This window comes from Aythya marila (assembly GCF_965140915.1).
Source record: "Aythya marila genome assembly, chromosome: 4".
Classification (NCBI taxonomy): domain Eukaryota; kingdom Metazoa; phylum Chordata; class Aves; order Anseriformes; family Anatidae; genus Aythya; species Aythya marila.
In genome coordinates this window covers 31,798,977-31,913,944 of record NC_139045.1, presented here as the reverse complement: position 1 = coordinate 31,913,944, position 114,968 = coordinate 31,798,977, and the positions used below count along the sequence as shown (strand labels likewise).

At 42.6% G+C, this 114,968-nt stretch overlaps 3 protein-coding genes across 13 annotated transcripts in view; all 3 read left to right on the top strand.

Moving 5' to 3' along the window:
* Positions 1-12,486: 12,486 nt before the first annotated feature.
* On the top strand, positions 12,487-90,063 carry TMEM131L (transmembrane 131 like). 5 transcript variants are annotated; one of them, XM_082759142.1, is made up of 35 exons: positions 12,487-12,647; positions 12,860-12,930; positions 19,809-19,852; positions 45,272-45,343; positions 46,348-46,471; positions 47,534-47,650; positions 49,798-49,908; positions 55,911-55,988; positions 57,912-58,065; positions 60,308-60,366; positions 60,731-60,839; positions 61,786-61,891; positions 62,514-62,667; positions 63,326-63,496; positions 63,785-63,854; positions 65,591-65,708; positions 66,449-66,584; positions 67,555-67,664; positions 69,307-69,379; positions 71,408-71,550; positions 72,178-72,320; positions 72,646-72,832; positions 73,234-73,419; positions 74,973-75,122; positions 75,710-76,326; positions 77,761-77,915; positions 79,209-79,333; positions 80,921-81,078; positions 81,843-82,028; positions 83,106-83,184; positions 84,241-84,326; positions 85,658-85,778; positions 87,148-87,236; positions 88,071-88,213; positions 89,694-90,063. In XM_082759142.1, the coding sequence occupies exons 1-35, from the start codon at positions 12,524-12,526 to the stop codon at positions 89,970-89,972; spliced, it is 4,848 nt and encodes a 1,615-aa protein (XP_082615268.1). In that variant the 5' UTR covers positions 12,487-12,523; the 3' UTR covers positions 89,973-90,063. The 5 variants fall into 5 exon arrangements, 4 of the variants coding, with proteins under 4 accessions (XP_082615268.1, XP_082615269.1, XP_082615267.1 ...); XM_082759143.1 differs by having other exon boundaries at positions 66,446-66,584; positions 84,244-84,326; XM_082759141.1 differs by having other exon boundaries at positions 66,446-66,584.
* Positions 90,064-106,204: 16,141 nt separating this feature from the next.
* LOC309877785 (toll-like receptor 2 type-1) lies at positions 106,205-111,023 on the top strand. Of its 5 annotated transcripts, none has more exons than XM_082759535.1 (5): positions 106,205-106,291; positions 106,944-107,059; positions 107,323-107,392; positions 107,987-108,061; positions 108,314-111,023. In XM_082759535.1, the coding sequence occupies exon 5, from the start codon at positions 108,318-108,320 to the stop codon at positions 110,697-110,699; it is 2,382 nt and encodes a 793-aa protein (XP_082615661.1). In that variant the 5' UTR covers positions 106,205-106,291; positions 106,944-107,059; positions 107,323-107,392; positions 107,987-108,061; positions 108,314-108,317; the 3' UTR covers positions 110,700-111,023. The 5 variants fall into 5 exon arrangements, with proteins under 5 accessions (XP_082615661.1, XP_082615659.1, XP_082615660.1 ...); XM_082759533.1 differs by having other exon boundaries at positions 106,944-107,099; XM_082759534.1 differs by having other exon boundaries at positions 106,944-107,190.
* A 1,182-nt stretch (positions 111,024-112,205) lies between these two features.
* LOC309877584 (toll-like receptor 2 type-2) overlaps positions 112,206-114,968 on the top strand; it is a 7,934-nt gene continuing 5,171 nt past the window's right edge. The window contains exons 1-4 of one of the 3 annotated variants that reach the window (XM_082759056.1): positions 112,206-112,319; positions 112,542-112,724; positions 113,228-113,321; positions 114,411-114,478. The gene's annotated coding sequence lies outside the window, so the exon portion shown is untranslated. Of the gene's footprint in view, positions 112,320-112,541; positions 112,725-113,227; positions 113,336-114,410; positions 114,479-114,968 lie in introns of all 3 variants that reach the window. The other 2 variants (XM_082759058.1, XM_082759057.1) reach the window with 2 other exon arrangements.

Below are 114,968 nucleotides of genomic sequence, written 5' to 3'. Positions count from 1 at the left end.
TCAGAAGGCAGGTATGCCTGCTGCAAGGGAGATGCATGTATCACTAGAAAGGGTCTGCCTTTTTTGTAACCACTGATGAGAGCATTGCTGGAAAGGTGACATGTAGCGAGAGAGATGCTCAGAAGCTTGTCTCTTGTGATTTTTCCAGTTAAAGAGCTTCCGTTTCAGTGTATGTTTAGATCCAAGGATTTCAGGTGTGCCCCTGGCTATTGTCATCTTACTTCTATGAAGTTATTGGGAAGATACCAAGTGGAAAATTTTTCTCATATAGAGGTAGCATGGTAAGGTATCTGTTGCCTAAGGAAAATGTGTGTGATGCCTGGCACGTAGTAAAATGTCAGTGTGCTTACAACACTGTTGCAATGGAGACATTTCGGTCTCTGCATGTGGAAGGATTTTATTACTAATGTATCAGTGTGTGCACACCTGCCTTTGAGAGCATGGATCTGCCACACACAAGGTGGTGATGACCCAAAAAGCTTACTTGTGTTAAGGAATGCAGAGCACATGAACTCTTTGATGGTGCTTACCTTATAGAATCGCTCTGACATGGATGAGCTTCTGTTCACCAAGGAGTCTCAAGTAACTTATGGTCTGGAGCTGTTGGTGCACGAAGACTTCCTATGGTACCTGGAACAGCTGGCTTACATTGCAGGAAAAAGGGTTTCTTAAGGAGTTCTACTGTTTTGGCTGCTTTCCAAATTCAAGAAGGAAATGAAGATGACCAGCTATGTAAGTTTAGCTGCAATATTGTGGCTTCCTGTCTGTAGGGTGAAAGCGCTGTGAACTGCAATAAAGAATATAATAACAAATATAATGGATAAATAAATGTGATTGGCTGCAGCATCTCTAAGCAAGTCTACCTCAGCCAGCATGAACAATACTTCTAAAACATCAAATGCAGCTCTAATGCTTTGGATGCAAAACTTTAGTAGAAGCACAAAGAATTTTTAGAAATATATTTTTGTAGAGTTTTTGTTTCGTTTTGCAGGTACAGAACAGAACACAGAAGTGCAGTCATTCTCCTGTCTTCTACTTCTGATGCTGGTTAGTAAGCATGTAGGTGAGAATGTATCTCGTCCTGTAAGAATACCATTTTGGAACAACCAAGGCAGAAATTTCTCAGCTAAAAAGAGGCAGTGAAGAAGAGTTACGTTATCAGAAACTGATGCTTTTTCCTGTAGTGGAAATGACTTACTTTATGTTACCTTTCTCATGATTCTACGTTTTTCATGCAGGTGACTTTCAGTGGGAAAAGCAAATGAAGTTCCCTTCTGAGACAAATTGATAATTTTTATGATTTGAATATTCCAAGACACATTGCTGCATCACGTTTAGAAGCTTTTCTTCGTCAAATGATAAGGCTTCTAAACCCCATAGTATGGAACCATGTGTGATTACATTATGTGGAGATATATTTGTTCACTTGGAGTTTTTAGAGAAGCAGAGAATTGTTTTCTGATGAGTTAAAAGTTACCAACAGTTAAAATGATAATCCTTCTGAGATGTTTTTTGCTATTAGCCTGTTATAAAAAATGTAAACAATCAATCTAATCTTGTGCCCTGGTTTGTTTCTTCGGAGTTTTCCTTGCATAGAATCTGGGATATTTCTAAAGAGTCTAACATGAAAGTGGTGGTTTTAAAATGCTCAATTCTGCTGTCACTCTTGTGGTTATGTCACTGCTATATTATGTATATGTCTTCCTCTTTTTTTTTTTCCTGCCTTGTAGGTTTTTTGCCCATGTAAGGTAGATATTTTCAACTGTTACAGCTAAGTCAGGAGGTCAGGCCCTTACTAAAATTCAGGCTTATAACTGAAACAGCTACTAATGCAAAGTGTGCAGATCAAAGGCAGCTGTTTCTATCAGTCCCCAGCTCTTACAGGAGGACTATCAGGTTCAGCTTTTTCAAAGTATTATCATGATAAGTTTATTGATACAGTAATAGGCTGAAGTGATGGGTAAACCTACTGTTTGGGACTGGTGTTGATTAGTCACAGTGAGGCAAACCTAGACCTGGGATAAAATATTTGTTTGCATCCACTCTACCTGCAAATCTCATCTGTATAAAGAAAGCTTGCTGATTTATACCTGCCCTGATAAAAACCTGTTCTTCTTCAGCTTTCTTTCACCTAGCCACGTGCATGCTCTGTACACCACCACGCATGAACCCTAGAGCTTCTCTTGTGGTGCTCGCTTCTACAGCGTGAAAATGTCAGCAGTCAAAAGGGTCTGTCCTCTGACGTAATTCAGCTGCTAAATCTTTCATTAATGCGCCCTCTGAAATGTCATTACTTTCGCTTTCTTAAGCTTGGAGTGCAGTAAGCTATGTGTTTTAGATGGGAAAATCCAGGCTGTGAGGCAAATGGCATGGTGATGCTGTGACTAAGCAGCAAAGCTGGAAGTGAAACTTTCCCAAAGAGCAATGGGAAAAGAAACCCGACCTGTCATGGTGGCTGAGGTGCTGGATGCAAGAGCTCCTTCAAGCAGAGCCCTTCTGTCACCCGAAATGTTCCCAGCAGCTGGATGATCTGGCTGGTACTTGTCTTTACCTTGTTTCTTGCAGAGCTGAGGTCTGTATGATTACATCTGTCATTTCTCTTTCTTTTCCCTACAGCGTTCTTAAACTTTGCACTGGATTTCAGCCAAATACAGCTGGAGGGGCTGCAGTGCGAGCTCGCAGTTTAACTGTTCTGCTTGGCCGGCCGCCTGATAAATAGAGGCTTTCCTTTTCCCACCCGCTAGTTCAGGGACTTGTGAAGGGACAGAGCATGCCAGAGGTGGGAGGAAGAAGGGAAAATGTTGGTGATAGCTGTGTAAGACCTAGAAGCTTTTGGTGCCAGGTGGTGACTGAGTTCATGGTGAGGGTCTGGCAGTGCTGCCAGGGATGAGGTTGGACATGGTACGTGCATCATTTTGGGGGAAGGAACGGGGATCTAGGAAACCGGTCTCTTGGCAGACAGACTTTGTTACTTCTGCTGCTCATGGAGCTGTGGTTACTGGGCTGGGCTTCTGTGGCACTGTAAGTTTGCAGGAGGTTTTACTGAGATAGTGATGGGATGTCTTGCCTGCTCTAGAAAATTGGTGTGCCCCAGAAGTGTGCATGTCCGGTGGCCTGAAGAGCCGGGTCCTAGGCTAGCGCTCAGTGTCATGCAGGTGCTAATAAGATACAACATTTGTGTAAGCACTCATCTGCTCCAGGGATGTACCTTTGCAGCAGCAGCAGCCTTACTCTTCAGTGTCCTTTTTCCATGTTCCTTTTGCTTTTACTCTTCCATTCCTCCACTGTCATTTCCCTTTCAAATGTGCTCACAGAAACGACGTAGGCTGGACGAGCAAGGTGCTGCAGTCTGCACATACAGATGGCTCTCTTACTCCTCTCGCTAACATGCACGTCAGCACACACACCTTCCCCTACACAGCCACACAGGAAAGCAGGCACCTGCAAGTTAGACTTGCCTCTTCAAGCTGTATTTGCAGAAAGCTGTGTCTCAAGAAGAGTAGAGGGCAGAAACATCTGTGAACACCACCACAAGAACTTCTGAACCTTTCAGGGTCACTTCAGAAGCATTACAGTGCCTCAGAAATACCAAAACAGTCTTCACCCTGTGGATAGTTCAGCTATCAGTTGTTACTTCTTCACCCTACCTAGTCAATAACATTTTCCTTTTGGAAAAAAAAAAAATCATTCCCAGTCAAATGTTTACAACCAACAGCTTTCAACCAAAACCTGCTGGGCAATTTCCTGTCTCATTTTTTTTTTCTTCTGAAAACCGAAGTAATTCTGAGAAAAGAAGAACCTTTCCACATGAGAGACTTCATTTAAAGAAAAATCCAGCCTTCAGTTTCTAAAAATCTTACTGGTATATTAGCAACCAGCTCTAAAGCAAGTCCTCCAGTCTGAGGGGCACCTTTGTCAGGTCAGGCGGTGAAAGTGGACTGTGCTGGTGAGGAAGTGCAAAAGGGATGCTGTTAAAAACGGAGGCCCCTACAGAAAGCCAGCAGAGGAAGGAGGTGTGTTAGAAGTGAGAATGGGCTGAGCTACCACCTGCATGTCGAGTCAGGGTCCTGCAGGGATTCACCTGCAACTGGGCTGCCTTGGCCCTCACAACTGTCTTCAGGCCGAATGTCTGTGGGGCTCTGAAGACAAGATTTTTATGCTGAGGTGTAGAAAGTCTTATTTCTTTTCTAAAGCCTACAGTGGAGAAAAAATGTTTTTTTCTTCTTCTGTCCATTTAAGAAGAAAAATGGGGGGGGAGGCAGGAAAGAAGGCAATTGCATCGTTTTCTCAAATTACCACTACTAGCCATGCAAAATAATGCCTCTGCCTGATTCTAGCAATCTGGAGGATTTTTGAAGGAAGCTAAAAGTCAGATTTCCATATCTTGTTCTCCATTTCATAGAAAATTTAATTGGCTATTGAGTCAGATTTTTTTTTTTTGCCTGCTGTACTCGATAAAAACATAATCCCAGTGGCAAAAATGCTTTTGATTATTTTTTTTTTTTGCATGGACATCAATTAATCATCATAATAAACTGTATTCCTCTGTAGGCTTTTTTTCCTCCTAAAATATGTTCTAGGGAATATACTTTTCAATGTTTTTAAAAAGCCAGTCAGTTCCTGAGATCAGTAAATAAAACAACAAAAGTCAAGGCTCTGTAGCAGACCTGTTTGTTATTCCATGGCCATTAATATTGTATCTGTGTGAGACGGATATATAAGAAACAATACAGAAAAAAGTGTTACCAAGAACTACAAATCAAAGATTTAATCTGGTGAAAGGCAAGTCCCTACAATTAAAGGTGTTATAGCAATACTGGTTTACTGTTCTGTCCTTGGGTTGGAAGAGGTAAAAATGAAAAGAGTTAAGCAATTCAAAATCAAAGTTTCAAATCAAAATGTTCTATTAAAATTTGGTTATTACAGCTTTGTGGCTGTCTATTTTTATTTATTTTTAAGAGAAAAGAGCCCTTTCCTTATTATTGAATCCCTAAATGATAAGAAGATTGTCTAAACTTAGGACAAAACATGCATAGGCCATACGTCCTCATTCTGAGAAAACATGATATAAAATTGAGTCTGAAATACAGATTCACATACAGGTCTAAAATATGGACCACCCTCTCATCCCACAGCTTCCAAAGCTCTAGGAGAAGCAATAAAAATAGAAAGCAAATACAAAACAGAGCTGAAGACTAAAATGAGGGGGCGAAAAAAGCCCTGCTGACATCTACCCAAAGTCAGCATTTTAATGTTGTGTGTAGGAGAGAGACCCTAGAAATGCCTTTTCTTATCTCGAACTGGTGCTCGAATCCCAGATCAGTGTAAAGCAGGCTTTCTACTCTCAGAGGATATGAGTGTTATCACTTGCAGCCTCACATGGCTACTCCCAGGACAGGAAACCTGGGGACGATGTATATAAGTTACTTTTATTTGCTCACATTTCCGTGTAACAGGAGTGTAAACTTTAGGTGCTGGTGGCTTCACGCTTGCGATGACCATGGCTGTGGGCCTGCATGCAGCGGGCCTCACGGTCATCCTTGGGGCGGCCAGCACCTCTCAGCCTCCCTCGTCCCTGTGGCAGAGAGAGGAAGTGAAACAGGAAAATATGACCATAACAGTATATTCTTAGCTAGCTTCAGCCTGCCAAGCGTGCCCTTTTGTTCAGCCATACTGAATTTTCAGTCAGTAAAAGTGAATGAAATGAGAGAAATTGGCAGGCTAATCGAGCTGGGGCAGAGCATTGCTCAACTTGCTCACAGGCGTGGTGTGCAGCCAGGCTGCCAGGCAGCTGCTGTGGCCTGGGAGAAACCTCCTTTCGAGTTGTCCACCTGTAGTTTCAGAGGGCATGCAGGCAGTGACAGGGTTCTGCTGCGGGTCTATATAGCGTTGCTGCTCCACAGCACTTTGAAATGGATTATTGTAGTTCTGTGGGCCCTCTGACCAAGTCATCAGTCTGGTTAGGGAATGAGATGCTACGGGTTTGCTCTTCTTTACAATAAGGTTTCTATGATAAATGCCTTCTTGTTATTCTTAAAATCAGTTTCCATGGTAATGCTGTTACTGGAAAAATCTTTTTTGTCGATGAAAAGGATGAAAATAATTTCCTTTAGCAATCCTATGCTTAGCCAAGTAAAACTCCCTTTTCATTTGAAACTTATCTATGTCTGGAGGACCCGGACTTTTCCCTCCACTCCCTTTTACCGTCTGTGTCCTGGGGTTCACCACCATTCCCGTGATGTCCCTCTTCCACTCCATTCCCACGCAGGTACTGAATGACTCCTTGACGTGTCTCCACTCTCCTCCATCTGACCTCTTGGCTAACGCTGCTATGCTTGAGTCTCATTTTGATCTCAAAAACACAATTTTGCAGAAGGTCTGGGATGTTCCAACACATTCCCTCCTGGCCCCTCGGAAGGCTGCTGGGTGTGCTCAGCATTCGCACTGGGGTCATGCTCGGGCTGTGCACCTTGCTGGTGGACCTGCCTGTCTTCAGGTCGGCTGAGATCTCTGGCAGCATAGAAACCTTTCTGAATTAGTCTTGGGCCACTACCCCAGACTGCTAGATGAATTTAAATCAATGAGAGCGATTTTGTGAATCTTTCATTCACCTCAGCTTCCCGTTGTCAATGGCTGCAGGACAGTGAATCACCCTTTTACTGCAGGAGCAACTGAGCCCAGTTATGGGTACAGGAGGATTACGCAGTCTAGAAGAAAGCCATTTTGCCTACTACTTGCTTGCAGAGCCCAAATACCTTTGATAGGATGAAGAATCTTAACAAAGATGGGCAGGAAAGTAGATTTCTGAATAAGTATTCTTGGAATTGACAGAAATCTCATCCCTCTACAGTTTGAGAATCATCTTCAGCTCTCAGTGCTTTTTAAGGACAGATGTATTACCTTAGACTACTTAAAATAGATACTGAAACAAACCAAGTTTCAAGTTTAGTTCATTTTTCTTTGTTTGCTTTGGGATGGTAACATTTACCATTAGGTTTAGATGTTCTCCTTTTCCCTGAGCAAGTCACATCAAGCAACCTCTGTTTTCTTTGCATGTGTTGGTCATGCTAAATAAAGTCTCTTCTGATTTTTTTTTTTTCCAAACAGATATCCCTTATGTGTTTATATCTGTATGAAGCAAGATAACCTAGCTCTTCTGCTGAGGATGCACAAGACAGCATAAAACCTAGATGTAACCTCAGATTAAAAGTTAGGGTATGTGCATGCCAACTTTCTACCTCTGGCTTCTGGGACTATGGATCGTGGAATACGTGGTTCCCTTATTTCCACTGCTGGTTACTTTTACACACACAAACACACAAAAAAGACGTTAGAAATATCATCTTCTCCCCTTGCTATTATACATCGTATTAGAATATAAATGCATAAATAATTTTAGAACATGTTCTCCTCTGACTCTTTTAACTTTTTAGCATCATATATTTTGTGTCGGTGAGATCATTACTTAAAGGCATGTAATTGTTTTTGATCGTGCACAATTACATGGCCATAGATAAATCCACATAATGAGGTGCCGATTCACAATCGCACTGAGCAGTGATCTACTTCTTTATATGCTCAGTTAAGAGAAAATAAAATATTGTGCCATCAGAAAATATAATTCCTTTAAAGAGTGCTTCTAGCTTGAGTGGTAACATGCTTTTACATCCATATGATTTACTGGCCTTTTCTGTCTAGTCCTCTAGTTCATGCTCTTCATGCACGGCAATTACCAAGTCACAAATATATTTTCCAGCTGAGACTTTCATCATTTTCTCCCGGAAAAAGAGCAGTTACAGCCCCCCTCTTTGTATTTCAGGGAATTACAATAGTGATAAATCGCTGCTCAAGTGTTCTGTACTAGCAGTGTCTAGCACATCTGTAAGAGAATGTTATTAGCATCAACTCCACTTAATGATTCAATGTATTTAACCTGATTGAAGACAAATGAAAAAAAGAAAAGGTCAATAATATTTTTCTTGTTAATAATGATGAGTGCACACTTGTGCAGGACAGTAAGCCAAGCAAACCTGCTAACCTGCTCCTGGAGCGTTTGGAGACTGAGAACAGGACGATCAGTGGCTCCCACGTGTGCACTCTTTCTCCTGGGCAGAATTTGTTCAAAATCAGCAGGCAGCTTCTGTGAGAGGAGCTTGCGGGGGCAGTTCAGATTGGGAAATCAAGGCGGGCGTGAGGTGTGTTGGCCTGAGGGCAGGGGCTGGGGGAACCAGCCCCCTGCTCCATGGGGGCAGGAAGGGGAGATGCTGGCTTGGCCTTCTCCTCTGGTGAAATGAAGAGCCTTGAGGCATTCAGGGAGTAGCACAGGAGGATGCTCGAGGGGAGCCAAGCTTACCCCGCTGGATGTCATGCTGATTTTTATTTCTTCCAGGATGTAGATGAAACTGCTGAACTGAGCCACTGCAGTGGCAGCCAAGGAACAGGCAGATGGAAGCTCACCACCCTGCAGAACTCGGCAGCTTTAAGCGAGCCTGCACCATATTTCTGGTGGGTTTTTCTTTTTCCCTCAAGCTTGCTGCCTGACTGTAACAACGCATCTCAGATCTGGAACAAACCCAAGCGAGGGGGTCCCCGATGCCCCCCAGAGCTGGTCTTCGGCTGACCTCCTGCAAAACAAACTTGCTGAAAAAATGCTTTAGCCTCAGGGATATGCTGTAAATTTCCTTCGTTAAAAATGAGCTGGCGCTTCGGTGACTTGCAGGGACTGTATCCCTAGCTGGGGTGAAACAGGGTTTGCGTTGTTGCCTGTGCTTTTATAGCTGGGAGTAAGCTTGTGGCTTGTAAACAGTACCTAGCAAGTGGGAGAAGAAAAGTGGCATTAAACCCAGCTCTGGTAAGGAGAAAATCGAATGGAAAAATATGCATTTTTAATATGCCACTGGGTAAGTGTATAAGAGCAGAACAACATTCGCTGTAACCTGATATCCCTCAGGAATGAGGGAAAAGCTGACTGCTTGCTCCAGTGAGCCAAAAAATAAGAAAACATGTAAGTGCAAGTGTGCATATGGAATAATGCTTCTGAAAGCCACATGCAAAGCTGAATGTTAAAAAGCGAACAGTTTTGCACTGAAATTCGACCTATTATTATTTGTATGATGGGCTTCAGTATCCTAAAGAAAGCCCCAGTCCTTCTGCATTTGCACAATTGACAGATGGCTGTTTTGGCAGGTTCTAAAGGAAATTTTATACGTTAGAGACCTTCTAATTTCTTGTTGGAACCTAAACAGATTTTGGATATAAACACATAATGTATTAGAGCAACCACCACGTATTTCCTAGGCTGGATGCATTGTTTTCAGAGGTTTTCTTGTTTGGAAAAGCAGCCCCGCACGGCCATCGGGCATGCTGCAGAGCACATTTCCAGCACAGTGTGTGGAGAAGGAGGCAGGAGGCCGCTGCAGCCGATAGGAGCTGGGCTGTGTGCTGGCCTGCAGCACCTCCTGCCCAGCTGCTGCTGCTGGACAATTCCTGTAGGGAACTGCAAGTACACACAATCATTTGGAAGGATGCTGTGTAAGTGACAGTGGCATTTTCAGAAGAAAATGACAGCACTTAAGGCTGCAGGGAATTGCAGATGTTCTTTGAGAAACCACCACCAAGTCTAAAATTGCTCTCTGGGAAGTAAGATCTTCAACGTGTCCAAGTTGTCTGATTTTTCTAGAGCGCTTCTCTATGTAACATCTGAAAGGTGATTAAGATGTCTTAATTACCTAGGCTGCTGTAGGAATAAGACAAAAAAGCTGCTCTTTTGGTGTTCCTTTGGGTGGCTAGGACCTCCCTGCAGCCCCACCATGCTGCAAGAGTTCTGGCGAAGACTCCTGAGGAAAGAAAATGACATCAAACCAGCGGGGCTGGCTGCAGGTGCTCTGCCTGGTGCGTGCGAATAGAGCCGGTCTCGAGCCTGTGGCATGAAAAACCCCTGGTACTTCACAAACCTGGCTCCTTACGGTGTTTTTCGAAGATTCCTAAATTCCCCCCTCAGTTTCAAGTGGAAGTGAAACCCAGCCTGCTGCCTAAGCTGGGGGGTTGCAGCTTTGCACAGCGGCACCTTTTCATCGCAGCAGTTGCTCAGTCACGTAACTGCAGGTTGCAGCTTTGCAGTTTCTCCTCTGTTACCCCATGAAGAAATGAACACGTTTGGCTCCTTAACAGAAGCACGTCTGGGACCCATCCTGGCTTGCGGGGCCAGCTTGGGCAAATCCTTCGCACACTTACATGGAAGCCTGGCAGTGCTGTTCTGCAGTGTCATGTCTGGGATAGCAGCAGCACCTCAGGATTTCAAACAAGTGCTTCAGAATAGTTTTTCTATATCAAAGTAGTCTTTTTAACAGTAGTCTTTCCAATTTGAATGCATTTTGAAATTATTCTTAGTTTTGTGCTGTGTATTTCCATGTGACCAGCGTATCTTCCTCCCTCAAATGCACCTACATGGCACTGCTGGCACCCTGGACAGCCAAGCTTTTCCCTGACATCCTGCAGCATTGACTGCTTCCAGTTGCTTTATGCCTCTATCAGGGTATAACACTTTGAGCTAACGCTTCCCATGCCCCTTGTTTTTCCCCAGCTGGTTTGTTTTATTAATTTTTGGTTGCAGTGAAAAATAGTCCAGCTGGGCTGACATTAAGTAGAAATGCATTTCGCCCATATTAAAACCATCTGAAGCTGAAAATTAAACCACATGGCAACTCCGCTGTGGTTCGCGCTGGCTCCTTTTCTGCTCCATCGAGCGTTTCGCCTGCAGCTGAGCCCCGAGGAAGGACAGTGATCCTGGGGAAGCGAAGGCAGCCTGCTGGCGGCGATGGTCCTCCTTGTGAGGGCACGCTGCTTTCAGTGGCAGGACTCGGTGTGTAGCAGAGAGGCACTTACTTATTTCCAAACCCACGTGCATGGACTTGGTGCCACCGCAGGTTGAGGACTGGCTACTGTTTGTTTTTGGAGGAATGTTTTCCTCTCGGCTCAAGCTATGGTCAGCATGGTTAGACCGAGGGCAAGCCCTCTTCGCGAGGGGTGTGCATGGCACCCACACAAACCCAGTGTCACGGGGCTGAGGAGGATTCAAAGTCGGACAAATCCTCAGGTTTCAGCAGCTCCCGGGCACGGCTGCTGCATCTCGGGCAGTTTCTATCATGCAAGCTCCAGGGGTTGTCGTCTGTTATCCTTTACAACATAGAAATGTACATAGCAATGGCTTGGAAATTGTTACAGACCCAGAGAATAAATATGTATGTCTGCTGATCTTGAGGGCAGGAACAGTTCAGGATTAAAGACACTTTGCACAGACCCGTAGCTGCATAAACGCAGCGTGCAGTCCACATTTTCTGTTCGCTGCTCTCTCCTTCCTCGGTACCGCAGGGCTCCGAGCCCCGCGTGCAATGCTTGCTACATGATGCCATCTCTTCAAAACGTGTCCCGAGCTCGTGGGCTTCGGCAGCCCAGCGTCATTGTCTCTGAAGCTTTCAAAGCTTCGCTTTAGTTTTAAATGCCTCTTTAAGCACAGACAATGCTCTGACAGGCTTTCTGAAACTAAATGAAGCTTATAAAGCTTTGAACGCTATTGTAACGCGGCGGGTCCCGCAGGAGGCTGCAAATCCTGCTGTGTGCAAGGATCCACCACGCTTTCAAGTGGATGCAGTGTATGTGCTAAAAAATGTAGGCAGAGCAGGGCAAGGAGAGGACAGAGTGTGTCAGCATATTTTTTGAATTACCTAGCATGTGGTGGATACTGCAACAGTAACATTGCCTTTTAAAATAAATAAATAGAAAGTTAGCTGTCCTTGCTGCCTTTTTTTTTTTTTTTTTTTTTTTGGGTACTCAGGGAAGTTTGGGAGTTGCTTACTTGAGATGTTGGAGGAAGTGCCTCTTTTTGAATGGTTTGCCTAGCCATAAAAATTAAAGGTTTTTGTTTGTTTGTTTTTTTCTCAATCACTGATGGGCTCTACTATGGGAATAACTCAGTGTTGTCCTGTACTGATCGAGTCCTTTGTGCGATTGTACAGGTGTGTTTTGCTGGGCAGCCTCCCATGAAAAATGCACAAGGGGGGGAAATGGCAAAGTAGGGCAGGTGAGTATGTGGGTCCCCTAGCTGTATTTAATGAGGCTGGGGAGGCAGGGGGAGCCGGTGGTGACTCTGTTCAGAAACAGGAGCGCGATGTTGGTCAACTGTGGCACGAAGTGGGCTGCCAGGAGCCGCAAGCTGACGATGGCCGTGCTGCCAGCCCAGCCAGCACCCAGGGGCGTGCGCGGCGCCTCGCCAACAAGCCCCAGCAGTGGCTGCGGGTCATTGTCTGTGAGGCTGGGACTGGGACAGAGCCTGCTGGTGCCCTTGGGGCCGTGATGGAGCCTGCTGGCTGCCCCAAACGGCGGGGGACCAAGATGGCGGCGGCGCCTCTCGCCATGCTGGGGAGGGGGCGCGGCCTCTGCGGCGCTGGGCGAGCCCTGCCCGGCGCGGCACCGCCCCCCGCCCCCCGCCCCCGCCCAGCCGCAGCACGGCGCGGCGCGGCTCGGCATGGCGGGGCTGCGCTACCCGCAGCACGGCGGGCACTGCCGCGCGGCCGCGGCCATGAACCTCCTGCTGGGCGTCTTCCACGTCCTGCTGCCCTGCTTCCGACCCGGCGAGGCGCAGGGGCAAGGTGAGCGCCGGGGGGGCGCCCCCGCTGCTGCTGCTGCTGCAGCTGCTGCTGGTGTTATTGCTGCTGCTGCTGCAGGGGGGAGAGCGGGGCCGCCGCCCCCGTCCCCGGGGCGCTGCCGCGGTGGCAGCCCGGGGACACAAAGGCGGGCGGCGGCGGCTGGCCCCGTGCCCCCCGGCGGTGGGTACATGTGCGGTTTCTCTCTCTGCCCGCAGCCATCGAGCCCATCCCCGGCGTGGTGGAGCTGTGGCAGGCCGAGGAGGGCGAGCTCCTGCTGCCCGCGCAGGTGAGGAGGGTCGGGGGGCGCTTATGGGGTCGGGAGGGCGCTTATAGGGCCGGGGGGGGGGGGGGGGGGTATGGGGTCGGGGTGTGGGCTGGGGGACTGGCCGGGGCTGTGCTGTCAGGCGGCGCCCATGTTCCCGGGGGCTGCTTCCCCTGCACGCCTTCCGCCCCTGCCCCCGGGGGGGGGGGGGGGCAGCTTCATAAGCTTCATTTTCTCCACTTTCCCTTTTTTTTGTGTTGTTCTTTTTCCCTTTATTTTTTAAAGGCCGAGCGTGCCTGCCTGCCTGCGCCTTTGCGTGGCAAGCGCCAGATGCGCACGCAGTAACCCTGCATATATTTATATTTCGCAGCAGCGCTCAGGTGAAGCCATTTTTATTCCTTTTTTTCCCCCCCCCCTCCAATGACACCTCATTTAGGATGTCACTCCCCCCGTCGTGGCACATTTTGTTTTTTTTTTTTTTGCTCAGCTCCTTTTGTGGAGCGGTGGCGAAAGCTGCAGCGATCTGCATGGGGCGAGGAGCTGGAAGGGTGCAAATGCGCGGCGCAGCCTGTGCGGGAGGAGCAGAGCTGGCAGCGGTGGCCTGGAGTTTATGGCATTTCAGGCAGGCATTTAACTCGCGGTGACGGACTCAGCCATATGTCGAGCCGTGCCTTCCTAGACTGCGAGGCACCAGGCGTATAACTGGGGAGAATCAGGCCCTTAGGGACGCCGTCTTGTGCGAGAGCACTTCCTTTCTCCCGAGCCATTACACCCTTCTGCATTTGGTGCCCGACTGCCGATACCCACCAACGGGGGGGAAAAACAGCACAAGTGTTATTTCTCACCGCAGCTAGCTTCCTGGGGCCCAGCTTCCTCCATTCCAGCATTATGGAAGCATTTTCTCTTGTATGTTTCATATTCCCACTCCTCCCCCCCCCTTTTTTTTATTTTATCTCTTACGCTGTTCTGAATTTGCCTGCTGCTATTTGGAAGTGTAGATGCGGTAACAGCTGGGGGAAGGTGCAGAGTCTCCGTGGCCAGAGGTGCTCAGGGAAGTCTGCCTCCTGCTTGTTCGCCTTTACCTTGAAGACGTTAAGATGCGTTAGATGTAGGACCACGTAATGCAGTTGTTTATAGTTGCTCCTCATAGCAGAGAGGTGATTACGTAATGTTTACTTCCCGAGGAGATTGGGTCCTCTTGGAAAACACTTTGTTCTCGAGCATCCTCAAAAAACGAGCTCCGGCGTGGCTGCAGCTAAAACCAGTCGTGAATGGCCCTGGAACTTGTCGCCTTTAGTGCATGGGCTTGCTGAACCCTTGCAGCAGTAAAAAGGATGAGGCTGTTCTTTCATTTCTGTAGATGCAGCATTGGGCATGCAGGAAAGCAAACAGACCTAATTCCAGTTGCAACAGAGTGAGAAGAAATCACCTATAGGCTCGCTGAAATAAGACAATGTTAAGAGACAGATGAACCAGTGTCTGTGAGCACTGGTGGTGCAAAGACTGCTTTACGTAGCTTTCTCTTTGGAGCGTGGAGGTGCAAGCAGCATCTGCCTAGTAGGACACTGCTCAAGCAGAAACAGGAGGTTCCGCAGTCAGGTTTTAAAACCAAAGCGTGGTTCCAGGCCCAGCCCTGGTGCTCAAATTTCTATTCCCCTGTGGGCTTTGGCTTTACTTAGCTCTTTTCAGGCTTGTGGCTGGATGACCCATTTGAAGCTGCCTTTCCCAGTCAGCAGGAAGAGGAAAGGAGACCTCTCTGTGTGCCTGTGGATGTGTTGATGGGCCATCTCCTTAGTGATGGACTCCTCTAGTGAGGAGCAATGCCACTGGCCTGCTATTGCTGTTTGTAGCTTTTCTCTGAGCTCCTGAGGGACCAAGCGTTGCCCTGTTTCGATCACCTTTGGTACGTACTTATTTCACTATGTCTGAGCTAGTGAAAACAATTCAGTGTTGTTGCCCTTCTGGGTCAGCGAGGAGCTTGGCAGGGGTGTTAGCATTAGCTCTCGAGATTCAGAAAACCTCTTCACCTGTTAATGTTTGATTTCCCTTCCTTTGTTGGAGGGATGGTTAAACTCACAAGAGATTTACTGCTTGTTGGTGGCCACGCTCCACAAAAAGAAGAGGATCTGACTTGCTGCTGCAAGGAGGTTGCCCATGTTCTCTTCCTTGCGAGAGCAGCCATTGCCATGTGGACACCCAGGCAGTTACTGCCAGTGTCACTGGACCAGAGCAGTGGTGATGTGATGGTAAGGATCCAGTAGGATGAATAACTTCCTGGCTCTTGAGTGGGTGAGAAGTGTTTTTTGATGGTGAATACTCAGGAGTAGCCTCATCCATGTATTGAAAGATGGGTGCAGGGGAAGGCGTTGGGCATGGGAAGCATCCTGGTTCCTCGATCGGCTTCTTTCTCTTCTCTTGAGGAGAGAGGGAAGGAAGGACAGACGGACAGGAAGGCGTGCAGCACAAGAGCAAGGACTTCCCATGCAGAAAGGAAGAATCCCAGGAAGGAGCCATGCGTGCCACTCTCCCAGTGTGCCTCCACCCTGCCTGCATGTCGCGAGCTCTGGACAGGGTAGAGATGAGCTTGTCCTGTCTGTCCAGTCCTTTTGCCTGGCTTTGGCAGGCTACCAGCACTGTCTGAACGATGCTTTTCCCTTTCTGTAGTGGCTTTGCACTATTATCTTATTTTCCATGCATCATCAACTGTCTGTGACATAGCAGTTTTGAGCATTTCTTGCTGCATGCAGCATTTGAGAATGGGAATGAGATCGGCCAGTCGCCCAGTCAGCTGCCAAGTTGCCTATGCCTGCTTTTGTTTTCAAGATCACAAGCGGAATAAAGAAATCATGTTACAAGGAAGGGGGAGGTGTTTCCATCTTTGTAGTCGTTCCACAGGCCTCTCGTAGCATCACTCCGTCTGCGTGCGCTCTGCGAATGCGCCCGCTGGAGCGGAGCCGCCGGCGGCCTACACGCCTCCACCCTCGTCACTCTACCTTCTGTTTCCTCTTGCTTCCCTCTCATTGTTTGCAGGCCCCCTCCCAACTTCCCTCCTGTGTGTCGCTTCACGCCTTTTTTTTTTTTTTTTTTCCTTCCCCTCTCCTTGGGAGCGTTTCTCCTGCTTTTGGCTCCCTCTGAAAACGCCCTGACTGCAGGGGGTGGTGGCTCACCTGCAGCTGCTGGCCCATGGCCGAGCCTGAAGGGTGGCTGGGCATGCGTCGGCCCCTGAACTCAGGGAGGATAGTGTGCTTCCATATGTCTTCCCCCAATGTTAGTATTTCTTCCTGGGTCCCCTTTTTGCTTGGAAATGGGCTCAGTTTTCCAGCCTGAAGTAGTGTCGGTATTCCCTTTGGGCTGAGTTCCTCTTTCTTTGCAAAGGTAGTGTGGCCAAAGGGGCTCCTGTGTTCTCCTCTTCCTCCTTTTCCTCGACCTCCTTTTTATAGCATCATGACACAAAACGTCTCCAGGGTGACTGGATTTTTGTTTTGCTTCCTGGGACTTGTCACAGATGCTGAAGAATATGAAGTCTTGCCTGCCTTGATGGTTGGGAGATGAATGGAAAGCCAGTGGGTTTTTGACATGGAAGATATCAATTGGGAGAGCCTTGATTAAAGCAGTTGTGTTTTTTATTCAAACTCGTTGCTATTTTATGGGCTTGGTTGTATGTAACTTGTTAATACTTCTGTAACTAAAATGCTCAGAAGAGATCTTTGGGTAGGACTTGACACTCAAGCCCTTCACCATTAAAGGCTGAAAGAGCTCCAAATATGAAGTCAAACAGTGCAAAACTGCAGTGTAGTTAGTCACATGTGGTTTTTGCTTTTTGTTTTCCTCTAAAGAGGAGAGAGAAGAACTCCAGGAGAAGCATGGTAAGGGGATCTGGTCTTCTGTATCCACAGCCACAAAAAAATGAAAGGAGAGACACAAATGCCATCTGCTATTTACGATGGACACCACTTAAAAGAGGTTCTGGGGAGCTGATGTAGTGTGATTATCTCCATCAGAGGCTGCTGTGGTAATTATCCTGAGAATCTGAGGGCAGGGCCAAGCCAATTAGGTATATATGGAGGAGGACATTCAGTGCTTTCCTTTTAGCCCCTTCAATTTAAAGTGAAATAATGAAGGCTAAATTTGAGGTCTTATGATTGAAAATGACAGCAAGGCATCAAAGGTAATACATAGCAGCCTTTTTTTTCCTGGTGTCTGTGTCTATCTGATGTAATGGGTGTTCTCCCATCCATGCATGTGGTGTGTAGGACATGAGCAAGATGTTTCATTAGAGGAACGCCTTGAGTACATTTGAATTTCTTTGCAGGCATGTAGGAAGTTAGAGTGACTGCTGATTTTAAGATTATCATGATAATGTTTCAGGTACTGAATTTTGGAGAGAAAGGAAGATGCCACTATTTGCTGTATTATAGTCAGTGATAGGCACGGGGCAGATACCGAGCTGTGTGGGCTTTCACCATAAAGATTCTGCCTAGGTCTGAAGGATACATACTTTTTTCTTTTCCTTTTGGCCCATGTAGTAGAGCCTTGTCTTCAGTTCCTGTTCTTCAGTGCTGCTCAGGGGCTAATCAGGTTAATTAGTCTGCCAGTTGCGAAAGCTGATGACGACCTTGATCTTGCATATGTATCTGAGATATGTGGCACTGCAGTGTGTCATTAAGAGAGGCATATCCTATCAGCCATGCACAAATTGAATATACAGAGTCACCTACTTCAAAGCAGGGCTTGTCTGAAGGCACACAAATTGTGTGAAAGCCTGAGACAGACTTAGGGTGGGATTATGTTCTTCTTTGGGCTGTTAAAAGGCTCTTCCAGCCTCCCAGTTGAGCTTCTGGATGGTGCTGATATGACTTGAGACTGGCTGGCCATGCAGATTATGCAGAAACTGTCAGACCAGGCTCTCATGCCTTGTGTGACATGAGGGAGGCTCTTTTGGGGCACAAGATAAGCACCTGCCTGTATTCAGGATGAGGTTTGGTGAAAGGGGATTTTTTTTTTTTTTCTTTCCTGTCATGGATAGGCTGCTGTGGCCTGCGTTTTGGCCTCAGGAGCTGTTTCCTTCAGCCCCTTGTACTCGTATGGGAAAATTGTAGCTGGATAAAGCTTCCTGGCTTTGCTTTCTTTTTGTTTTTTAAATCCTCAGTCTGTGTGTAGCATAACATATATGTGACATATACAGAGAGGGAAGAAGGTAGGAGAAGGCTGGAAATGGAGCTCTGCATGCATGCTCCCAAGTCAAGCGTGGTTTTATTTATATATATATTTTTTTTTGCACAGTTGAGTTTTCATGCTGTGGCTGTGCCGTAGATTGGGAACGTTTTTCTTCGTCGTTGCTTAACAAAACGTGAAGAAGAGAAGTAGTCAATACTAAGATAATGAGTGTTGAGAGTGAGCACTGTGTAATGACAGTCCCAGGTTTCTAATGCCTGGCAGATGTTAAACCATTTAAAGGAAGAGTTAAGCCATTTAAAATGAGGATAGGTTGCCAGCCTGTGTGGCAGAAGAGCTGTTCTTGGGAGAGGTGGATGAGGTGTTATGGTACCAAGGTCCTGGAAATGTGACAAAATGTTGGAGAAACTGGAAAATGGGTGATGCTTTTGTGTTGTGCTTTTCAGGTAGGGTCTAGCAAACCTTTGCCTGCTTGGGCTTTGCAGGAGGTTGCCAGGCCTCCTTGAACGCTGGCCGCAGGACCTCCAGGTGTGTCTGTGCTGCAGAACCATGCAATGGACCTGGACAACAAAGTGATTTATTTTTTCTCTCCCCATTGTGTAATGAAAACAGAAGCTGGTGAAAGCTAGTGTCTTGTGGCCTGTGAGTGATGCACTTCAATGGAAAGTGTGTGGGAGGAGTGGTGGAAGGTGCTCTCTTAATTTTAAAGTTGTTTTTTCATGTTTTTTTCCTACCTTTTCATTGCTACAGTCTTTATCTGGTGTCTTGTGGAACTGTCACCTGCTTCTGCAGCGGCTGGGGAAGCTTACCAGCTGTGCTTGGCAGGAGAGCCCTGACCTCGTCTCGAAAATGTTAATCTCCCTGAAGTTGTGCCTCATTTCATCAGAGCAGATTGGGCTGTTGTAACACGCTCCGCTTTGAATTATACCTACAGCTCTCCTGGAAATTTCAGCCAGTCCAGAACACAGCTACCTGCTTGTTTTAAATGGATTTCCTGCAGGGAGCTCATTGAACCAACGCTTGAGTTCATTTCTGTAGGCAGTTCAAAGTGTTTAGTGGTCAGCTGCAAGCTGCCATGGTTTGTTTCCTGCACGTCTTGAAAATTACCTTTGTCCAGCAGTTGAGCTGAGCTGCTGTGCTTACAGCACAGCTTAAGCTCTGCATGGTTTTTGGACGTTTTGCTGATGGTTGTTAAGATCTGGGCTTGGGATCTTGCTGCCTTAGTTGGAACTTGCTGCCTTGCCTTCGCTTTCGGCGTTACTGTGTGACCTGAATTTCAAGGTTTTACACATCATCCTTGCTTGGATACTGGTGAATGACATTTACTTACACAGGGCACGTAATTTGAAGGTGGAAATAATCAGCCTTCCTGTAGCTTGAGGGCAATTGATGTTTTCAGATTGAAATTGTATGTATGAACAGAATCCTAGATGCCTTTGTATAAATGGAAAATAAGTCTGTTAAACCAACATTTGAAAAAATAATGGAATAGCCACGATAAAACACCATTTATGTGGCAAAATGAGCTGTAACCGCAATTGGGGTGGCCAACATCCACCTTACTGGGACCATGAAGGAATCATTGGAGGAATTTTAGATTTTTGATTTTTTTTTTCCAGACAAGTTATAATGGAGTCCAGCTTCAGAGGGGTTAGAAATGGTGCGTATGTCCGGTGCATGCTGTTGCAATTCTGAGATGCTTACGTGGTATTTTCTGTCTTTGTTAGGCTGATTCTGAGGAGGATGTGGAAGAACATCCACAAGAGCAAAGGTAAGCAGAACTTAAATGGAAACAAGTGTTGAAGATTTTTTTCTTTTTTTTACTTTAGGAAATACTGAAGTGTAATTAGGCGGATTACTAAAAATTATGTTTTTCTGCTGTGTATTAAATACATTTTCAGTACATGTGACTTACTAGTTTCTCAACAAATGTTAATATTAATTTGTTAGCAGAGCCAGAAAACAGCGTACAACGTATGCAAGACCTAAATGCCCTCTTGCATCTGTTTCTCTTTATTCCGTCTCTAAGCTGCGTTTACTTTTCATTGCTCTTACGCAGAAAAAATACTGTGTTCACCAGTTCTGCTTTATAGTATATTTTGTAAGTCATTTCTTTAAACAAGAGGATGATTTTCAGTTCCAAAACTTGCAAACGTAAGTAGTCTTGGAGTGTTAATGTGTACTGTGGGGATAAGGAAGATTTAAAGCCAAAGACCTATTAATGTGTTGCTGTGGAACAATAAATAGCCTGCTTTATTTCTTATTTTTTTTTAAATCAGATAAGTAATAAAGCTGTTAAACGTAGCGTTCAACTCTGCTCTTTCCTTTAATACCAGGCCTCCTCTGTTTTGGAGGGTTGGGTAAATAGTGTCGCAGATTTTATATTTTGAACACACATTTTGTTTCCTCTAAGTGTCCAGATTAAAATGCTTGGACATCTACCAGTGAAACACTTCCTTCCTTTGGTATGTGTTAATGTGGGTACAGCTTTCCATGCCATGCCAGTCACAAAGATCACAAGACTTAAAATAAACACGTGTAACACCACCGTGTTCTGACGGCTGTAGTTAGCCTGAAATGCTTTTCTCATTTATCTCCTGTCTTTGCCCTTAGCTAGGGTTTGAGAGTGAGTAGATCTGATAAAAACGCAAGCAGTGCTGGGAATTGGCAGCAGGGCTAAGCATGGGAGTAAAAAGAGGATGGTTTTCATCTGCTGGTCCTGCGCTGCAGTACTTCTTCACAGAGCTTTTTTTCTCCCTCTCACTGCCCCATCAGGAACACCATCTCCTGGACCCAGCATCAGCTTAGGGCTCTCTCTACATGAAAATGAGAAAGGTGGTATAGAAGTAGGATGGCAGCGTTATTGCTGCCTCTAACAGGTGTCACTGACAGTTTGTGCTTACCTACATCCTCTGATTCATATCTGCACAGAGAACAAAAATAACAAATCTTTTTTTTTTTTTTTTTTTTTTTTTCTTTGGGGAAAGGATTGGGAGGGGGTAAACTGTTGAAAGCTGGCATTTTACCTGCACAAATACAGAACCTTCTGTCTTTCAGCTGGGGATTACTACGGTTTTGGTGCAAAATTTTCACTGCATGCCTAAGCATGCTCTCTTTCTTGAGACATAGTCAGAAGACAACAGCCTCAAATGCTGTGCTTAATGTGGTTACTGAGACTTTTGTTAGTAGCAAGAGATGCGTTTTAGGGGAAAGTAACCCCTACACCTGCCTCTCTCAGGAGGTGGATGGAGTGATTGGCTAATACGGCAATAATAAAAACACAGTTGAGAGATAAATAGTTCTTGATCCTCAGATAGGAAAAAGTGGTTTGTTTTTTTTTGTCATTCAGGTGCTTAAAGATTTTCTAGTAATTACTCATTTCCATTAGTGACCTTGTTTTCTGAAAGTAAGGCTTCCAAGGCTCACTGTTACATGGATGGAAACATCCTTCTATTGTCATACACTCAGATGCTTCAGGAAACTCGCCTAAACACATGCTGATTTCTGTATGTCTTTTAAATGGCTGGAGTATGTAAACACTGATCTATGTGTATCAAAGGAATGTTAGAGTGTAGCCCGTATGTAGCAAAGATCTGTTAGAAGGGTAAGAGCTTCTTTCCAGATGAGTTTTCAGTCCCTTGTTTTATGTTACTTTGTGCTGAAATGATGGGCATTTCCTTTTCCTAAAGCAGCAGAACCTGAGAGGTTGCATTATCTCCATCTCCTTGTCTGCCAGCATGCTCTAGGGAAATCAGCCGAAGATACTGAGGCTTGATGTGGAGCCCCTGGAGCACCAGAAGCAAAGCACCTTAGAGCAGTGGTGTGAACAAACGTTAATGGAGACAGAGAAATCAAAATTTTCCCCAGAGCCTAAGAAAGCAGAGAGAGTTCAGCATCTTGGGGCATAAAGGAGAAAGTCTCTTCCCAAAACATTGTTTTATTCAATTTTTAATTCTAAGTTAATGGGCTCTCTTGGGAGCTTGTTAACCTACTTTAAAAAAAATAGTAAAGCTTTAACAGCCTGTTAACTGGCTTCCTGAGTATTGCACGTGCATCACAGGATCTTCCGTGTGGCGTGGTGGTCTTCTGCTGTTGTTTCTGTGATGAGTGCTCTGGAGGGATGGTTGTTGTCTCATCATTTCTGTCTTAGTTGAACTTGATTAAATAGAGAAGTTTGTGTGGAAGTGATGAGCCATTTGCCAAAACACCATTTTTTTGTAAAGAGCTGGTTCAGAGGTGAATGGGAAGTGGTTGATACAGAGATCCATAGGTTTCCTGGTGCCTTGAGTGAAAAAGGGTAATTGGCAACTCCTTAATTTCCTGTCTGCAATTCCTGCCTTTCTGATTGCTTGTCTGCTGCCACAGGTTGCTTTCTGTCTCTCTGGATCAGACTCTAAAATAAGAAATGATGGATAGTAGATAGATGCTGGATGTACTGCTTCAGGCCACAGTCTTTAATATTCACTTGCTGCAGCTGGAAGTTAACAAATTTTGAAGATTTAAGTGCTTACTACTTCATTATGCTTTTGCTAAAGCAGCAGAGTAAGTCAAAAGGCACAGTTAAAGGTACAATGCTATTCAGTGATACATACAATGTTTTTGAATTGTCTAACTTTCTGCATCCAAGAAATACATTGGACTGTCAAAAGCAAAGAGGAAATATGTTTTAATACATCTGACATTCTTAATCTGTGGTTTTGAGGACTTCAAGGGTGGGGGGATGGCTTTGAGAATCCAGTTTCCAAGCTGACGTGTTAAATAACAGTTGTACCGGGTTTCACTCAGTAAAACACATGGAGCAAATGCTGTTGTGTACTCCGATTGTGGCATGTGAAGAAAGAGAAAGCAGAGAGAGACAGTAAGAGTATGGTGCGTAATTAGTAAGAGGACATTCTGCAGCCTTTACCTGAAGCATGTTTTGCTTTCAGTAGATAGGTATCAACTAATAGGAGAATTACAAGTGTGATCCAGTAAGTTAAGTCATGCATTGCTGCTTGACTTAGATTTCCAAGAATCTGACCAGGGGACTGCAGCTGCTCACTGGCGATACTGGGCTCAGGTGGGTCCCTGCTGCTGGGATGCTCCAGCCACTGGAGTCACAGCTGGTGCCCAGCACTCTCACCTTTCCTGATTGTGCAGTGGCATTGCTCCTCAACCCACATTTCTTGCTGTCTGTGGAACCAGTGCCTCAGACATGGAGGAAAAATGGGAAGGTAAAGATAGGACCCACTGCCTTTTCCTGGTGTCGATCAGTGAAACGTTTAACATTGCTGAGGAGGAATAAAGTTGGTGATCTGGACAGGTTTGAACTAACATTTGGGAAGTCCAGGGTTTACCATGAGACAGAAATGCAGACGTGGTGAACAAACTGCAAAATTACTCAGGTGGTCAACACTCCTGCAGATACCTAAGAGATGTAGTGATAATTTTTTTCTGCAGCAATTAGCCAAGCTTTACCCTACAAGCTTGTATGTGGCAATTTCTCACTGGCCACAACTTCATCCCTTCTGCAGTCGAGAGGCACAGATGAGTCTGGCACTGACGGCTGTCTGTTAAGTCACTTTGGAGAGCCAAAAACTTGTGTGTGACTCATCCTTCAAAAAAGCCTGTGATCTTAGTGCCATAATATGACAGTCCGGTTCTTGGAAAGTAATGGCATGGGGCTGGTATTAAGTTTGTGAGCCAGATAACTAGCTTTGGTGGTGGCTAACTCGGGAAAACAAAGTTTGAAAAATAGCTTAGGATCAACCCTATTTTTCTGTTCTACTTCTTACTGAAAAGGGGAAAAAAAAAAAAAGCTTTTGAATCAAAACAAATGTCGAGATGTAAACAAAACATTATTTTGTGTGGCACTTGCTTTTTAAACATTTTTTTATTAAAATTAGTATCCATTCAGAAATTGTTTCAGAAGGAAAAACTGAAAAGTCATTTGGGAATGTCATTGTATGATCCTAAACTGTTCAAAAGGCACCATCCTAAAGCAGTGTTTTCAACCTAAGCTTGTACCAAGTACCACTAATCATTTAGATTGCCATTAAATTTACCCCTTCAACTAATTTTTCAAATACTTTGTGTAGGGGAAGACTTCCTGGCATACATGCTTGGTCCTAACTCGTAATACTGAGCATTGCTTTTATTACATTTTAAATTATTTTGAACTTTTTAGAAAGAATCAGGCATCTGTGCATGTGTATATACATACATATCCGTGTCTATTCATGTACATGTCTGTATATATTTATATGTATAAAGATAAGTCTTCTTGGGAAAAGGCTTTTTAGTTGCCATCGCGTAAAATAACACACTTGTACAGTATGCATAGCATGGGTGTTCTCACTGAATTGCACCAAAAATACTTTTGGTATTTGCTAACTTTTGTGTTTAATTGATATGTCACTACTGTTGTATCTTACAACTTCACCAAATCACCAAGAGACCATCATCTTTTAAGTTTTATTGGATAAAACTTAAAACTTATTCTTTTATAAAGAAATGAACGTGGAAGTCAGGGAGTGGAAATGAGATGCATGCACCTACCTCTGAAGTTTGGGTTCCCTGTAGGGACTGAGGAGGATCACTTGAAGCTGGAATAAAAAAGGCTTGTTGGGGAAACTTGTTGGAAGGTTGACAAAGTTAAGGGATCTCTTGTAGATGAAGAAACAAAGGGTTTTGGAAGGAGCTATCAGCATATTCCTACTCTGTTAGACTTCTACCAGGCATGGCCAGGGTGGCATACTGAACTCTTGTTTCTTTAATCTTTTTATCTCTGATTTATGTGTTGTAATTCATTCACTGATGAACTTTGCCTTGATGAACTTTGCATTATGTGCTGTTAGGGACAGCTGCATTCCTTATGTGCATTGCTTCTTCCAAAATGTCTCTCCTTTTGCAATTGTGTTGCTTGTCTGCTGACACAGGGAGTAAAAGACCTGCTTTTTTTCCCCCACTTCATTGCATGCCAGTGCTGTGTGCTAGCAAATGAGTCAGCTACCCATTTATTTATTTACTTCAGAGTCACTTTCAACCATTTCTGAAATGAGAGCAGCAACCGGGCAGCTGCGCTGTTTCAGACCAGGCTGAAGAGCTGATGCCACGGCTGCTTTGGAGCTGGAGCTAGAGGCAGATGAGGCACTCCTGCTGCATCTTGCAAAGATCTGTCAAACTCCTGTCTGCGGCACGGCTCCTATTTGACCCTCACTGGAGTATTTTAAAGGTGATGCATCACCAGGTTCAATTTGTCTTTGACACACTGCGGCAGTACACTGCCATACATCTCAAACGTGCATTGTCTCTTTGAACTTAAACCAAAAACAACTGGTGGGGTATGAATTTGAGCCCACTGTTGTGAGCCCTCGTGGCCCGAAAGATGCCCGTCATCAGGACAGTGAGAGCTTGACCTATACATTAGGTTGTACACTGACCTAGAGGGGACTTCCCTATCTACGGGTGGCAATTTGACTTTGAGAAATGAAGGCAGTCTTGGTTTAGCAATTGAGAATTAACACTTGTGCTTTCATATGGTTTATGCTGCTTTGAGAAGCCATGCAGGCTGTCTCTCTCCCCGTTTCTGCTCTGGCAGTGATGGTCTCCTCCCAGCTGGGGCTGTGAGGTTATTGTTTGCACAGAGATCAGTATTTCTGAAGAAGCTGTATTTGTGCTGCTGGAGGAAACTTTCTCGCCTGTAATGACCCATTTGAAACGGAGAAATGAACCGGGTTTCACATTGTGGTGACCCATCTCTTTCTTTCTTTCTTTCTCTCGTTCTCTTAATTTCTTCCTCATTTTCTCTTCCCACTTTCTGGCTTTTTGTCTCTTCCACAGATCTTTTGCGTATCTTACTATGACAGCGTTTCTTGCTTCTCTTAGTTCCTGTCCAGCCCATGCCTGAAATGGTTGCAGTCTCAAGCCTGCACAGCAAGAGAAAGAGGCTGTCTTGCCCTCTCTGTTTTCCCTGTACTGTCCCCTACCTTGTGCAGCTCTACATGTCGGATCACAAGACACCTCTGGATTCAAAGCAGTTCTTTGCTTTAGCTTTTGCAAGGTTAACATCAGCCTGGGATTGTTCTCTGCTTTCCTTTGCAGCCGTGGCAGAAGGGTGTGTATGGTGTGGGGGCTGCTGGGGGCTGTTCTTCCTGCAGCAGTGTCAGCTGCAAACACGCACAACGCTCCTTGCTTGGGCTCTTCCTCTGGCTGTGCTGGACCTCTGAACCAGAGCTGTGTGTGGAGGCTGTGCTCCCCCAGGGGACAGCATCACCACTGCGCTCCTCCCAAGGAGAGCGGGTTTTTTGGCAAGCCCATTCCTCATCCAGGCTCTGGACCTGACCTCTTGGCTTGCTTCTGCGGTCTCCTCTGTCCTGTCTTCCTCTTTCTTCCTGCTGCCTGGACGGGTGGTTTTAATTTTATTTTATTTTTTATTTTTTTTGCTAAGCTATGCATAGCCTGTATGTTGGGACAAGAGTCTGCCCCCAAATGTGCGATCTTTGTGAGCACTCCATAAGTCAGCCTGGTACCCAGATGTCCTTCTTGTCCAGCTTAACCTGCCTGCTTTTGGAGAAAGGGACGTAAGGGCACCGTGTGTTTAGAGGGGGGGGGGGGAAAATAGCAAAAGCAAACAGCTGCTGTGGCACGTTTGTCATTGTCTCAATCGTAATCTCGGTGTCACCTTCGCCCAAGCATGCTACTTCTGTAATACACCTACTTCAGGGTAGGAACTCTCTTCTTATCCTTTTGCTTTTACATTTTAATACACTAATAATGAACTTCACATGAGTGTTAATCTCAAGATAATCCTTGTGATTTGTGGGCAGTGGGCCACAAAAGATTTAGCTTTATATCTATACATTTATTATTACTAAATAAGGTTTGCTTCCCTAATAGCTGCTGTTCAGTTCTCCTTAAGAGGGCTTAATTCTGAGTAATTTTAATCTTAGCATTATGCAGTTAAAAGATGGACATCTGGAATAATAGCCCATTGTCAGCAATCTGAAAATTGACACCCTATAAGCATGTGGAGTCTTATTTTTCCTGCTGTTACAGATTTGGCAAATCATTCCAGAGTAGAAAAAATAAAGCAGCTTGTTGGCTTTTGGGAGTTTGCAAACAATCTACTCGTGAATCATCAGCGCCAGCACGTGGGCTTGATTTCAGTAAGTTGAATATGGGGTTACCTGGAGTGTCTCCGAAGCAGTGTGGTGAAGTGTTAACGGGCAGTGCTGTTACCTTCCTCCCATCTTCCTAGAGAGTCAGAGGTGATACAGCCCAGCTTGTAACACTGACGTATTTCAATTTGAATAGGAAATGTGCCCTGGGAAAGCGGAGTTCCCACCCTGGCTCTGGGTCCAGGTGGTGACTTGGAAGCAATCGGGTGAAGGAGCCTTTCCGGTCATTGCGGTGTTTGCCACGCTAATGTAGGTAGAAACATGGACAGGAAATCAAAACAAATGTCATCACTACTGCTTTTGGTTCAGTCTTGGTTATAAATTCAGGCCTGAGTTCTGAACTGTTTCGGTTGTGTTGTCTTCATGTTAGTTTTGATCCACTTTCTTTGGCAGCTGTTTAGGGCAGAGACTTCTTCTGTTGTGGTGGCTGTTGAGGGATGGCCAGCTCCCCTTTCCTGATGGGACAAAGCAGTCCTCTCCGTGTCAGGGGCAGGACAAGTCTATCAGATACAGTATTTGCATGTGGCGGTGATATGTGTTGGTGCTTTTGCAGGACTCTGAGTACTCACTGCAAATACTTGCTTTGTGTGCAAGAGCGTGCTTTCATCAGGTAAGCCAAGGAGAAGTGTGGGGGCAGCGTGATTAATTTAGCTGCCTGTCTTGTCCCCTGAGGGGCTCACAATTTAGATATGTCCAGCCTGCTGCCTGAGGTGTGGAAGCTGGAGAGGAAAACCACGCTGTGTCAATGGTCACCACTTCTCTCTCTCTCCTCCAAAGCGATGTATAAATAATGCTGCATTTTTTTCGTCCTGATAAGTTGTAGAAGGTACAATGGAAATGCAATTAGACAAGGCCAACCATTTTTTTGTACACTCTGCAGAGCTTGTTTTCTGTGGAACAAATGGGCTTTATATAAGCTTTAAACACAATAATTTCTCAGTGAGAACCTATTGCCTTGAAGTTTTGTGCTGAGAATTCAAAATAGAGCAGTGCTCTCCAAGAGGATAGCGAGAGCCCTCGTTTTTTTTTTGTTGTTGTTGTTGTTTGCAAACCTCTTGACTTCTGACAGCTCCCTGTCTAGTACAAGGCATCTTCTGCAGTACCCTGTGAACCAGTAGTCAGCAGTTTCCTATCTAACCCGCCCGTATACCTGAAATCCACAGACATCAAAATTAAGAAATTTGAAGTGCAAAATAATGGGTTTTGTTACTGCCTGTAAAAGCTGACTTTTACAGTAAAAAAAAAAAAAAAAAAAAAAAAAAAAAAAAAAACAACCCTGTGAAGACACATGAAGAAGCTGTAAGGGCTTGGACATAGAAAGGAGAAAGTGAAAATAATGCAAACCATTCAGTGCAGTTGAAAGCTCAGGGTGTCTTTCCCCTGGTTCTTGATTTTCTTGTGTTTGGGTTAGAGGTCAAACTTTGCGAGTAAGAAAAAGTTATGTTAAATACTTGTTCACAACAGCATTGCTGCTTCAGGAAACATGAGAAATAAAGAAAACAGCTCTAGTTTGTAAGCCTAGCTTATTTAGAAACTGTTCCTTCAGATGATGGGATGGTGGCTGATGATGACACTTGCAATCATGTAGCTGAGCCTTCTTTGTGCATGATGTCAGTTCATTTGCATTCCTAAAATTTGAAGCTGATCTGGACTTTGGAGAGGCTTGTACGTCGATGGAATGGTAATTTCACCAACTTCACTCTACTTGGGAAGACTTTCAGAAACCAAGTGGTATATGTAAAGAAGGAAAATTGACCTTAAGTTAAAACTGATCTGACATGCATTCTTGGTATTTCTTCTGTGTATGTAAAGCATTATTTATTTCATATATTGCTGTCCATTGGTTTAGTATTTCTCTCTGGCACCTAGTTATTTTCTTTGAGAGACTGAAGGGTAATCCCTTTGTCAGGTATCTCAGCAATGATGAAAGTAAGTTACCTTTAAATTAGAATGGATAGGCAGCCTCAGCTTCACAAAGTGGATAAAACAAAGTAAAAAGTGAGCAGTTTCTATTCTGCTTATCTGAGTCTCTGCTACTATCTGTCTTGTTGGTAGCACATGTATATTTATCTTCTGAGTGGGACTTTCCCAGCTTTTTTTAAGTCATGCGTGAATGCTGATATGTAATCTAGTGGAAAGTTAAGTCTTATTTTACTGCTCTTTATTCCTCTCTGTGTACTCTGAATGCTGTCATGTTTTTACACTGCAGTTTTCCCCCCTCCCCCCCCCCCCCCTCCCCCACCGATTTACTGAGGGTCTTCTCCCTCTTGCAAGACAAGAGGGTTTGAAGTGGAGTTGTTTTTAATAAAGAGCCTTAGATTTCTAGTAGCTTTCGGGACCAGGTTTGAGCCACTTGGAACATCTGCTGTCAACTCCTGCAGGATTTGTTCAGAGCTGACAGTGTTTGGCAAGCAGAGGATCCAAATGTTAGTGCCTGATGTCTTTAAAGTTTGTTGGTGCGTTGAGGTCTCGACCTTCCTTGTGAAGCTGCTTCAATTGTTTCTGCAACTTCTGCTTCTCAGAATTAAGCCATAAATTTGCCACCTGGCATATTACTTCCGCCGGTGCCTCCTGCCCTGGTGAGCACTTCTGAAGAGCTCCTCCACAGGCAATACATGGGTTTGGTGGGGTCGGGCAACTCCTTGCAGTCCTAGAGCTGTAGGTGTTTGCTTCGTACTAGCGAGAATGAAAACAGGTTTGGCAGTCACGTATCAAAGCAAACTTTAGGCCATATGCACACAAGTGTATGGGCTTGAACACCGTCCCTAGGCATTTGGGACGTGGGTCCACGTTTGCCTGAGCAGCGTGGTGCTTTGCCGTGGGGAATACCCCTGGAACAATGAGCAGCTGTGGAGACTTCCTTGACTCCGAGCCAGTGGTCTCAGTGCGATGTGTTTAGCACTGCAGAGAGAGAAAAAACAGATGTGCTCTTGTTTTTGTACTATATGTGAGGAGGATCCTCTGTGTGGTGTCCAAGGTCTTGAGGTTCCACCGTTTTAACTCCATAGCCGTGGTGCTCTTGGACAAAAGGTGCAGTATCCCCAACCAGCTGACAATGTGCTTGTGCATGCTTCTCAAGGCTCGGACCTGCTGTCTGTTCTGTGTCCAGCCCGCTATACTCAGAGCAACGAAGTGCACCACGTCCTCGACAACTTCCTTGTAGAAGCTGCCAATCCCTCATCTGTCTCAGACAGGGCGTCCTACAGACAGGTGGGGTCTGCGTGCACGTCTTGCTCGGTTTGGAGGCCATCCTCGCATACGCTGTGGTGTTATCAGCTGTCGTTGCACAAGGGGGCTGAAGCCTGAGAGAGCTGCAGGATAAAAGGCAAAACTGGTCGGGTTCTGTTAGGCAATTATTTGACGTGATACGACAGTTTTATTCAAGGGTAAATTGCTGTAATTCATTAAAAAATGGTTATGTATGGCAGAAGATAAAAGCAGTAATTCTAAAGTTTAAAGTAATTATACTTGCCTGAGTGTTGCTGCTGAGGCAGTGCTTAAGCTGTGAAGATGTACTTTGGAGGAATTCTGGAGCTGTGGACGTTGTTGTGGATGTTCTGAAGGGCTGGCTTGTCTTTTCTGGGATTAACTCAGAAATTGCCATGTGAAGCTGTTTGCTCCCTGCTTGAGAAGTAGAACAGTCCACAAAGACTATGTATTACAAACATCTGAAATGTAAAAGGTTTGTGTTTTCACCCAGAGTGAAATTAGGGTCCTGCTGAAGCTGTGGCCCAGCGGCAGGGACATTTTTGGTGCAGCCGGGCATCAGCCCTAGCCCCTGGGCCTGAAGCAGCAGTGGCTGGAGCAGGGCCTTAGCAGCTCGCTTCCTGCAGTGCCACAGATCCCCAGTGTTTTGGAGCAGCAGTGCTATCGGTGTTAATAAATACCACTCAGCATCGTGAATGACCCAGGAGGTGCAAACCCTGAGGTGCAGCAGCCCTGTCCCTCTCCAGGGAGTTGCTGGAGGGGAGCCGGTGCCGGAGTCTGTGGGGCTGCAAGGAGGTGACAGCCAAGTAGTGGCTGATGTGGGAAATCTGCTGTGTTACAGGGGCCCCAGGACACCGTGGTATTGCTGCCACTGATTATAGTGTGGTGTCCCATACACTTATAGTGCTGTTGTGGCATTGCCCATCTGCTGCTTGAGAGCAGGTCAGTGTAGAAGGTGTTACAGTAACCAGGTTGCACCCGTCAGGATAAAAAAAAATAAAATCAAAACAATGCAAGAACAGGCAAGGTTCACCCCCCACATGACCTGGAGCTGACACTGAGGAAGAGGCAGGACCTGTCCACACCATGGGTAGGTGATCTCAGCAGTGGTGAAATGCCCGCCTTGGGCACTGACTGGGGACAAAGCTTGAGGTGGTGGAAGGCTGGTCTCCTCTGGCTCCTTCTGTAGTGTGTGTGGGGGAAGAGGTTTAATTCAGCTTCTCTGAGGTGCCTGTGGAGAGGCCTGTTTTTCCCATGCCCGCGGAGGGAGGTGGGAGGGACAGGTTTCCCAATTTCAGAGCCCGAGGCGAGGGAGTGCTCTGCTCCCATCCTGGTGGAGCCTGCCTGCCTGCCACTGTCCCGTGTGGTTTCCCCTTGCAGGACAGGACAAGAAGCCAGGTGAGGTTACAGCAATTTTTCCGAACCCTCAGCATTTCTGACTGGCCCAGCGAGCCTGTCCTGCCCACTTGGCTCCTTCTTTCTGCAGAAGCTCCTTGTCCCACAGCCTCCGGCTGGGGCTCGGAGCAGCAAGCTCGCTGGCTGAGGCAGAACCGTGCAGAAGCAGGAGGCTGCCGTCCACGCATGGCTGCACAGCTCAGGAAGGGCTGGGCCACGAGCAGATCGCACGTGGTACTGGTGAGATGTCCTGCTTCTAGTGCACCTCCGGAAGCTGCTCAGATGTGATGGTGAGCCTGGAGTTCAGCAGTGGGGGAAGCATTGGGGGGTGACTGCTGGAAAGACGGGAGTGAAGAGCGTTGTGACAGAAGAAACGGTGGCGAAGGTTGCGTAGGGGAAAAAGACCCTGCAGAAGCAGAACAGAACAACAACAAATCACAAAAACACCAAGAAAAGAAAAAAGAAAATTATTGAAAAAATGTCTAGTGAATGAAGATACTGGTAGGAAGGGGAAAGATGAAGGTTAGCTTATCTGAAGTGATAGACAAAATGATAAGGCACAACAACAGCAGATAGCAATCTGACGATTAAAGGAAAGGTAGACAACAGCAAAGGGGAAGTGAAATGAAAAAAAAAAAAAGGGAGTGACTGATTCATAACTGTTTGTACCGTGTGTAACCACTGCTGTTCACATACAACGAGTGTGAGTCCATGCAAAGCTGAAAAGAGCCTCCCCTCTCTGGCAGTCAAAAGTGTGCAACTTCCCTGCTGTGTGTGCCCTCCGTGTAGGTTACTACACAAGGTACAAGTTGGACCTCATGAGCAACATCATAAGTCACCTCTTACCTTGTGTCTACAGATGTTTTTTATGTTGAATTGCATTGTCTCACTGACTGAAGCTGTGGCGTGGCATTTTACAATTAAGGTCTCTGCAATAAACATAGCACCAATAAATGGTGCTATGACCTAAACACAGAGATAATGAATGCGTTAACCTTATAAGCATAAATGTGTAATTCCTGTTGTTTTTTTTTTTTTTTCTGGGGTTGGAACAATGAAAAGCATTGCACTGCCCTTAGGAAATGAGTAGTCATGTAATAGTCATGTAGACCACGTTTTGCAGCTCCTTTTCATTTTGTGGCTTTACTGAGCCCTTTCTGGTTTTGTGCCTGCTTGCCTGCTAGTGCTGTGTGCCATGTGCATCGCTGTTTTGTGTCTAAATCTTGATTCCTGGCAACTGGAGGAGGGTGGGGAGTTGAAGGGCCTGTACTTGACCGACTCCTTGACCCGTGCTTTACGTGCTTTGTTGCTATTAACTGCCTTTCTTCAATAGCTATTGTCCCATTTCTGTCTTGGTGTGCTCTCTTTCATTCAAGTCCTTTGCTGCAAGCCTGCTGCCTGCAACCCATGAGATGCCTGCTGCCTGCTTAGGTATTTCTTTGGCCTATTGGTGACCTACTTTCTGGAGCATTTAAACTCTTCTTTTGAAAAGGAGGCATTTCTGCCCTTTGTCAGTGGTCCCAGTGTTGCTGGGATAACGTGCCTGATCCTGCAGATGCTTGTAGCCACTTTAAAACAAACACCACCACCCCCCACTGCCATCCCCATGCTTTCAGTCTTGCACAGATTTTTTTTTTCCTCCCCCTTCTTGTACACGGTGAATGCTTTCTGGTCACTGAAGCGGCAGGCTGCGTTTTGGTGGGTGAGTTGTGAACAAAACCAAACTTTTTTAGCATACAGTATCACTGCTGAGTGACAGGAAGAAGCCTGTTAGAGGTTGAGAAGAGAACGAAAGCAAATGCATTCAAAGTGGTCATAATAATGGGTCAAATGCTACGGGTCCCTTGGACTTCCAGGCCCCCTGCATCGAGCCCTGCTGCCTGCAGTGGGCATGTGCTCAGGTGTGGGTTCCCAGCTGGGCCAGGGATGTTCACATCCCTGCAACCTTGTAGAGAAAGGAGCAGTGAGAGGAGCACAGCCGAGCATGTTAAATACATCTTCACGCCGCAGGGAAGGCCATGGTCTGTCAGATAGCAGCTTTTCCTGACGCAGGGAGCTTGAGAAGCTCCATATTAAATAGATTAATTTGTGGAGCGTGCAGCAGCGAAGCACATCCTTTCTTTCACTTGAAGCAAATTTCTGGTTTTTGAGGATCATTTGACGTTAAGAATAGCTTTACTGATTCTTTGTCCTTAGAGACAAAAAAAAAAAAAAAAAAGCTGTGCTTTCTGAGGCTTGCTCCTTTTCCCTTTCTTCTTGCTGACCATAAGGAGTTAAAAGCGATGGGCTGACATTTGAACTCTCTGAACTCTGATTAGCTTCTTGGCTTTGAAATAAAGGAGGAAATACTAGAATCTGGGGTGGGGGGGGGGTGAGGTCTTAATATAGTACTTGATTGCAATATATATTTTTTTGAACTGATACAAAGTACCAAAAGCTGACTTCCTGCTGTTTTTTTTCCCAGCTCATTTTTCTCCTCTTCCCTCCCATACTAATTTGTACTGTAGGAAACGAATGTTAGCTTAAAGGCTCAAGGTGCCCATTGCTGGACAGCAGAGCTCCAGAGGTTGATGTGCCAGCTATACCATAGCTGAGATTTCTGGTGGTAGATGTTTCATTAATAAACCTGTGAAACGGGGTGCATTTCGTATAGTTCTGCTTTCCTTCTTAGTAGAGTGTTGCATCATTTTATACATCAGAAGAAGCTGGCCCAGAGTACGTGCTGTGCATTGACTTCAACGCATCCCAGATGTTTTGTAAGGACCTGATAATTCCTGCAATAAACATTGTAATTACTGATTCTAGTAGTGACCATTTTTTTTTTTTTTTGCTAATTTGGATTTTCTGGTATAATTTTTTTTCATATTGTATGTTTTTTTAACAACATAATCTAATAAAGTATAAATATTTGTTAGTACTTAGGAGTAGGTCACAAATATGCTGTTGAGAGTGCTTCCTTTTATTAATAGCACTAAATCACGCCACTGTCTTTCCATTTTCTATGCCATGACCGCGAGCGCTGAGTGACACAAGACAGACCAGCAAGCTGGGTATTTCAAAAGGTTGCATCTAGGGGAATTCTGCAGGCTGTCTGTGTGGTGCCCTGCCGCTGCAGTGGCTTCTTTGCTTTAGGTCAAAATGTGGAAATGATCTGACGCTGCGGAGGATTCCCCCTCTTTCTGTCCGCAGAAGGGGGTGTATGTACTTGGAAGCGTAATTGGAGTCTTATACGGGGAGCTGGAAAGCAGAAGCTTTTAATTTGATGGTAGGTATAGATGACTGGAGCATTGAAGCGTACGGATGAAGATGAAATTGCATAGTGCAATCAGTTAATAAAATATGAATGAACATTAAAAGTAGTCTGCATTTTTTTTCACTATTGAAATTTTAAAAGGTACTTCATGAGAAGAAAATCAGTGTACTTCATGAGAAGAAAATAAGTGTTGCTGGAGAAAATACATATCAAGCATGATAAATAATATCATGCAGTGCTTCTGTCAGATGCTGTAGAATCCGGTAGGTTGCTGCACCAGAACAAAAAGCTTTGTCAAGTGGCACCAGAAGAAGGAGAGAGAAGCAAAGATTTAACGCGTCACAAGAACAGAATGATGCTCTGGGAGATGGAGAGGTGGTGATTTTGGGATGAAGCTACTTTTTCCATGTTGCGGTCTGGTTACTGGCTCATGCTTATCTTTTACTTTTCTCCCCAGTGAGGTTTTGTAGTGGCCCATGGGGTGGGGGAGCGGCATTTTCAGCTGCTGCTAGAGCCTGCTGTGAGTGGAGGAGGATTGTGTAATCGCAATTTGACTCTGCGGCACCGTGCTTAAAGTACCTTTAAGAATAGTGTAGCCTTGCTCTTTTAATTTCTTTCTCTTTTAAATTGTATTTCCACAGTCATATAATACAGCTTGTGAAAATGCTATTTGGTGACAAAAAATCAGATATTCTTAGGGAACTAGCATGTGTTGTTGAAATTCTGGATAGCTTGCACATGCCTGAGGAAGTCTTGCATGAAGTTTCCTCTGCTGGCAGAGAAAATTAAGATTTTAATAAGCCAGGCAATCACTAGCAGCTATAACTTTTCCCTTATGAAATTGAAATTAACATAGCACAGAGAGCTGGGCTTGGTGCGTTACTGTAGCAAAAGCTTGGTGAAAGGGTTTTGAAAGAGGTGCCTGTATTTGTTTTCTACGAGGACTGCCCAGTGTCCTAGGAGTTTGTAAATGTTTGCTGCCTAATCCATCTAAACGGTGTAGTGTTTGTTTTTTCCTCAGTAGTAGCATTTGAAGCTATCTGGCTTAAAGTTTATACTTTTTGCTTAAATATTTGGGCTGTAATTCATGAAAGATAGGAGACGTGCAGTCCAGGCTGATGTTTTACACTTGGGTGTCAAAGCTGGATTTTGCAGCTTTATATGGCATCTCAGCCTGCTGACTTTTCCATGGCTTCTTTTCAGGGGCAGGTGGTATCAGTTGCATTGTCCAGACCAAAGGCAATAAATCAAACCCAGATTTTTTAGAAATTATGTTTATTTCTTAAATCTTGGGTCCGAGCTTGCTTGTAGTTGCTTAGTTTCCCTTTTTAGCTGATGTTCTTTTTCTGCTTCATGGGGAGAAAAAAGGGGAGGGGATTTTTAGTGCTTACCAGATGCAGCGTGAAAGTTTCTTATGCGCCTTAAGGTCTACCATGCAAACCTTAGCTGTCTTAAGGGTTTGTGCTCATTCATTATGAGAAGAAACTAAAATGCTCGAATTAATGAAGAAACAGCAAGAGACGGCTACTGCAGGAAGATTATCACTCTTAAATATTAAGCAGGTCAAGCTTATCAGATACCACAGAGCTCTTTCATGCATTTTGCTGAACTATTCTAACTTGAAATGGTTTCTGTCAAGATGGAAATTTTTGGCTGCAGCTGTAAATAGAAAAAGGAAATGGTTGGGTGCAATGATATTTAACAAGAATGTAACTTCCTATTACTCTGAGCTTTGCAGCCCCATTGTATTTCCTGTCAATAACCTCCCCCATTCTCTCAGACCAGAGAGAGATGTGCTGCTACATGGGATAAATACTGCAGCGCCCTTACACATGAAAGTGAAACGCTTTAAGTGGCGTTGCTGCTGAATTGACAGAAATTGGCCCTTTGCTGTTGCACCTAGGGAGATTTTTGAGTGAGATTATGTGCTTGATAAAATTAATTACTCAGTAAAATTGGAATTGCAGTTGATGCATTCAAAGGCTGGACTGGGACCTCTTCCTTCTGTACTGTTCATGGTCCCTCCTTAATTTTCATTTTTGAATTTCAGCATCTTTTCTCCCCTCATAGACACTCTCTGCAGGAAGAGAAAATGAGTTTATTGGTATTTTAAAGTGAATTAATTAAGGCAGGTGTCATAGAATCAGTACTTTCTTTTTCTTGATTCTCTGTCTTCATTAGATGCCTAATTACATTTGTACAGGATGATGCTTAAAAGCAGTGTTTGCCACTAAAATCTGCCATGGTTTCAGTGTTGCAAGGGCAGAATTCAATATTTAGCCTACCTGGTGCGCAGAAGTGTGCGGGAAGAAATATGCTGCCCTTAGGTACAAGGTAGGTGAGCATGTGGTCGACCTTTTGCCTTTTTTGAGAATCTTTTGTTCTACCTCCTTCACAGGGGTGTGCTGTGTAGTTTGCTTCCAGTGAAATGCTTTGAAAACTGGGTAGGGAGCAGCCATTTAAATGTCACGCTATTTCCAGTGCAAGACTTGCAGCTAGAGTGGCTCAGCTTTTAGCCTGAGAAGGTGCTGTGCTGGTATTGTACAAGCCTTCTCTTTTTGCTAGGTTCTTCTGTGTACTCTTTCACTCTTGAGCTGTGTTTTCAGATGTCTGAAAAAGACTGTGAGCAACACATCTCGGCTTTAAAATGTTTCTTTTTCAGTTTAGAGACTCTAGGTAGGAGCTGGGATAATCCGTGTTTTTTCAGAGGCACAGAGTCCTGTAGCTTCTGTTGAAACGGTTTTGGGTTGCGAATGATCAGCCTTCTTCAGAAAGACATTTATTTACGCCTCTAAAGTAGACCAGGGTGATTTCAGGTTTGATTCCTTAATAGTTCTTCACTAAGTCAGATGAACACAAGTTAGCATCTTAGAAATGGTTTGTGAGCTCAGTGTCAGGCTCTGAAGAACAAACCAGGGTTGTGCAGGCAGTTCTACATTTTTGGAGGATTTGGCAACTGCAGGGTAAGCAAATTACATGGGGGGGGGGGGGGGGGGGGAAGAGAAGGAGAGTGGATATGGCTGAAAAGCTCTGAGGTTTAAAAAAAAAAAAACAAAACACACACATATGAACTGCTTTTGTGCCTTTGGGATTTGTGTTTTTATTTCACATACTCATGGGCTATAGAAGCATTCTTTAAACGGAACTGAAATACAGCATTTTCTCATAACCCCTGAATTCCAGGACCTGGTAATTCAGGATGAAACGTCAAGAATGCCTGGGCTTCTAAGGGAGCTTAAGTTTTTGTTTCATTAGGCAAGTGACTCTTTTTTGTTGTTGTTTTCTTAAGAACTTAAGAAAATGTGGAAAGAAGGTAAATTAAAGGCTTTATTTCAGAGCAGTTACCATCCTCTTAGGTACTTAAAGATCGCTTTCTGAAGTATTGCAAAATGAACAAGCAATTATTTCATTGTAAGAAGAAAAAGGGAGGATGAAGGTAGGCCTTCTGCCTGCCAGGATGCTCAGACTTTGCTGGTGGTAACGGAGGTGCTTCAGAGGAAAGTGTTTGATGTGCGTTTTGAACAAGTGGGCCCAGTCTGCTCATCCAAAACAAATAACTTCAGATAGTTCTTGGCCTGGCTGAAACAAAACATCTTTGTGTGTGTGTGTCCACGAGTAGTTTCAGGTTCTATTTAGGCCCCGCAGGTACATGAATACCTGATTTTTATGCCTGATTCCCTGACTACATGCTGGAGTGACCCGTGTTGTTCAGGAACCTACGTGGTGGTCTCCGTGAGCTGAGCTTGGGGCTTTCAGGATTTTGTGCCCTTTGTTTTTAAAAGCAATTGGAAAGCCAAGCTTAATGAAGTAGCTCTGAAGCATTGCTAATGCTCTCGGCAGCACCACTTTGCCTTTTCCAGAATCTCTGCTCTTATTTAGTTGTTGAAGCAACTGTCCAAGATGCCTGAAAGACACAAGCTCCCTCTGGACCATCTCTAGAGAGCTTCGGTTGTTGCTTGAAATCTGGGTGGCTGAAGGATTTTGAAAGAGGTTTCAGAAAACAATTTCAAATGAACTGAAGTCATTGTAAACTCATTTCTTAATTTAGTACAGGTTTCATTTATTTCTGAAGTTGAGGGTTGATTTATGGGAGAGAATAATTCCATTCTGTTGTTAAACACGCTTTATTGTGCTGCTGCTGCTAAAATATAAACCGCACAGACATCTGGAGAAGAAAGCCTTTTCTTTTCACCAAGATATTCATTATAAGATTTCATGTCTAACTGCTCATCTTCTCTGTTAAAATTCTTCACGGGTCTTATTCTGATTTTTATCATGGCCTGCCTTTAACATTTTTGGGCGTTTTTCAAGGAGTCTGTTTGGGTGTGAGGACAGGGAGAAAAAACAGATTTGTGTCCTTACATTCGCATCCTGTTGAGAAATGAGACTTTGTAAGCTCTTTACCGTCAGATCCTATGAGCTTGATCTTTATGAATTTGATACAGTTGTGGTTTTGTAATAAGTGAAAATAAAGCAGCGCTGGCTTGGCTAGCTGTTCTGCTAAGAGCTTCTATAAACATTATTGCAGGATTTCACAGGAAGGTGAGCAAAGGTTACCCAGAAGAACCACGAATGGCAGTGGGAACCGGAGGCTGGAGGAGAAGAGGCTGCGCGCAGGGGCTGCTTGGAAGTAGTGAGGAGCGGCTGGTGTCTCTCATGTTTCTCTAGGCTTACCTACCTCTTTTACCTCAGCACCTTCTAAAATAAGCCAGATTGCAACTTTCTGGCTCTATGCTGTTTTGCCAACTTTAGAAAAACACCAAGAAAAAGTTGTTTGACCTGTCTGTCCCCTTAAGTCGTGACTTGTGGCTGTAAATCATGGAGTTTGTTTTTGGAGAGAAGTTGTCTTGTCCATCCCACTGATTTATTTTGGTTTAGCTCCCCTTTCCTATTTTTAGCCAAAATGGGTGAAATAGCAGGCCTGCACGCAGTGTTTTTTGATGGGTGATGCCATTTTGGCCCTTCCTGCCTTCCACGCTCTGAAATCAGTCTCTGATGTCCGTGGGGTAGCTCAGAGAACAACAAGACCACCACCCGTCTTGCAGAGACAGCACAGCGCTCTTGTAAAGCATATATAAAGGAATCCTGACGACAAATTGCCTGTCCCCAAGCATTCAGAAGCAGTGAGTCAGTCCTCCCCCTCTTCCCTAAACAATGCAGCACTAAGAATAGCGGAGGCTATTTCGCCTTCTAGGTTCTCAGTGCTTAAAACTCACATGTTTGTTCTTTTACCTGCTAGGCATTATTTCATTTACAAAAATAAATAACCCATGATTTTTGGGGTGCTGAGAAGAGCATGTGGTGGTGAGGACATGGGGAGCCAGGCGGGAGCAGTGCTGCTCCAGGTGCCGCAGCCTGCAGAGGACTTTGCCCGTGAGCCTGGTAGGGTTGTAGCAGGGCAGATGGGTTTTCTGGTGGTTCTTTCTGCCATTAGGAAAGATGTTAAGTTTGGTGGTTGCAAAAAAAAAAAAAAAAAAAAAAAAAAAATGCAACCACCCCGTAGTTAGAAATGTTCCAGGTGCTTTTTTTTTTTTTTTTTTTTTTTTTTTAAGAGCGTTGGCTTGATGATAAATGTAAAAGAGAAGAGAAGAGCTAGGTGACCTGACAGACAAAGTCTTTGCAGAAGACTTTGGTTCAGTGGCTGCTGGGATCTGTTTCTGTATCTGTGTTAATTCTCCCTTAACAATTTATTCATTTGTCAACACAATCTCTTCCCATCAGCTGTAGTCAGCACTACTGAAAGTATTTGGGCTCGGTTGTTTCTGTATGTGTCAATCTCCTTAGTCTTTTTGTTTATCAGGTGTAGTCTGGAGGAATGAATCTAAAATCAGTCAGTGAATGAGATTTTTGAATTTTGTTTCTTTGCTTCAGTTTACATATAAAAATTGTGCTTTCATATACAGCATGTATATGCTTTTGTATCTCAAAGCCTCACTCTGTGGGTTCATTAGTATTCATACATTGAACACACGAAGTGCCAAAATGCCAAACATAAAAAGTTGGATTTTATTTTTATCAATAAAAAACAGCATAATTCTACCTTAGCAGAGTCACTTAAAAGGACCTCTTGCATGTTAAAAATCCAGTCCCTTTTGCCTGCTGTTCCCAAGAAAACCACAAAGGAAAAAAAAAACAACAATAAAATGCCCTGCCTTTGTTTTTTCTCCATATGCTGTCAACAAAGGGCACAAAAAGGAAGGATGGGGAAAGTTCACTAAGTAACGGTTATGATTATTCCATCTACAGATGTTGCTTTATGAATCATCAGATAATGTGGTTCCTAAGGTAATCTGAAGTAATCAAAGAAATAAGGGTACAAGGAAGGTTTGGAGGAGCTGATGAAAGAAAATGAGACATTGGGGTAAAATTCTCTGCACTTCTGCTTAGCTGCTGTTTATTCTGTGGATTGCTGGGTCGTTGTATACGTATGTATATGTAGTCAGAAGGATTAACTCGGTTTTTGAAGTTTTCTAAAAAGATACAACTTGTTCAGAGTAGGTTTGGGCTTTTGTTTGCATTTTTAGGGGGTAAGCACTTTTCTTCTGTTTTTGGCCTGTGAAGTGTGAGTAATGCTGCTATAAAGAGGTGCACCTCTCGGGTCCACCCTCTTCTTCCGCCGAGGAGAGTGTCTGCCTCTTCCCGTCTGCCCTGGGTGACTGTGCTGGTCCCTTGCCCACCTCCCCATCCCTTCAGCTCTTCTTCTTTCCTTTGGAGATTGATGATTCAGGCAGTCGGCGTTTTAATTCGTATGGTGAGGTTGGGCTAGCCAGAGAAGGAGGAAGGATATTGAATTGTCAGTGGTGATGGAGGCAACTAAACTACTTCTTTGATACAAAGATGAGTGCAAACCTAGCTGAAACTGCTCAGGTGCCAAGGCAGTTGCCAGAAATTCCCTTTCCCTCTTTTATTTTCCTCCTGTTTTTCTCCAGTTCTGTTCACTTGAGCTTAAAAATGTCCCCTGAAACTTTGGAATTGGCCTGTTTTGTCAAAATGTATCATGTGGAAGTTGGTGTTAAGGTGGTGAGCCTGAAAAAAACTGAGAGATGCCCCGAAGTGGAGCGTGGAGCTGAGCTGTGCTAGACAGACTGCTCGGCGTGGTGCTGGCTGCTTGGAGAGGGCAATGGAGGAGATGGAAACCAGGCTTTCTCCTCTGCAAAGGGGACTGTTTCTCCACATTTGTTGTTTCAAGACTTCCATTCCTAGGCTGATATTTGTGGGCCTTTCCCAGGGCTGTAACGTTCTCGTGAAATGTCCCGTGTACTTTTTTGGGCATGTAGTCTGCAGCCAAAAGAGAGCTTTTTTGGCATAACTTGAGGTGAATCCATTTGTGAGATGAGGTTCTTTAAATGTTCTATTTTAAAAGTGACTTCAACTTTTAAGCATCTTAATAAATTGCCTTTGAAACTCAGCTTCTGTGTGAGTTCCCCTGCAGAGGTCTGGATGCATTGCATTGAGCTGGAAAGGCGGGGATGCAGAAGGGTGTTGTGCCAGCCTCTAGCTGGCTTTGAGAGACCACTAACACGTTGGAGAACCTCACTCCTGTCCCTTTCAAGGGACAAGAACTCCTGTCCCTTTCTCTTCATTGCAGTGGGCTTTTTAAAATGTATAGTGGTGGCTTGGGTGTGGAGGGCAGAATGGCCCCCTGCCCATTCCTCCTATTCCAATCTGTTGTTTTCTCCCTTGGGGAGGGAAAAAAAAAATAAATCGGAGCTGGAGAACAGTAGATTTCTCTTTCTGTGAGTCCTGCCGTCGAATAAACTCAGCTCTCGAGTTAGGTTCTGGCACAGCTTCCAGCTGCTGATAAGCGCTGCAGACGCCCTGGAGCTGGCCACTGGGCAGGGTTATGAGCGCAGTGCCGCAGGAATGTGGCTGTTCTGCTTTCGGGGCCAGGCTGGGGCTTGGAGCACTTCAGCAGCTCTCGTGGGGTGCAGAGCAGAAGCTGGCTGTCGTGCAGCCAGGGTCCCATCCCCGGGGCTGCTGGGGAGCAGTGCATGGAGATGCTCGGTAGCTCCATGTAGGGGTGTCTCTCTTCTGTGAGAAGAGTGCTCGTCCGCTTGGAGCTGAGCTGTTCCCTGCAGAGACACTGTGTGGTAGGGGTGAGGCTGGATCCAGGACTGCTCCCAGCTTTTGTGGAAGAAATTACCTCCATGGTGATGTGCAGAAGCCGGCTCAGAGCCTGTGGAGTTTGTTAGCTGGACCTCCTGGGGTCCAGGCTGCCTTCTCCAGAATGAATGGGGTGCCGGCACTGGGATCTCTGCTGCTGCTCTCATGGGGCTTTTCCTGTTTTGTGGCTAGAGGGCTGGCTGTGGTTGTTGGCTGAACAGCAACCTAGTGCATTTTGAAGAACCACTGCTATGTCACGTCCTTGTTCTCCCGAACTCAGTGAAATGCAGTCTCCTGCATCCCCAAAGCGCTGGGTGCCTGTTGCATAGATGGAGAGGCAGAGAAAGGCTGTTGCTGCCTGAATTCCCCAGAAGATAGATTAGTAAGTCTTAGAGAGCTGCTGATGATTACACAAATTGGCACAGAGGAGTATTCGGCTTCTTGTCCTTCTTAGCAGAGGTTTTTCAGGTGTGAAAAGATATCTCAGTAGTATCTTCAGGGTGCTAAAAACCTAAGAAAAGTGATGAGGTGGTTCAAGGTGATACTATATACATATGCTGTATGGCTTAACTTTTATTTTGATATATATATGCATTTAAATATATATATTTAAGTACTTGTAAGAAACGTGCTTTCTCTCACATGTCAGGGACTTTTTATTTTAGTGACAATTTTTATTTACTTATGTTTACAGCAGTGCTCAGACTTTCCTTCTGGGTATGTCCAGGAGGATGACTTTTGGAGGCCTGGAAGGTGCTAGATGCTGTGGGAGCAGGACAGGAGCTGGCTGGGGGTGGTTGGAAGGAGACTCAGTCATTCACTCGGACTTCATAGTTCTGCATAATTTGCTCTTACATTATTTTCCAGCAAAACACTACCTGGATGTATCACATTTCTCCTGCTACAATGGCAAGGGAGTTGACTCCCTCCTCTGAGAAATATTGTCATAAAAGTTGTGGGTTTCATAGTAATAAACCTGATTGGTAATAAATTATGATGGCTGTATTGGTTTGGGCTATAACAACAGAATTATGTAGGTGCTTTAATATATAAAAGGTGTAATGTTACAGAACTGCATTTTTAAATTGGGAACCAATTAACTGCACTACCGCATGTTATGCAAAGCAGCTGGATAACAAATGAGAGCACAATCCTTCCCTCCCGCCTCAGACTCGCCCTTGCTAGGATGCTTGTTGGCATCGCCCAGCAGCGATGAGCCTGGTTCCGACTGCTGCTGGGGAGGTTTTCAACAGCATGGTGTGCTGGGTATGTAGCTGTAACGAGCAAGTGCTGGGCTTGTTTTTCCACCACTACGGCTGTTTAGACTTGTGGAGAACACGTTTTAATTGAGAAAGTGGTGAAGGTGCCCTGGGATTTCTGTCTACGTTAAGGGTATCTCGGCTCATGTTGAAATAAGCTAAAAATGTGCTAAAACCGATGGGAACTTCATTGTAAATGTTCCTAGGGCAAAGGAAAGATGATGATGTGTATGTTTCCATGCTCTTTCTTATTCTGTTCTGCTTATAAGGAATGAGTTGGCTTTTGTGTTAAAGCCAGCTAGGCAAGCACTTCCTTTGATGTCAGTTTTTCACAAGCTGCTATTTGCTCTTCTACCTTTGCATCTCTCAGCTCTGCTAGTACAAGTGCTTGTCTGAATGCCAGGTAGACTAGACTGGGGATCTGCTCCGTGCTGACATAATTTTCATTCCTCAGGACTCTCTTAGGACTCTCTTAAATGACTTCTCCATGGCTCCCTACACACCCTTGTAACCAGGTGAATCAGTATGACTGAGGGGACACCTTCAAGGAAGGGAGGTTGTTCAAGACAGCATTGCATCTCGAGTGAAATGCTTATCAAGCTGTGCTTTTATTAGCATGAGCTTTCCAACATGTGCTATTGTACAGAAACCTTCTTCAAAGGTCATTGTTAAGACAGAGAGAAGAATGTATGAAAAGGTTTGGAAACAGCATATTTAGGAATACAAGGACCTACAGCCTGTAATGTCTTCTTTCCCTGCTGTGTATAGTATCATGTGCACTAAATATTAATTGTCTTCTTTTCTTATTTTTTCAGCTTCTCAGCAAAGATGCCTCCAAATGGGAAGGCCTTACATTTTCACCCGTCAGTCCTGCATTTTGGAATGCAGTAAGTGTCTTGTGTTATTGTTACTTCAATTAATAATTAAGTGGGGAGGAACAACTCTGTTGGGCTGTGTTTGGGTGAAGATTATTAGCTGAGATCATTCCATCCTCTGAAAAAAAGAGAAATAGTAAGTAACTGCCACGGAGTTGGAATCGTTTTGTACCTTGAGGCACTTGGTAAATGAAAATTAATGTAGTTTTAGAAAGGAGGAAAAAAGAACTGGGAACTGTAACGCATTCTGGGTAGATACTGAAGAGAAGGGCCTTCTCAGGTGATTCTGCATGTGTGTTAAATCAGTTCCTCATGCTGGTTGTTCCTTTCTTGAAAAGTTGCCTTTCTAGAGGGGGAAGAGCTTTTTGCTACCTTTAGCTTTCAAAAGTAAAATCCAGAATACCCGAGGCAAAACATACTGGTAGATTACTTGAGATTTTTAGTTTTCTTCTAAGAAAAAAAAAACAAAAACAAAACAAAAAACACAAGCAAAACAAAAACCCCAACATTTTAAAACGATGATTTGTCTTCCATCAATAACCAAAACAGAAACACCGTACCCTTGTGAGTTAAAGGAATGTTTCAGAAGATGTATATGTAAGCTGCTGGTTTTAAGATACATTAGCTAACTCACAAGCCATAAGAGATCATTGTTTTAGCTGACAAAACAAAACAAGACTTCGGTTATTTGAACTTTCTTATTGAAAGCTTTGTGCTTAGTAAAGGTTACATTAAAAAAAAAAAAAAAAAAAAAAGAACAAAACAAAAAACAACAAGAACAAACTAACTCTGAGTGACCCAAGTAAGCTTTGGCTATGTGCACCTCTTGTATTGCAGTGTTATATATTTGTCTTTGTAAGTTAAAGGGCAAAACTTGTTTGGTATTTTTCCAAAGAATAATCGTATCTGGGAAATTTTCATATCGACATGTTTTGGTGTGATTTGTTTGGATGCTTTTTGTACATTGCCTGTTCTTATAAAGTGAATAATTTCTTTCTCTTTTTTCCCCCCTTTAGATTACTGGGGTTACCCAGAGCTAAAATGCTGCATGCCTACAACCCTAGTAGAGATAGAGAAGTTGTGGTGAATTCAGTGTTTACAGCTACTAGACAGTTTCATGTGTCTCCTGTTCATAACCGGGTGAGTGTTGATGTACTTTTGGAAACTATGTAATGGCCAAGTGCCAAGCCTTCATGCTTCCTTTGGCCTAAACTTTTCATTCTGTGTTTTCTCTTCGTGCTTTTTCTTAGGACCTCCAACTTCTTTCTGTTTTTGCTAGCACTTTTTGCTCGTTTTTACTTAGATTGGTAAGGGAGAAGACATCCAAAACCTACAGTAGGAAATGTGTTTTACAGTAACTCAGAAAGAAAAGATTTTTTCAGTGTTAAATTGGCTGTTTAAATCTCATTCTCTTATATGCAGCATTATGCAGTCATCCACAGGCATGTGGGTGTTTACAGCCTTGAATTTTCAGTCTTTTCAATGGTCTTGCATATTCAACCAAAAAAAAAATAAATACTGAAATGTTTTATGCATTTTTTGTTGCAATTATGAGCATAATTGCCATAGGATCTAAGACCATTATTTTAACTCATATTTTTTAATGATGTATAACAATATAACACATGTTAAGAATGAGTCACTGGGATCTGAGTTTGATGAAGCCCAGATTTTACCCTCTGCTGATGTGCAAAGCATTTTATTATGCTTTTGTCTGGTGTTGTATTTTTATTTTTTTTCCCCACCATGCCTGAATGGATATTACTGTGCAGACAAACTTTATTGCTCTCTTGGTTAGACGGGCCTGTTTGGTTAGAATTGTTTTGCCCAAGTTTGGCTTTGACTCATGTAGCAATGTGTCACAGAGGTGATTGACTTGCTTTGTGGTAAGTATCTATGTGCGGGGAAGAGTTTTAAAGGATGTGGAGGCAGTTAGTTCTGCACGATGAACTTGTGCAAAAAGGAACATTGATGAGGCCTGAGCTAGCTGAGAAATTCCAGCCATAATACAGCAAGTTGCTGCATGCTCTGTTCTTCTGCATTCCAAGAGATAAGAGTTATGGACAGGTGAAACTTCGTAGGGCTGAGTTTTTGCTAGTGGGATCTGTGGATACAGAAGTACACGTGGAAGTGTCTGTGGGTGAATGGTGGGTGTTGTGATTAACTGCACTGAGCAAGCAAGCTTCTTTGTGGTCTCTGTAGGTGATTCCAGCGATGGGAAAAATTTCATTCAGAGTGCTTTTTCTGCCAACAGAAGAAGGCAATATTGAAAGCTCATTATTTATAAATACCTCATCTCATGGAGTACTTTCATATCAGGTAAGTTTGCTTATTTTTGGTTTGCGTTTTGGATTTGTGTTTTTTAAAAGTGAAATTCATGCATTTCGAACGTAATGTTCATTGAATTCCTGATACAAGTCAAGTGGAGTAACATTGTACAGTTCATCCCTATTACCAGATTTTGCTGATCTCATGATCCCTCGTACTTGTATACCATTAAAATAACTACTGCTAGGGGGACTACTTGTGGTAGTTAAAGTAAGTGTGTGTTTGTACATAGCATATCGATCATGGTCCTGTCAGTACTGGGTGGCTCTATGTAATATTGTTGTCTAGAATGCACTGTGCTGGAATTTGTTTGTCGTGAAAAACATATGTGAAACGTGAAAGTGGAAGTTATAGGTTTTACATTGAAGCCATCTGTTGTCTGATTACCTAGGGAATTCAAGCGAGTCTTAAGTTATTTGATTTTTATAAGGAATGTTACGCGTTTCAAGTTCTTCACTTTCATTAAGTTGTAGAAGAAAAATCGAAACCTGAATTTAGTGATTTAAAAACAATGTCAGCTTTAATCAACCGTCCAGCTCCTTCATTCTCATACTTTGATGCTGTGCTGGAAAACAGACCTTGAAATGAAGCATAGTTAACTTCAGTGAAATACAGGTTTTGGAATACAAATATTGCCATTGTCTACCACGTACTAGGGGTAATGCCAAATTTTGTGGGAACTTTTCATCAAAGATAGGGGAACACGGCATTATAGAGTGTTTGACCTTTTCTTTTTGCATCTATCCCCTCTTTGCATTCACTCCTGACCCCTTGCTTTTTGTTACCCAGTCAGCTCAACCAGGGCCTTTTGTGAACAGGTTGCAGGGAAGCAGTTGTCAGTGTCACCAGAAAATTGGTTTGTCTTCTGTTGGACTGCTGCTGGAATTGGTAGCACACTGTTACTCACGGACAGTTTACCAGGCATCTGTAACAGAGGAAGTGACTGTCCATGATTTCAGCCTGCATTAGGTTTAAGAGCTTCAAAATTGGGCATAACTGTAGTGGCTGATGCACAGCTACAGCGCTCTTGAGAGCCCAAAAGCCTTGAAATACGCTTGTTTCTAATGTGTTTATGCGAGGAGTATGTATGGCAGATCCTCCCAAATGGAGGATTACCACTGTTACAGGAAAATGTATTTGTAACAGTCTCCATTTAAAAAATAAATAAAAATTCCCCATATTCCCTTTGATTGGATATTTTCTATCCAATGCCTGAGGGTCTGCAGTGAATACTGTGTTATTCTATTAATTTAAAACATGTTTTTTCTTCTGTTTTAAAGATCTATTTTCATACAAGTAAGTGAAAAACCCCAATGGGTTTTTCTTGAGAGAAAGAATAAAATCATCAGAGGTTATCTTGCATCTCATTGTCTTTAATCTTGGCAGAGTGGAAAATATAAATGCAGTAAAAAAAAAACAACAAAACTTGCAAATCTTGAGTGCTCTGAAAATTGCAGGCTTTAAAAACCGAAGTGATCAAAAATATTTTATTTAATTTTGAAGTCAAAGCCATTGATTTCAGTATGCCCTCAGGCTAGAAATATAGTTTTCCAGAGATTACCGCACAGTCAAATGGTGACCGTAACGCTGTGATGTGGCCATTAGCCTCCTGTTTTACTTAGTAGCCTGTTGACAACAAAGACTACATGGTATGTGTAAGTACTGCATGTAGTTTTTTAAAAACAGTTCTGCTTTACTCCATCATTTGTGAAGACAATTTGAAAGATAATGCCTCTTGTTCACTTGCATTAAGAAAAGGTTTAATAACTAGCTTAGTTAAAAGGTTAAAAATGGTTAAAATATGGATTATTGCGAGCTTCCAAATATTTAGTATATCCAGATACTTCTATTGTAATTGCCTGAAGAACAGCAAGAGTTTAAATGCTTTTTAATGAGAGACCCTGATACTCTGCTGATAAGTAAATGTGATAGTGAATGAGTGAAGATGCTAACATGCTACTTTTGTGTATATTTACTCTGCTCAGTGGAACTCATTTTAATATGTATATTATCTTTGAAATAATTTTTAAAAAACAGTCTGTTCCTTGGGATTCTTATTAGTAAAATATTTTTCTGTATTACTCTGATAACTGATATATTGTATGTTGATATAATGACTTTATTTTTTTTAACAAAAGGTTTTTGGAGTGGGAACTTTGACATCTGCTCCAGAAGAACCTAGAATGCAGCTAGCAAACGCCTATTTACTGCTTCCGCATATTCAAAACATCCAGGCATCGCAAACACTGGTACAGTATGCATTTCAAACAGTAGTGAGACATGAATCTGCTTAGACATAAAAGATTTTTGTCCTCAGGTTGTTGGGATACAAGGAATGTTAACAGAAAATCCAAGTACCAGTGACTGCAGGAGAGGGGTTACCAGATACAGGGGTATCGTGATGAGCTGGTGTCCTGGCTTTAATGAGACAAAAGCCTTTGGCCTTAAGGCTACTTCCACTTGTTCTTGAGTGTTGCTTCTGTGCTGTGCTGTTCTCAGTTGTGCCAACAAAACTATCTGTGTGCCCTTGCTCTGAACCAGAGTGGAGAACTGATATGTCTTGAAAATAAATGAATCCACTTACAGGGTCGGGGGGGGGGGGGGGGGGGGGGAGAGTGGCTTTAGAGGGGCTGTGTGTGTTTTTGTTTGTTTTTCCCCACCCATTTTATTTCAAACTTGTTCCCCATGCCAGGTCAGAGCTGTGATACATACAGTTTGTCACTGAATTATAAAGTGCGGCGTGCTGCATGGGTGAGAAGTGCTGAGAGTCAGGCTGGTGTATCCCCTTCTACCTCTGTCAATGCTGAAGACATCAGCTTTGTTTACCTCAGCTTGACTAAAGTAGGGAACTGTGAAGGATACAGCAAGGTGGATTTGCAAGGCATAACTATTTAAATTGGAAGAGAAGCTTTAACAGTTTCTTAGGTTTAGGTGCAGTTGCAGGTATTTTCATAGTCATCCAGGCTGTGTAGTACTGGAAAATCGATCTTTTATTATTTCCTTCATATTTTTTATGGATAAAACCTTTTGTGTAATACATGTATTTAGTTTTGTTAAATGTATTTTAGAATATTATACCACATAACAATTTAATCTTGTATCTAAACATAACCTGCAATGATTGCCTTCATGATGCCTTCTTCTGTTTCTTCTACCTGAGAGAAATTCTCACCTTAGATCTCTCTTTTTAAGTCTGCTTTCTGTATGTTAGATGTCTTACCTCTCCCCAAGGATATCTCACAATTTCCTTGTCTTTCCTTCTTTTCCTCAGTAACAGTCTTTCCTGTATACATACTTGCATGTATGCTTGTGGGTGTGTGTAGGCAGACAATTGTGAAGCAACCAAAAATCTTTAGGTTTAGTAATTTGTGGTGGAGGGAAGGAAGATGCTATTTATGACGTGTTGTTCTGCATCTTCTCAACTAGCTTGATGGATTATCATCAGGTACCATGTGAGGATTGAAAGGAGACTCTGCTGTTCATTCAGTTCTATCTGAATGCCTGAGTTAGACAAGTTGTGGGGAGTGTTTGATGTCTGTGTTATTATATGGTGAGGAACATTTTCCTCTGCTTTATTTCTCTACAGTACAAGCTTGAGGTGGTTTGGCAGTGGAGGATGGTACCACCTGGCACCCTTCTTCTCTCAGTACATGAGATGTGAGAGGGTATTGGCTCAGTTCTCCTAGCTCTGGGTGTAATTTTTCAGTGCCTGGCTATAACTGGGGAATTAGTCTCCAGTTCACTGTGTTACCAGTCTGGACGCAAGTGCTGCAGCAATGGCGCAGTCTCCTCGGCTGTTGAAGGTGGTAGGTGAGATCTGAGGACTGAAGTGGAGCTTGTGGCTCAAGTTTGGGTCCCTTCTTGCTGTTTTAAAGATAGCTATCTGCTCCAGTAGTGTCTCTTTTAGTTTACCCCACTAATGGTCTGATCTGGATCCCAAAGAAGCTGGTGTGATTCTTTGTCCAGTTTATATCATAGGCTTAGAAGCTATGTGAGGAAGAGGTCTATGACGTTTGAGTGACTACATACACACAAACTTAAGGACACATAAACACTAAACAATGGAGTTTTTTAGTGAAAAAACATTCAAAACAAACCACCCATACCTACCTAATCACTCATTTACTTCTGAAGTTTGTTTTTAACTGAAGTGAAATACTAATCTAAGTTCAGGGTAGCATAAGCCTCACTTGGATATGCTAAAGATATCCTTGCCTTTAAAGTCTATTGACACTGCTTGGAAACCTGTGAGAAAGGTCAGTGAGGTGTCCATGGCTTGTGTCTTTTCCCCCCATCTACTAGATCTTCTTTTAAAGATGGATGTGTTTAAGCTGCTTGCTAATACTGAAAGTGGCATCATCCATCGTTGTCAAGGCTGGAAAGGTAAAATCTTCATCTAATCCAGTGGTGATGAGTAAAAAGGCTTCCCATGACTGCTGGATGTATTGTCACCATAACTCAAACACCTGTTCTTACTACTCTGCAGTCAAAACCTACATCTGACTTCCAGTCTGAATATTTCTGTGTTGCCAGTTTCTATTTGTTTGTTATGATGCACACTCAGTTTAGGAAACTGCTCATGCTTCTGACACTTAAACCCAGAATGATTTGTAGGTGGCATCACATTTTTCAGCCTCCTTTTTGCTAAGCTGAGCAATCCAAGCTCTTTAGTATCCTTTCCACTGATGGGCTGGCCATTTCTTAACCAAGCTGACAATGCCTTTCTGCAGCTTTTCCAGTTAGTAACAACTTCTTTTGAAGATGAGTGGTCAGAATTGTGCATAGGGGTATGGATTAAGTTTCCCCTCTTTCGAGGGAAGACGAGCCTCCATGCTGCACTGAGTTTGTGGGTTTTAATTGTTCTGAACTCAGCGAAGATACCCAGGCTTTTCTGTTATTCCCCCATATTTTTAACCAGAAGCTCTTGTGGTTAATTAGGATGAAAAAGAAAGACAAAGTTGCTGCGTCTGCTGTTGAATTTCACCTTCTTTCAGCTGCTTCTTTCAAAGTTTCAGCTTGTGGAGGGTTCATAATCAGCACGCTCTGGCTATGGTCCTGGATCCTGGTATTTCTGGCTCAGGAGTTGGGAGGAAGCGAGCTGTATCCAACGCTGAATTCATAGTGTGTCCACATGGCCGTTCAGCAGCAACTAGTTACCGCTAAGCCGTGGCAGATGGCGGAGCACATGTAGGTCATCTTTGTTTATCCAGCTTCTGGATACAGCCTCTGCTCCAGTTGCCTGTTGTGGGGCGTTGGTTAATATTTGCGTGGCACTTAGCAGGCAGCTACATCGGTGCCTCATTGTGTTCAAAATGCTGTGCAAACAGGCTGGAAATGTCAATGGAGGAGTGAGCTGCAGGGAGGGATGTGTTATCACAGGAGACACAGGCATCGCTTTCCTGGCTTCCCAAGACTCCTTAAGTTATGTTCTGTGCAGGTGAACAGAAGCGACAGAAGCAAATTTGTGCAGTGTGTTGTTAGGGTGTGGAGCGGGACTGTGGTAGGATAGTAGAGTTTTCTCAGTGTGCCATCCTGATAACTGCCTGCAGAAAGCTGATGAAACTCTGCTGAATCATTGTTACAAGAGCAGCTTATTAACAGTTCTTCACTTATAACAGAGGCATGGCTCTTCAGGACTGTCCTGGAAGGAAACTTTAATGTATCAACGTTCAGAAAGAAGGGGAAGCTGGTTCTGTGTTTGTTCGTTTCAGATTATAATACGGTCAGGCTCCAGGAAGTGGTTTGAACTCTACAGGTCCTGATATTAATGCAAGAATATCTCTGAAGATCTTGTGTAGAGCCGTGTCTGGCTGACAGGGTATCTGGGGCAGAATGAGGAATCCTTCCCCTAAAAGCAGCCTCAGTTCGGCAGTTGTGTGGTGGTTGTTGAGGTGGCCTGTGCCAGCGGGCCTGTTGAGGCTCTCTCTCTTTTGATGGGTTAATTATTTCCTGAGTCATTGCCAACTGTTCTGTCCCCCAACAAGAATCCTTGACCTTCTCCAGCTGAATGGCACTCCTGGCACATCAGATGGTTGAATGTATTTATTTTTCTAAAGAGGCATCTGTCCCTCTCTGGTTTTTAATTGAAGAACATGCCAAAATTTCACCTGAGTGGCGTCCATCAGAGTTGTCCATACAGTTCCTGCAGGGTTTGTGGGTGCTGTGTGTGTGCAGGTATGTATGCATATCTAATACAAGACAGAGGCACCATCTAACTTTCTGGTGACCAGAGGAGCAGCAGTGGTTGTGTTTGTTATGCAGTGCTTTTTCTAACTTTTCCCATTGTAATTTGCCTCTGGTGTGAACGTGCACTGTGAAATTCAGCACTCTGCTGATTCCTGTGTGGTGTTGCTCACAGTATAAATGAGATGCTTCCACCCCTGGAAGAGTGAACGTGGTCATGGGCTTGTTGTCTGGGAAACTCAGCTTGACATCTTCTTCCCAGATTCTTTATTTGTCTTTATGGTTTATGGTTAATACCAGTGTTTTGAGACAGTAGGCACAATAGTTGTGCATCTGTCTGGCTCAGATAAATGAAAACCCTTTTCCTTTTCTGAAGATAACCTTTACAAAGAGAAATAAAGAATTGCAATAGAAAGCAGGTCAACACTGAATACACCCCAGTAATGTGTCTCTCACTGTGCGTTATATTAGCAGCTTCAGTCTTTAAGGTAATAGCAGATTCTTGTGTAGGCCTACTACAGGTCAAGAAGAGAAGTTCAAATAAAACTTTGGAAAAACATGATTTAACTGAATTTTTATGGGGCTAGGGGTCTGCCATGGCATTGAATAAGTGTTAACACCTCTTTGTTTATCGCCATGAAAATTATAGTGTTTTTTCTGAAACCACTGAGAAGGGAATTTTAAGTAACAAGGTTTATTTGATAAAAAAGCGATCCCCAAAGTTGCTGTTCATCTCTGACTGCCATGTTAAAACTCCATTAGCAATTGTGGCTGTGAGATGTCGGTAAGCGGTGCATGTTTTGGAGCCAAATGGTTTTTACTGCTTGCAAAACTGATGAGGACAACAGAATTTGCAGGAAGAAGAGAGCTGGTTGGGGTTTGTACACCTCCAGCAAGCTGTGCTGGAAGCATGTGCCTGTGTTTTGGTGCTGCTAATATAACCTTTGCAGAGGTTGGATCGCCCCCTTGTGTGAAGCCGAAGTCATTTCAGTATGAAATCCAATTGGACTAAGACTGCTGACTTTGCATTGGCTTCCTTTGGGCTGTACTTTTCTAAAACCATACCCCAGCATATAAATGAAATGTGATAAACCTCTCTGTTCAGATGCACCCTGCTCCCTTCTGTCTGTCCCATGGATATATGAAGTAGGCTGTTAGATACTTTAAAACCTTTTACTCAGTTCTGCCTCCCAGCATCAAATTATTTAAATTCTTTAAAAGAAATTGCATTGACACCTTCAGAAACTTGCACCTGCAGACACCCTGTTCTGATTTAGTTGGGTATCAAAAGACAAACTGAGTGGGGTTCCACATCAGCCTCAAAGTCATCAGGTAATTTTGCTGTAGTTAAGTTACAAGTAGAGTGACAGAACTCTCATAATTTTTTTTTTTTTTTTTTTTTTTAATAATTATTACCTAGAATTAACATATACTGGTTAAGCAGTATGTGCAGTTAAGTTGGCAGTCCAGATTCCCAAACAGCTTTCATGAACTATGCTTGGCTTTGGTGCTGTAGCCCCACTAGGTTTATGAATGATTTACAAGCTGGCACAATCACCGCCTTTTCCCTTTCCAATCAATAAAAAGGTGAAGCAAGCATTTTCTGTCTGTCCATTTTGGCATGAAACCTACATATAAGACCATATCCAAGAGGTATTACATTCTTGGCTTAGTAACTGTATTTCAGTATACAACTGACAGAGGAAATATACAGAAAATAAGAAAAGAAGCTTTTGTATTAAGCAAAAAGGCTGTGTTGGGTACAGTTTATTGTCTTATGAAAGTTTATAAGGTTTTCTTGTGTTGATACTGTATAAATATTTAGTAATCATGTATAATAATAGTTTGATAAGTAGATAATAATGGAGTTCATTTCTTGAGAACTGGAGTTTGCTGACCTACAGTACAGAATATATATATATTTTTTTACAACTTTCTTACATTGCTGTGTCATGTATGTGTGGAGACAGTCTTACTATCTATAAACTGTGGTGTGTGAATCAGATTTCTATGGTAACATCTTTTGAAGCAATCTGCTTGACATTTTCTTCATTTTTCTTTCTTACAGGCAGAAACTATGAATGCCAGTCTCTTACGTGTTCACCTTGAATGCAGTTTACCTAATGATGCATATCAGCAAATTAAGGTATGTTTTATTATGTGATGTCTATTTAAGTTGTCTAATTTTAATTCATGTTTAGAGGGATGCTTTCCAGAGTTTTACAATCTTTAGCAACATTGCAGTTTCAGATGTCTCAGTTTAAAAAAAGAGTTATGATTTTTAACTGCAATTCTATAAAACTGTAGCTTATGGTATAAATGAAATGTTACACACACCACACTATTACCATTAGGAGAAGGTGAAATGGTAAAAATAAATAAATAAATAAATAAATAAATAAATAAATAAATACCCTTCCCTTCCTCCAAAACTCCTATCCAGCTATGCATTGTAATGCATGTTATATCATTTAAATAAAGTATTAGAACAATATATTAGTAATAGTTTAGATTCTTGGAATTTTCTTTCTCCAGAAACGTTTTCACAAATTTTTGGTTCGTACTGGCGAAAGAGCAATGAAATGAGAGTCTGAAGTCTGGACTGCCTGAGCTGTGTTGCCAAAAGGCTTTGAAACAGGGCTTTGATGTTCAGCGGAGCTGATGAGGGGCGAATCCTTTTGCAGAAAAGCCCCCTCCAAAGTGCTGAGCAAGCACTTAAAGCACTAGATTTCCTACTCCTGGGCAGTGCCAGCAGAATATCATCTTCTCCTTTGTCTTCAAAAGAGTTTACGCAGTAAATAAGTAATGGTTCACAGTGATGCTGGCACTCAATCAGGTATTTTGTTGGATCAGATCTATAGGTTGGAGCTGTGGTCTGCAGCATCTTTCTTTCATCAAGTATGACTAGGTCAAAACTTCATAGCTATTTTTCTGTACGTTACAGATCATAGTGATCCCGTACCGTTTTATTCCCATATTTGACTCTTGCATTGCATGGTAAACAAGGCTAGGCTTGAGATGCATCTGGAAGTTTAAGATCACATGTAGTATAGCTGCCCACTCACTGATACAAGCTTCCCAAAAGCACATCACCCCTATGCTTGAGTCTCTACAGCAGCATCCTTTGTGCTTCTGGTAGCTTATTGCAAGTACTGAGCGTTTCTTTGATGCAGTAGGAGGGAACCAACATCCACAGATGCTTCCCCTCCTGTTACATCTCATTGTGGAGCTTCAGGGTAACTGAAGGTGTTTGCTGCCCCTTCACTAGAGCACTTCTTATGTGTCAGGTGTGGAAGTCTTCTCTTCTGCCTCCAAAGTAGTCCCTGTGGTAAAGCAGCAGAGTCTGAGTTTAGTGACCTTTCACTGTGTGATGCAGGACAAATTTGTTACTCGTTGTTGATTGTCTAGTTTTGTTTTGCTTGTTGCGTTTAATTTTTTGCAAAATGGTGTCTGTGTCTTTGTAGTTGCTAAGACTCAGCTGTCTTAACAGCAGCCACTACTTAGCAAGGAAATAAAATCCTATTTGTATTTATCTGAAGTATTCTAGCCAGACGACAGTGTTTTCTATTAAGAATTGTACATGTATGTTTGTTTTTTTAAAATTACTTCAGTGAGAAATGGAGACAAAAAACACAGGATTTGGAAAAATTAACTATAAACAGACCAGTGAACATGAACTGTCTTCCTACCATTAAGACACATGCATCAGTCTGTTTATGGCACATTTTATTGAAGGCAGAGGATTTAACAAAGGAAACTGTTTTGCAGTCCCTGAGGTGAGACTGACTGAGACAGTTTATAAATTTGCATTCTTTCAAGGTTCAGTGTCCTTTTTAGTTGTTTTTCGTCTTTGTTTCTGCTGTGCTGTCTGTATCTGCACTGTCTTTGGTTTCTGCTGAGAATTTTAGCAGAGGTCCTAATTACTCCTGTTTATCAGCACTTGCGTGCTGAAGACCTTGTCTGTTAGATAATGCCTTTGATTAACTTCTCAAGATACCTTACTGTAATGATTTTTTTTTCCATTTCCTCCCCCACCACACACACACTGTATCCCCTTGTCTCGCTCCAGAGTTGCTGTTTTATGTCCGATGACCCAATGCTGCTAGAAATGAGCTTAACGGTAAGAATGGAAAATGCCCAACAAGATTTTGTGGAGCACAGACAATACTTACTGGAGAATCTTTTTGTAGTTTATGTAGCAATGGAAAAAACGAAGACCTCAGGTAAGTCCTAAATACCACTGTTAATTGTAATAGAAATTGGTTTTATACATATGTTATAATTTGGTGTGCTAAGTTGAATCAATTTCAGTGACACTATAAAGTTTTTGCAAATAAGGAAGAACAATCAGTTAAATACAGCTTGTCAGCCAATCGCTTATGGCAGAGCTGCTCTAAGTGCAGTCCTCTTTATAAAGGTAACAATTGGTAACTAAGTCTTCATAAGCTTCATTGCTGTTTTCCCTGTGCTAACATATCTGCTTAAATGGTATGAAAAGATATCGTAGTCCTTTGATTTCTACAACTGTGTGCCTAGTTTCCCAGGAATTAAATTAGTCATAATAGGACTGTGAAGGCAGAATGGTTTGTACAGTACTCAGAATAGTGGATATTGTGGAAAGTGGGGTAATGAGGTAATACAGATGTGTGCATCATTTGTTCTTCTAAGCTAAAATGCCACAGGCAAAACAATCAACTCCTTACAGTTTCTTTATGCTACGTTTATTGGGTGAACAAATCTTCTAAATCCAAGGGGTTTTAAATTATTTATAGAGCTTTGCGGTCTGTTTGGTTAGGTTTTTTAGACATTTCTGCCAGTTCTACTTTCTGAAGAAGAAAGGACTTCCTAAGAGTCCACATTCAAATAGTAATTTTTATTGCTAATAAAAAGAGCATGATTGTTTTGTCTTTTGAGAAGTTCAGGTAAAGGTCCAGTCACAAAACACTATATGCCATTCCCCTGTGCCTGTCCTATGATGTGATATTTACTCAATTGAAACTGAAATACCCACTGTAAACCTATTTTCCCTGCCCATGGGATGCCGATACTTGGTGTTGAATTGTGGATGTACATTTATTCTGGTGCTGGCAGAGAATTGTTCACATCTGTCATGTCAAGGGTGTTCGCTGTTGACACTTTTGATGGGTAAAGTGCTGGAGGTATGTTTTTAAGGCTGTTCTCTGCTAAATGTAATGCAGTTATGAATGTTCATTGGATTAAAGGTTGATCATGTAATCCCTTTGGACTTGCTCACAGTGGGAAGTTCCACTTCTTGCTCCATGAGTACCAGTTCTGTGCCATATCAAAACAGCAGCGTTTGCTTGCTTGCCTTCCATTTGTGTAATTAAGCACGGTCTTGAGGGGAAGGTGTAACAAAATGGAATGTGATGCTGTGTTAATCTCTTTGCTCAACACGCATTAGAGTGGGACAAGCAAGTAGGAAGGGACTGCATGGGGGAACTTGCCAGCTGGAAAGGTAGTAGAGTGTGGGCTTTAAATCTCACAGCTGTGGGTATATGGAGCATCTGCATCAACATCTTGAACCCTCTTTGGGAAGGTGGCATCTCTAGTCGTGCTCTCGGGCAGCTGAGCAAAGCACACTCATTCACAGAAATTTTACCTGGTAAACTGGGAGAATGATGCACTGTTAGCCTCTACTTACTTACTTCAGGTACAAGCAAGGGCAAGAGCTCAGGTCTCCTTCCTTCACTGAAGTGTTACGACCACCCTGATGTAATAGCCATGTCTTGTCTGTCCCGTGGCTCTTCTTTTGGTCCTCCAGATCTTTGTAGTGTCCAGTGACTGGGAGTGTAGCTTCAGCAGGGACAAAGGGTGGTAATCAAATCCACCTTATCTGCAGGTGAAAGCTGGCTTATATCCATGTCTTGTTGCTAAGGTCAGAAAATTACTACGATAGTTGGTGATTAAGCACCAAAGGTGTAAGGCACCAAGTCTAGCTTTGCGTTGTCTCCTGAGAATGCCTGTGGTTCAGAGCAGGTGATCAAGGCTCTTCTATAGCTGTGTGCTTACACAGGCTTTTTTTTTTTTTTTTTTTTTTTTTTGTATTTAACTGGACTGTCACGTGCTATTGATGCTTTGGCCCCTTAAAAATTTGTAGCAACATCAGCCACCCATCCTTCCTTCAGCCGAGCTTCTTGTCTCCCTGCCTGTAGGAAAGAGGAGTTGTTCCATCCTGGATTTAGGAGATAATGAAGGAAGATATCTTGTTGATGCTTGCCTTCATACTTAAGGCCAAAAATCTTAAGTGGATTTCTGCTCCTTTATGAAGTGGTTTGAGAGGATTTCCAGCCTCAGATGCGCATATCTCCTCATTTTTACAAGGGCAGCTGTTGCACAGAAAGCTTTTTAAATTTAAATTTTGATTGTTTCTCATATGAGTGTCTGGCTCAGCAAGAGTGCTTCAATCCTTGGTGAGCTTACCTCGATTTTCATTCTTTTGAACAGGTGATTCCACGGTAGATATGTACATCTTGCATTCTGGGAACAGCCACGTGCATATACAGGTAAGTATGGGCTTATAGGAAGCCATATTTTAGGCTGTTGAATTTGATTAGGGAACTAACTAACCCACTGGCTTACTCTCTAATTTCAGATGGGATTTTGCTGGTGGCAAATGTTACATGTCTGTACTTCTACATTGTACCCAGACATCTTAATATATCTTTTAGAGTTGTACTTCCATCGATGGATTTTTTTTAAGACGTAGGAGCTACTATCTTTGAATAAAAAATCCATGGGTTTATTTAGAAGTTGTGAGAAAATTGCAGATATTGGCTTGCAAATGTGACGAGAAGATACACTAATATGAGAGGTACAATAATAATGATGGTAGTGCTACAAGGATCATCTTTTCTTGTCTTCATGCAGGAAATACGACAGTTGTCTCAAAATGGCAGATCACCTGTGGAGTTTGAGCCAGTACTGCTGTCTTCATCATCTACTAACTTTACAAAAGTTGCTTCTATTTCTTGTAAAGGTACAGCATGCATATACTTATTATAATCAAACCCTGTCTAATCATCTATACAATGGTAGCTTTTTTCAGCAAACAGATCTTGAAAAATCTCAGAAAAAAAATAGGAATTTTTTGAAGAGGAGGATGAATTCTTTCTGTTAATTATTTCCATCATTTTTGTGTATATATGCTTCTTTTTACGCTGATCTAAGGCTCTAAGCCATATATTTTTCTAAAAGAAGAAAGCATATACTGAAATTGTTAGCTGATTTTAAAATAAGCATAATTATTGAATATGCTTTTTCAACATCCTTTTATAATTTGTGGTTATTTTTCTGTTTCCAATATATTTTCTGAAAGGCTATTGTGCTTGGGTGGTCATTTTCTATGACATTTCTTGGCAAGATCATTGAAGAGGCTTGCCCGAGACCAGGCATGTTTGTGGAAGAGCAAAGATTAAAATTTAGGCATTGCTGACTCCAGCTTGTTTCCTGTTCTGTCCACTAGACTGCAGTGCATAGTCTTAAATGTTTCTGAAACAGGCTGCTTTCATAATGACATGGGCACTTGTTTTTCCTCAAAAAGGCAAGTAAGGAGAAAGAAAGGAACTATGTTAAGTGGTGTATTTTTTCAGAACGCTTTCTTTTATTGAAAGGAGGCAGCATCTTCTGATAAATAAGAATGCTGTGTCGATGACACGTGGTTAAAGTTGGTGACGTTGCTCTCAGCAGCCTTGTGTGTGGTGTGTACTATGAAAATGTTTAGCATTCATAAATTCTTCTTAAATCAAGGTTTCAAACCTCTGAAAATTAGGACACTAGCAATAGATGCTTTCTTTGTGCACCTGTGTGAGAAGTGGAACACAAATGTTCCCCATAGTAGCATTATTTGGGATCCTCACATGGAAATCATTGCTTTTGTTCTTCTGGCTAATGATGTATTCTCCTCTGTGTCTGGTCTTATCCAGCTGCATCCTGTGACAGTGAAAGCCCTTACTCTGATGACAAGAACAACAACCTACTGGAAGGCACTACAACACTAAAAGCCTGTCTTTCTTGTCCTGTGATGGAAGGGTATGTTAATGGTAGATTTTTATTTAACATTTGTTGATACTACAAGAATATTGTAACCTACTCAAAGAAACAAAGTTAGCTTGCTTCATCATGGAGCAATTCTAAGGATGGTGAAGAGGCTTCTTCCTGTTGTTGTGTCATTTGCCAAAGCAGACCTTTGACATTTCAAGTAACAATCCTGTATTTTATACAGTAAGAATTTCAGGAGTCAGGAAAAAACATATGCAGCTTACATCATATAAACATTGCTTAGAGGCTGTGATAAAATTTCTACCATCCTTGCTCCTCCAGTGTGGAAGCAGGGTAGTGATAGAAAAATCACAAACATTTTTTCAGCTTTCTTTTGCCAATTTAATCCAACCTACCTTATCACAAAGCAGTAGGAAGTGTACTGTGGCATAGCGAGAGGGTGGAATGATTACCTGCCTACCTCTTTCACATTGTTCTTGTCAAGTTTTACTCTGGTATTATATGTAAGTATTTTAAAGGAAATTATTTTCCTTTCTCCTTAAAACCTTAGGAGACTTCATTGTATTAGAATGCCACAGTTATCTGTGGACTGCTCGTGCATGCTCAAAAGCAATTACAGTTGTATTTATTTTCATTCTGTTTTTACTTATAGGTATTTTGATGTCAATCCTTCTGCAGCAATGTTTCATATAGAACCACACCATAATACTTCAGGATTTTGGTCCATATGGTTTACAAACAACTTTGACTTTAGCATTGAACTGAATGAAGTCTACATTGCTAGAGAAACAAAGAACATTTTAAAAGTAAGGTTTATTTTGGCTTCTTACAGTGTCTTGTCCTTGATATAGGGATTTGCTCCTTTGACATACAAATAGATTCTTTCACAGACCTTGCTCTCAGTACTGATTGAAATCAATTAAAAAATAAATGTAGCTGTGCACCTGTAACTTAAGTACTGAGAAGCTTGGGATCTCTGTAGGCATTATTTACTGTCTGGCTTGTTTTTATATCGCTTTATTAGCAACTGTGGTTTTTTTTCATTTCAGTTGCAGCTACAGATGCATCAAATTATAGAACATTGCTCAGTTCTCAGAATTGTTGTGTGTATTGTTTGTGCTCCATAGGATTGAGTGTTTCTTCATTGGCTATAATGGAAGTCTTCAGTACATAGATGAGTTTTGAAATTTGGAAGACGAAGTCAACAGTTTACTTGCACATTGGCTTGATTCAAACCAGGCAATTCAATTTTATGAATAAGCACATAATGTAAGCATCTAGTTGGCCATTCATGTATTTAGATAGGAGATTTCTATGTGCACACTATGGATCAGTTATGGGCACGTGTATGTGTGCAATAACAGCAAAACCACAAAGAAATGGAAAGTTTATGCTCTTCAAGGTACAGCTTGCGCTAAAAATGCCATTCCAGATTTAATTCAGGTGTCATTTGATTCTTTCTAGATTCTGAACTTTGCTGAACCTTTGACTCTACCTCCAGGCTGCTGGAATGTATTTTCTCTGAAACTCAGTATGAAAGACACTGTAACAAATGTGCTTTCTAGTATTTGTTTGGCCACCAATGTGGGAGTGATGTTTGAAATACCTCTGCAGATATATTCAACTGTGTCCAAGGTATTGTATTAAGTTGTGCTGAATGATTATTATGTACCGCCAACCAAACTGCAGCAGCTTCCTTTTTTGGTCAGAAATTTGTCCCTTAGTCCTGGAAAATGCTCAATACCGGACCATTCTTTAGCTCAAAAAGTTAAGCACTCAGAGTTAAACAGTGATGGAATTACAGATCTCTAGGCAACCTTAGTTCTCTTCCTTGACTTGTCCAATTTATGCACTGAAAAACTGGAATTTTTCCTGTTCTTTTGTCACATGGAAAGTGATTTTTTTTTTTGTTTTCTTTTCCAGCAAGGAGATCTTCATTTTGAAGCTATTGCCCATTGTGATATTCAGTGCTACTTGGGAAAATCTGATTCAGGTGGGCGTTTTTAGGCATCTAATGACAGTATTGTAGAAAAATCTATGTAACGGGACATGTAATGAGAATATTGAGATTGTCAATACAACTATTTAATTTTGTCTTTTAAAAACATAAGCTTTTCTGAGACCATTACTGACATAAATGGCTTCGTACTGAGTATAAGGTGCAGTATTTCAGACCTCTAATTCTGTATCACTTGCTAAATGTTGTTCTGTCTTGTAATACAATTTTGGACAAAAACATGTTGACCAATATCCGACCATTAGCCAGAGTTAATTTTGAACTTGTTCTCTCTATCTGTTCCCCACAGCAGTAATTTCACAGATTTCTGCAAAAGACCATTTATCAGGCTTATAAAACAGCTCTGAAAGCTGTGTCATGTAAAACAAAGTGCTGTTGTTCTTTCTGGAACTGCAGGATTTGTCTAGATTCCCTAATGCTAGGAGATGTTTTAAGTACCTAGCTAACATTTACAGAAACACAATGTTAGATGCTATACATTCCTGAGGCAGTATTGTGTCCTTATAATTTGAGGAAGGCTGATTCAGAATAGTGTTTTTAATTAATAACAATAATTAAAAAAATCTCTGCTTAAGAAGGAATTTCACTAGACAGCTGGGTACCGTAGGCTCTAAATATTTGTTCTCTTGAATGTGTTTTCAAGATGATGCTTTCTTAAAATGTACTTTTGTATGAGGATATGAAGAAGGCAATAGTAGTCAGTCAAAGATAAAAAGGATATTTGAGGTGACAGAGAAACACAGGGTTTGAAGAATTATTAATACATAGGCACGTTTAGGTAAATATCTTAAAAGCAAGATATATTTTAAAACCTTATAAAAGAGTATTGCTGATATAAGTAAATACTTATTGATTGCTTACTTTCTATTCTAATAATACAATCAGATTTTTGTATATAGGTATATAATTTCGGATACTGGTACTTAAATAGGAAAGTCTGAAAATACTGGCCTTGAACAACTTGTAGCTGGATTGTTCAAGTTGTCATTAGTCTAGATTGATTACTTTAAACTCGAAGGATAATACAATAAATGGCATTTTGTATTTTCAAAATAATCTGGCTTTGTTTTCTTTAAAAAGAAATTTGCTTATTTAACTCAATTCTGCTGTGTGAAAATGTTTAAAGCAGCATGAATCTAACTTTCTAAAAAGATTTTAATATTTGGACTGATATAAAGCCTGGAAGCTTAGCTTATGTAGAATTTGAGAAAATAGTCAGCACCTGGAAAAGAGAAGGTGAAATAGAAACACCATTTCTGCAAAATGGAGATTTGTTTTGCTGCCTGCTGTGCTGTAATATTACAATTTTGTACTGCTGCACAGAGAAGAGTGTATGATCTTGATACTTCATTGATATCAGTGGATAGTTCTGTGTAAAGACTACTGATAATCTGATGACTTCTCAATAGCATCCTTGAGAAACAGCAACAGTAAAAAGGGCTTACCAGAGCATATGAAATCTATGCAATTCCCATATTGCTCTTTACATGTAGAATTACTGCAGTTTTGTGAATGTATGTCTTTATTGTCCCCATCTGATTTGCTTAGTATGTGTACCTTCACACGTTTGCTTGGAAGGGAAAATTTGGTTTGCCTTACTTCTTTTTGTGTTGGGACCCTTTGCAGATACTGATTGCTCACATTCAGAAGTAGATTGATGAAAGGAGCAAATGTTGCCTCCTTAAAATATGAAAAATCTGTTATCGTTTTAGCAAATCTGCTTTGGCAGAAGAGTCTCTCTCTGGACCGTTCTGCTTGGGATGTGGATTCTGAGCTTGCAAGTGAACTTTATGAGAGATGGCAAAAAATAAGACGTGGGGAAGCCTGCAGGTCTGTACAGAATCCGTTGAGGTTCTTAATACAAGCCAGTACAATGTTGTAAGGGGGAATATTTCTGTTCTGAAGTATTCTTAATTAGAACAAACATTTTTGACCTTGCTGCATGTAAGTTGGTTATCTTGAAGCATCTGGAATTTCAGAGCATCCCAAACACTTTTAACTTCCATTTCAAGGCACTGCCAGCAATAAGTAAACATTTGAGATGCCTGAATTCTAGAATGTAAATAATGTTTTGACTGAGCCCCACCACGGCTACCCAGTTTGAAAGCAGTCAAAGCACATTTTACCAGATCAGTTATGGAGCTGCACAAATCCTTTGCCAACAGGTCCCATAGCAGTCTTTTTAGGATCAGGAGCTCTGAATAGCTTTCAAGGTTTTTACTCCCTGACCTAATGGATGCTATGTACTTGGGACATGGGGAGGGAAGCAGTCACTGTGCCTGAGTAATTGTAGAGAGAGTGCATCAGTGATATCACCCAATTTCCAGAACAGAGAAGTATGGCTGCAAAAAATAGTCACTGTGTTGCAGGTGGAAAAGTGGGAGATTGAATTATTCTCTATGACTAGATTACATGTTTGTGGGCTTTGTGTTGTGAAGAACATTTCCAAGGAAGAATTAGTTGATATAATTGATAGGTCCTCGCAAATCATCATCTTTTGTTCTTAGATTTCAAAGAAAAAAAAAAAAGAGAGAAAAACAAATCTTTCTGTTTTTTTGCCAATAAAGCAGAAGAAGTATTTTAGGATCAGCTCGCATTATTCACCAGAAGCCTGAAGAGGAGTCCCTTGCCTTTTTCTTGCCACGATTAACTGCAGAGCCTGGCCTTACACTCAACTTCAGTGCCACAGCAGTTAAAAGTAGTATGGTAAGGATGGTTTTCTTACACTTCTGAGTTGATACATGTTTAGCTTCTTTAAAGAACAGAATCTGCAGTTAGTATTTGGTGATGTTTTCATATGGCTTTTAGATTGGTATTTTGAAACCTTCATACAAGTCTAATATAAGACACCAAATTTGTTTATCCCTTTGGCTCTTCGATAAATTCTCTAGCTATCAAATTGTAGTATTTTTAGTACAAGGAGAGGAATAAAGCAGTGTAGGTATTAACTAACAACTCTTCGTGCTTATTAAAACTTTCCTCACATTGTGATCTGTTACATGCTTGTGGTAAAATAATTGAACAAGGGACTTGGGATAGAATGTGCTGTCATTAATGATGCATTGTGCATACAGGATATGTGGCCTTGCTTCTGCCACAGCCTTACATAACAGAAGTGTATAAAATGTTGAAGATAGAAAACTGAGAGATCAGCAGTGCAGTGTGTCTTGCAACTATGCTGACAGTTACTTCTTCATTTGTCAGACTTTGGTACTAACCTGGTCTGGCACAGACCAGTCATACCGAGATGCTTCTCATATGCACATGTTGTGAATTACCTTGATATTCCATTTATGCCATTTGATTGTCATAGTAATGTACATAACCTACTTGGACTCAAACTTCTATACGAAAAGGTGGCACCTTACTAACTTACCTTCTTTTGCGGAAGAGCTTTGTTTATGTCTGCATGTGCAAATCAAAATACAAATGAAATGTGTATTTTGAGGGGGGAAAGACTATACTTTTGCACATGCAAAATCACTCCTCATGCTCTTAGCTGTTTCTGCAAATGATGGCATTGTGATGACATGTCCTGCTGTTCCATGCAGTTTTGTATGCATGTGATTATATTGCATTAAGACTGATGAAGCCAGGCTGAATTTCCTTGAAAATGCAGTTCATATTATTATCAAGTATGTAGTCTAACTTTTCTTTTCTCCTCCAAACTATTTAGGTGAAGTATTTCATACTAAGAAACCCGTCATCCTTCCCAGTTGCGTTGCAGCTTGTGCCACTCTCTTACTACCCTGATCCCCAAGCTTCACTGAGTCTGCTCAGCAAATGGTAATTAGTATAACTGTCTCAGAATATTGTCTTCCCTTTAAAAAGTTGTATTTGCTATGCCTTATGAATGCTGCTTATTGTTTGTTCCAATTTCTCAAAGCATAACTGAAGTGGGGGCAACATTCTGCTCGTTTTGGAAGATAGTCTGATATTCAGGGCAGCTCTCTGTGTGACACCTGACTGTGTAATGCACCTGATCTATGATAAAAAACTATCTGAACATATTTGCAGCAAGTTTATGTATGCCAGCCACAAACTATGTAATCTTTTAAGATCTGAGGCCTACTGCAATCTTGTGCAGGCTATGCAATTGTGGGCAGCAACTCACACAAGTGGGGATGTGCTGCTCCCAGCAAAGCGGGTTGGGAAATACCCAGTCTGTAGGCTGCAGTCTGTGAGGAGGAAGGTAACTGAACCTAATTTAAGGAAAAGGTTGTTTGTTTTTTTCTTAGCTTTTTCTTAGGTAAAAGCCCTGTCTCTAAGAAGAGGAAACAGGAGCTGGAAAGAAAAATTCAGCGGGTCTAGAGCCAGGAACCCCATCATAAACATTTTAGGGGCAGCTAAACAAATATTTTAACGTTGTTTTGAACTTTCTGTGTTACAAATGAGAAGATCTAATGAGAAATCTAGATAGAGTTAGATGGAGAGTGTAAAGGGATATGGAGTTCACCAAAATAAGCCCCAACTGTCACGCTTAACTTTGGAAAAACTGCAATACATGTGCAGTTGGTAGTAATTATTGGCTTGCTTGGAGTCTGTGGGACTACTTACATGCTTAAGTGTACCTTGCTTATTTGAGGTACCAGTCCCTGTATAGCTGTTTCCTTAACATTATATCTTGGTGTGTGTGTGTGTATATGCAAAGATGGGCACATTAGTAATTACATATGTTTGCATACTAAATATCATTTCCATGTAGATTCTTTCTAGTGGTTTGAAATTACATTTTCTCCTTGTTTTCGCATTTGTTTCTGCAGATCTAGGTTTACCAGCAGTCATGTTCACTGACTGGTTCTTTTCAAGCTAATATAAAAAGTTTGTGACAAGTGAATTTCCAATTCCAGGGCTGAAGGTCCATTAATCCTCTATGACCTAAATTCTACATATTGTTTTTCTTCTGTCCATTCCTAATGCCTTTAGTATCACATGCTTAAAATTTGCTTTTAGACAAATTATCAGTTTCTGTAAAGGATTTTGATTTGCAAAGTATGTGAAAGAGAATATGAATTTGTCCCAAACAAATTGTGAGCAGAAAGAGGGACATATGAGTAAATTATTGAGATATGGTAATGATTGTTTCTCAACAGGCATGTTTCAGAAAAAGCTGTGGGACATTTCTGTTTATATACAACTTAGAAATATTTCTTGATTGTTATCTTTCTCAATATTGCATACTGAGAGATTTGAAATGCCTAGGCATTTTTCTGTTTTCCAAATGCATGGAATCCACATTAAACAGATTTGTAGTATATTTTGTTAAAATGCAGATCTGCATTTCCCCAGTATTTCACATCTGCCAAAGTGCAATTGTGAAAATATAATTCATTGAAGAATAAATGCCGCTATGTAAAAATAAGTCAGTCTAGTTCTGACAGACTAGGTTTGCAATGCTTTTTTTTTTTGTTTGTTTTGGTTTATTTAGGTTTGGCGTAAATGTCCAAGCTATTAATTTCACCACCACTGAGTTCAGGCTCATGGATGAATGTTCTCACAGGGTAAGATGTTTAATTTTGATTAAAAAAAATGACACCCTAGAAAAATTCTTTTTTAGCTACATTACATCTGAGTTTTTACTAAGTACTATTTAAAACAACGTGTGTTTTCTTGATTCTCTGTCAAGCTTGTATTTTTGCAGTTAATTTCTTTCCAGAGTTTGCTGTTTTCCAAATTGAAAACAACTGCAGAGTGTGTGTGCATGCCTGTATGTGTCAAAAAGGCTACAGTTTGCTTTCTGTTTTGGGACTTCAGTTTAGCCCTATGTTGTCCACAAGGTGTAAGACTTTTGTTGGTGACCTCAGAAGTTAACAGATAATATTTTCAGCAGAAAGAAGTGCTGGGCAGTAGTTCAAAGGAGAAAGCTGGATTTCTATGTTTCACCTCAGTTTCACTGCAACTCTCAGATTCAGGTTGGAATGTCACAGCTGTCTGTGGTTTCCATTACCTCATTTTTAACATGAGTGTGATGACACTTAATTGTGCCATATGCCAGCGCTGAGCTGAGATTATACCTTCAGGTGTTCTGTCGTGGATAATAGAAAGAGAGAAGATGTGCTTCCAGGGATGTTGGCACAGTCTGCTGGTACCCTGGACAGTACTCTGATTGTCAGAGTTCATTCTTATATTTCTAGTTTGTGTGAAAGCCTGGAATTGACAAATTTTCTTTGCTGCTTGTACATGCTGCAGCTGCATCTTTAATGCTCTGTACAAGAACGTGTTTCTAAAAACACTCCTCAAGATCCTATTGAAAGACTGGTACTTTATAAAACCAAAAGAATACATTTGCTAAACTTATCAAAGCTGACCTTTGTTTTTTGTCGACAGTGAAGGGTGGTTGTAAAATAGTGGTGGATCTTTACACCAGTGTGTGTATTGCCTCTATTTCATGTAGAGACTTGAAGACCTATGGGAGCATCTATGGTTACGTAGACGTTTAGTATATCTGTATATGAGACCGACCTTGGCTTGTTGTTGGCCAAATCACTATTTACACTTTTGAATGTCATTTTTGTAGTCACTTTATATGCATGTGTAGTGAGTGGTTAGTCTCACGTTTGTGCATGTGCACCTTTGTAGAGAGTGACCCGGTGAAGTTTGTAAATCCATACGTGTTTTGCTTTTAACGAATATTGACTGTTGAGTGAAGGTTCTGAAACTTTTTTGTATGTTTTTTTTTTTTTTCATAAAATAGACTAAAAACACTTTGGTCTAGAAAAGATCAGAAAAAACACTAGGACAACAGCTGTGAAAAAAACAACCTTTTAAAAGCTTTTAAAAACAACCAAGAAAGAACCCTTTTTGTGATGTTTGTGGTTATTTTGACTGCTATGGGTGTTCAATCATGATTTTCTAAGAGGAGATCCCCCAATTCTGATAGAGAAACTTTTAGGATTGTTTGCTTTCTCTTTGTCTTTTTTTTTTTTTATGTTAATGGGGGGAAAATATAAACAGCAGTATTGAAATTTTTAAGAAACATATATATTTTACATAATTTCTAGACTCACTTAGCTTCTGGTAGTGCTGGTCTTCAGTTAATATGGTAGGGAGTTCACTTTGGCTTGTTTCCAGTGACTCAAAATGATCAACATATTTGCCAACAGTCCCTTTCTCACTGAAATCAAGTTGCAAGTCTTACACTGATGGTATAATGGTTGCCACATTTCCCCGTGCAATCAGTATACTGTCAGTTCTAGTTGTGTTGTGAAGTGTTTCATCATTTCTTGAATATGAAGGACACAGTGTAATTTCTTTTCCATCTGAACAAATAAAATCTGTTTTAAAAAATGAAGTAATACATTTCTCATAATAATAAGTGCAGTAATATGAACACTTGCTCAAATAAACAACCTTATCTGATGTTTTATGTTGTCAGATTGAAAGACTTTAGTGTAACAAGTTAGTTAGGAGTCATTGCACCTTGCCAAAAATATCATACGTGGTGCTAAGAAAAGATGTAGTGCCTTCTTTTATTAAGATCTTTAAACACACATTTTCTGTGAGTAAATAAGTGCGTTTTTGTTTAACAGAATGCACGTCAAGAGGATCTTATCAACAAGAAATGCAGTTCTGAGCTGCTTCGGTTAAATTTGCAACCGCTGGAAACCAGAAAAGTTGCTGTAATTTTTACTCCAGTTGACTACAAAAGAGTATCCTCACTTATTTTAATCAGGTAACCCAGGTTTCAGTTGTGAGAAGCAACCAAGAAAATGTGAAAATGAATTTGCCCAATCTTGGAGCAAAGTCAAATAGTCAAAATTTACAAGTCAGAATACCTTCAGTTTAATAAAAGTTGCTTGAAGGGTATTTGTACTTCATGCCTACCTAGGTCATTAAATATGGAACTTCAGATTTTTTTTTCCCTTGTGGTTTGGATTAGTGGGTTAGAAAATGCATATGAATATATACTGTATGTATGATCGAGGCCCTTCTTCAGTCAGCACGTCAACAGCCTTTTCCTGCTGGGTGGCTTTGCTATTTTAAACTGAATTCCATAGTGATAGCATTTAAGAGACCAGTGAGTCATATTTCTAATTGGAAGGAACAACTACTTTTACCAGGTGGCACTATTATCCAGTGGCAATGGTAACAAAACTTGCCCTTTCACTGTGTGAAGTGCAGCAGTGAAGGGTTCACAGGTGATCCTACCTGTGTTTAGGGGAGGCCTTTCCAGATGTGGCTAGTGATTCTGTTACTGACACACTGTTGTCTTGATTTGGCACCTAGATAGCAAAGCCACGATGTTGCAAACTTCATTTGTGTTTTAATGGCTGATGATTTGATTTTTATGTTGTGGCAGAAACAACTTGACTGTTCTGGATGTGGTCAATGTAGAAGGCTATGGAGCCAGAGAATTACTTAAAGTAGGGGGAAGACTGCCAGGTACAGGAGGATCTCTTAGATTCAAGGTGCCAGAAGCTACACTAATGGACTGCAGACGACGTGAGTAAGAAGAAACAGGTCTCTGATTTTGTAGCTGGCTGCATTACTCCGTAGTGGTAATGATAATGTGCAATAATGTTAAGTAAACAGAATATTGAAGTAAAGAAACTAAAGAACTTGGTAGTAAGAGTTGTAGGTTCTGATGTCTCATAATACTGGCTGATAAGAGTTACAGATTTTGGAAATACAGTGCTGCAAAATAGTCTGTATTAAAATTTTGGTTGCTTCTGAGTATTTAATTGATTTGAAAGTAAAAGCAGTATTTCCTTCTAAACATTAGTCTTTTTAAGCACTAAAATAATTGTTCTTCTTTTTTCCTTTTAAGAACTGAAAGACAGCAAGCAAATTTTGTCCATCACAAAGAACTTCAAAGTAGAGAATATTGGGCCTCTCCCTATAACAATTTCATCAATGAAAATCAATGGTTACAGTTGCCAAGGATATGGATTTGAAGTGTTAGACTGTCAGGAATTCTTCCTGGCTCAGAACTCATCACGGGAGATCAGCATTGTGTAAGCACTAATAAATCTGATGACAAGTTAACTTAAGTGGAAATTTGAAATAATTAGTTGCAGTAACAGACACTCCAGTAACACACATGCATGCAAAATTTGGTGAGCTTTGAAAATAAGCTTCAGTACGCTTTTCAGTAAGTTACAATAATGTGTTGTGTGTATGCGTACACGCATCTTACTGCTTGAGGATGACCTCAAAGTCTTAACCTCTTAAACAGGTGCTAATGCACCTGCGTAGTCTTAAGCATACAGTGATAGCTTATTTCATTGTCTTTTTCCATACTATTAAATCAGAAGTCATGCTGTATGTTTTTTTTGGTATCAGTATGAGTTCAGAAAATGAAATTAAGCCTAGCAAATGGGAAAAATAACACTAGTTCTGTCTGCTTGCATGACAGATTCACTCCTGATTTTACATCTTCGTGGGTAATCCGGGAGCTAACCCTGGTGACTGCTGCGGATCTGGAGTTCCACTTCACCCTCAACGTGACTCTTCCTCACCATTTGTTACCCCTGTGTGCAGATGTGGTGCCAGGACCCAGCTGGGAGGAGTCTTTCTGGCGGCTCACTGTCCTCTTTGTAAGGTAATGTGTTCAGAGCTTCTGGTGACCCACTGGTGAGAGATCAGCATGCACTTCTGGCTTGTGGTAGATGTGATGATAGGGCCTAAATGTCTGCTGCGTCTAAGTCTTTTGGGAGTACTGCCAGCTGTCTGCAGGACCTTGTGTGATCCAGTTGCCTGTGGTAGAATTGAGAAGCATTTCATGCTTCTCCTGCTGATAAACTCCCATGTTAGGCTTGGAAAGAAGACGGGTTAGGTATTCCCACAGGAAGAGCCAGAGGGTACCCCTCTTGCTAGAAGATTTACTTCCCCATCCATAGAGATGCATGTGGAACCTGTTAGTCCCTGCATGTCATCAGTAGAATGGAGCGGACTGATGGCTTATCTTAAAGTATTTCTGGAAAATTAACATATTTATGGGATTTCAGACACCTGAGTAAGGACCTGCTTTTCCTTTTGCTTCCTCCTTTCATGTATTAAAAAATATGTATCTCTTATTGTTGGCTCTTGTTACGAACACTGATAAAGATGCTACCCCAGAAAGAGTTGTCTTACATTAGCTAACTCATTGCTTGTACACGGTAAACTGTTTTAGGAGGCCTGTACTTTGTACAACAGTTCAGGGTTCTGCTCTTAATTAGGTTTTTGTTGTCTTCCTTACTAACCTTTCATACTGTGAGTGTGAGTTGAATGCTGTTTGTGGCAAATGATTTCTGATGTCTTCATTGCACTGAACCCTGAATTCCTGCCATCAGGACCAGCAAGGAGTGAACACAAATGTCATGGTGATCTATATACATACCAGTGCATGTATAATTGAGATCATTATGCACACTTGTTCGGCTTGCATTGTTGTTTTGATGCTGGAAACAGAGCACAATTGAACAGTAAGAGTAACCATGTAACGTGGCTCTAGATGCAACAGAAGGATACCACAGGGATTTGAAAAATCAGGAGTTTCTCATTCTGTTTTCCAGCTGACAAATTTTATCCTATATGAGAAGATGATTTGATGAATTACAGAGCTTTTCATTCTGATTGATTTATGTTTGGTGTAATTAATGTGCTAGAGATAAAGAGAAGGCATTTCGCAGCTTCAGTTTTACCTCAGAAGAACAATGCCATTTGTAGCCCATTTTATGTCAGGATTTTCTCTAGGTAGCAGAAGAGACAATTGTAAATAAATAACAAACTAGTGATATAACTGACATGTACTCTGTAGATGTGTCATGCTATGGTATGTTGTCATTGTGTTGAGTGAGATTTCTTTCTAACTAATTTTTAAACCAAGTGTTGGTTTTCTTTTCTATTTTTTTTTTCTTTTAGATTTTTCATTATGAAGCTCAAGGCTGAGTTACTTTTTGCCACGCTACAACTAGCTAGGGCCATGATGTTTAATAAAAAGGGGGAGGGGAACCATTGGAACTGTTACTTATTTTGTGTTTTCCTATCAGCTGTTTTCTTTAAAATTACTAACAAAATATTTGAAAAGTGCATCTTGTTACGAGATTTGTAACTTTCATTGAACATTCCTGAAAATTGTAGACACCAGTGTTTGTTGTTTTTCTTTGACAGTTTGTCCCTGCTTGGTGTGATCCTGATAGCCTTCCAGCAAGCCCAGTATATTCTAGCAGAGTTCATGAAATCAAGACAGAGGCCAAATCCTAGTTCTTCATCCCAGCAGAACAGCAACTCTGTTGATGTCATCAGCTCTGATTCCTACAAGTAAAAACACTTTCCTCTTCTTTTGATTTGCATTTTTTGCACCTGTTTAATATGCAGTAGTTCTTTCTGTCTGTTGGTACTTTGACATTGCTGTGGAGTCATTTAGGTCTTGTTCAAAGCAACCTCCTTCAGAGAGCTTCAGTGTTGCAGCATGTATTTATCCCTTCAGAAGAGAAATGGAAGAACTCAAGGGTTTATTCATCTTGTAAATTGTCAGTAGTACACAAGATAGAAGTTGTGCAATAGCATTAATGGATACACCATACGCAGCAGCCTTACAAAATTAAGAATGGCAAATGATGTTAATGGCCCTCAAACCTGACCTCCTGGTTGGTCAGTTAAGCATTTGTTCAAGCATGTAAGTGTCTTTGAAGTATGAGCACATACTTAGTCTTTCTCAACTTCCACTGAAATCAGAATGTGAGTAGCTGGTATGATACATTGAAGACCTAACAAAATCTCAGCTTGTGAATATGCCCCCTTTCATTTTATTACAAAAATATCCCATAAAACAACTTATGATAGTCTCATAGATGTTTAAAAAACAAAAAGGCAACTCAATTTGTCTTTTTTTTTTTTTTCCCCAGGGGAAGCTGTAAGACATTTATGGATTCCTATAGTTCATCAGATAAAGGCAAAGGGAAGGGCTTCCTGTCTGTAGGCACTTCGTCCAGCCGAAGTCAAAATGCAGCCAAAAGAAGTCCGGCGACCTACAGCCACTCTCAGAAGAAACACAAATGTTCAGTTTACTACAGTAAGCAAAAGCCAAACACAGCAGCTGGCAATGCCATTGCAGCTACTGATGAGAAGCAAAATCAGATTGCGGAGAACCAAATCTCAGCACCAAAAGAGGACATTTGCACTGATGTTGTCAGTGAGAACTGGGTAACTCTAAAATATGCAAATGGCATAAATGTTAACAAGAATTTAACTCTTCCAGAAAACTTTCTGGGCAAAGAAGAAACTGCACTGAAAAATACAGTTCTCATTAAAAATACTTCTTCAGAGTGTGATCTGAAGGAAGATCTTCAAACATGTATGTTTCCTAAGGAAACTAACCTTAAAGCTCCAGAAAATCTAGTTGAGCTCAAAGAACAGGAGTTCTGTCCTGTGAAGATGTCTAAGAAGCTACCTGAAAGTCACTTGTCAAGAAGTTCACCTCTGCAACAGCCAGAACTGCAAGAAATTTCTAGGAAAAATAATGGTATCTTTCTTATTTTTAATTTCTATCTTAGCTTCACAGCTAAAAATTTTAAGACAATCACAAGAATACTTTGAGTGGAAAGTAGATCAGGAAGATGTTTCTTCTGCAATTTTGTTTTGACTTAGGAGCTCAGCAAAGTAGTTATATTTTGAAAACTGACGTTTTCTGAAGCTATGTTGTCTCTGGTCTATGGCAGTTTATTTTGTGAATGAACTGTATGTAACACAGGGATTTGGGGCCCTGCTGTAGTGTATTTCTGTTGGCTTCACTGGTTGCTTACCCTTTGTGTCCTTACCTGTTAGATATGGCAGGTACCAGTGTGCTGTCTCAGGAGTGAAAGCAGGGTAATTTTATTCTTACTTACAAAATTTTTTTGAGATTCTTCATCCATTCCTAAACTGCAAAAACTTACTCCTTCTTTGCTTTGAATTAAAAAAAAATCAGTAATTACATCTTACCTGTTTTTATGTACATAGCAAGGTAACTTTGAGTACAGACTGCAGATACCATGTTCATACATAAACCAGTTGGGAGATACTACAATTATTTTCATTAGCACAAATTCCACCTTGAGAAAGCAGTACTGACAAATACTTTGTAATCAGTGGTAAAGCACTAAAGGTAACCTGCTGAAGGGTCTGTTGGCAGTTCTATTTATGTATTTGCACTGTCAGGGTTTTGATTATTTCCTTTGGTAGGGTCAATGAAGCCTAAAAAGGATCCCAGCAGAGGATAGTGGCTCAGCTGGGCAGCTCAGCCAGCTGTTGAGAATGGCCTCCTTATTTTTTCTTCACCTCTTTGCTTTCGTTACACAAGAGTACTTCCTCATAAGCACCTCAAGAAGAGAAACTTCTAGTGCTGCAACTATCCTAAAGAAAGTGTGGTTTCCCTTTGTCTTCACAGTGGATGCCGAGGACACTTTGGAGTCTTGAAGATCCAAATAAAGGCTGGCCTTACTTTGATTTACCCTCTTTTTAGAAGTTTTCTTCACAAGATTGCAGGGTTTTTCTGATTGTTTTTAAGCCCAAAGTTCTCTGGCTTCCAGTTCTACCCTCCAAAGTCCATGGCTGGGACCCGAGTAGCTCAAACTTGGATGAGATGAGTAGGGATGGGGTAATTTGTGTGTGTAAGAGTAGTGTGCCCATAAGCATGAATTGATACAGAGGTACTTTTTGTAGCTGCTATCAGAATACTTACACAGCATTAGCTGTTGATTTTGAAATTTTCAGCATCATCAGCCTAGGTGCTAGTCCCCTAGTGTTTCGGAAAACAACTCAAATCATGCTTTTTAGTTTGCTCCCTTTGTGTTTTTTTTTTTTTTTTTTTTTTTTCCTTTTTTAAGGAGGTAGGCCACAGTGAAAGTAGAAACTAATGTAGTTATGATTGGGAGCCCATTCAGTTCCCAAGCAAACTTGTGTTACTTTTTAATTGTAGGGAATAACCAGCAAGTGCCTCTCAGGAATGAAACTGAAAACTGTGAGACCTTAAAAAAGCAGATCAACCTAAAGCCTTCCACTGAGAAAAAGATTAATAAGGGACCTAAGGAAGAGACTCTGTGCTGTGCAAAAGAGGAGATTACTTCTTCTGAGGTTTGTATTGCTGTCTTTCTGCTTTTTAAATTTAAAATAATCTCCTTGTTACTTATTTGCACGTATAGGTATGTTTGTATGTATATGTGGGGACTGTTATGTACGGGGAGACATGTCTAAAACCCTGCAAATCAGATGAATGAGGAAGTAATGCAGTTGTACTGTCCCACATCCCATGCATATTAATGATGAGCCATTTGGGTAAAAGTTAAAATAGCCCCTATATTGTGATACTGGCTGTATCACAGCCAGACATGTTCTTCCTTACCAGAGCAGGCACAGAAGGGCTGGGATCTAATGCCAGTTGTTAGCCATGATAATGAAGTGGGAGCAAACCCTAGAGAGGAAGTGGTCTAGATGGGTGTATTTCCCTTCGTTCAGACACCTAATCTGCAAATATAGGACTTTGTGTAAGAAATTTGCATTTAGGAACAGAGCAAGCAGAAGCCCCATGACAGATTGTGAAGCTGCTGAGAAGGATCATTCTCCATCCTTGTTTTTGGAGCACGTGATAAACAATATGCATTGCATGTGTTATGGGCAGTGTAAAACACTTAAAAAAATTTCATCTGGTAATTAAAAATTAATAAGAAGAATCCAAGAATTTGGTTTGTGTGTGTTTTGTCTACTGGATAGGAGCTGCATGACAATAAAGTGTAATGATGATTAGTGCTCGAGGAATATGTACGAGAAAAGATGGGATACAGTCTTGTTTTGGGAATTGTTACAGACTCCTTGTGTGTGGCTGATGGTGCTCATTTTTTGTTTCCCGAATTTCTTAGTCACTGTTCTTTGTTGGTTAAGTTACCCCATAATTTCTTCAGTTGTAATTCAAATGAATGCCCCCCCCCCAGCTGCTGAGGAAAGGGAGGATTTATTGCTGCTGAACTTGCACACAAACTGATCATAAATTTGGCAGATGTTTTTTGTTTTTAGCACGTTGGGGATTTTATTGACTGCCTTCCTTTTTCTCCCTGTATTTTTTTTTCCCCTGGAAGTCAGGGCTAGATGGTGTGAGGGGTGAAATGCTAACATTGGGAATTCAAAAATTTCTCTCTCATCATCTGTTGGTGTCTTGAAGGACAGAGTCTTGGAAAGACTGATCAAGTGGATGGTGTTGGAAAGAGGAAGTGCTGTGGAGAGATACTAAATCATATAGTAACTATGCAATTGGGGTTGAGTTGTTTTGTCCAGTGAAATTTAGCAAGAAAATCTGATAGAGTTCATTTTACCGTATAAAATGAAGTTACCTCGGTATGTATTCTCAGCTTTTTCTCTTTTTTAAACCTTCAGCAAGAAGATGCATTTAGGAAGAAGAAACCTCAGGAGAAGAAGGAAGGAAATGTGTCAAACATAAATTGGAATAGAAATAGAACATCTAGAAAGAATAAGAAAAAGAATGTTAATATATCTACAAGGTATGTGTTGCCTCACCAAGTCATGAAGAAATCCAGAGCTGCTGTAATGTTTCCGCAAGCTTTTGCTGAGTTTTGCATAGTACATTAGGCAGATCGCTTTATCTTGTTAAATAAACACTCTGTAGTCCTGGCTTGAGGCTTTATTGTTAAGAATGTGCACTACTAAATATCGCCAGCAAAAGAAATATTTATCCATTTGTAAATCTGTATATATATAGACGCACCCCATTCTGCGTAGCAGTGGTTGCTCTCTGGTACAGTCTGGAATTTGCTGTCTCTGAGGTTTGGATGGTTAACTTCCTTTCCATTATTGTGTTGTGTGGATAAGATCCAGTCGTGTTTTCTGTTCAGTGGAAAAAGGAAGACTAAATTGTTAAAACTATTCCACTGTCAGGAGAATCATCTGCTGTATTGAGTAACTTAGGGAATATTGTCTTCTGGTAGTTTTGAAAGAGGAAGACAAGATAAAGTTACTTTCATTTTTGCCATAATGATTAAGAAGTATCTACCTCAGGGAAGCAGATGTGTAGTATCACCGGGGCTTCGTAGATAAGCATTAACAAGTTAGAGCAGCACTAAATTCAAAAGTATTTCGAGATCGCCTTGGGAAGTTGCTTTTTTTTTCCCCCCGAGATTCATTTAAATGCATTTCTGAAGTCAACTGTAAACTACTATATTAAATGTTTTTTCATATTTTTATAAGTTTAAGCTATTTTGAGTGTTGTTAAAAATACAAATAGTAAATTAGTGCTAGGACAGAAAAGCTTACTAGGAGAAAATCCTTTTCTTCCTCCCACAGTCCTTTGAATTAAGGTCACAATCCTACAAAGCCTTCACTGACTTCATTTTTATTGTGAGTGGTCCTGTTGAGGTCAGTGGACTTAACAAGGAGATTGCAAAATCTGAAGAGGTTGTTATAACCCAATTAATATTCATTGGGGGAAGTCTGCTTATGTGTAATTCCTTGCAGTATGCAGACATTTGCAGGTAGGAAGGATAAAACATGAAATCACTGAAATTTTGTGATTGTTCCTTCATCTGATTCAGTAGTTGCCCCTTTCTGAGTTAAGATGTAGCCATATCCTTCCTGTAGAAACTTGACAGCTGGATTTTATTCCTTCTCCCTTAATACTCTGATTGGATCCAGATATTTCAATTTTACTAGCACAACCTTGAGATTACTTCAGATCTTACAACCAGATTATTCTGGTTATAATTATGCCAATGAAATAGATGTCAGGCACATTTTTCCTGTGAACCTAGATCTCCATACGGTGCTAGACTGTGTTTATTACTGTAACGTATGAATGCCTTCTGCAAGTGCATTAGAGAACGGAGTTAAACATACACATGCAGTCTTGCTCCTCCTGCTGAGAAGTAGCAGTCCATATGAGGGATATAGCATTTTGGGAAAGCCTTAACAGATGTTTTTTTAAGTTTCTGTAAAGTTGGGGAATAAAACTCCTTGTCCTTTTCCTTGCCCCGCATTCTGACTTGGTAGCCTTTTGAGTTAAAGTGTTTAATACCTGAAAAAGTGCGATTGAAATGTGATGTGCAAATGTGTTTCTTTGGGTGTGGTTGTATTAGGGTCCCCGAGCAGAGTGAGTTGAAGCACATGTGCAGCGAATATGAAAGACCGGATCTGAGAGCTAATATTGGAATAAGAGCCTGGTGTCCTCAGGGTGATGGGGAAAATTGCAAAGCAGACCAGAAATCTGGGAGCTTGTCTATACAGGGAGAAACAGGTATGCAATCTTAATTGTCAGACTGAAGAAATGTGAGATATTTTTGTGGCAATAGAATAGTTTTCCTTTCCTAAGACCTTTTTGCCCCTCTTGGCTTCACACCCTTACACTGAGATGGCAGGGCTGGCAGGGGGACCAATGCCAGCAGTGATAATACCTGCTCGTTTCTGAAGGGCACCGTGTGCTTCCTCCATGGGGTGGTTCTCAGCACAAATCAGCAGATGTCGGTCTGAAGCCATAGCAGATTGTTCTTGGGCAAAGGACTGATGGTTGGCTTGTGCGTCCAGGTTCTGCTGGTGCTAACTGAGGCAGCTGTATTGCTGAGGCCACCTCTGGAATAAGCAGGCTGAAGGAGGTGTAAGGCTCCCTAAGGCCTGTGAGATTGTCTCCCTGATGAGATGCTAAGGAAGGAGAATCTATCACTTATGGATTCATTGCTTGTAACTTCTGTTGCTTTTAGTGTGCATGTTCCCAGAGTCAGAATGTTTCCTGTTTCAGATAATAACAGTGTATTTCAATGAGCAGTATTGCTTCCTATTTCATAACTATTGCCTGTAACTGCACAGTGCCCTGACTTGTGTTCATTGTGCTGGGGATCTCAGTCAGGTCATAAGCTCCTCGTGCTGTAGGGCCTGGTGTGTTTATCTTGGTGAGGCTATCAGTAGATACTGATTTCTGTCCTGCTATCAGGAAATTTAGAAAAATCACGTCTCAGTAGCTTTTCACTTCAACTGAAAGACTCTTTTTTTCCAAAACCTCTTTAGAAAGCTTTTATCAACGGTCCAAAAAGAAGTGTTTGGAGAAGTTTTGTTCTGATTCAAGCTCAGATTGTGGAAGTTCATCAGGAAGTGTTCGTGCCAGTCGTGGGAGCTGGGGTAGCTGGAGCAGTACCAGCAGTTCTGACGGAGATAAAAAGCCCATGATTACTGCCAGGCATTTTCTTCCATCCAGTAAGTTCTGCAAACATCACCTCTGCACAATAGTGGGGAGAGTTTGTCTTCCTTCTGAATGGGAAGGGCTGCCACAGCATGGAGTATGTAGCTTGCCTTTTATAGGAGAAAATATCTCTCAGAAACAGTAGGACAGATGCTTGGTATTGGGGGAGGGAAGTATCACAGGTTTTGTGGAGATGAGGATGAGCTGTCCAGGCTACAGAGAGTATCAGAACAATACAGAGGAGGTGTCCTCTGCACTGAGGAGCTGCCCAATTAGTTTCCATGGAACTGAGAGTGACTAGTCAAAGCAATTTATGTCTTTGACTTCGTTACATCACATCAATCTCATAAAAATGCAATCTTCTTGTTAGAGCTATTTAAGAAAGTTCACAAATGAGAAACGTGTGAAAGCAGTTCAGAACGAATCTCAGGGTGCTGGGATTGGATAGGCATATTTGAAGTAGAAGTAGCCAGGAGGCCTGAGCCACTTCATGGGGCGTGAGAAGTGGCAACTATGGTTCATCACTGCATCTTTTTGAACGCCTGAATACCATTTACGTAGTTGGAAGTCCAAAATTCTGTCACTGCCATTGCTAGCCAGATTGCTGTAGTGATAGAAGTAGATTTAAAATGCTGAAGTGACACAAGTAAAAATCACTTCGAGTACCTGAAAGAAGTTATTTTGAATAATCTTAAAAATGAGCATACATTTTTATGTATATTTGTGTGTGTAGAAAATTTCAAAACCTGACGTTATGAAGTTTCTATTTGATGGGTCTCAACCTGTGATGCAATGGATAATGATTTGTGGGCAATACTTTCAAATTGTATTGCCTCTTAAAAGTCATTCCAAATACAAAATGAATATGATAGTAACAAGGAATCTATCCATTAAAATTAAGTGTGATAATCACTTATAAGTCACAAAATACGCTTAAGACCCTGGGGAAATAGCACATTTTGCAGCTAGTGATACTCCAGTCTGAAAGAAAAACTGGTTAAAACCATTGAGTTCATCTGTGTGAATGAATATTCTGTGCATACTTCTTTTTTTTAGGATCTTTGATTTTTCACAGTCATTCTTTTCTTTAGGAGAGAATATTTCACAAAATGATTTTCCATCTGAAACTCCTATCACTTTAAATCTGTCTCATAACATCTGCAATACCAGGTAAAAAATAAATAAATTTGAATCTACACCTGTAAGACATTAAAGAAACTCCATCAACTTGAAAACTTGTCTCATTTTGATGAATCATACCTATCTGTTGTCTTACTATATTTTGTGATCCTCTAATTGGACTTTCTATTTGAAAAAGAAGAATCTTCTTCAGTATGTGAGAAGATCTATACAATTGTGACAGAAAATGGATTGTGCTGGGGTAATATGATAAATACTTCCAAATGTAAAATGAAATTGGGGGAAAAAAGGAAGTGATTTTTTCCCCTCTAATTTATTCCAGATCTTAGCAACTTACTGCATTTCCTTTGGCACTTAGTTTTATTAAAGTAATAATCGTTTTAAAAAAAAATGGAAGTGAGACTTTCAAGTTGATGTTATTCTTTTAATGAAAATAATGTTCTAGGATATACAGCATGAAAATTGATTTCCCCCTACCCCACATTCCTTTCTACTTCTTTGCTGTTGTAGAGATAGCATCTACAGTTTTTATTACTATGAATCCTCGCTTCACTTCTCATTCATGACTGTCTGTTTTCACTAGCAGAAATAATTTAATCCTTTTCCTCTGGGATTCTGGTTCTTAAAAATGCCTTTCCACTCACATTAACTAGTTTCTTTGGCATTCAGTGAATACAAAATCGGTGTTCATATGTGTCTGTGTGTCTTCATGCACATAAAAGTAAACTTGTCTGAAAGTTGTTGGGAGCATTGAAACATCATGTGAGATCCTACTCATCTTAATGGAATATAGCTTTGTTTCGGATTTCAAGAGGAGAGGTGTTGAATTAAGTTGCAATAGGTTGGATAACAAACCTGGGATAATTAAGATGTATTTGTTTTGCGTGTGTAATTAGTAGATGGCTTTCAATTTTGAAAAATTGCTCAGTGGTAATTTAAGGAAAATCAGGAAAGAAGTTGGGAAAGCAATAGCAGCTATGATATTCACCAGAATATTTTTACATTTTTGTATCTTTCCTGTGAAGTACTTTGGATTATTAAACATGAGTGCCTTGATTTAAGAAATGAAATTTTCTTTTCATTTAGCAGAGACATGAACAGCATTCCCCAGTATCCTGAAACCTTATGTCCCAATTTCACTGACATAGCTGCAGATCCTGACAAGAACAAAGGTCAGTTACTTAATTAGCAACTTAAGCTGGCTTTGCACACTATTTGTCAAGCAGTTTCAATGATGTTGCTAATAACCCATGTAAACACAAAATTCATAGAGATGTTGTTAGAATTTGAATGACTTCTAAGCAAGTTAAGATCAAAGTTAGCAAACAGTCTTACAGCTTTGATGTTCTTTTGAATCTTCTCTGTGTTAAGACAGCATTTAGCTTTCAGCTTATGTTTTAGGTATTCTTTGTTTTTTCTTCTCTTGCTTTGCATAGGTTTATGTCTAAAAGTAATGTGGTTGGGAGATAACACTGATCCTTACGTTAAAATGAAGTTCAGCATCAAAGCGAATTTGACCATTTTTCTCTCCAAATGTCCACAATAAGGACTTGCCCTTTTTGAAAGGAATAACGAAGAAGGACTGGATCAGGCTTTTAAAACTCTGAGTTTTTATTGTTTCTGTTTTATTTGTATTCAGTTCTGACCTGTTCACTGGAGTTCATAACAGCAAAAGGCTCTACATGGTGAGGTGGAGTTTGAAAACTGTTTAAAACACACAGCTCTTTAAGCAGCAGAGCCGTCTGCCTGCAGCTGTGCCTTTTGCTGTAGGATTAACATGTCTGGCAAGGTACAAAGGCTGATTAAGCTTCTGTGGTGTAGATATTACGAATTGCTGTCATGTGAAATAATGAAATTGAGCTAACTTTGCAACCATTGTCTCATAAAGACTGTTAATTTGGATCTTTTTCCTTTATCCAGCTATGTTTTCATAGTTGATAGGAACAACATGTCTTTGGGCAGTTAGGTGTTCAGACTGTAGAGAGCACCACGGTGAATATGTGCTCTACAGGCTAAATGCAGCCATAGCAAGTTCACCTAATGTTCGTTCATGGATAGCTCTGGCAGCACTGCCCATACATTAAAAACCTGAATGTTCCTGCTGCATTTATGTGGCTGTACTTCAGACCTGGTTACCGAATGAAGGGTGGGGGCAAAAGAGAGGCTGGTGGGGATCATGTCCCCAGATCATGTGGAAGGGCGCTGTGTTGCCACCGATGATCAATGAGTTGAGAATTCTTCACAGGAGTTTCTTGCCCTGCTTTGTGGAATTTCAAATTCTTGGTTCAGGTCCTTTTTTTTTTTTTTTTTTTTTTTTTTTTTTTTTTTTAACAAATAGAAATTTTGAGCTTTGTTTAAAAATTGGCCTTTTCACATAAATAGGTTCATTGGCATCGCTGGATTATCTTTCACATGGATCTGAATATCACGAATGACATTTGATTCTCAGAGCTTATGCAAGCTTCCTTCCTGTTTTCCATTTCGTTCCTGTTCCCCTGTTTAGGTCTTTACCCAGCAGGAGACTTGTGGCCTGCCCAGCCAGTCTGCCTGACAAACAGCCTAAACTACAACCTTGAGAATAATATACCGTGTATGATCCAAGAAACGCCCTCGGTCCACAACAGGCAAGTTATGTCTCATGTCAACAGTATGGCTAACACTTTGTTCAGGTTTCTGTGATACAGAGCACTGCACTTAAGCCTACTTCATAATATTTGTAAGGCAGATGATAGAAGCAACAGCACAAATTTGATTTTAACTATCTCCTGTTTTTTTATACTTTCCATTAGTACATCATGATTAATTTTGCTCAGACAAATTCACTGGTGTTCCTATTCGTGTGTAGATATTCCAGAACTTCTATTCAAATTTAATTAAATACTTGCTGGAAAATTTTTAATTTCTTCCAGTTCTTTTGCATGACCAGGCAGAGGGCCTGCCTTTTAGGTTTGCTTTCCTCTTGCTAAACACATGGCTTCTGTATATCAGAGGGAATGTTATGCAGTATGTACTTGTGTTATATGGCATAAACGGACATTGTTAAATAAAATAAAATAGCCCAGTGTGAAGATGGTATATGAAAAAAAGTTGGTTGGGCTATTTGATCAGGCTCTGTGTAGATTTGAGTCAATTTTCGTACAGCAGTGAACTTGAGTCCTTCTTGTACTAGAGACTTTCTGCACTGTAAATTTTACTAATGCGAAATTCACGACAAACTAGGGAGAAGAAATACTCTGGCAGTGCAGTGCTGTCAGTTCTTCAGGTCATGTCCTGTCATCCAAAACGACAGAGTGGTAACACAGAAATCCCCAAGTGACGATCTTGTGTTTCTAACCAGGCTGCTAACCTCAACTGTAAACTGGTGTGTCAACAAACCGCAGTCCTGATGATTTGGAATAATGGCCAGCAGTCTGTCTGGCTCTAAGTCAGATCTTTAAGAATTGCTCTTGAAAGACTTATTGAAATACTTGAATTATTTTAATGAAAATAAGTATAATCCTTTCACTAAGCATGTGTAGTTTAGAAAACGTTGCTGAACAGGGCTCTCATGCTTGTGGTGGGGACAGGAGAAATGCCCATATTGAGTGCTATTCATAGAAATGCTAGAGAATGCATTACGTTTCCTCTTATTTCAAATCACTTCACTTTCTATCTACTACTCTTGTGGTTGTTGAAAAGAAATAGAATTACTTTCTTTTTCTGGAGGAAGAAGTTGAGCCCCACTAGGTGTTGCAGAACTCTGGTAGCTGTCATTGCAAATTGTTCATCCTCCTGGGAGGGAAAAAGAGCTCAGCAAGATAATCGCTCTGATTACATACTGGCAGAGAGTGGTTACTGGCAGGATTTGTATGGCAAGTGGAATGTGAAAAGCCTAATCATGAGTTACAGGCATTTTACACCCAACAGCTTTACAGTAAATAAGTATGTCTAAATAATTTTCAGAAGTTCTGCAAACTGCTTCTAACAGCAGGTTTTTCCTTTTTCTCGGGACAGCTTCATTGACTGGAACGCAACTTGTGACAGCCAGTTTTCCAACATGTATTGTCCATTAGAGATGAACGAATATGGTGCTTTCCCAGAAGGTGAGATGAAGTAAAACTGAAGTTATCACTGAGCATATTTTCTCTCTGTTCTTTGAAACAAAAAAGAGTTTGTCTATAAGCATTTGGACATTCATTGCTTGACCAAACGTTGCACTTTCCAGCTGACCGGGTGCTCTATCGAAAAAAAAGCACAATCTGTGTGTGGTAGATGAGAACATTGATCTTTGTATAGACATTTTAAGCCTGAAAATCCAGCATACAGTCCTTACTCTGAGACAGAATAGAGAGAAGTGCTTGTGACCGCAATATTACACAATTCTTTTTGCACAATTTTCTTTGTTTCTCTTCTGGCAGGCTTCTGCCTTCCAGTGTGTGAAACAGAAGGCCTCTTGTGACCAATTACCTTTCCAGGCTAGAGTTTCTTGGCTTGGGACGCATACTGGCAAGAACCTAAAATTCTTTAGCATTACCTAAGCAATAATTAAAAGTCAAGCTACAGTATCACAGGCAGCACGGTGTTCCCTCGGGTGCTTAGCACTGAGGCCTGTTGGCAGTGAAGCCAGGGTAGGCTCTGCCATGCACGTTCTGCAGCTAATAAAGGCTCCTTTCTCCATTAAAGAGATTGCCTACTCTTTACCCCGTCCTCCTGATAGCAATTTGTTAGTGGGTGCCTGGTACAAAATGGTAGCCTTGTTAACAGAAGTTGTTACGCTTCGCTGCTGCATTGCCTGGAAGCTGCCTTAAGTCACCAAAAGCTTAGGTTGGTTCCAGCATGTCTCGCTCCAAGAAGATTCAGCATTCCTCCACAGAAACGTTAGCAGTGTTTACATTGCAAAAGCCTTATTTTGTCTTCCTCGTTTTTATAAACTGTAGAAAACATGAACTACCCCAGTGGCTTCCCAGGTACGGCCGCAGTGCAGAACACAGCCTTCATTGACCAGAGCTGCCCCTCCACCTGGAATGCGCCTCCCAACATGCCGCCCGCCTGGGAGCCCGCCAGTTATGTCAACTCCACGGTGAGTATTGTCACTGCCAGGCTGTCTCTGTGTGCACCTCTTCAAAAACCTTCTCAGTGCATGCCCGTCTGTCCCTTACCTATCGCTTGCATGTTCCTCGTGATTCCTTCAAGTAGCCTGATGTACGTGTTTGGTGCTGGTGTTGGTAGCACGGCTTTTTCCCACTTGCTGGTCAGGGTTGTTACTCAGCTTTGTCTATTAAATGGCAAGATAGATCACTTTTTTTTTGCCTGAAAATTGATGCAAATCATTTTACATATGGAAAAACATTTTGGACTTATGTAGTCTACCGAGACTTTTCCCTATCAAAATCAACCTTTCCAGATGAGGATAAAATACAAAAAGTGCTGACAGCAAAACCCAGAGAGATTTGAAAATGGTGGGGCTGAATGGACAGCTGCTCTCAGTGACTTTGACAGTCTTTTTTTGCTAGGAAATCCAAGTGATTTAAGCTGGATTTGTGCAGATTTCTGAATGCTGACTTTGACCTGTTACGCTCTGGACTAGCCATGCTTATGTCATCCCATAGTGCAATGTATGGCTGACTTCAGTTCAAGGTGGTCTTTAATTGCAACCACCTTCTCTTCTGCTCATATTTCTTATATATTAGAAGAAAAAACTGTACTTACAGTATGCTTGTTTTGAAGAAAACTAAGCAAATAAAGCAAGAAATATTTCTAACTGCAAAAATGAAAATTCACCTATATTTAAAAAGTGGCAAAACTGGTAGAATTCTGTTTCCTGAAATAAATGTAACTTTATGCCATATTTTATTCAAGAATGCCAGGAAATACAGAAGGTAGAGATTGGAAAATACATTAGATAATTCAGCTCATTTCCCTGTTGAGCTTTTCCCCACAATACTTTTCAGTGTTTCATTCAGTTTTAAAAGTCCCAAGACTTCCATGACCTTCTCCAAGAGACTTCCTCACAGGCTAACACATCTTGCTCTCCAGGAGGTTCTTTATAAGCTTTCGAATTTTTTCTGACTGAATTCCCTGGCTCCCAGTTATATTCTCTTTTCCATGCTGAATATCCCTTTTTGCTTCTGGTGTGCATAATCTTTCAGTACTGACACATACTTCAACCCTTTAACTTTCTTTCCTTAGTTGTCCTTCTCTTTTAATTTTAACTCCTGAACCCATGCATGGCGCTCTTCACGTGTCGTCTGTTTATTCCTTGTATTTCTTAACAACCCAACCAGAACTGAGCATTGTATTCCTGTTACAATGATATTGGTGCCATGTAGAGAGCAGCTCATGCGGATTCATTTCATGAAGTGCCTTTCCATATGCACGCTAATGCTGCTGCAGTCTTTTGGGCAACCATATTGCTTTGCAAACTTGTGTAATTTTCTGCTTGTGTGTTTCCCAAGTTCTCTGCCTAAGTGCTGATTCCTCCCATTCAGTACATTTCCATCCATTCTTTGGCAAACAGGCCATTTTGCAGTTTCCCATGATGATTTTATCTTTCTCTACAGCCCTACCTCTCGAGCACCCGAAGCTTGTCTCCAATGTCTGGACTTTTTGGTTCCATCTGGGCACCTCAGAGCGATGTTTATGAAAGCTGCTGTCCTGTTAGTGCCACAACCCAGCACTCAACCCATGTTGAGAACCAGGCAGTTATGTGTAAGCAGGAATACTATCCAAGGTTTAACCCGTTCCGTGCCTACATGAACTTGGACATATGGACTACAGCAGCCAACCGAAATGCAAATTTCCCACTTTCAAGGGACTCGGGTTACTGTGGAAATGTGTGAAAGGAATTTGATTTCAAAATGTGAATAAAGATGCTTGCAATTTTGATTACTAGAGTAAGCTGGTTGTTGAATAGATTACAATGTTGGTGGATATTTTGGCACTTTTATATTGAAAATAAATTTTTTTTACTGAAGTCTGAGCATTCAGTGCATTTTGAGAAGCAAAACATTCAGGACACTGTTATTGTCAGGTGAAGGCTATAAATTTAAACCCCAAAATTTTTCAAGAAAAAAGTGTTAGGTTCTTAGAAGTATCCATGACCACATACTGCACATGTTTCTTCTGGAGTTTGCATTTTGTGGTATAAACTAGGTGTGTTTTAGCATTTGTAGGTGCATAATTACACCTGTAAATAATTGCATCTATGCCAAACTAACACTAGGGACCTGTTGATGCAAATCAGATATTTTCCATGTGGTGCCACTCTTATTGCTGACATAATTCTTTGTAGGTGTAAACTTCTGGCAGTAAAAAAGAAAAATAATGGCTGAACTGTGGCTTGCTTATCTGGCTTCAAAATGCAAACCATCAGTCGGACGATATTACACTTGTGCAGTGTGGGTGGGTGGGCACTTCTTTCAGGAGCTTTCCTTGCTAGTGACTCCTGATACCTTGCGTTTGGATTTCTAGCCTTCATGTTGCAATAGCGTTTCCAGTGCACTTAATTGCCCTTGTTTAAAATGCTTGTGCTTGAATTGGAACAAACCTTCCGTTGAGGGTGGAGTTCACACCACTCTCCAAACCAGAACAGCATTGTGTTAATTCATATTATGGGACCAAATCTTTGGGAAAGGCAACCAAGGAAGGGCTGTGACCCTGTTCAGGGCTGAATCTTTCCATCGTGCAAACTGTCTCTGCTGCCCATCCCCACAGAGCTTTTTGTTTTGGCATTGCAGGCTGTGGCTGGGTGTCTTCACTCTTCAGGTGTCAAAGAAAGGGGACAGCAGGGGGATTGTGGCATGTCCTCTGCAAGAGGGCTTGTCAAGTCTGGAGAAAGAGAGACCAAAGGGGCATCCAGCAGCAGCCTCTCCCCGCTGCTTGAAGGAGAGTTAGGAAGAGGACAGAAGCAGAGCCTGTGTGGTGGCTGCAGGCTTGGCAGCAACAGTCAAAGATTGCAGCTTGGGAGGCTCAGGTGGAGCAGGAAGAGGACGGGTTGTCCCGAGGAGTGAGTACATCTCAGAGGTGGTCGCAGCATTGCCTGCTCTAGTGGCAGTGACAGTCCTGTTCCATGTGGGAGGTGAGACCACCGGGGTCTGACAGCTGTTCTGAGGAGTTTGACAACTTCAGCAAGTTCTTGACTCTTCGCTGTTTCACCTGTTTTCCTCTTGCCCTTTGAACTCAGCCTGACAGGCAGACAAGCGTTATTAGACAACAAAATGCTGAAGTGCTCATGTTTGTTTTTATTTGAAGGTAGAGCAGCCAAGGCACTGTGAAATAGCTGATAAACCTGCATGCAAGGCTCCTCAGCAACCTGAGAGCCCACACGGTTCTGGCTCTGCCAGTCACATCATGTTGCTGAGCTATCGGAGCAGCTCCTCTGACATGCTGATGTTGGTCAGAAGATTTTGAAAGGGTGGTTGGGTGGCTTTTTAGGAAGCTGCTGCATTTAACTGCTCTGGCTGCTTATGTGGAAGGAGCTTCTAAGCCTTTCTTTGGTTTCAGTGTCAGAAAAGTGAGATCCTCACTGAATGCTTTTCAAAACTGTGGGTGTTTTAATGACTTTATCAGGAAATAGCACTAAGAGTCTTTGGCCACTTTCCATGATGTGTCTTGCTGGATGGGACTCTGTGACTATGGAGTTTAATAGTAATTGCTTGCGATTCTGAAGGAAAGTTCACATATTCATACGAACTTTGATGCTCCTGAACCAGTGCAAAGCCATGAGAAGGAGGCATAACCACAGATATGTTTTCTCTGCACCTATTGCCCATGGCAGGAGACTTCGGGAGGAATTGAGCGGGAGTGCATACACAATAAACATGGGGAAAAAAAATCAATTGATCATTTGGTTTGAAATGCAATGAAGTTCTTTATTCCCTGGATAATGTTGCTCATTTTATTGTATGCCCATTGAGTTTTGGAGGTGCAAAAGCAATGGAAAGAACACAGGATGCTCAGAGCTGCCATTGGTTAGCATACCCAATTTGTTCTGTTAGCTTCATCACTTTAATGGCATCTGTATGTTGCCTGCACTGAAGTGAAGCTTTTTTCCTCAAGCACCAGTACAAGGAGATGCTTTTCTTAGATTTGCAACAAACTGTAACACCAACAAAACCCCCCCACAGAGTTCTGATCAGCACCGAGTTCTTGTTCTAAGCAGCGTGTTATGTTCCAGGCTGAATAAATTGCTGAGAGAGAGAACAAACACAATAATCCAAGCAAAGACACTGGAGAGTTCAGGGAGAACAACAAAAATTAGAAATGTTTGGAAAAGAGCTCTATGAAAAACTCTGTTAGAGTGGTTAAAGTGCCAGCAACAGACAAGGGAAATGAGCCACAAACAACTTGAGAAATACTGCTGAGAAAGAAAACAATCATTCTCTTTAATCAAACCAGAACAGATCAAGAAGTAATTCCCCCAGGAGCTGGGTAGTATTAGGCAAAGTATCTCATATAACTTTTCATAACAATAACAAAGGAATGTAACAGGCTCATTAAGGTTACCAGGAATAATTGCTGCCATCAGGAGACATCTATAGCTTAATGAGTAATCCACGGCATACAAGCGGATTTGGGCTCAATTAAAAATCATCTTTCCCCTACAGTAAAGGGGAAGATGAAATAATAAATTCCACTACAAATTTCTTTGTACCAAAATTACTGTAATTCTACTAGAGTAGAACTGGAGAGGCTGCTTAAATGGATAGCTATAAAGACATCTAATTGTCTTGAGCAAAATAATTTCTAATTTATTGCCTTGTGCCAGGAATTCTTTTTAGCAGGGTCTTGAGTTTTGCCAATGTCTGTGAAACTGTTACCATTTTTCTGAGACTCTTCTGTGAAAGTTCTCAGTAAACTGAAGAAACACTTCAGTTTGCAAAGGGAAAAACAAGAATCATGGTATAAAAGAGTATCTTGCACAGTTCACTAGTGTGCTTGGTTATGGAGGGAGGGGGGAAATCAGGGGCAGTTACAAGCTTTCAGTGTGGATTTCTATCCTGCTGTGAATGCTACATAAACTCAGGATGTTCATCGTTTTCCCAAGAAGAGACTTGGAGAAGCACCAGCCACACCTGCTCCCTCTCCAGGCAGCCTTGTGGCTTCATGGACGCGCACTGGGGACTGGAGGTACTGAGGCTGAAGTTACTGCTGGCCTTGATTTGTGCCAGGCGTCTTGGCCAAGTCTGCCTCGTTTGTCCCTGGTTTCCATCCTGGATCCAGGGAATACTCTTGGCGCATTTCGTGAAGGTTTATAGGTACTGTGAGAGACGGTGAGTGTCTGTTCAGCTGTCCTAGCCCGTCCTGCAGGATTGGTGAGACCTGCACAGCGTTGGGCTGGAGAGCTGAGGGAAGAGGAGCATGCAGTGCTCCCCAGGACCCTGCCGGTAAGTGGGGCTGGCCCCACCGGGCTTGCCTCCTGCGGGGAGGGACCTGGACGGGCCAGGCTGGTCTTTGCGGTGGCGGATGGGGTGTTGCTTTCCAGCATTTGCTCTTTTCACTTCCAGTTTCGGGCAACGCCCGTTGCTTGTGCTTGTCCCTGAGTCACCCTGTTTGCCCTCTCCACATGCTTTCTTTGCTGTAAGCTCTTTGTGGGACAGGTGCAGGGTGGCATGTCCTCGTCACCACAGCCACGTTCTGGTAGCACCTTTGCTTCTTCTGCCCCATCCCGTTGTTGGGTCAGCCTCCCTGCATTTGGCAAGGCTTACTGTGTGCTCTCCACAGCACCTTTGGTGGGCTGAGCGTCCCCAGGGCTGCTGGGCTGGTGTCACCAGCAGCTCTGCCCACTCAGCATGGCTGCAGGGGGCTGGGCTTGCTCGCCTGACCTGGTGGAGGTGGGTGTCCCAGCAGGCCCGAGCGTTTCTGGCAGCAGTTGCCCATTTCTGCTGTGGTGGGCGAGAGGCCTGGCACTGTTCCCCATCTCCTCGAGCTGGGGGATGTGGAGTAGCACGGGGGAGGATTTCTTGTCCCAGCCCTACAAAGAGGTGTTGCAACTGAGGTCCTGGGAGCTTGCACCCACTGCTGTGGTCGTCACTAGAGGCACTGACCCAGGCGCTCCCCTGCTGATGCTCATCCCTTCATCCCTGGGGTGGCTTTCCCTGCAGAAGTCTCCTCTCTCTCCGTGCCTCCCCAACAAAAAAGCCTCCCTTGTCACTGTGCCTCACACACCATGTGGCTCACTTTTTCCACGGCCTCTGCTTTGCTTCATTTCTTTCCGGTCACTTAAACCGCAGCGGCCCAAGCCCTCAAACCCTTTTGAATTTTGGGGTGGCTGTGGAGGGTGGCAACAGTACCAGGGTGGTACTGCTGGGCTGCGTGCCTCTGGAGCTTTTGTTCGGGACTGCTGCTCGCAGGCTGGTGGTGGCCTGGGTGAGCAGGGACTGTGCCAACCCCAGCCACAGCGCTCCCCAGCCCACAAACCAGTGCTGGGTGAGCCAGTGACCAAGCTGCTTGTCCAGCACAAGCCGGACATTTAATTGCCTCCAGCCACTCTACCAGGAGGCAGGCCTGGCTCGCAGCCGAGCCTGTACACGTGTGTATGCACCTCCTGAGGTGCCTTGTCTCGGGGAGTGACCGCAGAGCTGCTCCTCAGCAAACCCAGCACCCATGCGGTGGTTTCGGGACGGCGCTGCTCCATCCCCCAGACCCGGTCTGTGGTGTGACGGGCTCAGCCAGACCTTGCTCCTCAAACCGCGCTGGCAAAATGCTTGGTTTGCTGGGAGCGGGTTGTTTGGTTTTAATTTTGACTGAATGTACAGTTTGTGGAGATAAGTCAGCGCTTTCACACGTCCTCCGTAGCACAGATGTGCGGGAAGCCTGTGCGCTGGACTCGCTACGGCTTCCAGAAGCGGCTACGTGGAAGGGAGGTGGTTGCCTCCGCGGCATCCGGGGGAAGCAGGATGCGCTGGGTTGGGGCTGTCTCGAAACTAGAAACACAACTTTCTTCTCGTGCAGGACGGTGGGTTGGGTGTTGTAGCGAGGCCATCAACACCCCACGAGGCCTGCTGGGGTTTCTGGTTCTGATTTTAGTGAGAGGCGGGTTTCACTTCATTCATACGGCATGGCCTTGTTAAAGTCAAGGTGTTGTGCAGTGCCACACGTGCAACACCAGAGCATGCAAGCCAGATGTCAAAATTGATAAAGAAACCCCGCAGAAGCAACAGAAAACACGGTAACCTTTCCATCACACTCCTCAGATGACACTGAGAGCGTGGCCGTGGGAGCATATTGCTCATTTCTTGGCTGCGCTTGCAGGGACAAAGCAGGGTGATGGCAGCGCCTGTGAGCAAATGGAAAATGATCTCATTGCTGCCCTGTGCACCCTGCAGCAGGGAAGCCCTTATCTCCTCTCTGCTCTCCTCAGGGCTGTGACCCATGGTGTGCTGCACCTGTAACCCCTTCTCATCAGCTAAGGACATTACGCCTACACCTGCCTTTGGGCTCCCACTGCTAGTACTGCATTGAGGTCACGCACTCTCCAAATGACTCTGAATGCCAAGTTTCAGCGTTTTCTGGTCCGTATATCCTCATCATGCAATGAATGCTCTTTCTGGGGCTGAAAGAAACCAGACCATAGGCATCTTCTGCTTAACCAAGGCCCAATTGCCCAGCTCGGGCACTTCCCCAGCACCCTGCTGCACCGTCACTCTGGTGAGCACAAACATCGTTCAGTCACCTTCTCCTAGTATGTTGCTGTCACTTTCTTCCTCATAGCTGTCTTCCTCTTTGTAAGCTTGCAGAGCTTGCTTGCAGTTGTAGCCTTGAACATCACATGTCTGCGTGGCCTGAACTTCCCATGGCTTTTGGGCTGGGGTGCTTCTGATGGCAATAGCAGTTTGGGACATGAATAAAGGACATGATGGTGGGCAGCCTGAACTAGCAGGGGCACGAGCCTTTCCTGCCTTCCCAAGCCTGAGGGATTTCTGCCTTCGGAGAGGTATTCGTAGGCAAAGTCCTGGGTTTCCTTTGTAATAGCTGAACTTCGTGATTCAGGTTGATACCCTACAGCAACATGCAACTTGCAGCAGTTGCTGTGCTGTCGCAATTAGTAGTGTGCCAAGCCCTCAGCTCACACTGTCGCTAAGGAAAGGTATCTGTGTACCTGTGAGAGATGCCCTGAATGTTTGTTGGTTGAGAGGTTGTTGGTTTAATGGTGTTATTTCTTTTATTCCTGAGAAATGAAGCTTTATTTCCACTTGAAACATTTTTGATAATTTGTTGGTTTAATGACTAAAACTTGTTGCAAGTAACTGTTTATAAAAACATTTCAAAATTCATAAGGGAGAGGTACCAATATAACAAATCTGTTAATTCCTACGTACTGGTTTTCTCAGTGGAGTATAAATCTGTTTGCATCGCTGAGAGGGACTTGCACAAAGCTCAGTAAGCTGCAGGTTTGGGTTGGGTTGGAAGGATCTCATATGCCGTTTGCTCTAATAGAGGAGCCTGAAGCCTAACCAAGGTAGTGTTCTTGCTGATGAGCTGACTTGAGGGATGAGTGAAAGGCTCTTAGATGGCTTGCTGTCTGACTTTCTCCTTGCCTTCTCATTTTTGCAGTCCTTTGTTTGGATGGCCAGCCCCATCCACAAACCCGTCGGGCAGGAGCTCAGCTGTCTTGGCCAAAACATCACTGGTATTTCGTATGAGAGGGCTTGTTAGAGAAGTCCTTAGAGGCAGAGTATTTTATTCTATAAATAAAAATAGGAAACAGATGGCACCAGTTTCAAAAGTTAAGTGGTTTTTAACTAGTCCAGTAACTAATGTTCTTATATACCTACAAAAATATTACAGTTTTATCTTTGTAAAGATCAAAAGAAAAACTTTGAAGCACTTGCCAGGCACATACAGTCATGCATTTTAATAGATGACAGACCAAATGTATACATACAGTAATGGGACTGACATGGTGATTTCAAATTCCCCCATCTATTCCTGCAGTGAATAAAGCATAATGACTGCTCTGTTTTTTGTTTGTTTGCTTGTTGTTTGTTTGTTTGGTTGGTTTTTGTTTAATTACAACTACTGTGGACTCAGTGTTGCCTCAAAACATACTGAAGATATGAAAAGAAGAGAGGAAAAATCTGAAAGTTAGAGGTCTGAGAGAGCCTGATAATGATGTATTTCATGGTAGGAAGAGGGAGAGCCTGTAGATCTGTGTGTAGATCTACAGATATCAATCTGTAGATATCCTAGATATCTTAATTATATCACCATCCCTGTGTGTTTAGGGCAATCCACTTTATCACAGATATCTGTTTTAACTTCCAGAAGGTGATGGGGAGAAGTAAGACCTCAGGACGCCTGGCTTAGTTTGGTACAAGTTGGCTCAGAGCTCGGCGTGGTCTCTTGGACAGGTTGTATTTATCATGTCTAAAGCTATCAAACCCACAGGAACTGCAGTGCTGCCCAGCAGTGGGTAGAAATGCTGTGTACCAGCTTCAGTAAACTCAGAAAGCGGCTTTCCAGCTGTACAACTTATTTTGAAAACAGTTTTTTGATTGTTCAACCCATTCTGAAGGCAGAAGAGGCTGTTTTTCCAAAGCATTTTGGAGCGCAGATATTTTAGAGCTATAGTTGAGCTAAATCTTGTTCTTACGAGCGATGCCGACTTTTATTAGTTTGTCTGCAAAACAGCTGCTTCTGTTTTCCACAAACATGTAACGTTAGTTTAAAGTCTGTCTCTTTCTGCAGACGGAGCCTCGTTGCTCTGCTCTCGAGGCCAAAGCCCACAATATCACAGGGGAATGCCGCTACATGCGCGATGACTCTTAACTCCAGCCATCTCACTGAAATACGGCCTTTCAGGACATGGGCTTCTGTTTGCCTGGTTTGTACATTGTGTGCGCGCTTGTTTGTTTATAAGGAGGCTAACCTTGTAGTTGGCTTGACTGAAATGCACATCTTTGGCAGTAGTTACATATACAGAGCATGGTTATGAAATCCCTGGACCTGCTGCTGGTGGTACCCTTCCTCTGCATTACCCCTTCTGAGGATGCTCAGGATACCTCAATGCTACTGGTGCCAGCCACCCCTGCCTGTGCCCTGTGGTTAAGCTTTCCCTTGTATCCATCTCCTCTACTCATCTTTTCTGCAAGGCTTACTCCAGTTCCCAGATCATGCCTTTTTGCCCTTCAGTAAACAGCCACAAGATGGGAAAGACTTTGGTGCTCTGAAGTTGCTCTATTTCATGCCAAGAATTGCAGGGAAAAGCCAGGATCAGAGGAGCAAGAAATCCCCAGGGATTTGGAAATCCCCGTGGGGTGGCTGGGCACCCTAGCGCTGCTGCAGGTCTCTGAGGAGGCCCTGCTCTGCTCCAGATGGTGTGTGCTGGCCTGGGTAAAGCTGGTTCCTGGAAGGACAAAGAAAGATCTATTACTAGTTTTGATTCCTTTTTTTTTTTTTTCCCTTAAAAAAAATAATTTTTATTTCCTGGTTTTGGTGTTTCGCGATGTTTACCAAAGACGCTTAGCCAAAGCAAACCACCCGAATGAAAAATTGTGAGCAGAGAGGTCAGCCGCCCAGAAAGCTGGCACCTTGCCCTCAGGCGCTTTAGTCACGTCAGATTAGGTGCTCGCTCTCCTCTTTCCTGCAGATAGGCTCTGACTCAAGCCTGCCTCTGTGTGCAGCCACCAGAAGAAAGCTCAGGCAGGTCTGGAAAGGCTCTCTAGCAAGAGGCGGGATTGCCATGCCTGCTTGTTAATTTTGGCAGCGCTCGTATTCATTCTTGTGCCAGCAGCGTCACGGAAAGCAAACGGAGAGGGATTATTTTATGATCAGTTGCCTTTCTGGGGGATGGGGGTTTCTTCTGGGGACTTCCTATGGGAAAGAGAAGGCAGAGCAGGGCACAAAGTGTTTTCTTCTCCACCGGGAGGCTTTTTGTGCAGGAGGAGGTGCACAGAGCCAGGACGGGTGACCGCACTCCCTCCTCCCTTAATCCTTGCAGCAGTTGCAGACCTGACCTACCCACAGTGAGTCAGTGGTATCAAAGTTGTCCTGTTACTTGATGAGACGTTACGAGCTCACAGCTTTTTGCCTAGTCGGCCAGCTCTCCAGCTCCTTGCAGAGTTCCCCGTGAAAGAGAAGGGGCTGCCTGGCCTGGGGACAGGATTTCCAAAGCCTCAGCCTGCAGAAAGTGAGCAAAAGTCATTCAAAGGCTGTGCTTTGTGCTGGTAAGTGTAAGGAAAACTGATTTTACAGGAAAGTTGAGAACTGTGAACAGTAGGGGAGAAGAGTCCAGCCAGCCTTTGCACTATCCATCCCATCTTCCACTGTTTTTTTTTTTTGTTAGTGGCTGTTAGAAGACAGCATTCAGCTGGCAGGCAGTGCAGACAGCAGAGAAGGCACTATCACAGATGGAGACGTGGAGGCACCAGAGAGAGGACCGAGAGGGAATCCTCTCAGCAGAGGGTCACGCACCTCAATGCACTTTGCTTGGCCTTTTGGTCCTAGAAGTGAGCCAGGAACAAAGAGCTCAAGGAACCAACCCCAGAGAAATAAGGTGCTCCGAAGTACTGATTCCAGAGGCAATTTGCTGAGACTATTAATCATGTAACAGACAGGAAATTAATTTAAAATGATGTCATAATAACAGCACATGAAAGAAACACAAATGTAGCATAACCTCTGTAAATAGAAAAAGAATCTGTACGCTGACACTTGGGTAAGTGCTAAGCTGAAAGCCAACCAGGTGGCCGGCATGCTGGGTGAGAGTTGTTAAGTGCTGGATGCTGGGACCCAGAGAAACAAAGCCCTTCTTGTGCCTGCAGGTGCAAACCTCATCACGGGTTCAGGGTCGGAGGAGTATCCCCTGCGTTGAGACAAGGTGAGAGAGATGCTCTTTCCCACAGCTGAGTGGATTAAAGATTTTGTTATCCTATGGTTACCCGTGAACCAACTTAGCCTTGCCCTATAATTCTAGCTGTTGTCATGAAGGTTGATTTTTTTACCACGTTTTTTGCCTATAGTTCCTGCAATTCCTCTTCCTTTGATATCTCTTCCATCCAAAAGCTGCAAATTAGGGATCAGATTACCCAAAAGAATGTGCTACCATGTGTCCCACACGTCCTTATTAAAGACCTGCAAAAGTCTTCAGCATCACTACAGCCCCTGTTGTCTACTTGATTTCAAGTTAAGAGCAGGGGGGTTGGTTTTCTTTTCTTTTATTCTGTGCTTGTAACCATCTACCACACCAGGGCTTTGGTCTCTGCCACAGGTCTGATGTCCTGCTAAAAGGTCTGAAGGGTCAGCAGTGCTTCTGGACCATCGCTCCTGGGGAAATGGGACATCGCTGAGATAGGACCATTCCTTCACAAGCCCATGCTGCCGCTGCCCAGCCTGTGGAAGTGGTCTGGGTAACTGGCTGTTAGAGCTGAATTCGACAAAATTTGTTCAGGTGGGTACTTCACAGTATTAGACAGCACTTTGTTTTGGGATTTCTCTTCTAGCACAGGGCGTTTTTTGCTTTGTGGAAACTGGGATAAAGGCAAAGAGGCACAATGGGTACAGGAACTACAGCTACAGGGCGAGTTGTGACTGCCGTATTACCAGGCTGGTATTGCTACGCTCACACTTAGGGTACTGCAAGAAATGCAATCTGAGGATAATTTAGGAGGAATGATTAAAATAGCTGAGTGCGTACTTGAAAATCAGCTTGGGATGTCTGTTTTCAATCATATTCAAGTCTGGAAAGTCAGGGAATGGTCAGATAGTGGAAATATCTAATTATTTGAAGATGTTCTGGTGGCTCTATCAGATTCGACACACAATTTTCAAGTAATTATTAACATCATCTTATGATCAAGATTTTCATTTTAAGTAAATTTATTTTTCATGGCTGATTAAAACTTTGCTGTATTCAAGCTCCTAAAAAAGTTGGTTAAAAATAATATAGAAATGCAAAAGAACACAATAGAATTAATTCTTGCAAGAAACTCATGAAAGATGTCATTTTTTTCCAGTACACACAAACTTGGGAAGAGCTATTTAGATTTTGCCTAATTTTTAAAAATCTGGTGCTTTGACTGCAGATAAAGCAAGAAAGGTGCCTGCACCAAAGAAAGAGTTTCTGAGGTTTTAAAAGCTGAAAACAAGGATTTGGGATGGGCTGGCTTTCTCTTTCTGAAACGCACTGTCACATCTGAAATACTTCATAGCATCAGAGACAGAGGGAGGCAGCAACTGAATGCAAAGCCTGAGCTACCTGTGTAAAATATATCCTGGCATTGTCTCATTTGGAAAAAAATACAAAAATCTCGATATTTTTATGGTATATGATAATGACCTGATTCATTTCCTGCTCAGGTTGTTGCCTGACTGTTAAGCAGAATTTTATTTTATTTTATTTTTGTGTAACAAGCACTTAAAAATGTATCTCTGCATCCCAGCACCGCGTTTTCCATCTCCGTGCAGGAAACAAACTCTGGCTGCATATGTGGTGACTTGGTCCCATTCCCAAGTATGTTTCTCTTCCACGTAAAAAAAAATAAATAAAATAAGGGAGGGGGGGAAGAGGGCACTTTTTTTTGGTGTATCAGGGCAGGGCTAGGCAGAAAACACGTGTCCATGCACCCGTCTCCACTCAGCAAGGCAGGTCACAGTTTGTTGGACATTTCCCAAAGTGACATTTCCCGGCATGCGTGTCCCTTTGCCCAGCATGTTTGGAAAAGCTTTTCCTTGGAGTGGAGGAAAGCCTTTTTTCCCCTTCACGGGAAATTCCAACGCTGGGATGTTAAACCCTCACTTCCTAACGACAGCCTGCTGGTGATGGCTCGCACCTGGCGGACTGTGACAGCATATTTTCCCTCCTGGTGAGCTGAAATGAAGCAGAAGCTGCCCAACAGCAAGCGTAAGAGATGCGATTCCTCTCTCCTTCGTGTCCCCCGTGTTGCAGCTTGTTGCTTGCAGGGTACCTAAGGGGGAGCCCAGCCCTCAGGCTGTGTTCCCACAGGCTGTTTAGGCTCCCTGTGGAGCACATGTGGGGATCTTGGGTTATGGATATGGGAAATATAAGTAAGGGTTGATGCAGCCAAGCTAGCCTGTAGGAAAAGCTGTCGTCTTGGCTCTCGGGCGCCTGCCTGTGCATGCAGTCCCTATCCCTGCATCTTCCCTGGGCACCAGGCCCCTTTCTCAGGGGTGCAGGGCGTCCCAGGCAGTGCTCAGATGTGGTCATACGTAACCTGATGTACCTGCACACACACCAAGGGAGCCTCCTGGCTGGTGGCACCTGCTTTATACCTTGCCTGGCTCCCTGCAGCATGCCAGGTGAGCTGTCTCGTTTTGGAGTAACAAATTTGTGTGACACTGGTAACAGGGTTTTATGCATTTGTCGAGGTGTTCTGTAAGGGAAGGGCATCAAAATTTGCCGTAGTATTTGCTGCTTTAAAGCTGTGTATCAACTGCAAATCTTAACATACCTGTCAGGGAAAAAAAATATATATATGTTTTAATCCTACATATTAAAATGCAAAGCAAGAAAGGAGCTGAGTCATTTAGCGGTGCCTCACATGCAGTTGCTTTGTGTTGGTGCATATTCTTTGGGAGTCAAAAAATCAACAGGACTATTTTCAGAGAAATTCGGATGTTTCCCCTGTTGAGTCACACTGTTGCAGCTATTCCATAAAGGCAGAACTTTCTGTGTTATTAGCGTAAACCTTTGTGTCACAGCCTGCAAATCCTCCCTGGTAGCTGCTCCTCTTCTAGGCAGCAAATCAGCTTCGTTTCTGACTGAGAGCTTTCAGAAAGGATATGAGCAAGAGGAGGAGAAAGAAAAACAAAACAAAACAAAACAAAAAACAACACAAACCTGCTTCCTTGGCAAAGAATTTCCAAAAGGCTGGTTGTTGTATGTGCAGTCAGTTCCACAACACTGTCTCACACTCTGCCACAACAAGAAGATGAATGAGGATGTTGCAGAAGAAAAGTAAGGGGAATCTGTTCTTCTACATTTAAGCTGCATCTGCAGATCTAACCACGGGATTTGGCTGCTGTCAATGTAAGCCCGATAGGGAACATGGTGGAGTTAAAATTGCTTTTTCATAATTTTTCATTATAATGCTTTTTTATTATTATTATTTTTTAGTTTGAAGATGAATACCTGAAGTGCTGCAAGTCAGATTAAAGCATAGGCACCAGCAGTGCATGCCAAGGCTCTGTTTGCAGAACCGTGAAGCAATGCCAAACCTCCTGCTTCCAATTACACAAGCCTCATACCTCCTGCTCCAGAGACTGCAGGCACAGATTTGACCACCTTTCCTCACCAGCCATTTCCGAGGAGGGGTCAGGAGAAGAGCGCTGCGGGTTCAGCCCAGCTTGCGCTGCTGCAGACAAGCTGGCGTGTCCTGGTCACCGGGGTGAGTATCAGGCAGGAGCTCTGCACTGCTTGTAAAAATTCACAGAATCACAGAATTTCCTAGGTTGGAAGAGACCTCAAGGTCATCGAGTCCAACCTCCAACCTAACGCTAACAGCCCTCCACTAAACCATATCCCTAAGCTCTACAAGGCACTTCTGCTAATATTGCTGCTGGACAGTGGATTCATGAACTCCCTCCCTGCCCTGCTATTTCTGTGTTTTCTTCGAGGCAGAGGCTTGGGGAGGGAGTCACCTGCCCTTGGTGAGGCCCCCCCCATGCTGCTCGCTTGTCATTTCTCAATCTCCGAAGCGGAAGAGCAAAACAAGAGCAGTTGGGAGTGTGGATGCAGGAGGACAGAGAGGAAGGGAGGGGACCAGCCACAGGATCCTCTCCCATGGGACTGTGAAGAGGAAATGACTTTAAAAGAGAGAGACGTGCCTGTGGGGGGTGGCACCAGGGCTGGCAGGAGGAGAGGGCTGCAGGACTCTGGCAGCCGGAGCCTGGTCTCGAGGCCAAGCTCCCCCGCGGTCTGGTGTTGCTTGGTTCATGGTGTTTGACCAGCACACCTACTTCCGTAGGGTTCTGTCCAACAAAAAAGCATAAACATTTTTTTGTCTGTTTTGGTCCACACCCATCTAATATGTCCTCCCCTCCGTGTGTGGCTGCCCTGCCCAGCAGCAGCGATTTAATCCTGGAGGTGGGACAAGGCAGGAGCCTGTCCCTGCGGCTGGAGCAGCGATGCAGAGCCCAGGGCTGGGGCTGGGTGCCAGGGCATAGCCACCTGAGGGAAATGGGTGCTGCATCAGATACAGATCAGATATCTGCTGCCATCAGATACACAGTGACATTTCAAGCTTGAGAAAGGATCTGCACAGCTCTCCCTCAGCCCTACATATATTCTGGCAAGGGCCAGTGTGGGGTCTCTGCTTGGAACAGCCGCAGCTACAAGAGCACAGGCTTCTTGCAGCTCTGCACCGTTCTGCTGGGAAAATGTAGTGTGCTGGTCGGTGGAGGCACGTACCCTTGTGAAGCACTGCAAAAGAGGAAGCAGAATCACAGTCTCAAGTCGGACATGGAGGAAGAGAGAAAGCACTCACCAGACGCAGCTTTGTTCAATGCAGAACATGTGATTGCTCTAGAGAAAAAGCAGATGAGATGAAATTTATTCTTGCCTTAAAAAGCGGGACTTTTTTCCTACTTTGACTTTGAAAGAAGTTATTCTGAGCCCAGTCTCCAGTATTTCTGGCCACACTGTGAACTGTCAGACCTTCCTGACTCCAGGTAACCTGAGAAATCCCGAAAATTTGACCTGGAATGAGAGTGAGAGAAGTTGTGTAGATTATTTTTCTTTCCCCTACAGATGGAAACAAGCAGAACACCCATCCTGACTTCTCAGTTTTTTAAGCAGTTTGCTGATCCAAGCTGTTTTGGGAAAGGTCCCCAAGGTAGAGGGGCAGAGTCTCTCCAGTCTTCTCTTTCTGGAAGAAACCAGAAACCACATCCCTATGCCTCATTTAAACTCTTGCGTGCAAGCTCAGGGTCTGTATTATCATCCTATGCTTTCTGAACAAGTGAAACACCCCCAAGATCTAGTTTAGAAGTGTGATGAGAGCAGGCTGAGCCTGAATGTTGGGAGACAAGGTGGTGCTTCAGAAAAAAAAAAAAAAAAAAGCTGACACCTACCTAAAGTCTAAAGTCTCCACAAATGCATGATAGTGATTCCATAAGACATAAGGAAGAGTGCTTGTTAGGCACTAAATGAAGCACATAGCCTCTTGTGTATCTTGAAAGCTCTTCGCAAATGTAACTTCTTTAACTTTTTTGAAGAGTTGCAATTTTGATGATGAAAACCCAGGAATGAGTCATGCCAAACTCAGAATTAACATTTTGGAAAGTTTTGAAAACCAAAAGTTCCCCCTGTTTAAAAACAAGAGCTATTCCACATGAGAGGCGCAAGAGGGAAGAGACAGCTGTAGGGAACTTTCAGCAATTTTTTAACCTTATGTGCAATGCTAATTTTAAGGTAGCAGGACTGAAGCATGCTCTCAGATGCACTTGAGCTTCTGCCTGGGCTTCGTCAGCCTTGAGCAGTCAGATGCTGCTGGGCCCCTGACGTGTGGCTGGGCAGGTGGCCGCAGTCACTGTGTCTGTCTGCTTTCAGGCAGGTACCTCTTGCAACAAGTGGGCAGCAGACTGTGGCAATTTCTGTGCTCAGAAAAAAAAAAAAAAAAAAAAAAAAAGATAGAAATTGCTGTCAGAAGGTTTGGAGTTTGAATTTAATGGATTTCCCTCTCAGTGCTGGTAAGAAGGCTTCCTACCCCTTCATGGGTGCAGCCTGCTTGGCCATTTGACCAGATGTGAGTTTCCATTCAGTCAGGCAAAAATAAATGTCATCAAGCCTTCCCTTTCAAAGTTGTTGTACTGGGTCTGGCTGGAATGTTAACTTTCCCGGCAGCAGCCCATACAGTGCCGTACTCTGTACTTGTAGCTGGAACAGCAGTGTTATCACACCAGTGTTGTGTCTACTGCTGAGCAGCAGTGGCACAGCATTGGGCCTTTCTCTAACCCTCCTAGGGGGTGGGCAAAAAGTGAGGAGAGAAACATCACTAGGGCAGCTGACCTAAACCAATCAAAGGGATATTCCATACTATGTGGGGTCACACTCAGCAATAAAAGGTGGAAACAGGAAGAAGAGGGGAGGGGTGGGCTCTCGTTGAGAAGACGTCGGTCCTCCTCCCAAACACCGGCTACGTGCGTTGAGGCCTTGCTTCAAGGACGTGGTCAATCATCGCTCATTTGTGGGAAGTAGAGAGTAATTTCTTTCCTCTGCACTTCCATATAGCTTTCATTTATTTTGTTTGTTTGTTTTCCTCCCTTTTTCCCCTTTTCCCTTTTACTTCCCCTTAGTTAAATTGTTTAGTTCATGGTAGTCTTTATTTAATTATTATAATTATTTCCCTTTAATTAAATTATCCTTATCTCAACCCGTGAGTTGTTCTTTGCTTTACTTCTCCCCCTCCTCATCTAAAGGAGGGGGAGTGAGAGAGCGGTTGTGGGGTTTAGCTGCCCAGCACGGTAAAACCACCACAGTTGTCTTGGATGTTTACAGCAGGATACTATCTTTCAAGCTATGTCTTCTTTCTGAGACCAAGTATTGTTCCAATTGTATGCATTTTGTAGTTGTTGATAACTTATGACCGCAGCATCCTAGGAAATGAAATGATGCTGAGTGTTTCTCCATTATTCTTTTTGACTAAACAGCTTGACTCCAAATTATTTATAAATATATATTTAAACAATTTATGGAACCCACACAACAGAACATCTTGGCTGTGCTGAGATCTTCCATTGCTCAGTCCAGTTAACAGCCCCCAGCACATACCAAGCAATAAATACCAAAAGTAGAGAGGTAGGGAGCAGAATGTTGTTCTGCCTTGAAACTATTTCTGCACTTTTTTCCTCAGGAAGTGATTGGGAAAGAGTGACTTGCGCTAAATGGTTGCATCACCTTCTGAGCAATGGGAGCTGCCTGTCAGAAGGAGAGGGATCTGATGCTGAATTTCAGCTTGCGGAGCGGAGGGTACAAAAATGTATTATGCTGCTAGACTGTGAGTCTGAAGGTCAGTGTCACGCGTGGTGGACCATCCTGAACTCTTCAGAAGCCGTGATTTCCTTCGGAGAGGAGCCACTAAAGAATAGCCATGCACAGCAGTATGCTTCATTGGCTGAGTAGTTAGTGGAGATTGGGAAGATGTCAATAAGATTTTGTCTGAGGAGCACAGGCTGAAATATTTTCTAGCTCCAGACCTGCCACAGGGTTTCAAGCTTTTGTTGCAATTACAGGTATGAGGTGACTACTTGGACTGTACAATATCGGCACACGAAGAGAGAAGTGCGATGCGCAGTACCCGAGGTAAGTATTGACTCTCTGTGTATTCAGCATTGGGCGATGCTGTTTGTCAGTACTGAAACCATTTAGAGCAGCTTGTGAGCTTTAATAAGTGACTTATTTGCTGGTGTAGCTAATGGTGAAATGTTCTTTGGCACCGATGGCAGGAAACACAGCCCTTCTGTAAATTAAAATCAGTATTGTTCTAATTACGTTCACTGTTTATAGGGTGACGGTAATGTCTAATTCTCATCTATTCCCAGCACTGATTTACAGAAAAGGGTGATAGTTTTGTTGGGTTGGATATCAGCTTGTTCAGCCTTTCTGATAAAGAATGTAAATTGCTTGCAGAGTGTTTAAAAGGGCGTGCCAAAAGTATACTCGGCTTTGCTTTTTAGAAGCCCTGAGGCTCCGCTGTGGGAGACCTCAGGGTCTCTTCTGCAGAGGTTTGCAGTGTAGGAAGCCACAGCCTGCTCTTTGGGCCAAGAGGGCCAGTGTGTACCGCTCAGATGGTCATAAGCCTTTTCTGTTTTTTGGCTTCTGACTTCCTGGTAGCTGTACTCGATGGACGGTTTAATGCTGCGAAGGGTGTGTTTCTAACAGCCTTCCCCTTCTTAGGTTGAAACATCCAGTCGTAGCTTCATCCCAAAGAGGAGGAATAATGCTGAAGATGTAGGAGACGAGCTGAAGCAGGTGGGTGTATGAGAAGGCAGGACTTTAAGAGTCATCCTTTATGGCTGTTGAGACACTATATGGCTGTACCTCAGAGATAAGTATGCCGTGTTTCAAGGTTTCAGCAGCTCAAATAGGACTGATGTTGCATGGTATCTCATACAAGATAAAATTTGAATATGGACTTGCTAATAAAACTGCACAGGATTCTAATTGTTGCCAGTTGCTGTCCAAACCCCAAATCAATACTGTCTTATCTCCTGTTTCCTACAGCAAAATGTTCAACCAACCAAAACAGAAATCAACAGCTACACATACCTGGCAAGTGTGGGCCATGTACGTGGTCTTGGCTGTCAGTCTCTCTGAGGAACAAGCCCTGAAGCAGGCCTGTCCTTCATGCGATGCCACTCAGTCTTGCAACTGCTCTTCCATGGGCTTGGACTTCATTCCCTCGGGGCTCACGGACAAAATCACGCTGTTAGACTTGGCCCGCAACAGGATAAAGCACATCCGAGCGCATGATCTGCAGCAGGCTGTGAACCTGAGGACCCTGCTGCTGCAGTCCAACAAAATCAGCTCCATAGACGAGGACTCATTTGTCTCCCTGGGGAAGCTGGAGCTCTTGGACTTGTCAAATAACCGCCTGGCTCACTTGTCCCCAGGGTGGTTTGATCACCTTGTTTCGCTCCAGCACCTCCACATTCACGGCAATTGCTATAGCGACCTGGGGGAAAGTTCTCCCTTTTCTAGCCTGAGAAACTTGAGCTCTCTCCACCTGGGCAACCCGCAGTTCTCCACAATAAGGCAAGGAAACTTTGATGGCATTACGCTTCTCGACCAGTTGTGGATCGAGGGCAGCAATCTCAGTGTGTATGAGCCTGGAAGTCTGAAGTCAATTAAGAAGATAAATCACATGATCATAAGCATAAGAAGGGTAGATCTGTTCTCAGCAATTGTTCGTGATCTTCTGCACTCTGCCATTTGGTTAGAAATTAGAGAAATTAAATTGGACATTGAAAATGAAAAACTGGTGCAGAACTCTACACTTCCTTTAACAATACAAAAAATGACTTTTACCAGAGCTTCATTCTCAGATAAATATGCTAGCCAAATAATGGTGTTATTGAAAGAAATCACATCTTTGCGAGAGTTAGAGTCAATAGATAGTGTGCTTGAGGGGAATGGAAATTGGAATACTAAATTAATTGAAGTAAGTGGACAAAGTTCTGTTGAAATAGTATCAGTAACTAATATGACTATTCTGCATTTTTATATGTTTTTAGACCTGGAAGGTTTGGAGTCACAAATAAGTAAACTGAAAAGACTCAGCATTGCAAGCTCTAAAGTTTTCATGGTACCATGCAGACTTGCAAGAAATTTTTTATCACTTGTGTATCTTGACTTTCATGATAATTTGCTTGTAAATAATCGGTTAAGTGAGACAATCTGTAAAGGTGCTTGGCCTTCATTGCAAACTTTAAATCTAAGTAAAAACTCTTTAAAATCTCTAAACCAGACTGCAAAATATGTAACTAATCTACCCAAACTGAATAATCTTGACATTAGCCAAAACAATTTTGGTGAGATTCCAGATGTGTGTGAGTGGCCAGCAAATTTGAAATATTTGAATCTCTCCAGGACTCGTATTTCCAAATTAACGGCTTGCATTCCCTCAACTCTCGAAGTGTTGGACATCAGTGCAAACAACCTGAAGGAGTTTAATCTGCATCTGCCATTTCTCAAAGAGCTGTACCTTGCAAAAAACCAGCTGAAGGCCTTGCCTGACGCAACAAGCATTCCTAACTTGGTGGCCCTGTCAATCAGAGGAAACAAGCTCAACAGCTTCTCCAAGGAAGAGTTGGAGTCCTTCAAGAAAATGGAGCTGCTGGATGCCAGCGCCAATAACTTTATCTGCTCCTGTGAATTCCTCTCCTTCATTCAGCACCAGGCAGGGATAGGACAGATGCTTGTGGGGTGGCCAGAAGGCTACATCTGTGACTCTCCCCTGGCAGTGAGAGGGGCTCAGGTTGGAGCCATTCATCTCTCACTGATGGAGTGTCACCGGTCCCTGGTGGTGTCCTTGATCTGCGCTGTGGTTTTCCTGGCCATCCTCATCCTGGTGGCCATTGGGTACAAGTACCACGCAGTCTGGTACATGAGAATGACGTGGGCATGGCTCCGAGCCAAGCGGAAGCCCAAGAGAGCCCCCCCCAAGGACATCTGCTACGATGCTTTTGTCTCCTACAGCGAGAACGACTCCAACTGGGTGGAAAACGTCATGGTGCAGGAGCTGGAGCAGGCATGTCCCCCCTTTCGGCTGTGCCTCCATAAGCGGGACTTTGTGCCCGGGAAGTGGATTGTGGATAACATCATCGACTCCATCGAGAAGAGCCACAAAACGCTCTTCGTGCTGTCGGAGCACTTTGTGCAGAGCGAGTGGTGCAAGTACGAGCTGGACTTCTCGCACTTCCGTCTGTTTGACGAGAACAACGATGCGGCCATTCTCATCCTCCTGGAGCCCATCCAGAGCCAAGCTATTCCCAAGAGGTTCTGCAAACTGCGGAAGATAATGAACACAAAGACCTACCTGGAGTGGCCTCGTGAAGAAGAGCAGCAGGAGATGTTTTGGGAAAACTTGAAAGCAGCTTTGAAATCATAGGAGAAGATAGTAGCTCTTGTTTCAGTGTATTTACCCAAAGGATATAGGTCAGTGTTTCTTCCTGCTAAGACATTTATCTGTCTTATTTTTCTGCCTAACAAAAACTGGCTTTCCTGTGGATGGTCATGTTAATAAGTTAAAAAGAGCCACAAAAGGCTTTCCAGTGATTTGATATTCTGATCTTCCATGCTAGTAATGGTGATATTTGGAAGTCTTGCGTGATTTTAAATATTTTCTAAATACATTTATCTGAATTTAGTGTTTTTCTGTACTCTTTCTTCCTATCACCATATCACTGATTAGTTCCTGACAATCCTTTTGTGGTTTACAATTGGAAATAAATCGAAGTGCTTCAATACTCCTGTGTCAGTTGTTCTTTCATTTATTTTTTTTTTTCAGCATCACCATTCATAGAACGCTCTTAAAATTTAATTCTGAGAAAAAAAAAAAAGCAAATTTACATGAAAATATGCTTTCTGGAGCCCTACCATTGCCATAGAATGTGAAACAGACAGTACTGAATATGTACGTCTCTGTTTGTAAGACTGGTTTTCTGGCTACTCATGCCAGAATCCATACCACCATGCACAGGTTGGGTTTTGCTCAATAGTAGTCAAGGACATATTCTGGCACCATGTACAATAACTTGAAAATCAGAGGCATTAAATCAACGTATATTTGTTTTTTATTTTTCTTAGTCTTCTTTCTCCCTGTGGATTCTTGTTTCCTCCTTTGTGGTTACCACGTGTCCTTACCTACCCATAGAAATAGTTGCTTTCTTTTTGTGGGGTGCAAGCTTGTGCTTCTAATGAGTGGGGTGGATGGTACTGTAGACTGGTTTCTGTTCTTCTATTTTGCACAGCACATTTAATTAAGCATTGGGCCAAGCACCCCTACACGCTTACCTCTGTAACCAGTGCAGAAAGCCTGCACTGGTAGGAGGGAATTCATCTTTTGTACTTCATTGTGAAATATGTCCTGGTTATACTGCATTGCTCTTCAACAGCTGTAAAGGGAATAGTGACAAGCAGGTAGATATAGATGTTTATGTTTTGATAGCTAGTCTCACCCTGAGTACCTGCAGTTGGATTTATTGTGGGTTTCTTGTGTTTAGAGCTGCTTGTGGAAAGCTGAATTGTCTCTGGAGGGATAAATTTATATGTGGTTTGGATAACTCAGCATTTCCATGCTCCACTTTTCTTGTGTTGCTGGAGTGTAAGCACAGAAGAGCATAGATGAATCTTGATTAAACTTCATACATGCAATTATTTTGTGGTGAAATGCAAGTCTTGATGTATGTACTGAGAGTCCAAGTAAGTGGCTGAAAAATGAGGAAATTTGCTTATACGTGTGTCTCTGCAGGCATATGCATACACACACACATATATATATATTTGTGTATGTGTATGTTAATATGTACATATTAACACTTCTGTGTGCGTGTGTACGCATAGATACACAAGATTGCAGCTTCTGGGGGTTAGCATGCAAACTCCACTTTCGGTTCTACTTTCCTGTTATAATGACATCTCTAGAGTTAGTCCGAAGTCTACAATGGAACTTTTCTGGTCACCCTCTTGGATCAGAATAGCTCAAGGGCTAATCAAATCTGAGTTCCAGGTAAGTGATGGGTGGATCATCTGACAGCAAACACTGAGCACAGATAAGATTGGTTAGGAGGCTGCATGCCTAGAGGTAAGGAGGGAAATGTTTCAGAGAAGGTCAGGCAGAGGTAAGAAAAGCCTTGACTTTTATGTGGTATGCTCTCACCATAGACACAGAATTTTATGGGCTCAGACATTTAAAGAAGACCGACGGCGTTACTGATCTTATGCCAATCAGATCTTCTAGGTGGGAATTCCCCTGCTTGAATAGCCCAAGTTGAGAAGTGAAGTGGGAAGGAGACAGCAGCACGAGAGGTAGCTGAGTGAAGAGTGATCACCAAGAGAGAGATGAAACATGAAATAAGTTAACCGGCACGCAGGCACCAGAGCTGGAGCACCAGGGAATGTTTTCTACATGGAGGTAAGTCTGCAGGCGGGTGGAGGCTGGAGACGCAGGGAGGGAGTGAGGCTGCAATGCCATAGTGAGAAGTGGGGATGGAGCACTCGGGCTATCTAATCTCTGCCACCATGTCATCCTTCTCTGCATGGGAGATTTGGGATGCTTGGGGCTGCTGGGCGTGGGCTGGTTCCTGTGGGAGAGCAGGACGGGGGGAGGATTTCTGACTCCTGTCAGGAGCAATCACAGGCAGCTGGTGGGGCTGCATGGCAGGCAGTGAGAGGGAAGGCTCCCTGGGAGAGCTGGGACATGCCGATGGGAGCAACGTCCTTCAGGAAAGGGCGACAGAAGAAAGCAGCACATGAAAAAAAAGACAAGTTGGGTCAGGCTGTGTCATTTCGTCTCAGTTTCCTCTTGGGAGGGTGCCCTGTGTGTGTTTTGTCCTATTCATTGTTTTGCACCATTTGTACGTCACTACCACCTGCTCGGGGAAGGCTAGGTGTGAATATGGGCTGCTTTTGTTTTAGGAATACAACCAGGAAGGAGCTCAGTAAGCACTGGTCTTGGGGCTGTGTGATCAGCTAGCTACTTATGTCACTCCACCCTGTTGCACAGCCATGTGTGAGTACATGCATGTATGTATATACGCATATATACTTTTAAGGAAATGCTGGTGGGCAATACCCAGGACGTAAGCAATCCACACACAACCAAGTGGGAAGTAACAACTTCCCCAGTCTACTTGTGGATTGATCCTTTCACAAACCAGTGGCCCCTCAGACTGCAGCTCTGCTAGATGTTAGTAGCTCTCTTTTAGCTTGGTACTCTTTCCCAAATCAGAAACAATTTGCATGCTGTTGGCATGCAGTTAAATTCACCTTTATCAGTGTTTAACACAGTTGCTCTGTTGATACTTGTTTTCTTTAAGAATATGTGCATATACTTCTACTGGCCTGGACCAGGAAAGATAACCCTGAGCACATCTAATGGCTTGGATCCTTTGTCCATAAACCAGAAACACTTGGAAAATTTAGTTCATCACTGTGCCTTACAGTACAACCATATCTGTGCAAGTTTCCGCATATTAGCTGTGTTTCAGTTTCTATGTGGCAATTTTTTTTTTTTTTTCTGTCCAGTGCAATGGGGAACAAGTGATTATTTGATAGGGTGATGATATGGAGTGGGGCTGTATTCATGAGCAGATGTGGAGAGGCCTGAAAGGACCCTGGAAGTCAGGAAACTGCATTATTAGACAGGAATGGGAAGGGGAAAAGAATGTCTGAAAATGAATGAGAGTAGGAATGGAATTTCCCCAGGGATCTGTCCCATGTGACAAACGAGCAAAACAACCTTAAACAGATGCTCAGGGAAGTGACAACAAAGAAAAATCTCTTCCTGTACCACCAAACTGGGGTCATTACTTCAGTTCCTGCTGGTAAGGAGGAGAGTTGTTGGGCTCAGCTGGTGTTTCCAATGTAGTTAGTACCTGCCCAGTTACTTTCTGCTCTGCCAGTTTTCCATCTGTAAATAACCTACCTATAGATAGATTTTGATGGACTGTGTTGCCTGGTGGTTTCTGTTTGTTTGCTTGTTTTCTAACTGTGGGAGGTTTGATGGCAACTTGGGCTTGCTATTCATTTTAGAAATTCCACTTCATTGTGTTGCTTGTGAAACCAATCTTAACCACAGCTTTTCTCCTATGGCTTACAGCACTGTGTTATCCAGGCAGCCTCGTGTGACCAAAGAAGCCCTGTAAAAGAACCTCAGCTGGATAGCAGGTGACTGTGACTACAGATCGTAACTCTTTGGGTGGGATTCACCTGCTTAAATATCTAGATACCTAAACCATTTTAAGCTGGTGGTGTAATTTCTCTTGGAGGCATCAGATCTTAATGTGGGTGTCTAAGAGACATGACGTGAATTGCCCCTAAAAGTTGTTATTTATCTTGATTGACTTTGGAGGACAGAGTGAAAGACCACCTCAGCTGAGGGCATCTGAAGTCCGGGGAGATGAATGTGTCCTTCAGGACCCAAAGCTCCACATCAGAGAAAGAGAGAGATTAAAGGAAATAGCAGAAGAGGTCAAAATGCTTGTAGTCTTTTAGGTGGGAAAAGATGGAAGGACTGAAAAAAAATATCCAGATCCTTTTCTCCTCTTCCCATATGCTTAAATTCTGCCCCTTTTGAAAGATTTTAAGCAACTCTGGCTAAAAATAATGCAACTAGAAATGGTAGGACTTGTCTGCCTAAATCTTCCTATTGTGGGTC

Excerpts from the sequence above, each read along its gene's own strand:
- LOC309877785 (XM_082759535.1), top strand. The coding sequence starts at position 108,318 with ATGTTCAACCAACCAAAACAGAAATCAACAGCTACACATACCTGGCAA.
- TMEM131L (XM_082759141.1), top strand. The coding sequence starts at position 12,524 with ATGGCGGGGCTGCGCTACCCGCAGCACGGCGGGCACTGCCGCGCGGCC. Across the intron at positions 19,853-45,271 it reads GAACATCCACAAGAGCAAAG|CTTCTCAGCAAAGATGCCTC; the intron begins GTAAGCAGAACT and ends TTATTTTTTCAG. Across the intron at positions 81,079-81,842 it reads GTCTATACAGGGAGAAACAG|AAAGCTTTTATCAACGGTCC; the intron begins GTATGCAATCTT and ends AAACCTCTTTAG.